Source organism: Nematostella vectensis, chromosome 2 (assembly GCF_932526225.1).
Source record: "Nematostella vectensis chromosome 2, jaNemVect1.1, whole genome shotgun sequence".
NCBI classification, from domain to species: Eukaryota; Metazoa; Cnidaria; class Anthozoa; order Actiniaria; family Edwardsiidae; genus Nematostella; species Nematostella vectensis.
In genome coordinates this window covers 10813520-10952059 of record NC_064035.1, presented here as the reverse complement: position 1 = coordinate 10952059, position 138540 = coordinate 10813520, and the positions used below count along the sequence as shown (strand labels likewise).

Sequence of the window (138540 nt, the reverse complement as noted above, 5' to 3'; positions counted from 1 at the left end):
TGATCCGCTCTTCTGTTGCCAGTGACCTCTTCATCCCTCCCCATACTTCTGAAGCCAATGTTCTCTACCAAGTGATCCTCTCTTGCATTGCAAGTGCCCTCTTCCATCCTACCCCTAGTAATTCCTACTGCCTGAGACCTCTTATCCCTCCCAGGAATGACATCTCCCTATCTCTCCCACAAGTCATTCCTCTTGTTATGTATTCTGTACCCGTGGGGGGGGGGGGGGGGGGGGGGAATCCCTATATCCATCTGACGGGGATCATCGTCGTATCTTTAAGGTGTAAATTTGAAGGCCTGGGTATCAATTAGGGATGAAAATAAGAATGCACAGATTTTTTTTTATTTTTACCTCGGTATCTTTTAGGGTGCTATTATAGCCATCCCTCATCTAACTTGTAGCTCATGAAAGACGTGTCAATCTTCCATTAGAGTCAGTTTTAAATAAACGTTTTCATTACAAATTAAAAAGTAAATTCATACCTAACAACGCCCACTTTAGTATCTTTTAGGGTTAAAATATAACCAGACCACGCCCACTTTAGTATCTTTTAGGGTTAAAATATAACCAGACCACGCCCACTTTAGTATCTTTTAGGATTAAAATATAACCAGACCACGCCCACTTTAGTATCTTCTAGGATTAAAATATAACCAGACCACGCCCACTTTAGTATCTTTTAGGGTTAAAATATAACCAGACCATGGCCACTTTAGTATCTTTTAGGGTTAAAATATAACCAGACCACGCCCACTTTAGTATCTTTTATGGTTGTTTTAAAAAAAACCGACGATGATCCCCGTCCGTTTGATATCTGAGTGCCCCCCCCCCCCCCCCGGGATTCTTTGGTCGGTGAGTTATCTTTTCTGCTGCTAATGACACTTTTCCCGTCCCTCACCTACCAGTTTTACCCTTTTGACCCTTCCATTGAACTCAATACAAAAGTCACATGTAAGAAAATTTAATGTAAATTAAATATACAGCGAAATTTGGCAAAGGGTAAGCTTGATAATACTAGCTCGAAGAGAATGAAGCTTTTTTTTTAAATATTCAATATTTGATAGAAAACACTATGATGCTATAATCATGAACGAGATCCCCCTTATAGAGGCAATAAATTCTATCGTTGATATCATATAAATACTTTTTTATGGTATACAAAACTATAATATGTTATGGCCTAACCTCCCAATCCTTTTAGTATTAGCAATGGCAACAGAAACCTTATCTTTTGGCTCATAACACCCTGGAAATCGTCTTGTCTGCGTTGCTCCCCTGCTCTACACAGCCACATGCTATATCTTTCTTATTATACTAATCTGCCAATAAGGTTTAAATGATAAAGCAGCGCGTGACTTTATACTATACCAGGGTATAGCACAAGAACATGAGTGCTTGCAGACGAACGGGAAGGTATAACAGGAGCAGCGTCAATATCGCCTTCCTTTTAAGACTTAAAAGTCTTAAAAGTCTTTTTGTATTCGAGAGACCAGAATTTGACCGCGGGCGTAAACATTTACGGGTTTACGTTTCTGTCTCTGCCACGTTAGCTTTTTTTTAAGACCATCGGACAGAAGTCGAACGCGCTTTCAGAACAGTCTTATGTTTGCCATTGTCCATGCGCCTTATCTCGTAATTGAACAAAGGGGTGTCGAACACGCTCGTGGAGACTCGGGTACACTGTCTATGGCGATTTTTTGGCTTTATCTCGTAGACGCTGTGTGAACATGAGAGCAGGCAGACGAACCTGCTCGAAGAGAGCATTACGCACGGCAGCCGTGAACTTATTTACGAGGCAAAAAGCAGTGGCCACTTCGAACCAGACGTTGTAGATAATGATGACGCGGATATTTCCAAGCCAGTCAAGCCGGCCGAATTCTCCCATCAGATCAAAGTTTGTGATGCCTGTTATAAAACAGAAAAGAAGTTTCCAGCCGTTCCAAATGCAGGTTTTATTATTTGGCTCGTTGGGGGAACCATCTCGAGCTTATGGCTCATCAAACAATCTATCTTCAAATCTGGAATATTCTTAACAGTTTTAAGGTCCAACCTAATATACCTTGAAAGCAACAGAAACCTACAAAAACATCACGAGAATCTTAAGGGAAACAATACACAGGCTTACCAAGCGTCCGGGACAGCACAGGGAGTGCTGAACTTAGGATCAGTAATACGATGCAGTTAGCGATGACCTGTGGAACACAACATCACATGCTAAGTAACACATAAAAACAAGAGGATTTATGATGTTGTGGTTACGAGAGTTATGGAATTGTACCTTAGTCATCGGTGTGTCTTTTGGTACTGGACGAAGTCGGACAAACCATGGGACACTGTACAGGCCAACGAGAGAAGCCAACATAAGGTAGCTAAATGTAACTGTCAAAGTGTTATACTGTATCAACATAGGAGAAGAGAAAATAGAGTGGTAACATCCTTTGGGCCGAGAAAGCAATGAGCTGAAATAAAAGGTAGCCTACATTAGCCTACATTTTAAAAGGCCTCACCAAATAACATACCGTAAATGATATAATAAATGCCTGGGGCGTTTATTGAATTTTCGATGGTCGGGGGGGCTGCTCGATAGATAGGAGATAGTTTATTAAAGAGGGACGTTTTTTACAAGCTATAAACATATAACAAACCCAAGTGCAGGGGGCTCTAGTTTCAGTCAGGATCACGATAATTTATACCCTGAATAGCAAACATTCTTTGACATGTCTCACTCAGTACAACCAGAACTCTGGTTAGTTAAATTTGATTTATATTACCGAAATTCCTATGTCATTTGTTTTTAAGCTGGGAGGGAGGGGCGTTTGTTAGAGAGGGGCGTTCATTATAAACTTGTAAGCTTAGGGGGGGGGGGGGGCATTCATTAGATACAGTAGGAGGCACTATTTTAGATAGGGGCGTTTATTATTTATCATTTACTGTAGTTACATTAGTGTAAGTTAAAATAAAAAATGCATCAATGTTCCCAACTACAAGGATACAAAATAAGCACGATTTCCAAGAGAGCGCCAAAGGTTCCCATCATAGATGAGGATACTTTCCCAAGTACGAGTACCTGAAAAAAAAGAAAATAAATAAATAAATATATATATATATATATATATATATAGGGGCGGAGCTGGCGATCTACCACTACCAACAACAAGACATGCAACTGCCGACAGAAAGACACCTGCCCTCTAGACGAAAACTGCCTACAGACATCTGTTATCTACCAAGCTACCGTAACTCGAAAAGACAACAACACCTCGGAAACATACGTCGGGCTCACTAAAAACAGCTTCAAGACCAGGTACAGAAACCACACCGCATCATTCCGACACGCCAAACACAGAAACTCCACCGAACTCAGCAAACACGTCTGGACTCTCAAGGACAACATGATTGAGTACTTTATTTCATGGCGCATTCTTTCTTCCCACTCCGCCTACAACAGTACCACTAAGCGTTGCAACCTCTGCCTCAAGGAAAAGCTGACGATCATCTGCCAACCCAAACTATCAACTCTAAATAAACGCAATGAACTCGTGTCCTCGTGTCGCCACAGAAACCAAGCCCTGCTACGAAACAATTAGAACTGTTAATCCCGTCACCCTTAAATTTTCGCGCTATCAATTTTTCACACGTCCCGCACTGTTAGTTTTCGCCCCGCATATTTAATGTAACTCGCTATTGTTCCTCTTACCGCCTTAGCTAAAACTATCAGTCTATTATTATGTAAATTTCAATGTTAATAGTATATATACGATGGTAGGAATATTCTCATTAAATCCCCTGATGAGTGGGCAACCACGAAACAGACCTGTAGGGAAACCTATGTAGTTTGTATTTTTCTCAAACCAACACTATATATATATATAAATATATATATTTTTAAACCTTCATAAGATCCCATATACTTCTAATTAAGTTCTGAAGACATACTGTTGCTCTTCTTGGCAAAGACCCATCAACAAACAGGACTGCCAGGAAATTCAGTGCTACCATCGCCATGAGGCTTGTCTGAAAGAAAAACAAACTCGATTTAACAGACAAAACCACACAGGCAAACCCAAAAAGGGCCCAAGAGTGCCAGCCTATTCTCATCCTCAGACTGTCACTGTAGGGGTATGGGCTGGGTTCCTAGAAAGCATGTTAACGCTAATCCAGGGGTGAATGCCCTTTTTTCAATCAAGCACTTGCATGCTTTCTAGGAACCTGCCCTTGGCCTTTCCCTGTCATTAGCAATTCTGGACTTCTGTAGATACTTACTGTGAGCAGCAGCAATATCAGTAAGGATATTGGATAAATGCAGTTTCTTTGTAATGCAGATGCTTTACTCTGACGTTCTATGATAGAAAAATGGGTTATTGACTACAGGAGAGTGCCATAATCTAAAACAATAGATTGCCATTATCTAAAACAATAACAAGCATTGTAACACAGTGCTGGAATATTGAACACAACAGCACAGATATGATGCCATTTTACCAATCAAATATTGTAAATGCTCGTTTACGCAAACAGTTTCCAATAAGTGCCCTGTTTCCAATAAGCTGCCTGATGACTTAGCTTTACTAATTTAATATTTGAAATAAAGTGATGACAGTTATTTATATGGAGCTGAGGTCTGAATTTTAAAGCAAATAAGTGTACCCCAAAACGCTCACATTGTTAAAACATGCATTGGGTAAAAAAGCATTTGGAGCAAGAGACAGGATTGATTCCCCAATCACTGCCTAACATAACAAACGCAGATGGCTAAAAGGGAGAAAAAGGCACGGAGGGCAAGACTCATGTTTTCACTGAGAATAGAATCTGAAACCTGCCTAACATAACAAATGCAGATGGCTAAAAGGGAGAAAAAGGCACGGAGGGCAAGACTCATGTTTTCACTGAGAATAGAATCTGAAACCTGCCTAACATAACAAACGCAGATGGCTAAAAGGGAGAAAAAGGCACGGAGGGCAAGACTCATGTTTTCACTGAGAATAGAATCTGAAACCTGCCTAACATAACAAATGAAAATGGCTAAAAGGGACAAAAAGGCACGGAGGGTAAGACTCATGTTTTTACTGAGAATAGAATCTGAAACCTAGAAGTTGTATGGACTACAGGGCATCTGCTGCACCCTGCTCCCCCTAACAGAGAAGTGTGAATGACCTACAATTCATTATTAGACTGCAAAAGGGATCAATGAACCATATATTTTTCTTTTCTTACCAAGCTCTAGACGTTCTGATTCAAGAACTTTTAGCTTTTGTAGATCGCCATGGTCTTGTGTTTTTCCATTTGCTCCTGTCAAGCCATTCTTGAAACCTACAACAACAGTCATGTTCTTATTATATCAACTTAGGTTGCAAAGAATGTATAAATAGCAAATGTGTCATTTGCGATCCAAACATTTTTCTCAATCATAGTTTAAAATTTAAATTAAGAAAATTATGAATGATTTAGAGTCAAGAATCAACTTGCCATTCAGTTTCCTTTTCAAACTCTCTTCCTCCATCTGAATTGCTTGTATTTCATCATCTAAATCTCTCAGAAACTGTGGAATTTAATAAATAAGGCCTTTAATAAAATCAAATATTATTTTACCTTAACTAGGCTTTAAAAAAGATGTTTAATAGGTTTAGCTGAATAAATATTAAGACAACAGACCATACAATTTAAACAAGATGTGTCTTGAAATAATGACAATAATGCTCATTCTAAGAAAGTTCTTAATTCTTAGAAAGTAAGTTTTTCATTCTAAGAAAGTTCTTCATTCATATGTTTACCTGTGGTTTGACAACATATTGTCCAAGAACTGTGAACATTCTTGCAAAGCCAACAGGTGTACAAACTAAAATAGAATGAAAGTATTAGAAGGTGTGAATGGAATAAGCTATAAAGTAAAGCTGCACACAGAGAGGACAACTTGTCTTGCATGCTTTTGACTTTTTAAGCTACTCAATTTTCCAACCAACATGGACATCATCCCAACAATGCCATCATTATCCATTTCTATCCAGGTTGAGCAGAATTTCAAAAATACGTCCAACTATTTTCATTGCTTTCTTAATATTTGATTAAACACCTTACTTGAGTAAGGTGTTTAATCTGTGCCTCTTTTTAGGTCAGGAGCAAAGTAGAGAGCCAAATAAATAAATTTAAACAGTCTTAAAGAAAATCTGGGTAGAGACACACCTTTCATATACCCATCAGGTGCATACACTGGATTGGGTTGGGAAGGTGGGAGGGGGGGGGGGGGTTGAAGTAATAGTAAGTATTATACAGACGATAGTATGGGATAGTATTTGACAACCTTTGTCTTGGCAGCCAAGGGGGGTACAAAGGCACCCTATGCACTCCCGTGGGTATGTATCTGCCCCATATATCTACAGTACAGATGATCTTCAAACTTACTCAGTAACATAAGACCACCAAGTAATGAGATGCAAGAGTAGATAAATGGTAGCCCTGGGATCCACGCACCAGCTGAAAGCATAAAACAGGGAATGCTCAGCAGGTAATTTCTAGTCTATAAGTTCACTAACACAGACGATTGTCTCAGATGTGTCATCCTACCTGGGTCAGCTAGTGATGGGTTTGTGCTCCACTTCTTGTCAAGGAGGGCGGACACAACCCATACAATACTGCTGATAAGGACTGCGAGCAGGCACAGTACGACTGACGTCTCATAAACCCTGGCCATGATGCCCTGTTTGAATATAAGATTAACAGCAGCCCAACAGAGGGGGAACATCTGATGTGTTTTTTTTAATCTATTTTTTTTGTCTTGTAATCTCGGTTTTCCCCCAACTATGCTTCAATACTAAAAATGAACAGTTCATTCCACAGGGATCCTGTTACAAGTTACACAGCTACTGTATGTAAATAGGCTTAAACAGATCTCTTTGAAAAATAGAGATATACTAAATTACCCAGAATAACCATATATTAGCAAGATTAAAAAAATCATGAAACGGCCTGGGAATATTAACACTCTCAAACTACCAATCACATGACTTTTCAATATCTCAGCCTGACTATTGGCCACCCTGCAAATTAAAAGGCAATTACAAGGGAATTGTATGCTGCCAAAAGGAAGGTTAACAAGAAAGCCCATACATCATCATACAGTATATGCTTAAAATGTCCCTCTGTAATGAAAATGATAACACACCTTTCTAGAGCCAGCAAATCCTTCTGACTCAGTGATGAAGTAAGCAAATGGCATGGAGACAAACAAAGATATATAAGAGCCAAGGAAGATCTGGTTCCACATTCCTGAAGGACAAGAGGGATAAGAGTGATTACATGATGACACCTTAGTCAAAATATCGCCAACACTGCTAGTACCAGCTTAGTCTATTTAGCAGCTGATCTTAGTGTCACACACACACACACTCAAGCTCATGGGGTGGGTGTGAAGGAACACTGCTAACAGACAAGCACCAACCCAACCAAGTAAATAGAGACTTACCATGTATAAGGGAGCCATTTAACCACTTGATATAGTAACTGTTTGGGTACATGACAAGAATCTCATTGCTAAGGATTGACATGGGTAGAAGAAGCACAGCTCCAAGTGACACAGACAGTGTAAAGGTGCACAACCATCGCCTTAAAAAAGATGGTTAAGTCTGTTATTAATCATCATCATCATCAATATTATCATCATCATCATTATTAATCAGGCTGGTTCTTAGAAACAATGACGGCAAGTTGTCAACAAGAAACTCTGCTCAAAGAATACAGAGAATGGACTAAAATTCAGCCAAGTCAACATTAAGTATAGAAACACTGAATTACATATAAAAAAATATTATAGCCTGAGTGGCCTTGTTTTGTATACTCACGAAATCCTGTATACTGTAGCATCTTCATCATCTAGAACAAGAGGGATGTGTTCAAATAGCAGTACACATAAGTATAGCTTTTACTGATTCAAACATATGCTGGTGAGGTTTATTTTATATCTGTATTCAATAAAAAAAAGACCCTGATGGCCACCATACCTGAGCTGATTTCATCTTTTCTTCTCCTATAGCTGTACACCACTGCATAGGATATGCTGTTCAGTATTACAAAGACTAGAAATGATATCTGCAAGAACGAATGGATACAGTCATTGGTATAGAAAAAATAAGACACCATGCTAGCCGCCTAATGCTCAGATTGAGCACAGCAAACACCGTAGCCATTCTTTGCTCTTATGTGTGTGATTTTGATATCCAGGGACAATGTTTTCAAAATCACCTACCCTTTTTCTCAAATTTCAGTAGAGATTTTGCAGGTAGGTGATCAAGAAAATTCTAGTGACACAGTCACTACCAAGTGTTATGTGCATACTGTACCAAGTGACAACAAGTGTATAGTGTTTTTGAAGGAGTGTTTGGTAATTTGTGGTAAGAAAAACAATGAATTATTTAAAAAAAAGTTATCTGACTAACCTCATAGGAAATATTGCTAAATTCTCACTGTTACAAAGGCAGAAATCTTACTTGAGTACGAATATTCAAAAAAAGCTACTAGTATTCTGAATTATTATTCCAAGTTCAATGAATTCTTTTCTAAAACCCTCATTCTACAATTGCTTCATCAATATGCCAGCCCCTGAAATATTTAACTTGTTAAAGGAGAGGCTAATAAACATCTAACCTTTGATCAGAAAAGGCCAGGAATAATCAATCTGCACTTTTAATTAGACCCTAGGGAGGGCCTTTTGTACTTTTTACGGCCATTGTTCATAAAAAAAAACACTACATTCTTGATACAAGCAGCTTCTCGCACTAAGAAATCAACAATCTACTGCATCTTATAAAATGTTTTTTTTACTATAGGTATCTATAGTTAAATATTTCAAACATTCTATTACATGGTATTGGTAACTAAACAATGTCTAGTACTTGTGTCAATATTGATAAAGCCCGATGTATGTAAAACAAACAGACGGGAACACCAAAACTAATATCTCAGTAGAACCCGCAGTACAATAAATTCTACCTTGCCCTTTAAAGTTATAATTCATCTAAATTGGTTAAAATTTTTATCAGAGTATCAAGTGTCGGTCACAGCGGTAATGTTCTAGCGGGTAGCGAATTTTTGCGTACATATTCACACTCAAACCACAACTTCAGCGAATCGATAAACATCGCTTTGGTTTGGCTACAGATGTGGTTGAGCTGGAGTGAGTCTCGGCTGATCTTACCACATATTCGCGGACAGTATCATAAAAGATTTGCTCTGCATTGGCAAGCTCGTTGTTTGGGCCTATTTCCATTTCGTCATCCACTCGTGAAACAATTCGGTAAAAGTCTTAGTGAGTCGCCCTGCATTGTTGACTGTTGTTTCTTTACAACATACCCTTCTGTTTTAAATTGTTAGAAGGCCAAAAATAGATATTTTCTCTGAGCGAAGGATAGATTGCTCAACTCAACTTTCAACTTGCGATGGAAAAAGCTCAAGACTGTTTTGTTCGCCCCAGTCCATTCACCACAGGATGCCCAACACATAGATCGACAAGTCTCCAGTTCCTCTCTTATCCCCCCCCCCCCCCCCTCTCTTCTCTCCCACCCAACCTCCCCCGCCTCGTATTCAACTGACAGATAGACAAGGAATATTCTCTAAACTTGATAATTTCTACCAAAAACGTGGGCTTTGATCCGCCCTGAGGAGCCTTCAAGTGTAGCTCAAAAAGAATGAAGGCTAATAATCTATTGATGAAACTTCTTCACGTAGTCTGAGGTAACTCTTTCTAGCTCCATGGAAACATAGAGAAAAAAGTCGTGCTTCAAATCACGATCTGTTAATGCACCGGAACCACTAATTGCAGCCCATTAGCTAATTTATTTGCTTAAAATGGAAAGGGAGCAAGCATAATAAATAAAAGAAGGTAAAGAGCATTGCCATCATTAAAATAAAAAAGGGAGCACAGAGATCGCCAGTGTAAAGTCCATATTTCTACCACAGGCTACCCGAGATGTCAAGTGTGAGAGTGCCCAAGATGGCGGCCCGGTTCTTCACGCGTTTGAAGAGCTTAGCGCCTCAACCAAAATATTGCCAAAAAGTCCGCTCAACTTATATAACTGTTCCTACAAAAAGCTCGTGTGATTCGCGGATTACACCTATTAGTTGCGCATGTGGTCATTTGCGGTATTTCAGCGCTGGAAAGAGGGTTTTCCCTTCTCGCTCTGCAAGTAGACGGTGTGTAGTGGAAAAGCGTGGTTGCATAAGACCAGTGCGCTGTTGCACGTATGGAGCAAACTCTGACAGAAATAACAGGTGATCCTCATTTTTTCGTTAAATAAGACAATGTCATTTATTATCGTTTTCCTAAAGCTCTTAATACAAGAACAACTAGATGGATTTGAATTTCGACACATCGATTGGTACTGTAGGTAATATACTTAACTTATTAGCATTACGAACAGCAAGTTTACAGAAACTCAAGATTTATTTGTTGGTCCAGGAATGTCGTTACTTGCTCTGGCTTGTTTTGTATTTTGCCAGTGAGATTTTTTTTTTTTTTTTTGGGGGGGGGGGGGGGGGGGGGGAAGGGAGGGGGGTGGTCTTTGAAAAACCTATACATCATAGGACCGACTTGCATAGGGGGTTCATGTTATAAAACACCTTTTGTAAATTAGCCTGTGTTATAGCTGGGGACCATTTGAAATCTTCTGTCCCAAAGCATGTTTTGAATTATGACTCAATCTTGTGTTTATTGTTCTATCTAGGTGTTACTCCACATCAATTGGCAGCAAGGAGTCCTATGATGCAGAAGCTAATGTGAAGCTTAGACTATCTGGACTATGTGGAAGAATAAAACATGTAAGCAAATAGTAATTATAGGTCTAACATCTTTTTTAAATGACAGATTCTATAAGATCCTATAGATCTGACAAGATTTTAATTAAGAAATCTTGCACTTTTGGCAGCTGTACACTCTTTGTCCTGTGTGCACAATTCTCATATGACTTTTTTTTCAGGAGCTGAATACATCTGTTAAAACTTTACAGAGGGTCTCCCATTATTACTTTGATGGCAAAGGAAAATATATAAGACCTAGAATAGTCTTGCTAATGGCGGCTGCTACCAACTACCATTCACACAGATCACGGTAAATATAAAGGATTCTACCACTGACATTGATCAACAGTTAAAATACATGAGTAGCACTCACACCGATCAGGGTAAATATATATATAGCAATTATATATAGTATACCACTGACATTGACATCTTTTGAGATAATTATATAAGATTCTACCACTTAAATTGATCATCATTTAATATACATGAGTACCACTCACACCGATCACAGTAATAATTTAAGACCTAAAATAGTCTTGCTAGTGAATGTAAGTTCAATATGTCACCAGGTATGGTTAACAGTGCATGATTATATTTTCTAGGATCTAAAATTTTAGAGTTTTTTAAAAACCCATATGGTTTCCTCCAAAAATATGAAAATAAATTAGATAAATTAGATTAATAATTTAATAAATTTTCATCAAAGTGATTACTGTTATCATTATTTGTAAAAGAGAAAGCCTTATTAAAGGACATCTCCAAATAATATATAGCTATCAGGGCATTAATTTGTATATCACTCTTTGTAGAGTTATTTTGCACGACCAGGAGACTGCAGCAATGATCAGCGAAATGATCCACACTGCAAGCTTAATACATGATGACGTCATAGACAGGGCAGACACCAGACGTGGCAAAGTAGCTATCAATCTTATGTATGGTGATAAAAACTGTATTCTTGCTGGAGACTATATACTCTCCCGTGTATCACTGGCTATAGCAAGATTTGGAAATGTGGAAGCTGTTAAACTATTGGCAGAAATTGTTGATGAATTAGTAAGAGGTAAATAATGTCACAAACAACAAATTGTTCAGTTTGTCAAGGTTGCAATACATGCTGTTTATTAAAAAAATGTAATTTGTATACGGTAATGACATGGAAAATATGTGATGAGAGGTGAAGTATTCTCCCTAACAAGTCCATTTGCTTTTTCAAGGTGAATTCATGCAGCTTGGTTCAAAAGAAAACCCAGACGAGAGGTTTACACATTACCTTAAGAAAACCTACAAGAAAACTGCAAGTCTTATAGCTTGCTGCTGCAAAACAGTAAGAGTAGGGTTAGATAAGGCCTGTAAACCATAGGGTTAGATAAGGCCGTAAACCATAGGGTTAGATAGGGCCTGTAAACCATAGGGTTACATAAGGCCTGTAAACCATAGGGTTAGATAAGGCCTGTAAACCATAGGGTTAGATAAGGCCTGTAAACCATAGGGTTAGTTAGGGCCTGTAAACTGTTGGGTTAGATAGGGCCTGTAAACCATAGGGTTAGATAAGGCCTGTAAACCATAGGGTTAGATTAGGCCTGTAAACTATAGGGTTAGATAAGGCCTGTAAACCATAGGGTTAGATAAGGCCTGTAAACCATAGGGTTAGATAAGGCCTGTAAACCATAAGGCCTGCGAACCAGAGGGTTAGATAAGGCCTGTAAACCAGAGGGTTAGATAAGGCCTGTAAACCATAGGGTTAGATAAGGCATGTAAACCAGAGGGTTAGATAAGGCCTGTAAACCAGAGGGTCAGATAAGGCCTGTTAACCATAGGGTTAGATAAGGCCTGCGAACCATAGGGTTAGATAAAGCCGGTAAACCATAGGGTTAGATAAGGCCTGTAAACCAGAGGGTTAGATAAGGCCTGTAAACCAGAGGGTTAGATAAGGCCTGTAAACCAGAGGGTTAGATAAGGCCTGTAAACCAGAGGGTTAGATAATGCCTGTAAACCGTAGGGTTAGATAAGGCCTGTAAACCATAGGGTTAGATAAGGCCTGTAAACCATAGGGTTAGATAAAGCCTGTAAACCAGAGTGAGCCAATCCTATACTTTTCTAATCAACATGTGGTAGAAAAAAATAGTAAATGTTAATTTTGGGTTGCTTTGTTGCTACGTAGCCTAAAGAAATAAGACTCAATGAAGCTTCTTGCAACTTCCTTGTGTATTGTCTTCCATCAGAATAAACCCGATCAGTCCTACTCCTTGGAACAGTTTATGGACCTGAAGTGTCATAACACCTTAATTTTGATATAGATCGGCACAAATTAATAGCAGATCAGCAGATTTTTAAACCATTGAATTACAGCATGGTAAATCATCGAGCCTTTTATTGGTATTATTTTTTTTATATCCAGGCAGTCTTACTAGGGGACTCACCCCCAGACATACAAGACATTGCATTCCAATATGGCAGGAATGTTGGTATAGCATTTCAGGTAAGATGTGTCTTATTGTATGTAAAGAAGTGTGGGCTGACACTCACCTATAACTCAAGCACAGGTTGCAACAGGGTTAATAATAAACAATATTAATATACTAATGTTTTTGGAGGAATGACCAATATTGAAGCAGCCCCTCATTTCTTTGAATATAGCTGTTTGCCAATATTTTGAGGCACCTTTTTGCATTCACCACATCACGTGTTATAGCGTCCAAAGAAAATATCTATGTCTTTTGTTCAAAAGAAGCTTGGGGTCCTCATGAAGCCTAAGTATTAGAACTGAGAACCCAATAAGAGCCACCTGCAGATAAGGCTCCCCATTTCTTAGTTTTAGTTTGCCAATTCATCCCATGAGTCCCAGCTACTAAACTCATTAAGCACAAGTTTGCCATGATGGATTTATGGCTCCACCTTCTGTTTTCAACAGCTTGTAGATGATGTCCTAGACTTTGTATCCAGCAAACAAGAGATGGGTAAAGCCACTGCAGCAGACCTTAAACTTGGACTAGCTACTGCTCCAGTGTTGTTTGCATGTGAAAAGGCTAGTATAAATTACATTTTAAAATCAAAGGCTACCTGAGCCACCTATGTAATGGACTAGCTACTGCTCCATTGTTGTTTGCATGCGAAAAGCCTAGTATAAATTTCAATTTTACAATCAAAGGCTATGTGAGCCAGCTATATAGTTTTAATTTTCACAATAAAGTTTAATTTTTGCTGACATAAAGATTTTCCTATACATCCCTTTATAAACCACTGACAGTAGCCTTTGGCTACCTGTGGAACCATTTGTTTGTAAGAATTTTGAATTTAAAGTATTGATTGGGGGGATTTGTGGAAAGGATAATTTGTGATAGGAAACACGCATTGATTTAAAAGATCGCTTGTACTAAGATGATTATCCTTATAGTTCCCTGATCTGAACTCTTTGGTGATGCGGCGTTTTAAAGAGCCTGGTGATGTAGAGCAAGCATTTGATGCTGTCTATCAGGTTAGTGATGTGATCCAGGGGATTGGGGACTCCTTAAAAAGTCACATATACTTGTCTTGAAAAGATAGCAAATATTGCATAGCCACAGAAATTTTACCCCTTAACTATTGTTTCGTTAGGTTTCAAAGACTAATGTTACATGTTTCAAAATGTAATTAACCCACAAATGATATTCTTTTAGTGAATCAATCTATTTCTTGTGCTGGACCAGCTTGAGACAACTTAAGAGGAACCGCTGACTGAAAAGAAGGCCCTAAGGGATAGCACTTGTGCAAATTCCACACCCTAAGGGATAGCACTTGTGCAAATTCCACACACTAAGGGATAGCACTTGGGCTAGCCTCATCCCCAGGTTGCGCGTCAGATTTTTATGACGTCTTGATTTCCGTGTTTGCTACTGACTTCTATTAGCATGGTAAATGCAGAATTACCCTCACTCAATAGAATTTGCCTATTCCTTTCTATTTCAGAGTGATGGGATCTCACGAACATACGACCTCGCTAATCAGTACGCCAAAGAGGCCTTGCGTCAAGTCAACAAACTCGACTCCTCCCCTGAGCGTCAAGCAATCATCAACATAACACACAAAATATTGAACAGAAGAAACTAGCGCATGTTAGCACCGCTATTCTATTGCGAGGACCGCCATATTGAACAGAAGAAACTAGGGTATTCCCGTAACATCCCTCCATCTGTTTCACACTACAAACACAGCTGGCGCCAAAGTATGCATCGGGTTTTTATCGGAGTCACCAGAACAACAACCATTTTTATCCACTTTTCAAATGGAGATATCAAGAAATTGTGCGAAAATTAATAACATTATATGAAGACCATTTCCTCGTTCGCCATTTCGAAAACGCCTGAGCACCGTGAAAACTAAAAGCCGTTACCATCAGAAGCCTCTATTCCGTGTGGTTTTCGCCAGCTTATCATAGAGAGCCTGTAAGAAAAGGAGTGAAAGAAAAGGGCAATACATTGGGTACAATACTAGTTTAAATTTTGCTGTAAGACATTTTAATTCAAAAGCTAAAAGAGATTGGTTATCGAATGTAAAGACAATTTTCCTTGTAATATAAAACCATTGCTTTTTATTTATGTCCACACTTAAGATTTATAATAAATACAAGATAATTAATATACTATTTTTATTTTGCGGTATAAGAATCCCAAGAATTTTCTCCGTCCAGATGCACGGGTCTGCGCAGTTTGACAGTTTGCTTCAGGGACATCGGGGAGGATTTTATTGTGCCACGCGCGCTACTTCTAAACACTTTCTAATAAGGAGCTTGCGCTAAGAGATCACGCTTTTGAATTTCGTCAATGAAATCTGGCCTGGTATTATCAGTATAAGTTCTTATGGACCAGCTCGTCCCAGACCCCCAGCTGCCTCACGGTTCATTTTTAAATGGAAACCCGGTAAGAACACCTAGGACCTAGACTGGAAAAAGATGTTCGGAGTATGTATTTTCTTTAGGGTCTCTCCAAGGGGGTATTCGGGAATCGAAGACGGCGACGTAAACCCAGGAGTTTTGAGAGGACGGCAAAGGGAAGTATACTGTCGGCCCTTTAGATACTGGCTAAATAATATATTTTTTTTTAGTTCTAGACTGAAAAGAGCCAATTGCACTAACTGATCACGTGACATTTGAGTGTCAAACCATAGTCAAACTCAAGCCAAAATAAACAGTGCTACCTAGTCACGTGATCTGTTAGTGCAAGTCCTGTACGAAGGAAATTATATGCGATTAGATTTCGTACCAAACCACAAAAACCCACATGCATCAGCTAGAAGCATTATTAGCTATTATGTTTGCCAAAGATCAGATCGATCGCACGCTTTGAAGGAGCTTCTAAACGGGCTTTTATTGGAACTAATGTTTCATACAAAAACCAGCGACCAAACGTTAACCCATTGACACCTCAACCGGCCTTGAGAAGTACCCACAACAAAAAACATTCATAATGAAGATGAATATACTAAGGCATCGGTCTAAGGAATAAATGGTCTTGAAGATATGCTTCAAACCAAGGTGATAAAACAACAGAGTAAACTCAACAAAACGCTCAGAATACCACACAAGGGAGAGACACAATTCAGGCCAACCCAAATACCTTTATTCTAATTCTCCGAGTCCATTTCCATGGCTTCAAAACACTTCTGGAATGATCTTGTTGCCATTACAGATTGCAAAGCATTCGTCCGGAGAGATTGACGGAAAAAACGACATGAAATGAGCAGTCAACACCCACAGTTGGACAGTTTTCACCCCAACCTCAAACAAATCAATTCCAGGTTATATCCCCATGAATTCACATTTGCTCGCAAACACATCCATAGCACAGCACGAATCCACAGCACTCAGTTATTAGGAAATCTGTGAAATCTCAAATCCCAGCGTAGTCCCTGCCGATCTGTTTTGGTATTGACTACGAGACACGATGGGGGTTCGGGTGACGATCTACGCATTAACAGGGGATAACAGCACTCCCTTAAAAAGGACCGGGTCTTGATACACAAGAAATAATGGGGATTCAATGAACGTTATTTTTCACTGAAAAAAAAAATCACAACAGATAAACGTCATTGTGGTGTTTTATTTGAAAGCAGTATGTTGTGTTGATGTTTTGCAATTTTTTTCATGCCAATGAGTGAAAACCACATTCCATAAACCGATTTCCAGTTATATCAAAATGTGCAATTTTACCATAAGTAATCTGTTAGAAGCGGCGAACATAAAACATTTTAATAAAATTTGATATCTGATTCCATAATATTGACTGACCCTGATAAAGAGCGCGTTAAGAATGAATATATATATATTTTTTGTCAAAATTCGCTTTTGATAAATTTAGCTATACAAAGGAGCGGATATCATCTCTCTATTATACTATCTTCGTGTGCATGCTCAGTAGCAAAGCCATTGACAAGTGGTTTGTCAGTTCTGACCTCCTTCTCGTCAAAGGTGGTCGTGTGGTGCCCGTTCACTATAATCTCCGGCGCTACTGTCTTGGCGTCGCTCGATTTGGTGCTAGCGATCTTGACGGCGTCGGTGTCGTCTAAACCGTTGAGATCGGTCACGTGATCAACCCCGTTGCTCGTCCCGTTCATACCCTTGTACTGCGGGTCATGTTGCGGGTTGTCCCGTGGTGGTTTTGAGCCCCGGCCGCTTTTGTTCTGGTTGCGTCGCCGGTTCTGTTGGCGCTGAGGAAGCGGATCCTCTACTTTCCCGTCTTTCGCATTATCGGGTTTTTCCTCTACTTGAGGCGTCTCCTCGACCAAGGGACGAGCAGCGGAGCCTTTTTGTGCTGAGGTGGAGGAAAAAAAGGTTGATTTTTTTTAAACCCTAACACCAACACCTCAATAAATGTGTAACTGCAACATGACTGCATGTATACTAATCCCCTTTTAAATCTCATTCGGGATGGCCTTTTGCATTAGAATATGTGAGGGAAGGAACATAGCCTTCTCGCAGGCGGTATTCGGTGTTATTATTGCGGAAAACCCTCTCCGTTATCGATGATCGGGCACCATCTCACGTGGGCGTCCGTTTTTGCGCTCGCTTGGATAGGATACCAAAACGGCTTAGGGCTTCAAAATATGAGAAAGGGTTATATATAAAGACATTGGAAAGATAAGGTTCAAGCACCACCATTGTTTTTAAAAATACCAAATATGCTATTGACATGTTTTGATGACTCAGAGTCAATTTATTAGTCTGCAACATCAAAACATGTAGCAGAGGATTTACAATAGATGGTGGACGCAAAATAAAGCATTCTTACCTTGGGAGTTCGAGTTATGTTTTCTCTGTGAGTTGTTCAGATCTTTCTGCTGTGAATCAGGTCTTCTACGGGGACTCCGGGGACCCGGTTTATTCTGCTTCTCTTCTTTCTGTTTTTGTTTATCAAGTAATTCCTCCTTCCCCTCTGTATCCCCCTTGGGCTTTTGCTGAGATTTATCCTTCCCCTCTTTATCCCCCTTGGGCCTGCTCTGTGATTGCTCTTTTCCTTCGGTATCCCGCTTGGGCTTACTCTGTGATTCCTCAATTCGCTTGGGACCCCTCTTGGTCTTACTGTTGGATTCACTACAGTGACTCCCCCCCTTGGGATTATTTTGAGACTCAATATTATGCTGGGTACCCCCCTTTGGCTTATTGTGGGCCTCACTCGAATGGGTACCACCTCTGTGCTTTTTCTGTGACTCCTGATTCCGCTTGGTGTCTCCCTCGAGTATATTTCTAAAATCGACTTTGTTGTCTTGACTCCCTTCATCAGAAGGTTTGGCCTCTTTCGTGCCTGCTGAGACTTCTGCACTACGGGCCCTTCTATTCCGTTGCCGCCTTTTGGGTTTTTCGAGATCTTTATTCTCCCTTGCAGCTTCTCCACCCGGCTTTCCTTGAAACTGTTGTTTTGTATTTGGATGGACATACGGTGCCTTGTTATCCATGGGCAAGGCAGGTTTAATATGGTGGCTCTTGTTCTGAGAGTGATCTGATTCATGTGGTTTATTCCAAGGCTTGCTAGATGATGAGGCTCTAGAACCTTGAAAAAAATGTACCATTTAAGAGAATCTTGATTAGCTTGGTTTACAAAAAAAATGAGATGAAGGGCAAAGCAATTAAGCATCACAGTAGTACTGTAATGTATATACCTTTGGAGTCACTTGGTTTCTCTACTCCCTGGAAAAGAAATACAAACTAATTTTTAAAACCTCTTCTCAAAAACTTCTTTTTCCACTAAAGATAAGAGGTAAACAACTGTGAAAAGGTATGATGAAATTTGATTTGCACAAACCTGCTTTTTAAGAGCTTGTTTTAGTCGAACATGCATTTCTGCAGTTTCTTGAAGGAATGACGACTTTGGTGGCTCCTCAACCCTGATTGCATTAGCTGTAGTTGTAGAGGCTGTACTTGTAGTTGATGTAGGTGATGTTGTGGTGTCTATCAGGGTTGTTGTGTTGTGGGCAGTTTGAGATGAAGTGATGGATGCAGGAGTTGGTAATTCAATGGGTGGCTTGGGTGTGTTTGATATTTTGTTATGAGGTTGTGGCAGGGTGTTTACATGGTTAAGAACAGTAGGTGTGTAGTTGTGCTTTATTGGGACCACTAGAAAAGAAAAAATAGACCTTTACGACCAAAAAAAAAAACAATATTAAAAATCAGGGGAATTCATGCTTACCTTGTCCATAAGTGTTGATTAGCTGTCAATCAAAAACAATAGATAAATAAGTGACAAAGAAACATATATTATCCAGTGTAAGATGAAACTGATAATCAAATAACTTACCTTTAACATTTCTTCCTCATCACAGACAAATCTAGTTGTTTGAGCCAACTCTTCATCCAACTTCCTCTGTCCAACAAAACTCTATAATTTGTATAAAACAAAAATGCAAGATTTTATTGGATATTTAAGAGCTCAAGTTTACAGATGTGAACAAACAAAATATTGCAGCACAAAAATATTTTATTTTTGTCATTTCACCTTGATGTCAGCTCTGAGAAGGACAACTTGCTCATCACCCATAGTTCCTGCTCTTTCAGCCTTTAGCTTTAGTGCTGAGGCATCCTCAAGCCTTTCCTCCAACAGATGCACTAAAATAAACCCATCATCATCAATGACATCCTTCAAGGAACATGGTTCTAGAAAAAAATCAACCCATCCATACCTGATTGCACTTTGAATTCTTCTAATTCCTTGACAAGGGCCGCCTCCCTCTCACAAAGACTAAAAACAAAAGTGAAATAAATCAATGATATCATTTTATACCCTATATCTTGAAATTGCAATTCATGCATACCATTTTCTGAGTGTATTGAATGTTGATGAAATTCGCTTCAATGAACTTTCACATTCCTAAGTGAAAAAAAATAACAACCTTCAGGTTTGGTTTATAAAATATTATCCAGAATCAGATAAATGTCTGAAACATTGTCAATGCAATACAAATCCTTTCAATTATAGAATAATTAAAGTGCCCATAAACAATTAAAGAATACAAGGATAACAATATAAACATCCTCCTCAATTCCTAGAAATTCTTTAACCTTGAAGAAAATATAATAATCCATAACAGAATAAATCATAAAAAATATTGTTTGAATATGAAAGGGGATCCTTTTGCCTTTAGCAGCATACCTCTTCCAATATAACATTGTATCTTGCCAAAGAAAAAGTAGAACGTGACAAGTCTTTGATAGTTTTTTTCAGTGTTTCGTGGTGGTGTGAGTTGTTGGGTGTTACAGGCTGCTCAGGTTTGGACACATATTTCTTGGCATTCTTATGCTGTGCAGATGATGGATGTAGTTTTGCTGTGTGCTCTGGTGACGACTGGAACTCATTATGTGAGGCTATCAGGTCAGACAGCCCAGAAGTCTCAGAGCTTGATGGGGATGGTGGAGCAAGTGAGGCAACAGCCTCGGTAGATTTAAGGTCCAGTAATAGGTTTTCTGTACTTTCTGTTTCATCTATAAAAATGGAAAAAATATTGGTGAGTTTTCAACTTCAACCAGAAGCTATATTTTGATTCTGCAAACAGAAAACATTACACAATAATAAGCTACAATATAAAGGCCTGGTTATTTAATAGAAAACAATGAAAATGGTTGTTACTTTGTGAATCTAGTGCATTAAAAGCATCTATTGTGAACATTGACTTGTAGTACCTTGAGCTTGTGAAGAGGTTGCTCCATTTGACAAACTTGAGTCATCAAAATCATTTGCTTGGCCTTCCTTTGTGGTCTCTTCCTTAGACGCTTCCTTGTTATTTAGTTTCTTCTTATTTCGCTTTTTCTTGCTACTACCATTCTACAAAACAATCCATAGTTCAGGAAAACTTAGCCTTCCCTCTCAACGTTCAAGAGTGTAGAAAGGCAAAGAAGGTTGGCTGATGTTAGCTAGGCGACATTTTAAGGGGGATAGGGAATTGCAGAAATGGAACATCCCCTGTTTACCAATGAATGCAGTTGCAATCATTAATCACAAGCAAATGGGGAAAGGGTGAGCTATCAAAACATCATTTATAATCAAATATGTTAGGGCATAATTTGTGCGTTTCCTTATCCTGATTTCCTACAAAGTAAGATCCTTGCATTTTAAGAGTCATAATGTGTAAAAAGACATTGAACAAATAAAGTGTCTCATCAACATTTATTGGCTAAAAATTAACAAAATGGTTAGAACCCTATTAAATTCATGATCTTCAGTCAGTATAAGCACACACTTCTAAATAAGCACACACTCACAAATTAAAGTGCCTGATCAGGCCAAAAAAGAATAGCAAACCAAATTCATGATCTTCAGTATACCCCTTACCCTTCTGCTAGTTCTCTGCAAAAAAAACTTGTCAATTTAAGAGGTAAATAAATGCACTTGACTCCACTGGAAACTTAAGATTTGTTGAAGAAGATAGAAATGAGTTCACAAAGTACTTCTAGTGTCCAATGAGTAAGTGACCTGGCAGTGTCAGGATAACCCAATAAGAGGACAGTGAGATTGTACCTGAAAGGGCCCTATCATGAAGGCTCAAGAGGATGCTAATGTCATCCTAAATCTCTTTCTCATTGTCAAATGTCAATCTTAATTTTATCATTTCCTGAGTCTGAGTCACCCACCCACTGGATCTGCATGCCATAATTTCTCGAATGAGCCATGTGCCGCTAATTTAATTTTATATGTCCCAGGCGAAACGGTTATTCGGGGAGGGGCTTATTCTACATTTCTTCTTAGATGAGGCGCTTACTTAGGGAGGCACTTATTCAAGCGATTGCAGTATTTTAACAAAAACTATCGTTTTGAATTGGTAATCATTTCAGACAGTTGTAAAAGTCACCTAGTTGTATTCAGCTGCAACGTAACAGCTGGGAATTTGTCAATAAAATAAATATTATTTACCAAGCTGAATCATCACTTTATCATCCTTAAAATGCCTAACCATTCTATACACTAAAAACTAAAACATTTTTAATCTAAGAAAAAATTCAAATTCAGAAAACCGTTTGCGAGAAAAATTATAGAAACTTTTAAACTGCACTCCAACTATTTACATAATATAATTCATATGGTACGCTACTCTAGTATTATTCTCACTACTATTGTAGCATTGCAATCTATTTATTTCAATACTTAAAAAATACAAAAAAGATTTTTGCAAGGGGTATCAAGAATAATAATTGATAAGTGGCAGAATTATTTATTTAGAGTTTTAACATAGTATTCATGGCAACTCTTTTCAACTTGCAAAGAATGTGAGTGAAGATTTATGTCAATGTCAAAGTACAAGTGTGTTTCTTTCTCGGAAAAATATTCTGTTATCTTTTCAACGACAAGTTAACTCCTCAAGAAGAAAATAAGAGGTGACTTAGGACAGGTCTTAATCAAAAACAAAATGGTGCAACATTGACAACGATATAAACAACTTTTAGCCACGTCGAAAGGCCATAAAGATTTTGTTTATATAAACCAAAAAAAAGGCAAAATGCAATTAAGGACTAATCCTAGGATAAATGCCAAATGTGTTTAGTAGGGATGATTTTTCTGGAATATTACAAAATAAAGGTCTCTTTTTTGCATATCTTTTATGAGGTGAGCTACGCATAGTGGTTGTAAATATTTCATGATGAACGCTCGAATGTCGTGACGGAGACGATCGATCTCACAGAATTGATCTCGCGTACCAAAATGTAAGAGTTACAAACCTTGTTTTTCTTCCCTTGAAAACTCCATGTTTGAAGCACTTCTTCATCTTCGCCTGCGGCAAGACATAAAAATTAACTTGACATCAAACTTACGAGTTCTTCGCCGGGCTAGAATTGCAGGCAGTTACATAAGCTTAAGCATCTGGACGTAAAAAGATCGAGGCAAACTTTCTCTTTATTAATTGCGAATCTTAACTAATCCAATTCTCATAAAGACACAAACGAGATAACATTAAGATATCGTATTCAACTAGTAGTAGCTTACCTCGAGAAAATATAGAAATCGCAGCCTCTACGTTGTAGTCCACGGATTGCAAGACCAAAAGAATGTCGTTCTTGCTTCTAGAAGAGACTGCGCCATACACGAAATCAACCTACAAAAAAGCCAGCGCAAACTAAGCACTTTTTCCAAATTTGTTCTCTCCCCTTCGCTAATTCAAAAATAAACAATACAGACTTTCCAAGGGAAGATATGCGACCTACTTTAGACTTCACATTTTCCCCGTTCTGCTGTCTGGAAATATCTGCAAAAACATGTCCATTCTCACAGTCAAGGATTCTGCTATCTGCAAAGACAAACAAAATATCTACAAATCTAAATACCTTACACAGACAGGAACATTTTACAGGTGAGACGACACTTACGTAGTTTTGAAGAGTTGGATTTTGCCGACATAATAAACTCCGTCGTACCCTGTTACTGGTTACAGCGGCAGAGAAAACTGGAGAACTTGAAAGTCTATATCTCTCACTAATTGATCAAAATATATACTCTCCTTAACGACTTGAATGGAGAATTAATGTAAATCGTGTTTAATGTAAACGTGTATACTATTTCTGAATGGGTCAAATTCAAACGTTCAGCTCAGATTTTTAGTTAAAACAAAAACAAGATCAGGACCATGGCATTTGGTAGGTACAGTAGAAAAAAAAATAGAAAAAATAGTACGATGCTGTTTTTCTTTCATAATTGATCAATTATTGTTTTCTCATAAGTCAGACAACTTCAAGGGTCGGCACACGAAATCGACTGCGAGCTCGCGCCGCACTCCAATCCCCGCCTCCCATTGTTTACCAGCCAATCAGAATTTCTCATAATTTTCTTCAAATGAAAACAAACAAATCCTACGAAAAAAGTTATAGAATCTTTAAATTACAGTAAACAACTCCAGATAATACCGATACCTTTTTTAAAGCGCGTTCTTTGAACAATACTTATGTTTTTTTTATAATTCCATTACGTAAAGCTGTATTACTCCTTCAAATAGTGCAAAAATAAAATAATTCTGATTCTTAAAAATTGCGCAATCAAGAATCGAGAAAGTGTATGCACATTATACAAGAAAGTTAGTTGTTCGAAACACCCCTATCATCTGATAAGTACTCAGTATTCAGTGTGTTCAATCGTGGACAACAGAGAACCGTTGTTGTTGAGAAGATGAAGAAATAGAGCTAATGAGTGATATATACCATTGTCTGTCATTCTGGGTCAAGTTGACGGCGTGAAATATGATGTCATCGTAATGTCGTGGGCGGTCATGGTTACTACGTAACGCCAATACACAGCATACGCAGCACGGACACAGACCTCGGATTGCGTCAGTAATGGACTTTTGTTTATTGGGGATGCTAGAGGGCTAAGGGCGTTTGCAAGGCCGCGCGTAGGTGCCCAGCTGGGCAGAGTCAATAACGTTCAGCATTTCAGTTACAAGAACGTTCAGCATTTCACCAACTTCTAATAACAAGCCGCTCTAAAAGCAGATGGGTTTTAAAACTCAGAAACAAGTTTGTTTATGTTAGCGACCTAAAGTATTATTGTTAAGGAAGGTTCATTTTTTATTCAGGGGGGGGGATACTGTGCTGTGTGTGGGGGGGGGGGGGGGGGGGGGCTCGAAAATTTCCGAGGTCTAAAGGGGGTTGTCGAAAGTGTTTGGATTTTAAAAGGGGGATCACTGATTTCTTTGGGTGTCGTCTCTAGGCATGTGTAGATTGTGCTAGTAAATTTGGGAAAAGTTGCTTGAAAAGATTGCCAAAAGTTGCTCTAAAAATTGCTAATATATCCCACAAAGTTGCCACCAGAAATTAAAAAAGTTGCTCGCTCTCTAGAGTCGTTTGTTCTAGATAAATGCTCAAAACCTATTTGTTTGCTTGTTTTCATTTCACGAATTTCATTAAATATTTTTTCCAATCATTAACCCATTGACTCCTGGCTTTTTTGGAGCTGAATTTACAAAAACAGACTGAAAACAGATACCTCCCCCCCCCCTATTCTGAGTTTTATACAGCCCGTCAAAGTCAAACACAGCTGCACCTAGTCAGCGGTATCCAAGCTTTCCAACAGTGCTTTGCGGTCCCCACTTTTAATCCCTCGTCGTTGTGCTGAAGCCAGCACAAGTTGATGGTTGCTTGTATTTTTCATCAAAAATACAGCTATGAGCATATTAGGAGAGTGTCTCAGGACATCATGAAGTCTTTTGGGGCATAATTGAGTGCTTTGCTTATGGATATTTGCAAGCAAAGGTGGATTCATGATGATTTTTTCTTGTTTGGCTTTGGCGGATGAGAAAATAATTTTCTAATGAATCACCACAGCTCTCCTAAATGCTGTCTTTTCTGAAACCAAATTGATTGCAAAATTGTTTACACTGCTATTCTGGGTCTGTATGACCTGGAATTGATATGTTTGGCTTCGGGGTGAAAAGTCTTATAAAAAACCATCTGACTTTGGGGAGAGGAGTGTTGACTGGCCCTCCCCTCGTGAATTTTCCCCTGGATCTCCCAGAATGCTTTGCAATACGTAAAGATATTTTCGTGGTTGTCAATCCTTCAAGGAATGGACATTGTGTTTTGAGGCCAGGGAAATGTACCTGGAGGATCAGAATAAAGGTATCTATTTGTGTCTTGAGCTGTGTTTGCTGATCTCTCTCCCTTGTGTGGTATTTTGAGCGTTTTATTGAGAGGGGTGATTCTGCTTTTCTCTCCTTGTTCGATTTGAGATTTGTCAAAGAACCTGTGCTATTATTTGGCTTAAGAGTAGATGCCAACACCTTGGTTGGATGCATATCTGCAAGACCATTTATCCCTTAGACTGATGCCTGAGTATCTTCATCTTGTTGTGTTTATTTTGAATTTATGAATTTTTTGGTTTGTGGGTACTTCCCAAAGCCGGTAGAGGCCGGTTGAGGGGTCAATGTGTTTAGATATGTTTAATTAATCATTAAAATGTAAATACATTTGTCGATCAATCTCTTTGAACTCAACAATCAGTCAAAGTTCATTTGGATAGGCATCGTGTTATTAAATGCAGTATATACATCATATATTAATATACTCCATGATGCTTTAGGCAGTGATAAGTTCACAGCCTTTAATGATCGATCGATTCTCGCTACACGCTGTTTTGGAAACTCTACCACACGATCCGTAGCCCATGTTGCATTTGACGACGTCGATTGACCGCCCTTTCGTTGCCTGATTTTCCCTTCATTCACGCAAACTTTAGGTTTACTGGTTTCCTAGAGATCGATGGGCTTGTGGGTTTAATGAGAGTTGCCCCAGCGTCCCTTGCAACCTCGATATAACCGCTGGATATTCAAACGTCCGTTATAAAAGCCGCTGTCCAGATTTCGTGGGCACACGTAAAACGAGTGAGGACTTTCCAGAACCATTTTTAGATGAAATAACGAACTTTTTAATGGTTTGGATCGATTATATACCAATTTGTTGCCAAAAGTTGCGTTACTATATAGTAACGCGGAACCCTCAACTGCTCAAAAGTTAGAAATACCGCTTATTCTGAATAAATACACATCACAAAGCAATGGGAGTTTATTGTGACCTTTATTCTAGGGGTTCTAGGATATAAGACAATTATAGGACAACTACAGGAGGTGATCAATCGTGAAAATACTCGAGCTAGTTACTGGGATTGACTGGAGACTGACTGAGAGGTTGGTAAGCCTGTGTCTACATATGCCTAGTTGTCCCTACTATCAGTCTACGGAACAGATGCTCATTTGCATAAGCCACTGTCCGGCGTCCTCAATTCCATGCGACGCCAAGTCATCGTTTCACACGGATAAGATAACTTATCAAGCTTTTTAACTAGCTCAATGATAATAAACCCAAGCCTGTACTTGAGCACAAATTTTGTTTCTAAGTTGATCGCCAAACTTCGTAAATCATTCACATTAACATGATCATTTCTTAGAAATCTCGGAGATCGGACGTATTGGTTCTTTCCTTCACTAAAATTTATCGCATTATTGTTCACAACAATTTCAATGGCGCATTGCGCCTTTCTGGTCGTTTAAAGCTTCTATTTAAAATTATAAAAATAATTGTCATTGATGACCTTTAAGTTGGCTCACGGGGGTTTACCTTTGATCTAGCATACGGTTGATGTAACAAAGGCTGTCTGATTTGCAACCATAGCTAAAAATGGGTCTTCTAACTTTTTTTTTCACTAACCTTTTTGGAGCACTGCAACATTCACTGCGTGGTTTAAATTAGTTTTTAAACAACAGGACTCTCTCGATTTTAACCGTTTTAACCTGACAAATTAGGGACTATGGGTCACATGACAGTTTGATGACTCTTGTCATATAGAACCTATTTTGCAAGTATTTTTTTGTTGTTGTTAATATCAATCGTTGGTCATATGTTTACATTTTGATTCGATTGAATCGCTTTGCTTAAAAGCTGGTAAAACAACTTTCATAAATGAAACAGCCTACACTATCGTATAAATGGCATTTTCCTTCTTCAGGTGGAGTACCAAAAGTAATGTTTCTAGCTTCAAAGAGGTTTAAGAGGTATCTTTCGCTGATTTTCTATCCTCTCTCTTGGTGTCTTACCCCCATGATAATGCGAAGAGGAAATTTACAATAAAAATCATGCTCGACTCATTAGCATAAAATCTCTAGGACGTGAATAAAATTATATTTTGAGCGTTTTATTCGTTTTCATTTTCTAAATTGTACCTCATCCTAAAGAGTAATGTTCACGCATAATAACAAAATTTTATTTAGTCCAAATAAAAAAAATTGGGGGGGGGGGGGGGGGGGAAGAAAAGTTTATTTTTAACGCAGTTGCCATTCTGGAATGCACGGTTACTTGTTCATTTCATTCTTTTGCTATTTACGTACGCTTCTACGGCTAGAACAAAGATTTAGTCGAGACTGAGTGAATGACACACTTTTGAATTTATCCTCCTATTTTTTAACGCGTTAGGATCTGGAGCCCATCTTTCACACACCGAGAGTTTATTAGTTGGAGATTCATATATTGTACATGATTTTCATGTACTGGATGTACCAAACATGTGAAATTGAGTGAGTAGAACTTTTCTCATGTGATTAGTCATTCTCTTCAAAATATCGCCAAAATCTGATTCTTTTAAGACTTCTTAGGAAGTTGATTTGCTAACATGAGATAAGTTGACCCTTATACTTTATTGTCATGATATCTTTTTGTTTAAAAAGTATAACAGGCGAGCATACTATCTAATGTTATAAATGTAATAAAACTTCGCAAAACATCGCCTTCGTCAAAGCGTGGGCTGTTGTCATGACAAATGGCAGAAAATGGCGTCGCATGGAATCGAGGACGCCGGACAGTGGCTTATGCAAATGAGCATCTGTTCCGTAGACTGTATATAATTTGACAAAGTGTCAAATCAGACTTCTTGGTTTAACTTATCTCGGTTTTGGCATGCACAATCCATGAGTCAAGGATACGTATTAACAGGCCCGTCGTACCCAGGGGGAAGGGGGGTTGCAGGGGGTGCGAACGCAACCCCTCCCCCCCCACACACACACACAACAGCCGGACAGTGAGCTGGAAGGCTTCAAGTGAATAACATGTCGCCGAAAACTGCATAATAAGGACATACTAAAGTCATGTGACCGAAAAAGGAACTTTAAAAGCACACTAGCATACACACATTGGCATCAGTCGGGCCAAGACGGGACGCTAGCATAGTCTATTACCCGTGCAGTTCGGCAACCATAGACAGCTGTTTCGTCCTTATTAGGACTCGTCAGCATGGCATAGCCGGTTTGCCTCAGTTAAACTTCATCGGCAAAAAAACTGCTGCAGGGCGACTTCGACTCGAACGAAGTGCTTTAAACCACAGCTCAGATCCATGTGGGATCTAGAGCTGCGACCGGGCTAGCGTGATGCCAATTGTGCGGATCACGCATGCGACCTTTGCTAGTCTAAAACTCCGTCGGATAGCCAAACTATCCTTGCGAGTATGTATACATAAATGTGGACTTTAAAAAGAACAAAAGAAACGCTGATTTAATCTCGCTTCGCTCGATTACTGACTCTGAGCTTGACTTGAAGCAAGTCTACTATCATATACTTGTGAGCTCTATTTCTTGGCGCCAAGAAGAAAGCGCCCGCCCCCTCCCCTCCCCACTAAGTAGCTTTAGAATCAGCGGTGTATGCCATGAGTGTAGCTAGCCGCCATGTTGTCTTTCTTGGAGTCTGTTCGTACCTCTTTTAGACAAGACAATAACAGCGTTGAAGGTCGAGGGAAACGCTCAGCCTCTAGGTTAGCGTAAATATAACACCCCTCTATTGGTTTGTCTCTTTAGCTAAATATTTATTCAAAACTTGTTTGAACGAGTGCACCCTGTTCGAATACCGTGCCATATGACAGTCGACGGACTAGACAACTATCAACTATCACTCATAAGTTAATAGATTTACGCACTGTCTTAAAGCGGAGGCAGCATTTATTTTATTTCAGATATACACGAGCATCTCGATTATTCACAATTTCTAGCAAAAAACTCTCAATTTCATATTTATCATTTTCGTCATATCCAAAATGGGTTTTGATACAAATAACTTACTTACATAAGATGAGAAGCTTAAGAAATGTTTACCTTGAATAAAGGTGCTCCTATTACTCAAAAAAGAGGTTCAATTGTCATTCTACCTTAAGGCTTTACTGTAACCTTGTTCTGTTTGTATAACCAGGGAAGAGTCTGTATCAGATGATATACAGTCTCCTCCTTCCAAGCGAAGAAGAGATTACTTGAAGACAGGTAAGGTGGTGTTAGGGTGTGCATATGTGGGTATGGGGTGAAAGTCAAAATCCTAAAAAACACAATTAATACAACAAGCATGTTGTTTGGTATTCTTCACAGAGATAGTAATGTTCCCATATGTCCAAGTCTATGTCCCATTGTGTGTGAAGCTACACTTGTTTCAGGGGCATACAGTTTAAATATTGCTGTTTAGAATAACCAAATAGTTTTTAGGCTCACGAACCAGGGAAGCTTAAGGCTTGGGTACAAAAGAAATTAAACCTATAGGTTCAAACATTGATAATGTTTGCTGGGAAGTTTGTTGGTGAACTTGGACATTCTTATGTGCAGATTTAAAATATATGTCATGTGTCATATTTTAGACAATTCTTTATCAAGCAACAACCTAGCCAGTGCATACAGTACTCAAACATGTTTTTTTTGTTAGGTGAGGGGAACGGGGTATTCTCATTACTTATCATGCCAGCCTCGTACAACAAGGCAGTACCTTGATTCACCTGTAAATACAGTATGTGAGTTGCCTATTTTGTGCACAAGGCAAAAATATTAGATGCTTTGTATGTGACCTTTAATTTCAGAAGAGGAATCTATAGTGGCAAGTTTTATAAGCAGAGCAATGTCTTGGGCTGATAAATACACATTTTGGAAAAAGCAGACAAAAGATTTTCAGGCCAGGTCAAGAGTGCAGCAACGTACTGACCAAGATGAGGTGATTTGCACAAGAGTTGTTGTTAGAGGCACCCAAGATGATGTAATTTGTCTTGATGATGTAAAACCTTCTAAGGTAAGATTTACAGTACTTGAGGCAGCAGCAAGCACCAAGTATCATGCAATATCACAATTAATTGTTGCTTAGCCATAGCACCAAGCTCAACATGATTGTACAAAAAGTTCATTTACTGTATAATAAAATATTTCTATATATCTTAGAGTTTTTGTTTTGTTCAGGTAAAATCTTCAACTAATATAAAACCTAGAAGTAACAGGGATTCAAGCAGATCTGTCAATCAAAGTTGCAAGTTTCCTGACAGGTCCTTTGAATCATCAACTCCTGCAAGACCAGACTGTTACATCACCAAATGTCAGCCACCCATCTTTAAAATGCCAAGTCCACCAGATTACCCATCATCCAGGGTATTCAAAGGTAATTAGCTGCAAACATACAGTGAATGCAGTTCATTTATATGAGCAACTTATGAATGTACAGTATACATACAACCGGCAATACTGTACAGTACTACAGCTAGCACACACACAGAACATCTATACATACAAACTTACAATACATGCAGCACGTGCATACACATGAGCAGTATTGCAGGAGAGAGTGCAAATATCCCTGTTGTCGATCATTTCAGCATGAGGATTGATTTGCCCCATGTTACAGTAGAAGCGCTTGCTATATTGTTGTAATATTTTATTATGTGTCCTTTTCATTTTTAACAGACCCCAAATGTTACTTGCTCCTTCCCCTTCACACCTTATTTATTATAGCACCTTTTTTATGTTCCCTCAGCTCAACAGCATACCAAGTCAAAACCTAGTGGCTTACCACATGAAATGGCAAGAGATGGTACATCTATGGGAAGATCACAAACAATGTCACATGCTACGTCCACATTTAACACAAGTATTCCTTATGGAAGCTTTAGCATTGGGTCAGACCGCAGCAGAAACACCCAGGGGATGGTTCATGTTGGGCCTAGTAAACCGCAGATGAGAAGGAAAGTGAGCAGTAATAGATACAGAACAACTGCTGATGAGGTACTGTATGTACATGTATTTCCTTTTTCCAACACTACAATTCTAATGAATGAAATAAATTAAACTGAATGTTATTGAACAAATTTGAAAAGCTCATTAGATCAATACTGTACACAATCAAAATTAACATTTAGACAGAGCGGGGCTGCTCCATGCATGGACTCTATTCCTAAAGGTAGAGTTGAATTGCAAAATTTTCGTAACTCTGAGTATCAGTATGAGCACGGTGCGAGCGTGGAGCTCACTGACAGCGAAGAAGAGTGACTTATTTTTATAACGCCAAATATCTATTTCAAGAACTGTAATGTCGACAGCAATGAAAAGCTGAACGAGTGAGTCGCCTTAGATAACCACACCACAGCCTAATTGTTGGGGAGGAAAAATTTTCCAACATTGCACATAAAAATTTGGCTGAACTTATTGTTAAAATTTCAAAGGTTATAAATACAAATTTTGCTTTCTTGGCAATTAAATCGATGCATTGTTAATATTCAATCGTTTTTGTTATCAAATCAGTGTCAAAAAGTGGTATTTTTTGCTCATTTCTACTCAAGGTTTAATATGATGGTCCTTTATTAGTATCACGGTTAATATCTAGATTTAACGTACTCCTCCTCCTTAGTATTCTAGTTATTAACCTCATTCATATTTAATGAGTTCATATCAAACCCCACATTTTCCCTGCTAATACTTCAAGCCCCCTCTCCCCCCCCCCCCCCTTTCTTTAAGATTGTAAATTATTCATAGCTATTTTAGTGAAATACAGTACAGACTGAATGTGTTTTAACATTCCTCGCGCGGATTTGGCGTGGATTCTGAGTCCACTCAGTTTGTCCACGCACCTCTTTGGGATCCAAGCACTAAAATCCACACAGTAGTTTTGCTCATTAAAAGATTGAATGTACCTTTTTGCCGGATGATGATGAATTCAAAACAATACACAGTAATACGTTCCTCTGCCGAAATGTTTTCGAAGTTCACATTGAGAACATCAAACTTTACGTGGTTTCATTGACTGGTATTAAATACTTTGAAGACATAAAAATTCCGCTCAAATGTTTTCTTTAGTCTCTATAGACATCGCCGATGGAGACTAATGCTTTAGCAAGGACTTCTAGCGAAGATGACGATTTAGATCGAGGGGAATTAAACATGGTTACGTCAAAATTAAAAATTCTTTAAAACTTTAGAGTTTTTTAAAATCCCCAAAAGACCAAACGAATTCTGATAAAGACAGCTGACATTCACATTGCCTGTAAAGATTGGCGGAGAGACTATCACATAGCGGGGAAGATGTATTTTTAGAATGATGGGAAGACAAACATGGTGACACGAATATGTGAGGTTTTAGTAGACAGACACATACAAATCAGTTTGTGGTTTTCCACTGTCCGCGGTATGACAAAGTAGCTTCTGATCTTAAGCAGTTAATATATCCGTAACACTGTATTATAGACTGAATCACTAACAAGCACTCAAAACAAAAGTGCCGTTGGTGAAGTGAACATCCTTGTCGTGCATTAATATTACTCAAAACAATTGTTGCCACAGAGGTATATCTATAGGAGGATATAGATTCTAGTTTAGTTTGTTCAATAATAACTTGCCTATTCGGTTCTCGCATGATTTTACTTCAGTTTTACTAGTATGTAAATTCAAACACGGCGGTGAAAGCGTTTCGTATTAGTAAATTATATGGCATCAAAGCGGCAGAATTCAACTCTTCATTGTAGTTCACATGCCAATTTTAAGCCAGAAGTAGACTTTTGACACTATTTGATGTGTACCTGTCGTTGTGCTGTCAATGTTTATTTTTATTCTTTGATATTCTGCAATCCTTAATGTCGCCGATTGAAGACAATAGGAATGTCACACATTATTTCACATCAAGGACTTTTTTAGTCAGTTGACAAATCTAAAACCAAACCCGGGGACACACTTTATGAACATGCATAATACCTACAAAATCTTGATTTTGTTGTGAGCGAGCTGTTACTTATCCGAGTAATCAAGTGTTGAGTTGAGTTTCGTTATTATGCATTTTGGTCACACCACTGTACACTTCAATTACTATCTACACAATAAACTGCATAACAAAGGAAAATTCCATGCAGTGAGTGGACTCCACTCACTAGTTTTCCACGCAGTAAAAGTGTGTGGATCGCAGGCAGAACCCACCCAGAATCCACACCAAATCCATGTTGGTAAATGTTAAAAACATTCAGTCTGTACTGTAGAGGACTTGCAAGAACAAAAGAAAAGGTGTCAATCATGTAATAAATCACATTATTTGCCTTCCAATATTAAGTAAAAACAATAACAAAGGTATGTCTGACAAGGCTTCTTTGATTGGAGAAGAGCATGTAGTCTAATGAATAGAAGAGCATGTAGTCTAATGAATAGAATAGCATGTAGTCTAATGAATAGAATAGCATGTAGTCTAATGAATAGCATATAGTCTAATGAATAGAATAGCATGTAGTCTAATGAATAGCATATAGTCTAATGAATAGATGAGCATGTAGTCTAATGGATAGAATAGCATGTAGTCTAATGAATAGAAGAGCATGTAGTCTAATGAATAGAATAGCATATAGTCTAATGAATAGAATAGCATATAGTCTAATGAATAGAATAGCATATAGTCTAATTAATAGAAGAGCATGTAGTGAATAGCTAAACCCAATGGTTTTCAAGTTCAAGGAGTCACTTAGAGTGTAGATTGATGATCTAAACAAATTATTTGCTTACAGGTTGTCAGGCTGAAAGAGAAAGAAGTGTACATGAAGCTGCTGTCTCAATTCACAGACCGGGCTTGTGCCCCTCGGCTTTCTCATTCTGAGACAGAAAAAGAAAATGCATCAGCTGATCATAGTCATAATGCATACTTGTTTGAGACAGCAGAAACAACAGTTGGTCCCACTGGACATAGCCCCTACAGGTACTGTATGTCTTTTTTACAAGTAAAAAAAACCCCACAGCTATTGATGTTTGCAGACATGACTTCACAAATGCTGCATCAGTGACATATATAACACACATTACAGTGAGTTTTATAACTCATACACTTATAAGTGAGTATTGATAGTAGGAAAGTGGAGTTATGCATGATAGACTCTGAGATACAACTTTAACAACAGTTCAAACTTGCAATCTGAAAAGGGGATGGTCAACTTATTCATGAGCATTATTTTTTATTATTTCATCTTTAAAATAAATGGCTTTTGATAAAATAATGCATTAAAGGCTATGTTTTCAAAAAGCTTCTTCTGGTTAACCATTTTGTGTAGAGCATCTGAGTGGTCCTGCAGTATACTCCAGGCAAGGCCACAATCACCGTTAGGCCAGAACCTTTCTCAAGGTTCTGCCCCCCTCACTGTGAAAATCAAAGCCAGTCCAATATCCACAAGAGAACACAGTCACATTCAGGATGTGCCGCTATTTTCTAGGATAGGTACGTTATATGTCCCTATTTTCTTTGAGAAGCAGCTGCTTTTGAGTCGGATTGTAAATATTTGATCCCATGTGAACCTCACACTCAAGCCATTCTTTATTCTTTTATTATGTCCAAGTTATTTCAGATGTGTGCAATTCACTGCCAGGGCTTAAAATCACTCTGCTATTATTTGTTGATATGACAAAAACTAGGATTTTGAAGTTATTTGACATTTTCCCACCAAAATTGTGCAAACCAGACAAAAGTCTTTCCTGTTTATGCCTCAAGATGTTAATTACTGAAGAAATGCCATTAATTTACTCTGAAGTATATTTGCCTTAATTTTCATTATACAGTGTATTTTTAACAGTTTGCATAACATTATTTGCAGTTCCAATGTCAAGTCCAAGCTCCTCTAGTTCCTTTTCCCATACCAGGTATGTTATAAGGTGTATACTAGTTTATGTCATTCTATTTATTAATTTGGGATTGGGCAGGGTGAATGGGGAGGTTAGGCACTGCCCCTTTCTTGCTGATGATACAAAGATTAAAGCTGTAGCTACATTGTCCTCTGTAGGTAAAAACTTGCTTTTATTAATAATTCCAAATTTGTTTTGAATAAACTATTTGAGAGGATCTTTACAGGTAATACATACAAAAATGTGAAACTCATACTGAGACCTTCAGTAGAGCTTTACACACCTGCCTTTACCCTGAGTAAAAGAAACTAATAGATCTCTCTCTTTTTTATAACAACACAATATATTATTAATCCTATTGTTGTTTCAGGGCCCCAGCCTCTACTCTGACAGATGACCCCCTTTTGAGCAATTGGACAAAGAAGTGGTAAGTGTGATATTAACTTTCGCTGTTAAAGTATGGGATATTTGTTTTGAGCATTGCAAAATAAAATTTTTTTGTCTTTAAGGAGGGATATTCTTAGCCCTGAAAACCAAGAAAGAGAAAGAGAAAAAGCCAGAATTGCATTAGAAGAAAATAAGCTCAAACGTCTCAGAGAAAAGGTAAAGGTTGGACTTTGTTCATAGGAGTAAAAGGTTTTTCCATGGAGAGTAATATATTCTTCTTTTTTTTACCAGAGGAGAGAAGAAGAACAGAGAGCTGTCCAGGAGGTATGGCTTGAAGATATTTTATTTTTAGTAACATTGCTTTTTCTACTTTTTCACATTCGTACGCAACGTCTTTAGATTCATGAGCGTATCAGGAGAGAAGAGGAGAGTGAGGAAGAGGAAGAGGAAGAGGAGGAGGAAGAGCTTGTGCCATTATCAGATGATATGGAACAGAAGGTTAGATTTGAAACGCATGTGCTACCCAGGTTTTATAAGTGTATCCTCTATACATCACCAGGGTCACTAACTTTGCAGGGGTAAGAGCAATCCTAATTAAGCAACTTTGGGTAGAGTTTAAGGTTAGGTTTTAGGTTGGAGGGAGTGGTGGGAGGGTTTGGCTCACCTTTTTCATTTTTTGCCATGAATTTTTCTACAGCAAGTTCAAAGTAAAAATAATATGTCCTATCTAACAAAAGAGAGTGTGGCCAATGCCGGGGTCTGTCTCCAATAAAAAAGTTTGATATATGTGATATTATGATACTAAGCCTTCCTCTAGAATCAAGCAATTAACCAAACACCAATTTACATAGGAAATGTGGGATAACTATGCTGGACAACATTGTTTTCCTGGCAAAAAATGGTGCTACATATTTGCTTTTGTCCAGATCAATGCTGCCCTTGCGCCTGGAAATCCTGGTGATAACCTTACAGAGGGGTTCAATCTTACTATCACTCGAGGGGATCTGGCTACACTAAGTAACCTGAACTGGCTGAATGATGAGGTATGAGAGCTTTAGCTTAACTCAAGTTGTTAGTCCTGACTACTGCTTCGAAATTCCCATACACCCTTATTGTCTGTGTTGTGGTTAAAATTTCCTCATTGATCACAGTATAATTGTTGGGTCTATTGGGAATGGTTTCATTTCATATTATTTGGAAATTTCTTTTGTCTTTATTTTGGAAGGCTAGGTGGAGCTGTTGTCAGAGCATTTCTCTGTAGTGCCTATGCCTCTGACAACTTGGTTCTGGGTTTTATTCCCAGTTCAGACTTGAGTCGAGTTATAGTTGGTTTTGTCTTGGCTCCAATTTGTTTTTCTCTGGGTTCTCTTGTTTTCCTGCCCCACATATCCAACAATTTCGATCTTAGCTGTGATCCATTGTCAGTTTTATGATGGCTGCATGGGGCCTCCAATGCCTTCAACTCAACCACATCTGAATCTGCGCTCTCAGAATTCAGCTTCTAGCTGCAATGAGCGTGATTAGCTACTCAAATTAATTTATTGTACACAACTACCAAATCCAATTCCCACTTCTTTTTTTTTTTTTGTTCTGTGATTCCCGATTGTTTCTTTGTTTTGCTTGCCAGGTGATAAATTTCTACTTTAATATGATAGCAGCAAGAAGCAAGGAAGATCCTGTATTTCCCAAAGTTCATTTCTTCAACTCTTTTTTCTATCCCAAACTGATAAAAACGGGCCATGCAAGCCTGAAGCGATGGACCAGGAAAGTAAGTAAACCTAAATATACCAATTTGCAAAATTTTAGCTGAATTGTTTTGAAGCAAGTACTGTACCTGCATACCTTTACTATAGTATTTTGATTCTTCTTGTGACTAAGAAATTGATAATTTAAGTACTACTTTGCACCTAACCCTGCTTATTTGAAGAAACATACTGTTTATGCAGAAAGGACATTCAGACCTGATATTTGTACTTCTCATGACTAAGGAAAGTGCACCCAACCATTTTTATGTACACAAATGCACAGCTCAATCAGTCAGTGTAATGTAGACTCTAATATTTTTATACTACAACTTGCAATTCCTTGCAGGTGGATATCTTCACTGTAGACCTAATCCTTGTACCTATTCACCTAGGAATGCACTGGTGCCTAGCTGTGAGTATCTCCCATGTCTAATTCCAGCATACACTTTTTTTACCTGTTGATTAGTAATTCTGATCAATTGCATATTTTCTGTTTAATACTTCACCAACATGAGAATAGAATGTTACAAAATTATATTTTGTATTTTTCATTCAGGACTGGTATTTTTTTACCCCTGTCTGACCAATAATATCTGTAACACCATTGAGATATATTTATTAACCTATTACTTCTTTTCCTTTTAAGGCAATTGACTTTCGGAAGAAGACAGTTCTCTACTATGATTCACTAAAAGGCACAAACATCCAGTGTTTGGATGCATTGCAGTGAGTGGCATCTTATTTCAATCTGAAAACAATTCAGAATAGTTACTACTATTCCACCATTATAACTTATCATCACATGGTTTCTGCAGGTCCTTTAAAATTGTTTAAAAGGTCTTCAATGTGTTGACTGTTCAGCTGCAGGAACCATGGATTAACTGTCACCAGTAAACAAGCAAGGACAAATCAATTGCACTAATTAAGTTGGCTTTTGTACTTGTACAGGAAGTACCTAAAGGATGAATCGTTGGACAAGAAAAAGGTGCCATTTGACACCACGGGCTGGACAGCTGCATGTCCAAAGGTATAAAGCAAATGAGACATTACAGAGAGTATTATTTATGTCACTGTCTAGTTGATTGTTATGCCATTATTTGTTTGTTTTGATATTTTTTGTAGGATATCCCAGAGCAATTAAATGGCTGTGATTGTGGTGTATTCACTTGCACAGTAAGTTTTTTTTTTTTTTTGCAAATTTTAAGAACTGCTGCAGATTATTTATATTGTTTTTTTTCCTCTAGTATGCAGAATATCTATCAAGAGATGCAAAGTTTACCTTTAATCAGGTATACTTACAATTTTATATTACTCCATTTCTTAAGGGAAAATCCTTTTTAAAATAAGTATGTGTTGTGACAGACACTGTCTCTTGCTCAAAGGATAAAAAAATGCTCATGAATCTAAATAGGTGGCTTATATGATGTCAGTTCTAACAGCACTTATGCTGTTATCTAACAGCAATTGCTGCTTATCTCTCCTCAGCTTCGTATGCCATATATCAGACGAAAAATGGTCTATGAAATCCTCAGCAAGAAGCTGCTATGACAGATGGACTTATTTATAGTGATGTTGGACTTCTAACAAAGTAGCAGTAGGGCGCCTGTGCCTTATACAAGAGTAAAGAGTGGAAGCTTGATGTAACAATGCTCAATGTACTGAGGAATAATATTCATGGTATAATGATCAAAGTCTAATATTTCTTCACCAGTAAAATATACAAAAAATTTTTTTTTAGTTGTCCAAATAAATGCTCAATATATCTCTCCTTGGAGTATCTTTTTTGTCAAGGTTCCATTAGACCCCATAAGTGAATTGTTGTGATACTGTCATCAATTTTGTCTCGGCATTTTTCTACCAATTCAGGTTGTTATTTACTCCTCAAGGATTCAACAAAGGGGAGAACCAACTTCTCGTGAGCGACTTTCCACCCTACCAACCTCCCATGAGCAACTTTTGACTCAACTAACTTGTCATGAGCACAGTTAGGATGTTGTATATATTTCAGGATCTATATTTACTGTAAATTAAAATGGAATTTGTAAAAGGCTTTGTGAATTTTTTTGTCAACTACTCTCTTTGTTGTCTTTGTTGGGTTTTTAAAATACCTGGTTCTATATTTTACTCACAAACACTCTATTACCAGCAATAAGACCATTATTTAATCTGACTATTGATTCCAAATTGAATCCATCTTACAACCATACTTCAAAGTTTTATACATATTTTGCTTGTTTACCATATTCTACTAACAGGACATATTTAAATGATGCCCTAGGATTTTTGTGCAATATTCTGCAAGTGTGCAACATGAGGTGGGCGGGGACCTTGTCCTCCTCTCACTCTTCTTTACCACTGCATCTGATAATCTATGGACTAATCAAACACAATATTACCACGGGAGGGGTTGTATTACAATGCACACACTCCAGCTTTTGGCAGCAAAATATCAACAACAAAAAGCAACATATTCAGCAAATAATCAGATAGAATGTTTCTGTTAGAAAAGTCTTGTCTTTGTATTTCTACATGCACTAAAAGACATCTTGCGTGTCATTCGAAATGACGAATGTTTGGGAGGCTTGGCAACTCGTTAGACACCTACATTTTGATAATAGAAGTTGATTGGTACTTACTGAAAACCTGTGCCTTGTTCTAGCCCGTGTTTCCTTGGTCAATGCCAGCAAGTATGGGTCCACTACTGCTTGTTGCTTGCTTTCAGGTCTACATGCACTTGATCGTTGTGTATTATAACTATCATTTCTACTTCTGGCTGTGTGAGGCAAGCTTTGGTCACCGCTGGGAGTTGCGTTTGACAACATGTCTGGAGTTGTCTGTTATTGAACACAGTAACATGGGGTTCTATAAGTTACTATCAGATACCATGACGCATAATTTATTTTCAATGTAAGCTTATAAAAAATGTCTCATTCTTTAGAAATGAGACTTACTAGTAAGTCTCATATTTTGGTAGTCCGGTGAAATCGTACTATTTGCAAACACTTCATTAAAACAGTATTTTAAAGAGTTTACGGAGTCCTTGCTTGATTTTACATTTGTTTACAGGACTTACCACCCATGCATACTCTGAGTTGTACTTCTTATCGACTACAACCTGCTTCCGCAAGGCCTCTTGGTGCAGTTGGGACATGCCAGGCGTAATAAAAAGATATCAGACGTGAAAACGCTTCAGGAATCGAAGCTTTTAATGAGTTGTGACGCGCACGCTTTGTTGTCAAAATCCCATCACTTCTTTCGCTTGTGTCTGGAGAGGGGACCGGGACCTATTGTGTCGTCAACATTTAAACACAGGCATCCCGTTTTTGGACTGGGATAATACCAAGAAGAAACGAGAGTTATTGTCCGAATTACAGGGCAGAGTAAATAGAGTAAAGTTCTCTAAGCGTGAGGATAAGATGCACTTCACTTTCAGGATTTTTTAACTTGATCCTACAACAAAAGATTAATAAATCAGCGAGACACATATCAACGCCACGCAAAAACATGAATATATTATTTTTTGTTGCGCATCAACTAAATTTATGCATATTCGACTGAAAACATGGTCTTGCATGAACCGTTGTACCCCTCAAGCTGGGGGAGAAGCTAATCGCAAAATGTCGAAGGTGGCTACTGTCACTTTGTTACTGTTAGCACTTGTATTTGTTATATTTGCAGTAGGGCCCCAATTAATGCATTTTCTGAAGGCTGCTGATGAGTTAGAAAACCAGTATCCAATCCAACCGATGGACGATGAAACATTATCTGAACACCAAGAAAAAGTGGATTATACTTTAGTTATCGCTATCGTTACTTCGCCTTTGCGGACGGACCGGAGAAAAGTTCTAAGGGAGACGTGGATGAAAGAGTGCGTAAGACCCGATATTTTATGCCGATTCTTTACTGACAGACTTGAAGATATCGAACCGTGGGCTTTACAGACCGCTCTACAGGACGAAAGTTCTACTCACAACGACATCGAGTTCATGCCCGTTCCACAAGGCTACAATTTTGGGTGGCGAATGATTTGGATTCTAGAGTGGGCTTTCAACAAATACAGCTTCCACTTTTTCTTGAGGCTGGATGACGATTATTTTGTCTGTCTGAGAAGACTTTTGCATGAGCTACCTCGGCGCTTGAACGTTCCCAGGTACTCCGTTTATAACGTCTATGTATACGTGATTGTCACGTGTACTTTATTTGGGCTGCTGCTACGTTTTATTTACTTGCTTGGTTTTATTTCAACATATTTTCATTATTGTCCTACATTGACGCAGTCGTAAGAGGGGGGTGGGGGTAGATACAGCATGTTTTTCCCATTGCTGGTACCCCCCTTCCAATTTTGTCCCAAGGGGAAAAACGCGGTTACTTTAATATTACGTCTGTTTTCATTCCCTTTTCAGGTTGTATTGGGGGTACATCCACTGTAAGAAAGGGCAGGTCAGAGCTGATGAGGCATTTCTCTTAATCTCCTACAAACTGGCAAAAGACTTCGTTTCCAATAAAAACAACCTTTTATGTCACCCTTATGGCGACCAGTCTGTCGCACTCTGGCTCAACCACCGTCGAGATGTAGTATATTTTCACGATCATAGAATAATGCATGAACACACACTATTGGATGATTCTATGCTTGAAACAACAACAAATATGTGCAATATCGTGTTAGGAGTCCACAAGACTTATGTTGAAGGTAACCTGAAATACTGGGCAAAGGTACAAAACAATACCAGTATTTCATACAATATACCAGCTATACCAGACTTTACCAAGAAGTGCAAACACAACAAGTTTTTTGACTGGAAAGCAATGGATCGAGAATACCGTGAGAGGCCTAAGCCATGCTCACAACATATCAACTATTTTGAGAACAACAAGAAAAAATACCACGAGACTGGCATTTGGTATAATTAAATTGTTGGATGGACCATGGCAGGCCTGTAGCCAGTAGGGGTTCCAGGGTTTGTAAGAACCCCCAATCAAGTGGAATGGCCACCCTAATGAAGGATAATTAAGTACCACTGCAAGCTATGATGAGCTACCTAAGAGAAAATGGTCCACTAAATGGATGAACAAACTCCCCCCCCCCCCCCCACTCAAAACCCTGGCTAGAGGCCTGCATGAAGGTATCTAGAGTTGTGTTGAGCAGCCCACCTCCACCACTATTTTTAGAGGTTTTGCTTATAGCTATGAAGAAATATTAGATGTTTCTTCTTCATCCTCCCCTAGGTCTTTCGTGACCTAAGGCCAGTTCACCTTCATGATGCATTCCTCTAGCAGATATTTTCAACATCAGCAACCCACAACATTTAACAGTCTAAAAAGTGATATTTTCTCACTGGTCTCATTGTGCTCAAATAACTTATGGGAGCAGCGGCGTAGCCAGGATTTTTAACAGGAGGGGGCCCAAAAGGTCATTCCAAGGCATTTTCTGCTGTATTTAGATGATGTCTCATATATTTACTGTATTTTTGGCTGCTAGAAGGGGGGGCCCGGGCCCCTTGGGCCACCCCTCTGGCTACGCCCCTGGGGAGGAGACATATTGGTGAGTCATGTGAAACTGGAGGTGACTGAGCTGAGCTGGGTGAGTGGGAAAAAAATAAATAGCAGACAGCTGGCATGTGCCAGGGCACAAGAGCATGCCAGGACCACACTTGATTAGATTGAAAGGAGTGAACTACTACAACAGAAGTGCAAATGAGTAATATTTTAACAAGTTTTGTCTTACATTCAAATCAACAAGTCATTTGAGAATGTTACAACATTAATGGCCTAAAAGTGAAAGTTATTTTTAATGTAGACAGTCATTCTAATGCCAGCAGTCTAAGCATTTATCACAATATAATAAAGCCTAGGTCCTTACATTGTTCATGGCTTGTTTTTGACAATGGGCATTCATTGTTTGAAAATAGGACAAGGGCTTCACTAAATTGAGGAAAACAATATTTATTGACTGGAACATTATCAATTGCCCACCAAGAAACACATTTATTTTTGTCATTTATTAACACATAAAAAATCAGATTTTCATATCTTTAAAAAAAAAAGGTTATCATTTCAACAACTTCAAAGATAAATAATTGAAGGAATCAGTAATACCAAGCATTAAGAGTGAGATAAGTGTTCTCTTTATCTAAGATGACATCAATTTTGCTGATAAATTCACTGTTTTCGAGGCTGGTGAATGTGCATCTGTGCACTTTTGGCCCCGCCCCCTGGGGGGCGCTTGTCATGTTGCGGCTGTGGCTTCTCATGTGCAACCTTGACAGCAGCAGGTGGGAAGTCTGCATTTCCTTTTGTCACAACCCCAGAAACAACAAGCTTGGATTGATCTCTGGCAGATTAAAGAGATAAAGTAATAACCAATGGACCCAAATCCATGCATCAATATATACGGTGTACACCTGTAATTGCTAACTTTCAAAACAACTACATGTAGGCAACGAAAATATAGAGCTATTTGCCCATAGAAAAATTCTGCAAAGGCCTATCTTTTTGTCGGAGGCAAACAGTTTTTTTTTTTTTTTTTTCGTGTGCGCACACTTGGTTTTAACTGTTATTGGATCTAGAACAATTGAGCCCTACCCCACTTCAGGATGCTCTTTGGCACATGTCCATCATAACAATGATTTTATGTAATCTAACTCCCATGGCATAAGATATGGTAAGAGATGCCTTGCTCTGTGTTGCATTTTGTGTACCAATGTGACATATGACCCCCTCCCCCCCACCTAAAAAGTCGCCGTGAATCATCACTTCAAACCATTCCATAACCAAACGTGTACATCCAACAGGCGAAAAATTTCATATAATACAGTAGGTCCTTTTGTTTTTAGGTGAGATGCAATTGTGTGTTAAGTTGTTGATAGATAAAGAAGAACCTCCTATGTTTGGATTTGCGTGATATAACGCATGGTGGGAAGTAACAGAAAATAAAAATGTTTCAAGCGTTTTAAACCTTTCTATCGGCTCAGCAAACTCTTCCTCTTCTGCTTTCTCCTCTGGGGTTGCAGCAGCTGGTGGTTGGCTAGAGTGGTGGTGTTTAGATGCTACTCTCATACCGCCAGCTTTGGCTAATAAGTCAAACAAATAGAAAAGGTTCAGAAATTAATTTTTCATTAAAGAAAAACATGGCTCAGAGAAAAGTAGTACGCAAATCCAAAAACTGGAGGTTAATGTGCTCTCACCAGCCGGTGGATGACCTGCCTTGAGTTCCGTGTCTTTCGACGGTGAAGACATATCTTCCCTTGCGATAACGCACTAAATAAAATAGTTTATGTTAGATTTTCTATTGAGGACGTTCGAATAAACGTGGAGGGCTCACGGCTGAGTTACACCACAGCCTCGAGAAAAAACTCCCATGTGACCAAAGTGTGATCTTCTGATTGGCTACTTTATGCTTTTTTACGGAACTAGGAATGGATTGTGGATTTTAAGGTATAAAAGAAATGGAATATCATTATCATTTACATCGTTTTGTATGTTTTATCAAGATAAGCAGTGTACTTGTTATGACTGACAGCTATCTACTTATCATTTTGATAAGTATCCAAAATTACGTTCGGAAGATCAAAATTTTGTTATAAATTAGTCTTCCGTTCTATTCCGCTGCTCTTGGAACGCCTGACTAAAATGCGTGTTGTGTTGTGTGTGTGTGGTGTGCAGGTTGCAGTCTTTTTGTGTGGCAATCTCTTTTAACAATGAGTTACGCCGTCATCGCATCTAGCTAAGGTTCTTATTCGTATCTGAAGACGCCAAACATGATGTATTCAGTAAGAATCACGATTATTATTCTGTTGGTTAATGCGGCTCTGGTGCTCGCGAAGAAGTCATCCCCAGCAGAGAAACTGGTCGCGAAAGAAGTGAAGAATTCTGGTAGTCTACCTTGCAAGAGTACAAAAGTTAAATATTTGAGGAAATTACGAGAATTTGGCTCTAGAGAAAAACTTATGACATGTTTGCTTAAGATTCTCAACGACAAAAACTCTAAAAATACTGCTTTGCTGTGGACAATGCTTGGAGAAATATTCAACAAGCGGAATGAAAAGTCCAAAGCAAATATTTGCTTTAAAGAATCATCCTCACTCATGGGAAGACTTTCCACCTTTGTATCAGAGTGGCATTTCATTGGACCTTTCACTATTGGGAAGTCTGAGGTAGATGGCGACCCTCTTGAAGACTGGGGAGGTGTGAAAAATGTTTCAATGTATCGCTGGGATGACCAAGTGATACACCTGTCTGAACTTGCTCCAAATGGGGAGATTAAATGGCATGCGATCAAGGCAAGCAGTGCCACAGCACCAGTACAAGTCTTGCCTCCTGTGGACTGGAATGAGCTTGTCATGTCTCTGCAATCTATGGGTATTGCTGAATGGCAAGGATGGGTGTTAGGTGATGTTATTGTTAACGAGGAAGCAACGGTGTTGTTTCAAGCCTTGGGTGTAACACATATGTACATTGATGATGTGATGCTTCCTGGAGATGTGTACAGGAGAGATCAGTTTTGGTAAGCGTAACCATCATGTCTCTTAAATTATGTCACAAATTGTGTTTTAAAAGTCATGCATAAAATCTATGATACATTGTATGTTACTTGATGTATTGTATGTAAACAAGACAACTTTACTTCTCCCATTTATTTGATATTGAAAAATTTATCAAGCAATTCCATATTGCCAAAAATGATTTCAAAAGCTTAGGCTGTAATACTAGTGCAACTTATAGGTTCAACTTTTGCAGTCATTTGACCCCCCCCCCCCCCCCCCCCCCGTCACTCATCACAAATATACAGTTATTATCCAGAGAAGGGTATTTGACTACAGTTTGTGTCTCGAGGGGGTGGGGGCTTTTATTACATTTGTTCAGGGTTCATTCCCGGGACCATTGGGCTGGGGGTTTCAAATGTCTTATGTGCATCATAGTAAAGTTATGCCATCTTAATTGTTTTGCAATCTCTTATGTCAGTATTGCTTATTCTAGGTACCCTATCCAACTGACACAAGGTGTTCACACAGTTCAAATCAAGCTTCGTGCAAAAGGGCCTGTAGCTTTCAACATGAATCTGAAGATGGCTTCTGAGAGGCAGCCAATCAAAATTCTCAAACCTACTTTTCAGCCTGACATTGTGAATGGAAAGCTGTTCAGCAGATACATTTCTATTCCTATCAGTAATTATGATTATAAGAAATGGGTAAAGGTGACAGGAGTACGCTGTACTAAACAAGATTCTTTGACAGCAAGTCTGTATGATGCATATGGAAATTCTGCTATTGCTCCTGGGCAGACTAAAAATATAATTATCAAAATAGGTTTAGGAAACAAAGAAGATATTGATACTAACTGCTCTGATCTGGAATTTGTAGCCATATTCTCGTTTGATTTTGGTAGAGATGAAAAGATTGCATTAAAACTCAGATGTAGGAGGAGAAAGGAATCATTTCTGTTTACATTTGTTGACCACGATGGGTCATTACAGCATGCAGCAGTGATTGAACCACTTTCAGGCTGTACATCTGTGTGTCCTGTGTTACTCACACTTCATGGAACAAGTAAGGATTTAAATGAGATAAATTATTACATGACAAAATTTTAAATGTCATTGGTATTGAATTTGTTTGTTGATAGTTTTATAAATGCTGAAATCCCAAACAAAGTAAATCTTTTTTTTTTCAGCTGTCCCCCCACAAAACCAAGCTGACAGCTATAAGAGGATGGAAAATGGAAAATGGGTGTTTGGAGTAGAGCATCTTTGGGTGTTGGCTCCTACAAGACATGGTGCCCATAACTGGGAGGGGCCAGGGGAGCTAACGGCAGTTACAGCTCTCTCGAGGCTGGCAGAACTGACCAATCAAGCTTCTTGGGTGGAAAACAAAGCATCTGATCGACACATTGTGATAGCTGGCCATTCTATGGGTGGGCATGGGGCATGGTGGGTAATTTCCTTTTCCCAAGCCATGCTATTCCCTACTCTCCTTGCAGGCCCTTTTAGTGACAGTCATGCAACGTTTGAGGGAATCGATGCATGACTGAAACTAAGAGCAGGCTCAAGGAGACTAGCCATTCCCCTGTGTATTGTAACTTGGCCGTCATTTGGAATATCCCAGGTGGTGAATTTTCACACACGCTTATTGGTCAATACGGGTCACATGCACATTTTCACAGGACAAATATCAGGTGATAACGCTCAGCCAAAGTGATATCCTTTTTTTTGCAGTCAAAACTCGCTTTTCGTCTGCTCAATAACTTCTCAAACAAACACCAATGTTTTGAAAAAAGCTTTGAAGGCACAGAAAGCATGTGTGATTTCTTTTATAGAATTGTCAATATAATTTTATAGAGTTTTACCTTAAAAAACACAAATAAAGAGCAATAAAAAAAATTCAGAGTAACGCACGCTCGTGGCGCCATTCCCGTGCAGGTCAGCGCCTGCGCAGAAGACATTTCAGAATTGAAAAATTTTCTACAATTTCTATTCCAGCTCTCAGCAGAACAATAAGAAAACAGTCTAGGTGTAAATCCATCAGTTGAAATGCAAGGTTTGAGTTTGTAGTTTTTGTTCTAATAAAAAAACTTGTTGCATGGATTTTTATAGGTAAGGTTATACGGGCTGCAAAATCGTACAACTTTTTTGGCAGCATTGCTGAAAAAAAAAGTCCGTAAGTGAAGTTGCGCGTTTTTCTACCGGAGCGCCAACTTTTTTCGCAGCAAATGTTTTGTTGCAAGTTGAAAAAGTTTGCTGCATAGAGTAGAAGATGGTTCTACTCTTTGCAACAAAACTCGGAGATGTATTATTATTACGTATTATTACATCAACCCAACTTGTCTCGCAGCAAAAAGACGTCAAGCATACGAAAGTAGTTGCAATAGTAAAACGCGCAACATCGCTTTCAAACTTTTTTTGCAAATGCTGCCACAAAAGTTGTATGATTTTGCTACTCTTATTGCCGTGGCAAAATAACAGCGCGCGCTCGTGGCGTTATTTTAGGGATATAAAAATATATAAATAAACCCCTTCTTTGGCTCGCTATATCGGCGGATAATGCCCGCGGATGAGAAATGGTCCTCAATTTCACAGTTGCCCTAGAAACTTCGCTCCTTGGCCAAGTGTTTATTTTTTTTCTTACCATTATCTTTGGACATTATCCACCGATATCCCAGCCGCCAGATGGGGTTTATTTACTAAATATCTCAAAGTTTTCACTCCCTTAAATATTCTTGGTATTTTATAAGGGGTTCCCCAATTTTTGCTCCCTTGATGTTTCTTATTCCTTGAAATGAAAGTAGTAGCTGCTCTCTGTTACATCTCTGCTCACCATGTATGACTGGTTTCTCCATCAGGCAGTTGGGCACTCACTACCCTGATAACACCTTAGCTCTTATCTCTGCTGCCGGCTGGATCAGGAAAGAAGACTATGGGGACTCCAATTTGTTTTTTCGTCATGATGTCAGCACAAGTCATGTGGATCCGATAGTCAAATCTCTGATGGAATCTTGTGTGGCAGAAAATGATGCAGACAAACATGTCTCAAACTTGCATGTACGTACCAAAATAGTACAAAAATGTGAGCTGGGTTAGCAAGGAAAAGAAAGAAAGGGGCAGCTTCCTTTTACAAACTCCAGCATTTTCCTGAATTTTGCTGCTACAAGTTGGTGTTTAAATTCAACTATATTTGTGAATGAAACGTTTCAACCGTGATATTGTGTGGTCACAGCTGTCTTCAATCCTCTTAGTTTAAATTTTCTTTACAGATGTTTAGGAGAATGTGTGTCAAAAAATGCCCTGTATTGTACAACACATTGTGTGGAAAGTGTGTCATTTGGCACAGAATCTTGGGATCCGCTGGATTAGAGCTTAGACACGAGCAAGCGCATTGGCTGTACAGAATAATTTGGCAGAGGGTACTTGGAACTGTAACACAAGCTAATTTATGTATGAAAAAGTCTGGGGTTAAAGCCTTAAAGCCAATCCGTCAGCGTGGCCTAAGGCAGTACTGATCACTCTGCATCTCCCCAGGGCATCCCTGTGATGATTCGCACAGGTGCCAAGGACCAAACAGTGCATCCCTACTTTTCGCGCCGCATGTACCGGCTGCTAAGGCAACAGAGGAGTAATGTGACGTATGCAGAGATACCAGGAAAAGAACACTGGTGGTGGGACACATACAGGACCAACGATGGAGGGGTGACTAACGACCCGGTCATCAGGAACTTCGCAATAACTCATGTGCCAGCTGGTCAAATCACGGCAGAGAGTAAGTATCCTTAGAGTTAAGGCCACGTTATGAGGCAATTTTTCCTGCAACTTGCAACGCAATGTTTATTGCGTGGCGAGTTGCAAGAAAAGTAGAACTGGTTTATACGACGGCGGTGGCTAGGACACGACCACTAAAATGCTCTCACGCTAAATGCTCAGTTCCAAATAACTATGAAGATGACTATAGGGTTGGTGCGTTCAAAATAACAAAAAAAAAAAATAGGTCTAAGACAAGAGAGCATAAGATAAGAGAGGGACACTTTGGTATTACCCGCGCGCCATGTCGATTCCGAATCTGGCTATTTTTAGTATTTGCTCCTTTTATTTTGTCCTAATCCCCCGCGGGTTGCGTGTTGTTGTTTTGCCAACTCGATAGGAATGAAAAGAGATCATGTAAAATAACTCGGAAGAAGAAAACAAATCTAACTTAAGTAAGCAAGATTGGCAAATATACTCACAGAAAGCAAAAATCCCTGAATAGTTTGACTGTTTTGTTTGTCTGAGCGGCGAAGTCAAGTGAAAAAGAAAGAAAAAAACCGACGAGCGATAAAATGGCTGTGATACCGCGTTTGATTCAAATCCCGACTCCAGCTTGTTTAATAACAACATAATATCATAACATATAATAATAACGACATCAAAGAAGTACAGTAATATCTACTTCTTTATTTCCTCACTATTACAAAAGCTCAGATACTTCAGCTTGCTGGCTTTGATCATCACAAAAATGCATATACTCGCTACAAGGATAGTTTTATAAAATATATTTTTCTTGGATCCCTTCTTAATTCACCTGAATATTCACAAAAATCAATATCAAATCTAACTTACAGATTTCGTTTGACCATTAGGAAGATAATGAATGTTGAGAAACCACGAAGAAGCAGCAAATTAGAGCGAAAACGGTGATTGAAGCACGAGGTTTTCCGCTCTTGATTTTGAATGAAGTCTCGTTTTCGAAATCTTGCAATCCTCGAAGTACTACACCCCCTTAATAAGCCGCAACTGCCCGTATCCTTGATGCTAGAATGAAATTTTCGATGGTATTTGTGCAAATAGGGTGTTTTTTCGGTTTCAAGTCACAAAACAGCGGCAAACAACAAGATGTAAATGCCAAAGCGCGATGGTAGGGTGAGTAAAAATGCTCACGCGCAGTGGTTGGGTGGTGGTTACTAAAAATAGCCAGATTCGGAATCGACATGGCGCGCGGGTAATACCAAAGTGTCCCTCTCTTATCTTATACTCTCTTGGTCTAAGACCAAAACACAGATTGTTAGGTTTACAGCGCAACCATCCCCGAACTTTGCTAGACCATTGAACTTTTTCAAGTCATATTAGATTGGTAGATAACGGCCGAAGCGCATTTCAACGTGCCTTGTATGAATTATCTACTGTTGCCGTCGTCCTTCCTAGAAGTAAATCATCTCTGCTATCGCCAATGCTTTTTTCTTCGTTGTGCTAATTTTATTTATTTATTTTTAATTTAGCTTGTGGCTCATCCGGGGGTCGTTGTGACGAAGGAGGAGCAGCCAATAAATACAAAGATCCTCTACAGTTCGACAGGAATCTTTTTGGGGATGGCGTTTTCACTCTAACTCTATACAATCCGGCCTCTTCCAAAGGTAAATGTTTATACTGTTTATACAGTATTCTTATTAACTTGCTTTACAACGATTTTTATCTGTGTCATCGTCTTGCAGGCGTCCGGGGTGTCCGCGTTCTCCAGCAGCTCGTGCCATTCCGTAAGACCGTCGTCCGTCTACAGCTATCACGTGATTCTGCTATACTACGAACTTCAAACGCTGCTAGGATTTCTCTGGAAGAGCCTGCAGTATCACCTGTTCGCTGGGCACAGCGGCCTTTTGAGATCGATGACACCTCTTTAAGCTTGAAGGGTAGGTCTGTGTAATTATTGCTACAAATACCTACATACGAACACCGTATTTCGCGTTTTTGTTGAATGGAGAAATATATGAAGTCCTATGTTTTTTTTCCTTTTTCAAGAAGTAGAGATTGAAGCCCCCGTGCATATCTGTCGAACAGATGATAACAAATGGCAGATATGCAAGATGGAGAACTACAGGAATGGTCCAGAAAGGGGACCTTGGAATTACGGACCAGCCCGTCGAGTTGTCGAAGCTCCTTATCTTATAGTTGCTGGTAAGGCAAACTCTTTTAGAATTATAAACAGGCGTATCGCCTATCGCATGGCTTTATGGTGATGGGGATCCCCATCTCCAAGGGCTGCCTTATTTTTTATTTTTTATTTTTTTTTACATTTCGATTCTGATAAGTGCACTGAACCCGAGTTCATACTGTCTATTTCAAAATGATAGCTTAATAAGCCACATTGGATGCAGTAAACCCTCTGGAAGTGACTGTAACCTACTAATAGGCCATCCCAGCTATAAGCTTGTGAGCGCATTACAATAGAAACCTACCTCAACTAACAGATTGCAGGGCGCGCCTTTATCTGCTTGCCCCAAACGAAGCGCACGATGCATGACGGTAGTTGAGGTAGGTTTCGATGTCGAGTGCGCGCGCATGCTTAGAGCTGGAATGGCCTATTGAAGCCATCATTTGTACTATACCTCCCCCTCCCCACCCCCACCAGCTGATGGAAACTAGTGAACCTAAGCTACGCTCTACATCCCTCAAGGTACCCGTGGTGACGTCAGCGATACCAAGAGGCTCCGACAATACGCCGTGTATATCGCTAATCTGTTCCATGTGACGTCAGAGGGCGTGGCACCTGTTGTCATGGATACAGATCTAGATGACGTCACATCCGCGAAATTTAATCTGATCGTGATCGGTAGCTCTGCGCTCAACAGTTGGACGAAGCGATTTGCGACAACGACCCCCTTACAGCCTAGACGAGGTGGAATCACGCTAGGTATTTAATATTGAAGCCTGAAAATGGCACACTGGGTAACTTTTCTCATGGCAGTAGTATAACTAATTTTGTAGTATTAGAATGACACGAACAAATTCTAAGAAACTACGATTTTTAATCATCAGAATTTCTATGTCTATAAGGCCTTTTAAAAAACAGTGACAACATACGAGATTCTAATAAACGAGACGGATTTTAATAAAAGGACTAAAACAGGATAAATATATTAGCAAAGTTTCATATAGATTACATTGTTCATCATTATACATTGTTCATACATTGTTCACCTATCAACAGGAAACTGTAATTTCCAAGAAGCACGGACGGGTGCCCTATGGCTGGCACCTCATGGCAGTACTCGATTGGCTCTTATCCTGACAGGAAACTCACTGGAAGGACTGGAGGATATCATTCACTTAGCCACGCCCACAATCCCACCAATGACGCGCTCGCCTTTTTCGAATCTTGTCCCCGATTACGTCATCACAGGGCCTCGTTTTGGTGCGCGTGGGCCTGGGGGCTATCTTTGTACTGGTTTCTGGGGCAACAGCTGGGAATACCGACGGGATGTGTCCTCCTGCACCTGTTAATCACGTGCTTATCACGTGATGTGGGTTAAACCTATTTCAAAATGGCGACCAAAATCTTGTTTTGTTTTTAAGAATATAGCACTAGAGCTACATTATAAAGAAAAATCCAATGTTTGACTCTAGTGTGAACTATTCAATGATTGACCTGTTTGTTTGCTATAGGAATCTACCTAACATCGGGCGAATAATGAAATAAAAGATAAAGATTGGTCGATTGCGTCTTCTTAGAGCTCCCGTAAGCGGAGAACCTAACAGCGTTGAATTTTTGTCAATGGTGGAAAATCTTTGTACTAGAGTATGTATGCTTTTAAATAAAACAAGAGTAATCTTGTCCTTACTCATGTACAAAATATATGTGTATATATGTGTATGTTTATATATGTGTATATATGTATATAAACCGATACTTGTAATTATCCAGAAACTCCTCTTGAACTGATTACATCACTGCGCTAAATAGCGAGTCAATTTCATTGGCTAAATAAATAGTGACGCACGCATTGCCGAGTACTGAAATGGGTTCTCAATGGAAAAAAGGACAAAGTAGTTAACAAGCTTGCTCGCTCTACGTGCTCATATTCAGATGAAAAAAATACGATCCTTGCCGTATTTCATCAATATTTTTTTTGAAATAGTGGATCCAGAGTCACAAGGTTGGTGAATGGGCGTTGGTGAATGCGCTCTTTCAAATGTGGTTATGTTAAGTCGGCTTTTGCTTTGATTGCTGCATGAAGGCAAAAAGACGCTCGGACGCATAAAGTAATCCTGATCAAATTTCTCTATGACAGATTTTTCGTTTTAGCTTTATAGCATCTAGTATTCAGACAGGCAGTGATCCCAGATGGCAGGGAAATCGCCAAACTTGCAAAAAAAAGTATAACAAACCTATAATCTACACTGAATTCAATTTTTTTATCTTGTCTCTTAAACTGGTAGAACCGATAAATGCCAGATGCTTATTATCATTTTTTAATCCACAGGACACCGGTACAGAGCTGGCAATCATTCCCAGAGGCAAGTCTACATAAGCCAAGAAAAACGACCGAAAAATCTTTGCATTCATGTTTCCTCGAGTGTAGTCCATAAGGGAATGCATCCCTTAGTTCTACATCACGTTATATGCCTTTAAATATGGAAGGTGAAAGCTCGCCCAGACACGCTAATTCTATGCACCTGTAAAGGGATTTGAACCCGGTAGCAGTTGAAAATATGTGTAAATAACACATACAGTATGAGTCACGGCTCCTTTTTCAGCGAGAAAATTTTCTTTTAACCCCGAGTCTTTACTACTTTATATTTTTTTTGCCGAGCAAACATAGTCACATTTATAACTTTCCGTTAAGCAACGCTTAGCTTAGGTGTATTATATGCAGTATCAAAACACTGTTGATGTATTTCTGTAAGTCGGTTTGGTGTCTAATAAGCACATCTACATAGAGTCTGTAGCTCGCCGTAAAACCACTCCGAAATTTAACCCCAAGCATCGTAGCTGGGAAGGGCAAGCTGGAGGGATGGCCTACCCTGGTGAGGGATGGGAAAGACGCGCATCCAAGTCGAGCTTTAGCGCAAATAACTATCTCGCTCCAACACCCATGCGAAAAGTTAGTATCATAGAATTCAGACAAATAACTGCTACCGTACACCGAGACCCGCAAATAACTACTACCGTACACCGAGACCCGCCTGCAAATAACTACTACCGTACACCGAGACCCGCTCTTTAGCCCCCCCCCCCCCCCCCCCCCACACACACACACACACACAACGGCTAGTTAGCAATATACGTGCTTTTTGTAGACAAAACTATAAAGCAAAAGAGAATTACATAAAAATGCATTCTAGATCACTCTAGTATGTCAAAAATCTAAAATTGAAACGTCTTGTGCAAATGGCATTAACAAATCCTTTTTTGTTTTTTCAGGGGTGGTCGAATTTTTATCAGAAATATCACCCTCTCCACCACCCCCCCCCCCCCCCCCTCCTGGAAAAATTAGGTGCACTTTCTCGGATTCGCACCCTCCCAAGAAAAATCCTGGTTACGGGCCTGCATGCATCATGCATCGGAGGGATGATCAGGAGATTAAATTGCAGAAATGTGCTTTTCTAGTGCAACCAGCTGAGCACTTTACAGACGCAGCCAGGAGTGCCAAGCCCAGCGGTCCTAGTCGTGGATGACAATGAGCTCTACAGGCACGAGATACGCACATCTGTCAGGCGGTCAAGGGTGGTGAGTAACCCGCTATACGGGAAAAGGAACCGGACATTTAGCACTCCTGTAAGAGAAATGGAGCCGGACATGTAGTCCCGCTATACGGGAAAAGGAACCGGACATTTTGCACTCCTGTAAGAGAAATGGAGCCGGACATGTAGTCCCGGTATACGGGAAAAGGAACCGGACATTTAGCACTTCTGTAAGAGAAATGGAGCCGGACCTGTAGTCCCGGTATGTAATATGTGCATGAGAGGAATACGATTGCGCATCATATTGATCACAGATTCCCCGTCGGTCCATAACCCCGCCTGTTATTGAGCCTCCTGCAATTTCTTGGGACAATCCATCACATTCTGATAGCATCATTCGAAGGTGAGAATACCATAATGGTTAATACGGTATTGCATAATTTATGACAATAATCATATACTCGCTTCTGGCTTATATATATGTAGGCAGAGTGCATTTGACTGGGAAAGGCCGAACCCTACTGGTAGGTATTCTATATTGTACATCACGTGCTCTCGCGCTTCGTGTGGTAACCGGCCATTTAGAGGGGAGACGGGTGATCGCCTGAAAGACTGGTCATCTGCTTAATGAATATTGAAAGAATCTAAAGTTTCACACCCGCTTCATTGTCATCATAGGTATTTTGTAAATTCATGTCTCGACTCACACGAGTGTTGTCGTCAGGTGTCCAGCGCCCGTCTTGTCGTAGCACGTTCAGAGAGGATTGTGACTTCAAGGTCGGGATTTCCGAGAAGGACCAGGAAGTGATAAGGCAGTACCAGGCCTCTCGCAACGGCCTACAAAGGTAACCCATTACTATAGGACAACAAAGACTCATATGTCTCCCAGTCATAAGGAGGGTTACTACCCCCCACCCCACTACCCACCTCGGGACATACAAGGGGGTAACGTTTTCGACTTGTTGTTGCTGATGAATTTCCTAAATTTTTTGGCGTAAATGGTGATAAACAAATTACACATCACTCTTATCCCATTCATCCCTTCCACACTCTCTCACTCTCATCCCCTTCATACATTCCACTCACTCTCATCCCCTTCATCCCTCCCCCTCACTCTCATCCCATCCATCTCATCCACCTCTCCCTCTCTGACTCTCATCCCATTCATCCCTTCCCCTCACTCTCATCCCTTTCACCCCTTCAGCTCACTCTCACTCTCATTCCTTTCCACTCACTCTCATCCCCTTCATCCTTCCACTCACTCTCATCCCCTTCATCACTTCCACTCACTATCACCCCCTTCACCCCTTCAACTCACTCTCATCCCCTTCATCCCTTCCACTCACTCTCATCCCCTCCATCCCTTCCTCCCTCTTGCACTCTCATCCCATTCATCCCTTCCACTCACTCTCATACCATTCACCCCTTTCACCCTCTCTCACTCTCATCCCATTCATCCCTTCCACCCTCTCTCGCACTCATCCCATTCATCCCATCCACTCACTCTCATCCTCTTCACCCCTTCAACTCACTTTTACTTTCATCCCCTTCATCTTCCACTCACTTTTATCCCCTTCATCTCTTCCACCCTCTCGCACTCTCATCCCATTCATCCCTTCCACTTACTCTCATCCCCTTCATCCCTTCCACTCCCTCTCGTCATATTCATCCCTTCCACCCTCTCCCACTCGTTCTCTACTTACCCTGCTAATCAGAATACAAGTCGCTCTAGGGCTCGCATGGACAATGATCGCATGGCAGACCTTATTAATGACATCCTTCAGATGAGAAATCGCTGTAAAGAGCTTCGAGATCAGCAGCATTCAGCACAGACTTCTTAAGTAATGTGACCCTTTCCGAAATAGCTTCAGCTTTAGTAAACCCGGATGATGAACTCTCCAGAAAAATAGACTGGGGTGATTGACCTACCTTTAGGGTATCAAATTTCGAACAAATGCTATCCCTTAGAGGGTGTTGAAGGATTTTTCGGATTCTGCTATCTCTTAGGGTATAAAATTCGACCAACTGCTATTCCTTAGGGGGTGTTTAACAGTTTTTTTTTTCGATTGTGCTATCTCTTACGTTTAAAAATTTCTTCGACCACACCCAATTTGCTATCTCTTAGGGGTCATAATTTCTGTCGACCACATCCAGGGGCATCCCTGTTGACCACATCCCTTACGGTTAAAATTGATTTTGCCGTCGATCACTCCTGTTTGTTTTTATCGGAGGCCCCCCTAGGAGCTAAAAGCTCAACCCTGAATACCATTCATCAATATTTTTTTTATTTTCCTTACTTGTTGTTGTTTTTGGGATACCTTTGAAATTTAACCACTCGGCTTTTGAGGTTTGTTGATTGAAAAAAAGCTTGGCGATTGGTGTAAATGGTAGTTCTACCACCCAAAGGTACCACGAATCCTCTATTTCTACCGAATAGAGGATGAAATAAATCATACGATAATCCAGCAAAGGTCATCATGGCTATGGTAGAGTGATTTTCAAAATCGTGTGAAACAAAAAGTAATCAATAGTCAAGCCAGAACAAAAGAGAACAAAGACATTACAGTGTATTAGTACTAAATAAATTAAATAGTATTTCACGGGTTTTTGAAAACCACTCTATTACCCAAGTAATAAAAATAATATTTATCGTCTTTATCCCTACGAAGTACCGATAAGTACATTTCGTTCGAAGAACTGCCGTGTGATATTCGCCGTTTGCACTGACAACGTTATAGGAGTATAGGGGTACCGCGACCCACATTCAAATGTTAGCAGATCTGCCAATTTATTTATATTATTCTTTTTCCATTCAATATATTATATACTCAATATAGAATATCGTTTTACAGAAACATAAGATTGAGTTCTGTTCGCAGAATCGTAAAAATACTTGCATGTGCAAGAGAATATTACACGCGAGGAGTGTGACCGCGTGACGCCACCATCGCGTCTCGACACGCGTGGTCACCATAGTTAGCTAGTAGATATCTGCTATTCAGCATCTGCGCACGCATATTTTACACAGGTCAGCGTCAGCGTCTCAAACAATTTTGAAATAGAGCTTTTGAAATAGACCAATGTCCGGATCTGATCATTGACAATCAACTGAATTTAATCTCCAGCGACATTCATACGGAACATTTTGTTCATATTCTCTTATCGTTGGCCATTGATAAAGAAATTGCATATTCCAAAAGAATCAACTTGTTTTCTCGTATGAAAAATTATAATTCAAGCCGTAATAGGCAACTCCCCAACTGCTGCCTTTGAGCAAGATGTCTATGTGGGGCAATGTCATACTGTCAGGTTACCGGCTCACTATCGAGATATGCACTAATTTTGTGCTCACTTTCAAGATTCTGGTTGAACCACAGGTATAACGTACAGGGAAGGCTTCACTCATAGTTGAGACATCTGTCAAACAAGCCTTGCTTGTCCATGATAACCAGGTCCTCATACCCTCCAATATACTCTCCATTTATGAACAGCATCGGGGTTTTTCTGGTGCCCGCTCGTTTAAAGATATCCTCTCTCTTCTTGCGTGACATTCCGACGTCTAGCGTGACCCACGGCTGATAGTCACGCCGTGCCGTCACGCCTTTGTCACGCAAGAACCTATCCAGCATCTCCCTGTCTCGTCGTACTTTTGCGTTCGTGGCGGTAGCGGAGTAAAACACTTGAATTTTTCCTTTGTCGCACAAGTCTTGGTCTGAACCAATAGCAGTGTCCATATCGTTTTGATTGACATCATTAATAAATACTTTAAATGGGCTTCCACGAATTCCATGCTCGCCCCATTTGATGAAGATTTCATATGTCCCGGGCTCAGTCGGGATATAGACCACTTTGTGTTCGGTATAGGAATCCCGCTTGTCGCTCTTGACATACGGGACGGGTATGGAGACCGCGGGACAGCTAATACAGACACTCAAGGGACCTTTTGTGTTGTTATCGGTTAATACAGTGAAGCTTCCGACTTGCCCAACCTCCCCGGCTACAAGTCCCGGGCCCTCTGCTGTGTTCACAGGGATCTTGGACATAAACGCGTTGTCAGGGGGTGAAGGAGGGATTCCGGATGGGGACGAGTTGGCGGTTAGCGAGGTTGGGGTCACAGGTGGAAAGGAGTTGGCAGGTCCCGAGGGAGGGATACCTGGAGAAGATGAGTTGCCGGGAGGTGACGACTTTACCAAACTCTCCCTGGAAGCCATAAGCGAGTTGAGCGAGCCGTGAAGGAGCAAATCGCTGTTGGTTCGACTTAGGTCCAAATTGGGTTCTGTCACAGTCAGGTAGAAGGGGCTGCGTAAGATGTGCGCCCCGCAGTGCAACACACTGATCACATACTCGCCGGGGTTACTCGGAAGGTACTTGACTGCGTAAGTGCTTTTACCAAGCGGCTTAACGCTAAGCTCGGGCTTCTCCTCGAACCCTCCCCTCAGTGGCTTGCACTCGATGGCGATAGTGACATCAGTTGGTCTCGCGCCGTTGAGTTCTACGGTGAATTCCGCCACCTTTCCCAGTTCTCCTTCCTTGAGGCCCGTTCCGTACGCCTTACACACGATTTCCTCCCTTGACCTCAGCGGTGTTGAGAGCTTTGACTTAGTGTTATTATTGCGGTCATTTTTCATTAGGTTCTCGTACTTGCAGAATAGCGCTATGTACGTCAGCATACCCAACTCGTCAGCATGCTCGCTAGCTGTCAGGTCAAATGGCGATATGATCAGCGGAATTCCAAATGCGTCATGCGCTGTTTGAATTCCAATCTTCGCGGTGGCTTCACTGTTAGTTTTCTCCTTGTACTTGGAGTCAGGAATCAACCCGGGCTGAAGGGCATTAACGAGCTCGCAGATGGCCATACCGTCCCTCCAGTCGGTGTCAAAGTTGTTGATGTCTCGGTGAGGCAGCTTACGACGGACCCAGTCGAGTAGGAAGCATTTCGCGGAGCTCTGCGTTTTCCCGAGCATTTCGCGGCTTGGAGTAATCAGAAAATGCTCGATTAGGTTCCAGACGAGTGTTAGAATAGCATCTACTGAACCCTTAGCGATCTTGTCGATATCTGAATGAAAGACATATGAATACAATCAATATTTAGCAAATTAACACTTGAAGCCTTTACGTAGCTCTGAATCCGGGGATCTGAGCATCGAATGCTTAGCGGTCATGTGTCACCCTTAAAGAAACCCCTTCACATTCTTGTGCCGGAATAACCCCTTATTGATATCTCGAAAACATTTTTGATTTGGCTCGCTTAGTTACGGGCTACTTAGGCAAAGTTCAAACGTCGTATTATCCATAAGTCTTTTTCAATGCAAATGCAAGCAAATGAAGATGAGACAATCGACTCGATTCTAGCCTGAGTACCAGGCGATTTTATTTTTCAAAAGTCGGCGAGATAGAAACATAGGATTCATTTGCATGCATTTGCATTGAATACGCCTCATGGAAAATACGACGTTTGAACTTAGCTAACTGTAAAATTATCTTTTTGAAGTGCACAATTTTAATTGTTTTTGAAAAAAATTAACGCTAACTGTATAACGGCCAAAAACGTATAAAGAAATTAAAGTGTTTTTGGTGACTGACAAAGAATACCCTGGTTAAGATGGGCAAGAACTCTTTGAAAAATAAAACAAAATAAGATTTTGAATGAAGCTGTACTCGATTTAAATTCTTCACACACTCTACATATATCGACGTCCTGATCGATTATAAACTCTGCCCTGAATGTTGTCAAAACATATTTACCCACCGCTCCAGATGAGAGAGAAATTGGCGAAGAAATCTCGCGTCTTTTGTGCGAGTTGTGGTTGATATAATTTGGCATTGCTTCTAGTCACCTGTTGCTCTCATTCTGGACTCATATGCAAAACATCCCCCGAGGCAGGTGAAATAATGAATGCATGGATGTGTGGAAGTGACGCGTGGAAACCTTGCATGAGCATCATAAACAACATTGAAAAACTTCAAACGACAGCTTATGTTCAGTATTAGAAACACGAACATTCTTCGCATATGCTAGTGAGCCGCTGTTTTATTGAAAAGCAAATGAAAAAAAAACTATTTTGCCGAAAATTTCATAATACTCCCTTTACTTGTACAATTGTGTTAGTCATAGGACTGTATGGATAATATAGACTTTGTTCGTTTTGAATAAAAGAACTATATATATATTTCCTTTCTTTGCGCCGTATTTCATCCAGGCGGCATTTATGCCTTCTCATAAATTACTCAGTTCGCAACGTCGTGGTGAGATTAATAAAGTACAAGACGAAATGATATTAATTCATTTTTTAGACGAGGACATTAACACAAGGTACCGTTAATATTATTTTTCATGGCCTTTATAAAGAGAGTGCTACAAGGACATTTCCTCATTCAGTAAAATATATTTCTCTGGAAGCAGGGAAACTAGCAAACAAAAAAGATTCCGTATAAATTGCCAAGCTCCGTGTCTCATAAAACCTAAAACAATCGCGGGTATTATATAAATATACCTGAAAGATTTCGCTCCCATTTTTACTTCCATTCCCAAGAGATGCCAGAATTTCGAGTATTTTTGCCATGTTTTCTCCCTTGGCTCTTGGCAAGGTTTTAGCAGGTGGCTCAAAATGATTTTCGATGGGATTTTAAGTCGCTCTGTGTTTTGTTGTCACTATTCCAGGCTGTAGCATCTATTTGCATGATATCACGTCCTGATTCGTTTATTTCCATACATTTCCATAAAATTATCATCGTTAGTTGAAAGCAAACGGAGAAACGAGAAAAGGGATTGGTCACATTCTTTTCAAAGATGATAGAATTTTGATTAACAAAAAATATGTATATAGACTTTAATCCATCAGAAACCCGGTTCTCAAAACATAGAAGCGAAATCCATCAACTCCTCCCTTGATTACCAATTTTTGTTTTTTTAATTTTGTTATCGCAGCTTTTTAACAGTAGAGCAATTACTTTTCATCGTGGAAGGCGGGGCGCGAAAACGTATAATTTTGTTGAATTTCGCCTATCTGTAGTGATGAAACCTAGGCTTTGTTATCTTACCTTGGTTGCTAAGCGTAAAGGAAAAGTGTTCAGTTTCCAAGAAACATGCGATTTTCCTCCATCCTTCCTGGCGTTTCCGAGAGGCCTTTCTGCATGAGCGATGTAAAACCAGCTCTCTCCCCGTCGCGACTTCAAGAAAAATGGCAGCGACAGCACAATCTGCAAGCTCTATAACATCGTTAAGTGCAGAAAGACGTTCGTTCAAATACAGGTTTAGCCATTTGGTGAACGCTCGTCGGCGAACCAATCGCGAGTAGCCGCTAACATGGCATATGACACTTGCCATGTCAAGATACTTTTCGATCTGCACAAATACTAGGTTACCGTAGGAACTGCGAGCTCTGTATTTATCACAATACGGGGTATCTTAACTTGCTCGTTTTTGACACACAATCTAACTTCTGAATCCACTTCTACTCCGATTTTTCTCTTCAACGAATTAGTGCGAACCACTTCTCAGTATTCCTAAAAAAAGCAAAAAAAAAAAACAACCTGTTTAAATCGCGTGCGATGGAGAAACGAAAACAGATCGACGGTCATACTACCGCAATGCCGTACAAAACGCGGTTTGTTTGACCCAGATTAGCGGGAGGGATTACTACATGTTGTGCATTATGCATGTTGAATTTAGTACAGTTACAATCTACTAAAACAAAGGCGTTGCTAACGCAAACCAAAACCGCTCATTTATGATAAATTTCGTTTCGTGGTGATGTGGTACTTCGAGTGTATACGAAGCAGATTCTAACCCTAAGAGATAGCACTGCAAACACATTTATTGCGAAGACTTTTTATTCTGGTTGTTATTAGATAGGATTATTCATTACAGTGAAACCCCCTGAAGGGTAGCAGAGAATCGGATGAAACTTAAAAACACAGTTCGTCACGGCATTTTGGTCGAGCGTCACCGGACGAGAGAAGTCTGGAGGCTCCTTGGTACCCAGGGTACCTGAGATGGGGATAGCAGTTGGTAGAATTTTTTACCCTAAAAGATAGGACAATTACTCCCTTCTGCTTTTATGGAGAGTCCCCCCTCCTAAACTATAACTATTTTCGCATATTTCACTAATCTAAACCTAAAAAGGTTAACATCTGTTACCTTTACCATGTATACATGATAAAGGTAAAAACATACGTTTTATCTCGGACGGTAATTACTGTCAGAATATTACCCAGTTTAGCTACTAGCAATACGAACTCTTTCTATTCTAACAATACCTCATTTGCTTACCTCCAGTTCCTTAGTTGTTAAATCACGATGAATGTTGTGGTAGCTACTTCAAGTGTTCGCTACTTCGTAGAATTAATGTAGACGACAATGTGCTTGAGTGAGTTTCAGATTCTTTAGGCAAACTTTTCAACTTGTTTATTAATGCCTAAATGAGACAGAATCTCTACTGCTTGTACCTTTGCGAACACACAAAAGCATTATGTTGTGACACATCTGAGAACATGGACAATTCGATAACACGAGCCGTAAATTGGAGGTAATTACTTGGCATGCACGGCAGACAGCTCGATGTCTTATCGCGATCGTTCCGTACACAAACCAAATTCCATCAGTGTCGGCTTTTGTTCTAAAACAATGTACGGGGACTTTGCGAGTGAATTATGTATGGTTATTTGAGCTTTGTATTAACAGATCACTAAAATGTCTAAATAAGCACTACATCAATCAGAGAGTAACGCCATGCAAACCAACAATGCTATGATAATGATGCCTAATAAATTACTGCTATATAGTGCTTGGCAGCTTTCTGAAGTGCTTACTCGTAAAGATAAATTAAACGTTGTAGCTTGTAGGAAAATAAACCGGCAAAACCCAGTCATAACTTAAACATTTTTGTTGTTTTTGTTAGTTTGTTTTTCTACTGTGAAGGAGAAAAAAAGAAAATTCAGAGTGCGGGAGAGGGAGTAGGGAAGAGTCGGAATAATTCCCAGAGCCTACGTACCTTTGTGCCAGCGGCTGTGCTGTCTCTAGCTCAACCTCGTACCTAGTGTCTTTTGGGTAATTTTCAATATGGCGTCTAGCTGACGAAGCTAGCTGACTAAGCTAGACGCCATATTGAGAATTACCCAGAAGACTCTGGTGACGAAATTGTCTCTAGCTGAGTTTCTGAGTTTTCATGTGATCCGCAGTGCGGTGGATATTCTATGACAGCTTGCCTGCTATCTTAAAATCGAATCTATATAGCACACAGATCCAGGGACCCCTACCCCCAAAAGAACAAGAGGAAAGGGAAGGGATGGCGGGGTTTGTCATAAACTAAAAACAATAGCTTGTATCTGAGTGAAGCATGGGCTTTGAAAACACTTTAATTTCTATAAAACCCAATTCCATCGTATAGCAGTCTATTTACAACATGCACAACATGTCTCTTTCCACTCCATCTTAGCGACCGCATGGAGGCTGCATGGAGGCGCCACAAGGGGCTCCCATGGGTAGGGCCATTGGGGGCATCATTGGGGGCATCATTTGGGCTCCGCAAGGTGCTCCCATGGGTGGGGGCATCATTGGGGGCATCATTTGGGCTCCGCATGGGGCCTGCATTTGGGCTCCGCAAGGTGCTCCCATGTGTGGGGCCATTGGGGGCATCATTGGGGGCATCATTTGGGCTCCGCATGGGGCCTGCATTTGGGCTCCGCAAGGTGCTCCCATGTGTGGGGCCATTGGGGGCATCATTGGGGGCATCATTTGGGCTCCGCATGGGGCCTGCATTGGGGCTCCGCAAGGTGCTCCCATGGGTGGGGCCATTGGGGGCATCATTTGGGCTCCGCAAGGGGCTTGCATGGGTGCACCGAAGGGCAACTGCATCTGTGCGCCATATGATCTTGGTGCAGGACGACGGGCAGCTAAAATAGATCGGGACAAGTTATGTACAGGACCCGAAATGATCCCAGGACCCGAAACGATCCCAGGACCCGAAATGATCCCCAAAAGTACCCCAACTGATCCTCGGACCCGAAACGATACCGAGGAGTCCCCGAAATCAACCCCAAGGAATTGCGGTAATGGACAAAGGGAAAGCAGAAGAAATACATGCAAGTTTTGAAGCATAATAAAGGGTTAAGAGCGACTCGATTTCTAAACAACGTGACTTAAAAATATTAAATTCCAACACAATACTTCTATTTATTGCATTGCCCGGCGTTTAACCCATAAACAGAGTCCAAAACAAATACACAACTTTAAATTGCTACTGAAAGGAATACAGCATAAACATAGCACAGCTTTGCTCAGATCAACCAAACTATTGACTTTCCATCACACTCTTAACATTTTGCGGTTCCGACACATGACTCCGACACTATAAATCTCATTTCCGGTAAACATCACCCCTAAAAATTAATAATCATCTGACAACCAAACATGTATTTCACCACGAAATCCTTGTTCACACGAGCGAATATTTACCTACACATTTTAGGCAGCCGGTTTGGCCGAGAAGATGGAATGACAAAAGCACACTGAGTAATACACTCGAACAACCCTTCTACTATCGATGCAAAATATTAAGACGATGTGAAAGCAATATTATGTGAGTTTTGAATTTCCTCATGTAGTCGTGCGTATACCCCGGCATGATCTCACGATATGATAGGTCTTTCATTTACCGAAAACAAACATGCCAAAAAATAACTTTAAAACATTTCGCTTCCTATGTAAAGCAGCATGTCCCATCTGTAAAGACTTTCTTTTATGGCTTGTTATGTAAAAATGATTTATCCACGCCGGGCTCCTCAAATTACTATCACATGAGTTGTTAGTTGACCCCAATTTCTGACTCAACCACTGTATTTCCCCCGCAGTCGTATATAAAAATCTTAATACTATAGTTTTAGTTAATGTAAATTTCCTTTTAATAACACAAACAAAGCTAAATGTTTCATATGTTTTTAAAACTGAAAGCCAATCCTTACACATTCCTTTAGTTGTCCATTACTGTAATTCCTTGGGGTTCATTTCGGGGACTCTTGGGGATCGTTTCGGGTCCCGGGATCAGTTGGGGTACTTTTGGGGATCGTTTCGGGTCCTGGGATCATTTCGGGTCCTGTACAGTTATTGTACATACGTATGGCTATGTGAGATTCCCACCGGCGGTCAGACATAGTGGAGTCTCTCTCTATTACAGAGGAGAAGCTTTCTCACAGAAAGGGGATAATTACCATAGGGGAGTGAGTATTATATTCCGACATACAGGTTGACTATCACAAACCAAGGGGTACATACGGGGTGACTATGACAAACCAAGGGGTAATAGGGGGTGACTATCAGAAACCAGGGGGAAATACGGGGTGACTATCAGAAACCAGGGGGTACATACGGAGTGACTATCAGAAACCAGGGGGAAATACGGGGTGACTATCAGAAACCAGGGGGAAATACGGGGTGACTATCAGAAACCAGGGGGTACATACAGGTGACTATCACAAACCAAGGGGTAATACGGGGTGACTATCAGAAACCAGGGGGAAATACGGGGTGACTATCAGAAACCAGGGGGTAATACGGGGTGACTATCAGAAACAAGGGGGAAATACGGGGTGACTATCACAAAACCAGGGAGTACATACGGGGTGACTATCACAAACCAAGGGGTAAAACGGGGTGACTATCAGAAACCAGGGGGTACAATATTGGGTGGCTATCCCAAACCAGGGGGTAATACGGGGTGACTATCGCAAACCAGGGGGTACATACGGGGTAATAATCACAAACCAGGGGTAATACAGGGTGACTATCAGAAACGAGGGGTTAATACGGGGTGACTATCACAAAACCATGGAGTACATACGGGGTAAATATCAGAAACCAGGAGGTAATACGGGGTGGCTATCACAAAACCAGGGAGTACATACGGGGTGACTATAGCAAACCAAGGGGTAATACGGGGTGACTATCACAAAACCAGGTTGTACATGAGGTGACTATCGCAAACCAAGGGGTAATACGGGGTGACTATCACAAACCAGGGGGTAATACGGGGTGACTATCACAAACCAAGGGGTAATACCGGGTGACTATCAGAAAACCAGGTTGTACATGGGGTGACTATCGCAAACCAAGGGGTAATACAGGGTGACTATCACAAAGCAGGGGGTAATACGGGGTGACTATCACAAACCAGGGGGTAATACCGGGTGACTATCAGAAACCAGGGGGTAATACTGGGTGACTATCAAAAACCAGGTTGAGTCTAGAGTGTCGTTGCTGTAATATAAATAAGGTACTCACGCGGTGCGGCGAGCACTATGGGTAAAATGCACAAGGCTATCAGGAACTTCATCTTTCTGTAAATTAACAACAATAACGACAACATGAGATATCAACAACAGAAACATAAATCAAAAACAGCATGAGAAATCAGCAACAACAAAATGAGATCAACAACAACACGAAAAATAAAAAGCAGCACGAGAAATCAACAACAACATGAAAAATCAACAACAGCATGAGAAATCAACAACAGCAACATGAGATATCATCATCAACAACAACAACAACAAGAGAAATCAACAAAAACGGCATGGGAAATCAACAAGAACAACAACAACAACATGTGAGAAATAAAGTACGGTATCATGAGAAATTAGCAAGAATATGGGAAATCCATAACGACAAAACAAGAAATCCACAACGACAACTCATGAGAAATCAACAGCAACATGAAAAACCAACATGGAAGAATGTAGAATTGCAGGCGTAGCTATCCAGATGATGATCCATAGTCGAGAATGCGACTTCGTTTACGGGCAATTGTGATTGAAATCCCCATTCACCGTTAAAACCAGATTCTCACTCTAAATGGTTTGAAATTGCGAATGTCAGCTGTACTCGCTAGCAAACCTTTAGTGGACGATCTCGTATGGCTAAGAATTCAAGACAACTACGACAATTGCGGCCCAATTTATTAGGCATTTTAAAGCGCTATTGGGACTTATTTTCTGAGTGACTGAATAAAAACATTCCTTATGCGAACGTACATGAGGACATCACGACTCGAACCCAACTTCAAGGAGACGCTAGCGAGAAAACGCCCTGATACTTTACATTTTCAGCAAGACGTCACCTTGCGTTAACCGTATAAGACAATGTCAGAAACCTGGTTATTGCCTCCTTAGTGATGCTCGGGTGTGTGAGGCAAGACGAAAAAATTTTCTCTCTCCCCCCCTTTTTCGTCTTTCTTCGGTTTTATAATTGGTTGAAAATGTTTTTGCACAGCTTTTGTAAAAGACAAATTTAATATGCAACTTTCAATCAATACTGTACTCAGCTAATTTAAAATCGACATAATAAATTACAACTATACGACTGAGTGCACTTGACCTGTGGACCTATATTATATTCTCTAATCTCTGAAAATAAGAGTATATTGTCCAAATGTAAACTGTGAATTGATTCCTTTTTTATATCTGTTTATTTTGATTTCATTTCCCTGTAAGCAGTTTTTTTTATTTTAGATCCGTTTGTTTTTAGTTTCGTTTCATTCTCTGTTTCCGACAAAAAGAATACTACAAAGTTTCTCAATCTAGATGGTTGCAAGCAAAAAAAGCGCTTGCATTCACCGTTTCGGCAGCTTTCTTCAAGTCAAGTTCTTTAATACTCTTTTCCCCATCTTGTCTTGCATTAAAAAGGTCATAACCTTTGACCCACTGGAACTTTTTTTATGATTTATAGGACGGGATATGTGACTTTTTTTTAACAAACAGAGGAACTTATAGTTTCCGGATTAACTATTCCATCAAATTGCAATTATCAATTAACTGCTTGCATTCTACACGTTTAAAAAGTCCTCACCAGCCTGAGAAACTGCACGAGCTTCTTTACTGATAAGGACTGTCCTTCCTCAAGGGAGAAGACTATCTTTACGATATTACGAGGTTAATCATAGAAATAATAACTGTGTTTTGGAGTAGTTACTGACCTGGAGATGGTGGTACACTCGTGATGGGGAACTGAAGGTATTCTGCTAGTTGTGGTTCAATGTCATAGGAATTCTCCTGTTTCGTAGGCTGTCGTTTCGCCTCGTAATTTACAGGTGGTCGAGCTATTTCCTCAGGGGTGTTAGTACCAAACCCAAACAAAATGATAAACAGATACTTTTTAACAATGCTCCAAAGTATATTAAATGTTCAAAGTTTATTTTAAAACTAAATTTTGAATTCCAAGCCCCAAATAAAAAGATTTAGAGTTTTTTTTTTTTATCGTTCTGTTATGCGGTTTTGATGATACATTGTTACTATACACCTGTATGTTTTTATTAGCCACGTAACTCGTTAGGAATGTGATACTCTTTTTCAAGTGCTATGGATTCTTGTGCTGATATTTTCTAGAATTTTCGCCATGACTGTTATTTCAAGATTTATTTATCACTCAAACAGTGAAGATACAAATTGCATAATTATTATTATTCTCGGTTGAGAACGCAGCAGGGGAAAGTCAAATAAACACGATAATCAAAACAAATTGATATCCCGTTAAACATATAGGGTGATAAATCTCACTTTTGTCAAATCTATGACGCTTGCAAAGCATTTTCACCTGTTAGGCTAACTCTACCTTCGTTCTGATATATTCTATTCGTTCTGATATGAATATTGTTTGGACAGGTTACCCTTGAGTTGTGCATTATTCACGAGGCGATGTTATGTCACTTTATCGCAATATATTTGCATAGAATTAATATAATTAATACCATTAATAATTAGAAAGTTGCATGATAATTATTATAGTTCAATTGTTTAATATCACCTCTAAATACTTTCCAAAGCTAGACAAAGTTCGGGTTTTATATGTAATAAAAACCAAACAAAACCCCCTGTATTATTTGATCTTTTGTACACTTAATTCAGAGAAATAACTGTTAACTGTAGTATCGTATAAAAAATATTTCATTTAAAACTTTTCCTATTTTCCCTGTTGCCTACAACAGTTAGCAGGGCATCTGCGCGCGCATCCCATACTGTTAGACGCCTGCTGGCAGTACGGGGAGCAGGCGCCAGGGCCAGGCATTGCTGGGGCCATCTGTGGCATCATCTGCGGCATCATCTGCGACATCATCTGTGGTGGCATCATCATCTGTGCCATTGATTGACAGCAGCTAGGAGAACACCCCATTGGTGCACACGATTGTGGGCATGGAGGCTGGCATTGGTTGAGCGATGCGGTCGCTGCCTTTGTTGGTTTGGCGGTGGGTGGGCTGGTAGGTGCGGGAGGGAGCATCAAGTACTGAGGCCCGGCAGCGGCCTGAGAGCCCATTCCGCAGCACCCTGTTGCATGTGAGGCAGATGAGTACTACATGTAAGGCTGATTAGAAAGTACTAAATCGACTACATACTCCTTCGCGAGAGCAGATTTCCCATGCCAGAAGTTCGCCTTCCAAGATATATCCGAACTTTAAGTATAATAGTGCAGTAGACACGAGGTTTTGAAATAAGCATGGCCGTTTACGAGTGCAATTGTTTACTCTTGCCGCTAATAGACAATTCGCAGCTGCGCCCTTTAAGGAAAAATTATATTCCTCTTCAAATACAATACCCGGGTAACATCTAATAAGTGCCGGTTATGCTGATACTTAACCAGAAGGGCACGCTTGTGATGTGGTTAGGGTTAGGGATAGAGTTTAAGGTAAAGGACTAGGGGTTTAGGCAAAAGTAAAGGCCTAAAGAGTTAGGGCTAGCCAACCTCGTGTTAATAATGGCCCACGGGTTACGCTTGAGGGCGTGGTGCCCGAGGTGCACCACTACGGGTTAGGGTTAAGGTAAAGGTAAAGGCCTAAGGAATGAGTGCTAGCCACCCTTATGTTAATACTGACCCGAAGGGCACGCTTGAGGGCGTGGTGCTTGTAGGCGTGGTGCCTGAGGTGTGGTTAGGGTTAATGCTAAGGGCTAGGCTAGGGACTAGTGTTAAAGTAAAGGTAAAAGCCTAAGAAGTTAGTGCTAGCCACCGTTATGGTTATACTGACCCGAAGGGCACGCTCGAGGGCGTATTGCCTGAGGTTTAGTGCTAGGGGCTAAAGGCTAGGGGCTATTGTTAAGGTAAAGGTAAAGACCTAAGGAGTTTGTGATAGCCACCGTTATGGTAATACTGACCCGAAGAGCACGCTTGAGGGCGTGGTGCCTGAGGTTTAGTGCTAGGGGCTAGAGGCTAGGGCTAGTGTTAAGGTAAAGGTAAAGGCCTAAGGAGATAGTGCTAGCCACCGTTATGGTCATACTGACCCGAAGGGCACGCTTGAGGGCATGGTGTTTGAGGAGGTGCTGCCACACACTGCTGAGGACACGCCACCATCTGCTGCCCGGCATACTGTCGTTGTTGTGGGTACGGCTGCTGTTGTGGGTACGGCTGCTGTTGTGGGTACGGCTGCAGCATGGGGTATTGCTGGGGGTAAGAGGGGTAGGAGGGGTTGCTCATGCCGTACCCCGGGAAGGGTGGGGGTTCTGAAGGCGGGTAGCCGCAGCAGGACTCCATGCATTGCGGAGCGCACACGTCGGGACAGGAGCCGGGGCAGGTTTGAAGGGACTGGGCTGCGTCTGCTAAAAAGATGAAAATGCACGGGGTGAATAGGATCAGTAAGTATACACGTGTCTTGATAGACGCATCAGTATTAAAAGAAAATTGGCACGTTCAGTGGGCTCGTAGAGACAGTTCTAAAGGTGCCTTTGTATATTTGTACCAGTTCCTGAGCAGTAGCACTATGGTCTGGGTTTTAAAAAGGCTTTTGGTTACACAACATACCTAAGCCTATTGCATCATAATGCACCCACCTTTTTTCCTTGTTGTGACGTCTAGGATGGCCTGAATTGCCTTTCCCGCCTTTGCCAGATTATCTGCCGAAAATAAATTATAGGCTATAATTATTTCACGTTATTTTCTCGGTTTCCATTTTTAAGAAATCTTGGGACCTCCCTCGTAAAAAGGGTTTTTCTAAGCCTCCCCTTCCTCCGACCAAAATCATTTCTAACCCTCCCCTTCCTTATTATCATCTCACTCACCAATGCTGGAGTCCAGTAGTTTGCGAAGGGTCAGGCTGTCTTCAGCTGAAACAAAAATACTTACAATCGTAACTAAATGGTAAGATGCTTTAAAGGCCCATAACATAGGCATTTTCCTCCGTAAATAAAGCGAATACTGCCCCTTCCCCCTCCCCTCCCCCTAAGTACTGGCTTGAAACTCATACAAGCATCTAATTAGTATTAACCTTTGTCCTTTGCTTTGCTTTTTTTGTCGTGTTTTTTCTTTTTTATCTTGTCCTGTTTCACTTCATGCTTCTCTTCAACATCCTTTTCGTCATCCTCAGCTTCGCTTTCACTATCCACTGCAAACAATAGTTTTACAGTCATCACGAAAATGATGTTTGATCAAAAGACCATGAGCTGACTCTGCTGGCAAACTGTGTACTCACTGTACGGCTCTTCCAAGAGGACGTCACCAGATCCGCTCCCGGCGTTATCACCATCGGCATCATCTGGAACCATGCGTACATTGTTTAACATCAAAGTGAGCTCACTCATAAGTTTATTTTGGTCTACATGAGGGTACACGGGGTGCGCGCACTTAGAGTCGCAATTTATAATAAACCCCCGTCGCAATTTGTAATAACTAAAGCCGCATTGTCACCAGTTTACTTCTGGAGGTCCGACGGAAACCTCAACCGTTAAAAGACAAAAGAATCTATTAGAATTCGAGATATTTAACAGGCCATCCGCTTTAAATTATCGATCACATCCTCAAAGAAACTTCCAATAGACACACTGCTTTCAATATTTTGAAATATTTTTCGCGTTTTCCGTTAAAAATCATCGGAGATTGCTACGTAATCGACCGGAAGTAAACTGGTGACAATGCGGCTTTAAGAAACGTTGATGAAATGCTTGAGAGGGCTGTGAACACTGAACAAGCATAACTGGTACTATTTGCATATAATCTTCTATAATGTATAAGTTTTTCTTGGATTATTTTTGTTAGGGCCCGTTTGCACTAGGCACAACAGTTGTTGGTTTGACACTCCAATCATCAGGGAGTAATTTGATCATACGTATTTTGCATGTAGCCTGACCTCGTTTTTTTACTTAATGGATGGACCATTAGATATTTTAGGGGAAGGGTGCACATTTTCTTGCTTGCACGATTTTTCTCGCTAAACCATTGACTTACAGGTTTAATGCAACAAATTGCGATAGCTTTGGTTATTACAAATTGCGACAAGGGTTTATTACAAATTGCAATAGCTATGGTTATTACAAATTACGTAAATATTATTACAAATTGCGACCAGTTTATTAAAAAAGGTGGGTCATTTCTTATAAAGAAATCTTCAAATACTATGCTTTTACCATATGATACCTTTGACTGCGCCCCAGTCCCCCTCAGCCAATCCTGTGTACGCGCCTGGTCTATAACGCATTAAGGATTCATGATCAGCGGGACGCCTGTCCTTACCTTTCTGGCTTTGGTCTTGACTCTTTTCTTCCTTCGTCGATAAGTCTGATATCGCAATTTTCACGGCTGCCTTTGAAGTTTTGCTTTTCGCGGGAACCGTTATTTTCTTTGTGATGGGCACTTTTTCTAATATAATAATAATAATAATAATTAAATGTCAACAGTGTCATCGCCACTATTATCATCACTTTTATCATCTACATCACCATCATCGTTTTTAGTCATTCAGGGCTTGGAAATTTAATCAGTTTAATCAATTTAATAAGTTAATCTATGTAATAAATTTCGGGCTCCTTCTCTATATAGTTCCGTCATTGAATTATTTGTGACACGGGAGTATTCAGTACTGATTCAGTGTTCAAAGGATTTTACATCCGCACCGATAACACACTTCACTGCACAAAAAACGATAACAACAAGTTTTCGGTTGTTCTGTATTGCGAATCGGGCACCAATGTATGCATGGGATGTTCGATGTAGAGAGAAAAGCATGAGCGCCAGAGGGAAGATGGGCTGTACCATGAAGGATATCAGCTTTAACACACATTTACACTTAGACTGTAGAAGGGGTTTTCACTTACTTGACTTATTTATCTTGCTCTTTGAGGGAGACTTTCCTTCACAGGTCAGTAGCACGGTCGCTAGGACCACTAGCAGGAAGACAAGCCGCTTGTTCATAACTTACTACAATAAAAACAACTCACATGTGACTGTATTTAAAGAAAAAAGTAAACAAATCATATGGATAGATTAAATATAGTGCAACAGATACATGAAATAGAACGAGAGTTTGTTTGAAATAGAGTTAGAGTCCGTAAAGTATTTTGGTCTTATCATATTGATGCATTTGTACACTCGCCTGCTAATCAAAACTAAGCTGGTACGATGGTTAGTACTATCCATCTTAAAAAGTGATGTATACCTTCTCGGTTAATAAAATTTAACACTTAATCAGCGGTTTCAAGTAAATGCGTACCTTATGTTTGTATAATAGTTATCCCTAGCCCGTTTTTCTTCCAGCTCTCACAGCCTTTTGTTCAAATCTCGTCATTACTAATTAACGCGCCTCTGTTCACGTGGTCTTGAAATGCGACAAGTGGCGCGTTTGGTGGCAGCGGACTCAGTGACCAGTTAACACTTATGTCGCCTGCTCTACGAATCTGTGTTTCACACTAGCACCTCAGTTAATAGAACCTGTTTGGAGTACACTGGTTTACAAGGGTTCATTAATTCTCTTTGTTGTTTTGACAGTGTCGCAGGGCTATTGCAGTTATTACACCCTCAATGCTTTAGTCGTTGAAAGAAACGATGTAGTATTTTTTATCTAAAAAACTATGAACGCCTTTCCCTTTTTACGCAACACCATATATGACTGGTTATCGAGATTAGAGTGCACAGGGTGGCCGCTTAGAGCCACTGGGCTGAATTTTCTTTCATGTCAAGAGTCAAGCGGGTATTTGCTGTTGTTGTTAATGTCAAGACTCTTCTCTACGCCATAAAAACAAAGAGGGGCAACAGTAAACAGGCGACTTTTCCATATGTTCATACGCGCCATTAGTTAGTAAAGGGAGATGGTTAGGAAACCTGGCGAACTTGAAAGGGCATATATAACCAATATCGTTTATCGTTTATTGATTTATTTGCTATTTTTATTAACTTACCTTTAATCTTCGTTTTTATCACTGTACGTGTTATATTGCCATTATATCCTGAGCCCTACAGCCCTAGAAATTAGTTTTATACAGCCATATATATTTTGTACAAATACCAGCGGGGGCTTTAATTCTGAGCAGATAGATGATCTTAACCTGAGCAGGTAGATGATCTTGCACTGAGCAGATAGATGATCTTGCACTGAGCAGATAAATGATCTAGCAATGAGAAGATAGATGTTTTGCGCTGAGCAGATAGATGATCTCGCACTGAGCAGATAGATGATCTTGCACTGAGCAGATAGATGATTTTGCACTGAGCAGATAGATGATCTTGCACTGAGCAGATAGATGATCTTGCACTGAGCAGATAGATGATCTTGCACTGAGCAGATAGATGATCTCGCACTAAGCAGATGCGTGTACTTACAGTTCTGCTAGGTAATGTTTTGTGACTATACTTTTAACATTAACGCTATTATCGAGGTATTAAGAGAGGAATTTGGGGATTCAGTGGGGGTCCATATCCAGTATTGCTCAGTGCAAGATGCTCTATCACTGTGTCTTATTTCATATAGATAAATTTAAACGATCCGCCACTTTTTATGCACCATTATCTGCATTTTTCCCTTGATTCCCCAACCAATTCCTAAATCTATTTTAAATCTATATATTTTCAGCATGATATCTTATGTTTGTTATATTTGCGCGGTAATTCGGGTTCAACATGGCGTATTTGGGAATCGCACATTGATCGCTTGTTTGGGATAGCTTTCTGAGAACGCTAGCTGGCTCTCGGAATACTACCTAGTAAAATAAACCTGTACAATTAAAAAAAAGTATATTTATTTGACCGTTACAACAGGAAAATACAATGTACAATGTAGTGTTATTATCAACAAAAAATCTACAGCTCATTATAATTATCAAATTATACACATTTGAAATAGAGGTGCTGGCTTTGGTTTTAAATATATATGTACAGTAAAATGCACATCAATTTCTATTAAAATTTTAATTGAATTGTTAGTGTGAGCAAAATCATAACGAGTCCCTTTTCCCAAACGAACATTAACTGCTCATCTACTGTATGATCCATGGATATTTCATGTAAATTCCTCGAGTGCCAGGTTCCCAGTTCCTAGATTTCTGAAGTGCTAGGATCCCAGTTCCTAGATTTCCCCAGTCCTAGGTTCCCAGTTCCTAGATTTCTGAAGTGCTAGGTTCCCAGTTCCTAGATTTCCCCAGTCCTAGGTTCCCAGTTCCTAGATTTCTTAAGTGCTAGGTTCCCAGTTCCTAGATTTCCCCAGTCCTAGGTTCGCAGTTCCTAGATTTCTCAAGTGCTAGGTTCCCAGTTCCTAGATTTTCTCAGTCCTAGGTTCCCAGTTCCTAAATTTTCTCTAGTCCAAAGGTTCCCAGTTCCTAGATTACCTACGTCAAAGAATGCGCTCACTTCTTGAGGGTGTCGCAGCACCCCGATCTCGCGCAAGCAGGTGTGCAGTGTGTACCGCACGTGATCGCACATGTGCGCGCAGCGTTAATATTGCCTTGCTGGAAAGGGCGTATCACATGCGTCAAGTGTATCACCTTCCTTGTGGAGGAGCGCGCCACAGCGTTATCATCAGCCTGGGGAAGACCGAGCTGCGCCGCACAACACGCAACCGTGCAATCTGGAGAGCAGCTGCCTGGGCAAGGGGCTGGGCACGTACCATCTGTTGCCTGGAATGTCTGGACAGGCGCGGCAAAGGAAGGGAACCCGGTCTGCGGAGGGGGCATGGGGTCGTACGGTGCGGCAGGGTTAATCTGAAGTCGCTGATTTCTCTGCATTAAGCCTTCCGGTCCGCAGCAGTTTTCGGGGCAGTCCAGGTCACAGCTAAACTTGCACTCTTCCTTGCAGACGTACGCCTCTCCCGGGATGTTCTTGTTCGGGTAAGGGACATTTGGCTGTAGGCCTGGATGCACGTGGGTATCAGGGTTTGGAGCATATGCGCCGAAGCCACAGCAAATGTCGCTACAAGCCGGCGCGCAAACCTAAAGAGTAAAGACAATGCATTTTATTAGCCACGTGAACTTCTGCATCCCATGTGTCTTAACTAGTGCAAAACAAATATAGGACAAAACGACGTCAAAAAAGACGTCATTATATACCTTGTAAAGCCCAAATGTAATATCTATCAATACTGTGTTCAATGATGTATTTTGTTGATGTTTACCTGAGGGCAGGGCGCGATGCATTGACGAATCTGTGGGAGGTACATTTCGGGGGAAGACAACCCCATATTTACTCCTCTGCTGCTCCCCTTCTTGCCAATCATCACAGGTTTGACTGGTTTCTTAGCCGGTTTTGAGTCCGCCGGTTTTGCTGGTTTCTTTGTTGCTGTATCCTGTTTTGGTGCGTCTTTGTGGCTCCAGTGAAGCGCCAAATGACCTCGCTTCTTCTCATCCTCCGCTGAGCAGCAACCGCTGCCGCACGATGGCACGCAGTTCGCGAGACACATCTCGTGACAGTAGGACGGACGGCCTTTCTTCAGTAAGTTTGCGTCATGTTCCTTGCAGCATCCCGTACCACAAGAACCAACACAGGAAACCAGACACATCGGATGGCAGTTAGCTTTAAACCACACCTCTGCGATATAACAAGAGTTTAACTTAAAATAGACAATCAACATTCGTGACACACAGTAATCAGGGAAAAAACATAAAATATATATGAGGAACAACGTCAATCTCAACTTCACAGACAGCTACACCGATGAGAATGACATGACGGAAAAACCTGGAAAACGCGCAATTCCAGATATAGAGAGAAGACACAATTTGTTACGGTGGCTATAGGTTCTTTGTATAACGGACTGATTTTCAAAACACAAATAACGAAGCCGAAGTGCACATAACCAGATTTTGGCCTTTTTTCCTTGATCATCATTGCCCTGTGTATCAGTTCAGGGACGAAAAGCTCAAATTTTATTGACCCTTTACAAAAACGTCGCATCAATTTAAAAAAAATCGCACTTGATATTTTGTTTGCTATAAGTTACTAAGTACTCAGATAAATTCTCCGCCTTATTCGATGTGAAATGGGCTTATTGGAAGCGTCACGTCATGTTTTTCAATCATGTAGATGAGAATACAATGACTTCTGTTGGAATGCCCCTTCCATTCTCGCCATTCAACTCTACGTTTGGTAGAAAAACAGTTAGCAGTTTTAACTTACTGTTTCTCCAGGACTTCTCCCTATGACTTGCCTTGACCACCGTGTCCTCCGCCACGTGAGCGGACGTTTTAACCTTGGTGGACACCCCATTATCCTTGAGGTGTTTCTTCAGACCTTTCGCCAGGTGTTTGTTATGTGCGCCCAGAATGTGGATTGCCTTGTAGCCAAGCGACTTAAGCATCTTCGAGATCTTTTTCCAATCGACAATCGGTGTTACCTTGTATTTCTTATTCTTGTAAGTTATTGTTTTGGATAGTTTTTCTATTGGAATGCCTTTTAATTTGTCTGCTTTTTTGAGGGAGGCTTGTTTCTGCCCTTTCTTGGCAATTTTTGACTTCGTGTTGGCTTGGACTTCTTTTTCTGGCTTCTTCTTAGGAGCCCTTTTCAGAGATTTTGCGTCCTCAAGAAGTTGTTTGGCATCGCTGATTTTCTTCTCTTCGTCTGACATGTCGTTGTCATGGAATTTCATGGCGTCCTTGGACTGCTTGCCTAGAAGAGGCTCGATAGAATGAAGTTCGGACACAGAGCTATCAGTGAACAGATTTTTCAGCACCTCAGAAGCTACACCAGTGACAGACTTTTTCGCAGAATTCGCATCCGCTTTTCCTTTTGGCTTCATCACAATCTCGACCTCCGGTGAGATCTTGACATACTCGGTTTCTAAAATTATACATACAAGTTATAATAAGAAATAGAATACTCCCTGTCTAACGACGAGACCCACATGTAAAGCTTTAAAGTATTACGTTTTGTCATATGGCCGCGCAGATAGTAGCTGATCTGTCTTAACCTCCCTTGAAGATAGACTTTTCCAACGTACGTCTTTACATTTTTTGAAATGTAATTTTAACCCTCCGTCATGATACATTTGTTCTTTTAAGCCTTCTCTACCAAAATACGCAGCGCGGCCAATGCTACTATCTTTATTAAAACGTCTTGCAGGCACGCCGTATGTGGCCATACCTACCGCAAAGATTGCATGTCTTCGGACAGTGCTCCTTCATTGCTTTACGCGATGACTTGCAAACGCCAGCCTCTGCCAAGGTGTCGCAGTGTGTTAACTTATCCTTGCAGGCTGAAGATAAAAAAGAATATCATACTACAGTAACAGCCACCAGAAAAGGAAACTATTGTAGCTGCAAATCTTGCATCCTGTCTGCTTTTTTTTTAACTTAGGAAGAACCCTTTTCTTTTAATTTAGGGAGGGTAGGGTAGGGTCAGGAGTCACATGCAAGAAGATAGTCATGGTTTGGCTAATGGTGACAATTATCAATTATTATACCTTTCTTGACTGCCGATAGAAAAGAGCCTTTGCGCTTTATGTGTTCGACTGTCAATGAAAGGATACCCATGCGTTAGTATCTACACGTGCATCACAATTTTATGATTAAACTGATAGATACACTATGTACGGTATGCCTAAAGTGGTGCCTATTATCACACCTCTACTGCACATAAAGCACGAAGCGTTATATACAAATACATACTTCGAAACACAGCTCGGGGATCGAACACCGGCGAGATCGAGCAACCGGCGAGATCAGCTCACATGGCCATTGTACAACTTCAGTATATTGGTTACTCACCGATGTTTTGTTCTAGAAGATTTGCCATATCTTTCTCTGCTTCTGTGACCTTTTTGGCTGTTGATGGAAATATCGTCATGATGGTCAAGTCTCATTCCCCCTCCTCTCTACCCCCCTATGCTCTTCACGTTATTTTTCTTACTTACCGATACTCTCATCTACAAGTTTATTGATGACACTTTGAGCTTCTTTCCAGTCGCCGCCTGTAAGAAAATAAGTTTGCACAATTATTTCCTTTGTTCACTAGCGAAATAACAACCATATGATAATTATAACGTACCCACCCGCTATCTGAATATTCGGCGATTACAAATTTAAAACTATGAAAAGAAGGCAAAAAGGAACATTTGTTGTTATTATCCTATTTTAGATCACAGGCTGAAAGGAAATTTGTCCACCTGTCCTACGTACTCGACGACTTGAGTAAGCTATAAACCACGCAATGTCCTCGTGCTAACTCGAAACAACACGCTCGTTATTCTCTTACCATTGATGTCATAGCGCTTGAGAGTCTCGTCTTTTTGATCTGTGGCTGAGCACCAAGCCAGGGAAACTAAAACTATACACGAAACCTTAACCAACTGATTCATTTTAGAGATTTTAAGTTGATCAACAAGTTTCTCTCGGAAACTTTCTCTATCGAATTCCTTTACGATTGTAAAGTGTCAAACTTTCATTGCGTAGTTTTGATTTTTTTTAAGATAATAAGAAAGCGGACGATCCCCGATTTGAGTCTACAAATGAATTAATTAAGAGTAAGCGAGAGCAGTGAAGCATTCAGACACATAGCAAGTTTACTATTGTGCACGCCGATCAAGTGCACTGAAGCGCGAGGAAGACCGAGTATTGGTCGAGAAAAATCAGAATATAGGTCTGGATTGACTAACGTTAAAGAACCAAACGGAGCTAGGCCTGAGGTTCTCGGGGTCAGAATAACAAACTGTACGTGGAAAACATTGAAAATAACCTGGAACTGGTTGTTTTCAAAAAAGAAATTAATGGATGGGCAAAATTGACCTTTTATTTCACAAGTAATAAATTGGAGATTGGATTTTGAGATATCCAGTGCCGCATGGAGAGGAGACGATGCAGTGCGGTCCGTTACTACAAACCGTTGTTTTGGATAAGAGGCATTGATCTGTGACTACCGGGCGCTGATTTTCTGGTGTTCTCTGCCGGTGTTACACACTGGGTTTTCATTGTTTTGTAAGATTTCTTAATGAACTTAAACAAAAACACACAAATCCCTAGGGGTTTACAATAATGTTATCTTGGATAATGAAATAAGAACCGTTTATTTTAATATATCTCAATTTTCTAGATATAATAGAATGCTATAAGAAATAGCATGTCAAGCCAACCAGTTATAGAAATATCTAGATTATTTTATAACAATACTTATGCGTCCTCAGTACTAACTGCTTTTTCCTTGCACTACACGGGGATAACTACACGGGAATGACGCCCCTAATTCGAATACAATTGTCCCAATTGTCATTCGTCCAAGTCACCGCAAGTACCCAGAGCAGAGTGGGGCCCAACAAATTTTAACTGACCTAGAAATTTGTTTGAAGATGGTAATGAATTCTCTCCTATTCTAAAGCCCTTCCTTAGCTCCGGCAGATAGATCACTAGACCTATCTATATATCCATACTTTTTCTATCAATAGACAAAAAAGACACAACTCAGCCACTGTCTTGACTATTCATTAAGTCAATTCAATCTATCTAATGGCTATCCACGTCATTTTATATCTCTGCGAAAATGAGCAGGGGGGGGGGGGTCCGGATTCCTTTGACTCCTCCCCACCCTTGGACACGCGCCAACACGTCCGGGCCATAGCGACCGGTTCAGTTAGGGACTGTCAATAATAAGGAGTAGGGGGGGGGGGGGGGTGGTGGAGGGTTAGGGGGGAGCTGTAAAACCATAAGGGGGAACGCAGTTAAAATGATGCTTAGATTGGGGGATCAACCAATTTTTTCACATAAGAGGGGGCACATCATAATTTTTGAAGAGCGGGAGGGGGGGGGCAGAGATAAATTCGCCGCTTTTGAAGGGGGGTCTTACGTAAATTTTCCCTTTATGAGGCTCATTCTACGCCCCCTCCTCCTGATAATTATTGCACAGTCCCTTACAATTTTCCGGATCAAGTCATACCAAGGGCATACAACGACCCCCCCCCCCCCCCCCCTTCCCGAAACACGTTAAAATGACATATTTCATCGTTGGAATATGTTCAGATGCCGAAAATATCCATTTTAGAAGTTGCTTGGAAAAAATATCTGTTCCTTTTTTCCAGGAGGGACCATTCCCAGCCAGCAGTATTTAGGCTTTTTTTCCCAGCCAGCAGTGGTTCAATAATTGCCCGTATTACCGGTCGGGACGATTACTTTTTTCAAGCAACCGCTCCAGCGAACCAAAAAATATTCGCAGCACAACTAGTTCGACTCCACAAATTTGCCAGCAGAACCATTCGGGACGATTTTTTCCCCAGCAACCGAAGGGTCTAACATTATCCCAGCCAGCAAAAAAAAAAAAAAAACGGGCTGCGGAACAGATCCGTTTTGTGCCCTTGTCAGTCCTGGGATAAGATATTTTTCGCAGAAGTAGGAAAGGTGTATTGCCGATAAGATAATATAATTTGTTTTATTTGTACGATCTTTATAAGAACTATTATGATGATGACAGAGAAAATTCGATAGATATATGGCAAGGGATCGAAAAATGATGATGCGATGATGAGGTGTATTAATATGAACATCATGTGGTGACTTTGTCAATGAAGATGTCCCTGAACATCCTGATTTTACGACTCAGCGACTCATGTTCTATCATCTCTTATTCATCCACTGAAAAATACAAGGCGTAGACATTTATCAATTTTTATTGTACATTCCATACCGATATACAATTTTCACTACCTCCGTTTTGTACAATTATTCGCAGTATTTACAAATTTCAGTGTCTTATACAGTCGAGATGGTTCCTGTTACTATCAAGCTCTGACATTAACACCTCAAAGGCTAAGAGTTCGCAAACTTATCCTGATATAACTAATAACAAGTGAAGCTCATTTTCTTAGATGAAAAAACAACATTTATCCCTACGACTTAGATGTTGCCTTCCAAGAAAAAAAACATTAATACATTAAATTATAATTAAACTGAAAATTGGGGAGTTTCCAGTGTTCCTGCTTGTTATTTACATCCCGTAAATATTCAAAGGACATAAACGTCATACGCTATTGTCATTGCTCCTTCAGAGAAAACACTCAAGGGAGCCCTGCATAAGATAAAGCATAGTATTAGAGCTATATGACAGGTGTTCACGTTTAGAACTCGCTCTCATCTGTGGATCCTTCCCCGCTGAGCGGAGATGCGTCCTCATCCTTGGCCTGGCCTGAGGTACCATCCTCCTTCACCCTCGCGACCTCGCTCCTCTTCTCCTTATCACAGCACTGCGGGGGACAGTGGCTAAAGCAGTGCCTGCGGCACCCAGGCATGCACCCCCCTGGCCCAAGCAGAAGAGGTGGGGGAGGGGGAGGGGGGAAGAGTGGGGTGGGTGGTAGCGCTAGCGGATAAGGTAGTTGCGAAGCGTTAGGGTCCGGACAGCAGCAGCAGTCGGGGTTCATAGTGCAGGAGGGCGTGCAGGGAGCCGTGCACATGCCTTGACAAGGGGCCATACCGGCGGCGGCCATGCCTGTACTGGTGGGAGGTGGGTAGGTGCTAGCTGGAGGCTGGTAGGTAGGGTTGCTGTATGCCGGGGGTGGGTGGTAGGGGGCATGCACAGCTGCAGAGCGAATGAGATATTTTCAGTACTGTCATGCGTTCGTCTCAGCGCTAACACAAACAGGGCTGGGATGAGGTAATTCATGCTATAACATGCTAATGCTAGGGACTCCTCAGTTTAACATGGCCCATGGTTCAACCAGCAACCAGCCGTTAGAAAAGAGACCTTTCAAGACCTGACAAACCCCCTTCTTCTGGTAATCCGATTGATATATCAAGCCTGCTCATTGGAGCTAGCAATTTCCCTTCATAAGACAAACCTTAAGTCGCATAAAAAGTATGAGTTTTGGTCTCCCTGTGGTCTTACCTGGAGGGAAGGGTCTGTGGTGGGGCCTGTGCTCTATGGGAGGCGGGACTGCGGGATCTGAGTGATGCGCTTTCTTGTGATGACGGTGCTTATGGTGATGCTTCTTGTGGTGCGGCTTCTTCTTGTCCTTAATGGGGGTCACGAGGTAAGGGATCTTAAAGTGCACAAGGAATGAGCCATCCTTTTTCTTCTTAGGGGTATCTGCGACCTTCTCAGGCTTATGGGCGGCCACGACTTTTTGGGCCCCAAGATGGAGAAGAGACATTTCTATGAAGCACAAGCTAAGCTTAGTCTATGGTATGTTTTGTTATGCTCAGATGGAGAAGAGACATTCTAGGAAGCACAAGCTGATCTTAGTCTATGTTATGTTTTGTTAATATGGAGAAGAGAAATTTCTAGGAAGCGCTAGCTGATCTTAGTCTATGGTATGTTATGTTTTGCTCAGGTGGAGAAGAGACATTTCTAGGAAGCAAAAACTGATCTTAATCTATGTTATGTTATGTTTTGTTTTGTTTAGGTTAAAGTGCACTTGTACAGCTCTTGGTACCTTTTGCTTTGTCCTCACGGAAATTCTTTATCCTCTGATCGGCGTGGTGGCCTGTAAGGATATCATCATCATCGTCAGCAGCATCACTACCATTCTGATCAATCTCCCCTCCTTTGAGCAGTTCCGGCTCAAAAGTGCTAATTGCCTAACTGTGACAGCTGTGTGATTGACATTATTTCCCATATGTGGGGTTGTGTAAATAGTTCATAGCTGTTATATTCTGAAGCACGAGGTAGTGAGTTCAGTTCGCCTTTAGTATTCGTTGTAAGCACGTGTTTGTTGCCACGGTTGGGCAATTCTAACCATTATCAGCAACAGTATCACTTACCTAGAGCAGAGGCAAGGAAGTCTTGGACCTCTTTAGCAGCATCTTTCACTTTGGTTCCTGCCAAGAAAATGACAATAGCCCTCATGAATCGTCCACAATAATGCAGGGAACGGGGAACGCCCATAAGTTGATGGGTCAAGAAACTAGTTCCTTGTAGACTGATAGCTGCAGGGTAATACCTATCTTAGCGTCAAGAAGCCTTAGAACAGCTTTTCCAGCTTCTTGTTCCTTCTTTTCCAAATCACCGACTTCGTCACGCTTTGTCGCAGGGACATCTGAGAAGACCAGAAAGTATTTGTAGTGAGTGAGTGAGTGAGTGAGTGAGTGAGTGAGTGAGTGAGTGAGTGAGTGAGTGAGTGAGTGAGTGAGTGAGTGAGTGAGTGAGTGAGTGAGTGAGTGAGTGAGTGAGTGAGTGACGGTCTATATTTGCAATACGCGAGACGATTAGCCAAGGATGTCCATTTATTTCTATTCCACTTAGTACTATGAAAACTCATTTGAAACAAATTATCTAAAGACAATGTGTTATGCGGAAGGATTCCTATGTCCCCAAAACAGCAGATGACTTCGTTTTTTTTCGCTGATAGTAGCATTGTAACGAGAACTGAGCTTACTAGTGTACCAGGAATGCGTACACAGATAATCAGCGGTGTTGTTACATGCAACATTTGGTATATTTATATAAACAACAAGAACTCAAAGTGTTCACATTTCAAAGCTCGCTTGCCTCGATCGCTGTCTCTTTCTGACTTAAATCCGATAAACACTTGCCCTCCCTATGAGATCAGGTTCGTTGAACAAGCTTATAAATCAATGACTCGATTCATTCAGCGTTAACCATTCTCCATCCAACCGAGAACGTTACACTCAATCAGTCTAACATCCTACTACTCACTGTAACTTTTGCTCGCTGCCTTGAATAGAGGTGAACTTGATTTTTCAATCGCTGTTGCATATGCCACGGCTATAGTCACCAGAAAGGCAACACGGACCAACATCTTCAACCCTTAACCAGGCTATTACTTTTTACCCTACGTTACAAAGAAACCGACAATCCAGCGTGTGACGTCTTTGGGTTAAGACTTTATCGCATGATCTATTAAAGGCAAGAAATCTTTTTCGCTTTTCTTAAACTTTTCGGAGAGGTCGAAATGTTTTTCTTTTTTCTTAAACTTTTCGGAGAGGTCGATTGAAGATGTAAATTATTCATTCAGATTCGAGCTTGTACTACCTGCTTTCCGCCGATTTCCCCTCAGCCAATCACGTGCAGTACATGCTGTGACGCGGACACTTTAACCCTTTAAATATAATTTGTTTATTTGCCAAAGACTATTATGAAATTATCATGATGAGAGGGGGGAGGAAGGAGGCTAACTTAAGGAGGCACGAAACGCGCGCACGCACGTGGCTTTTCGTATGCGCATGCGTACCAGTAGCACTGGAAGTGGCAGTTTTCAAAATTCTATCCACTTCAAGATTTCGCTACAAACTAATATGATCAAAAATTGTATTTATATAGAAATTTTAAAGAGAGAAAAAAGTTATTCTCGAAAACGTTATTTTGCTATCGTGTTCTGTGCTACAGATTATTTTGAACGACGATAAGAGAAGAGAAAGTGGAGCCACACTACTAAACAGCCCTGCAAAAAATGGCCGCTTGTTGGGAGGATCAACATGCATTTTTTGGGCCTAGTGTTATTGCCCAGTCGGTAAACCATGCTGCTTGATGGCTTCCAAGTTGGTCTATCGGGAGTAGCTGTGCTAAAAAAAATCTGGGCGCGGCTAGTGTTTTTTGCAGAGGTTACTATTATGTGTGGAATCCATTAGTTAGGACGTCCCGTAGGGGACGAGATCATGTACCTACATGTACCTACATTGGACATGTACCTTCGTCCTGTAGGGGACGAGATCATGTACCTACATGTACCTACATTGGACATGTACCTTCGTCCTGTAGGGGACGAGATCATGTACCTACATGTACCTACATTGGACATGTACCTTCGTCCTTACTTTGTCATATCAGATCATATGTGAAGTGTTGCTAACAAGAAATATGTAGTGTCACTTATGGAATCCACATTTCATGACGTTATGGTTTTGTCGTGAAAGAGAGAAGACGACCTAACACTTTTTAAAAGTGTATTCTTTATTGTATAAAAACAATCGTATAGTTAATAGGGCATTAACCTAATCTACATTGTACGTTACAGTATCTCATTCATGAGAAATAAAAACATGTTGCTTAAACATTCCTACTTTTTAAATCACACTACAGTTGATATATAAAGGTCACTTTAATCCCAGGAATACATCCCAGTTAGTTGTATGGTATCAATATCAATGGACTTTGGTATGGCCTTGAATGCTCCCGAAGTCAATAGTCGATTTTATGTTGTTTAGAGCAGTGGTATGTCATAACTATAACGTTAATGGTGATGGTATTATCTATTGGCCAGTAAAAAGGGATGGTTTCCTCAATTTCTTCGTCGTCCTATGTAGTCTTTTTCTTATTTGCTGTTTTTTCTTTCAGTGGTGATGGTGAGATTTATGTGGCTTAGCAATGGAAGATTTCCGGGCCCCTCGTCTACAGCACTGGATGGGGCAGGCGGCGGGGGCTTGTGGTGCGCAGGCGGGAAATGCAGGCTGGCACTGTGGGGCACACTGACCACCCATGGGCATGGGTGGAGGCATGTAGACAGGGGGTGGAGGCATGTAGACAGGGGGTGGAGGCATGTAGATGGGAGGTGGGGGAGGAAAAGGCATCATCATTGGCTGCTGCTGTTGGCAGCAAGAAGGCTGATAGGAGGGAGCGCAGGAAGGAGCGCACTGTCCGGCGCCGTAGGGCGACTGCATCTGTGTCTGAGGCTGTTGTTGTTGTTGCTGCTGCTGTCCAGGGGGTGGTGCCTGAGTCGGGGCAGAGATGCCTCCATAGCAGCACCAGTCATAGCACGCAGGGGCGCATTGGGCGGGACAGTTTGGCTGGGAGCACATTCTAGGTAGGGGGAATGGGTTAAGGGCGGAAGGGGGTCCGGGGTGAGGATGTCCCCCTAGGACAGGGAGTGGGTTCGTGTTGACGCCATTAACGCAGCCCGTCTCGCACTCAGGGGCGCATTCCGCGGGACACGTCCCTAAGACACAACCAAAGGCTCGGTTAGTATGCATTTTTGACAAAGATGAAAGAGATTTTGAGGTTTTAGGGAAGGTTTCCCATCTAGTTGTCTTTCCAAACGCTCCTCTAAACTTAGGCTTTTTCAAAGAAGGTGTTTTCAAATCTCTTTCACAGATTTGTCATAAATGCATACGGAAGACAAGGAGAGATGGGAAGCCTTTAGTTGCTATGTAGGCAAACACTCCCTATACCTTTCTCTAGATTGAATCACATTTTATTGCCACAAGTTACACAAGTATAAAATCATTTTTATCTGACAAATCCTATTTTTCCCGATGATACAAAATATTTACAAAGTCACAACTTATTGTGCATGTGGCTTGAAGGTTTTCCATCTGCACAACAGATGACATGTTTCTGCGTCACGCGCGTCACGCAGTGTAGCAATGTATGGTGCTGGGCAAGTTCAAATTTGTTACAGGAAGCGAACGCTCCTGATTAGTGGTGCTTCTTAAGAGACTTCTTAAGGGACTTTTTAAGATGCTTCTTTTGGGCTGCCTTGTGATGATGACGCTTGCATCCGATCCCACATGGGGAAGCAGGGAAGGGCATTGGCATAGGCATGGGCATGGGCATTGGCATTGGCATAGGGGCTGGCATAGGGGGGCAAGGGGCGCTAGCAGTGGGTGCGCAGGGCATAGGGGCTGGCATAGGGGCTGGCATGGGCATAGCCTGTGGTGCGCAAGGTGCTGTAGGGGTGCAAGGAGAGGCAGGCATGGGGGCTGGCATAGCGGCCTGCCCGCAACAGCTCTGGCTGAAGTCAGGAGCACATGATGGAGCACAGGGGTTCTGAGCAGGCATGGCCGGGGCAGGGGGAGGGTTGCAGCAGTTTTCCATGCATGCGGGTGCACAGACTTGCGGGCAAGGGGCGGGGCACATGCGGGGCTGCGTGGGCAGACCTCCGACCTCAAGTGGTGGTGGCTTTTCACCTTCTCCTGGAAACAATGAAAAAGGATACAAGGTATTATAAGATGCCGCTGGGGCTAATCGATCACGGTTGGACGTTTAAAATTAAACATTGAGAAAGAATCATTGAAAAGGGCTGTGTATATGGGATGCTGATTAATAGGCCCAGTTTACTCAGCATTGATACCTGATGCTCCCGATCCAGATCCACTTTCTCCTCCGGCGCCAGCACCTCCAGCACCCCCAGGGGCCTCTCCTTTAGATCACAAGACGTGAATCAAACAAAACGTCAATCAAACAAGACTCCAATCACACAAGGCGTCAGTCAAACAAGGCGTCAGTCAATGAGCATGTCAACATAATAACATCTAAAGTCAACCTCTAACAACATGTCAACCAAACAACATGCTGACAAAACAACATGTCAACTAATTAGCATGTCAACCAAAAAGCATGTCGATGAAACATCGCGTCAATGCAGCAACATGTCAATCAAAGGAAACATTTTTTAATTTGATTTCAAGTCTTACCACTTCCGGACGCCTCCTTGGCAACTGGGGCAGCAGCGGCCTCTGCAACGAGCATATCATGATTATCAGAGAGAGCAACACTAGTTTATAGGACATGACACGACATGACATGACACGACATGACAGGACATGACAGGACATGACACGACAGGACACGACATGACAGGACATGACATGACAGGACATGACAGGACATGACAGGACATGACATGACACAACATGACAGTACATGACATGACATGACACGACATGACAGGACAGGACATGACATGACATTCTAAATACCTCCCTCCCCCTAACAGGACATGACATGACACAACATGACAGGACATGACATGGCATGGCACGACACAACATGACATGACATGACATGACATGACACGACACAACATGACAGGACAGGACATGACATGACATGACATGACATGACATGACATGACATGACATGACATGACACGACACAACATGACAGGACATGACATGACATGACATGACATGGCACGACACAACATGACATGACATGACATGACATGACGCGACACAACATGACAGGACATGACATGACAGGACATGACATTCTAATCCTACCTCCCTCCCCCTGACAAGACTTAACACTCTAATAACCTCCCTCCCCCTGACAAGACTTAACACTCTAATACCCTCCCTCCCCCTGACAAGACATGACACGCTAATACCCTCTCTCCCTGTGACAGGACATTACACTCTAACAACCTCCCTGACAAGGCATGACAAACTTATGCACTCCGTCCCCCTGACAGGACATGGAACACTAATACACTCCCCCTGACAGGACATGGCACTTTAATACACTCCCCCTGACAGGACATGACACGCCTCTCTCCCCCTGACAGGACATGACATGCTTATACCCTCCTCCCCCCTGACAGGACATGACTCCTTAATTCACTCCCCCTGACAGGACATGACATGCTTATACCCTCCCTCCCCCTGACAGGACATGACACGCTAATACCCTCCCTCCCCGTGACAGGACATTACACTCTAATAACCTCTCTCCCCCTGACAAGACATGACAAACTTATGCACTCCGTCCCCCTGATAGGACATGGCACTCTAATACACTCCCCCTGACAGGACATGGCACGCCTCTCTCCCCCTGAGAGGACATGACATGCTAATACCCTCCTTCCCCATGACAGGACATGACTCCTTAATACACTCCCCCTGACAGGACATGGCACTCTAATACACTCCCCCTGACAGGACATGGCACGCCTCTCTCCCCCTGAGAGGACATGACATGCTAATACCCTCCTTCCCCCTGACAGGACATGACTCCTTAATACACTCCCCCTGACAGGACATGACATGCTTATACCCTCCCTCCCCCTGACAGGACATGACACGCTAATACCCTCCCTCCCCGTGACAGGACATTACACTCTAATAACCTCTCTCTCCCTGACAAGACATGACAAACTTATGCACTCCGTCCCCCTGACAGGACATGGAACTCTGATACACTCCCCCTGACAGGACATGGCACTCTAATACACTTCCCCTGACAGGACATGGCACGCCTCTCTTCCCCTGAGAGGACATGACATGCTAATACCCTCCTTCCCCATGACAGGACATGACTCCTTAATACTCTCCCCCTGACAGGACATGATACTCTAATAACCTCCCTACCCCTGACAAGATATGACACGCTAAAACACCCCCCTGACAAGATATGATCTACTTATACCCTCCCTTCCCCTGACAAGACATAATACGCTTAAACCCTCCCCCCTTGAGAATACACGACACAGTAATTCCCTTACACTTGACATGTTACTCACCGTCTTCATCCTTTTCTTCCTTCTCGATCTTCTTCACCTCATCTTTGATGGACTTCTCTAAAGTCATTTATCAATAGTAAAAGTTAGACAGGACACATAGTGTAGAACCAAATATATTACAGTGGAACCTGGATTTTACGATAACCTCGGTTTTACGATAGTGTTCCTTTCTCCCGGCAAAAATACAGCGAGATGTATAAGAAATTACCACGATCTAACGATATTGGATACAACGATATTCTCGATTGTTCTCCCAAGCGTAATTTTGACCTTGATACAACGATATTACTGATTCTGTCTATCAACAAAAAGAGAAAAACTGAAGACACCATACATGCACAGTACAGTTAATAGATTTTTTGACTTGAGGGTAACTGTACAGCCTTTCACAGAGTACAGTTACAATATTACTATTTTGTAAAAGCTGATAATTAACCCGACTTCGCTACAACGATATTTTCAATGAATTTTCCTTTAAAGTACAATAATCAGCCATCTTTCCATAAAAAAGGACCCACTTTTTTACGCAACAAGCTGCTGGTGGAGTCACATACCTTCGTGCTTCTTTGGGTGTTTTCCTAAAAAAAGGACGCACCCATTAGTTATTGTACCTGTTATGGTGTGCTGAAAGGCGGTTTATCATGTAGACGCAGTTTTGAAAAAAAAACAGTGCTATATCGTTCGCTTTGTCTGTATTTACAGATACAAGAAAGGATGGGGGAGGTGTTCTCCTTTATGAAATAATATTTTTTCGTATATTACCACCCGCCTCTTAAGGATGGTGCCCATTCAAGCGGTTCTGGAGCCTCCCCTGGGTTGAAATAATTAATTTCTATATCTATAATCTTTATTTCCTTTACTTAGTAAGGCTTTATTAATAATTGAAATACGCATACGTTTCTCATAAAAGTATTGGAGTTTAAGTTGTATAGGTGTCATTTTCGTTAAATGACAAGCAAAAAGATATAGAGCGTAGTACACGGTGGCGTGAAGATATTAATTTTATTTTCGAGTGGTGGAAACAATATCTTACGAGTAAACACAGCGAACGAGTAGAGTATTGTTCTTACCACGAGATTTAAAAACTTTATATCTTCAAGCCATCGTGTAATGTTCTTTTTATTATATGGACAAACTGCATCGAAAATCGAAATGGGCGGGAAAGCTGTTTGATTTGACACGCGGGTACATCCGGTTATTTCTGTACATAACTTTTTCACTCTAGTGGAAATATTGAAAATACGGATATTGGATATTTTTCTCCCACAGACAAGACATGACGCTGTAATACCCTCCCTCCCCCTGACAGGACATGACACTCGGATAACCTCCCTCCCCCTGACAGGACATGACACTCGGATAACCTCCCTGACACGGAGAAGATATGACACGCTAAAACGCTTCCTCTGACAGGATATGACCCATTAATCTGACTAACACCTTCTCTCTCCCTATCAAGATATGATACACTAATACCTTCCATCCCCCTGACAAGATATGATCTACTTATACCCTCCCTCCCCCTGACAAGGCATGATACGCTAATACCCTCCCTCCCCCTGACAAGATATGATCTACTTATACCCTCCCTCCCCCTGACAAGATATGATCTACTTATACCCTCCCTCCCCCTGACAAGATATGATCTACTTATACCCTCCCTCCCCCTGTCAAGACATGATACACTAATACCCTCCCTCCCCCTGACAAGATATGATACGCTAATACCCTCCCTCCCCCTGACAAGACATGATACGCTAATACCCATCCTCCCCCTGACAAGACATAATATGCTAAAACCCTCCCCCCTTGAGAATACACGACACAGTAATGCCCTTCCTTCCCATGAGGGTACTTGACATGTTACTTACCGTCGTCATCCTTCTCTCCCTTCTCGATCTTCTTCACCTCATCTTTGATGGTCTTCTCTAAAGTCATTAAACAATATTACAAGTTAGACCTCATCTCTGGTGGGCTTCTATAGAGTCATTTTTCAATAGTAAACGACATAGTGTAGAATCAAATATATTACATTGGAACCTGGATTTTACGATACTGGATTTTACGATAACCTCGATTTTACAATGGCGTTTCTTTCTCCCGGCGAAAATACAGTGAGATGTATAAGAAATTACCTCAATCTAACGATATTGGATACAACGGTATTCTCGATTTTACGATACAACTGTCTTCCCAAGCGTAGTATACAACGACATTACTGATTCTGTCTAAGAGAAAAACTCAATACACCATACATGTACAGGACAGTTAATCGATTTTTTCACTTGAGAGTAACTGTACAGTCTTACACAAAGTACAGTTACAATATTATTTGTAAAAGTTGATAACTAATCCGACCTTGCTACAACGATATTTTTAATGGATTTTCCTTCATATCGTGCAACGATACCTCGATTTTACGATACATATTCTCCCTCCCGAGGCATATCGTAAAATACAGTTTCCACTTTATATGGAAAAAAAGTACAATAATCAGCCATCTTTCCATAACAAAGGACCCAATTTATTACGCCACAAGCTACTGGTGTAGTCACATACCTTCGTCCTTCTTTGGGTGTTTTCCTAAAACAAGAGGAAGCACCCATTAGTTATTGGACCTGTTATGGTGTGCTGAAAGGCGGTTTATCATGTAGTCGCAGTTTTGGGTTGAATTAATTAATTACCACATCTATAATCTTTATTTTCTTCACTCAGTAAGGCTTTATTAATCATTTAGATACGTATACGTTTCTCAAAAAAGTATTGGAGTTTAAGTTGTATAGGTGTCATTGTCGTTAAATGGCAAGCAAAAAGATATAGAGGGTATTACACGTTTGCGCGAAGATATGAAGTTTATTTTCAAGTGGTGGAAACAATAAAAAGGTAAAGTATTGTTATTACCATGAGAAAATAAGCTTCATATCTTCAAGCCATCGTGTAATGTTCTTTTTATTATATGGACAAACTGAATCGAAAATCGAAATGGGCGGGAAAGCTGTTTTGATTTGACACGCGGGTGCATCCGGGACATTTCTGTACATAACTTTTTCACACTAGTGAAAATATGGAAAATACGAGTGTTTTTGTTTCCGGAAAAACACTACTATCCATATAATCAAATTGGATATTTTTCATCAACACCGAGAATTAAATGATATTTAGATTTTTTTTCGTATACGTCATCATGGTGGTATTGTTTAGAATACTCGCAATTTTAACTTTCTAAACGAACGCCGTCCTCACACAAAAAAGTTAGGGAAAACCTTTTTCAAGCCTTACCTTTTGTGGACTTTGCGTCGGCGAACGTAGCGAAAGCGATAGCCAAAACGGCCAATAATACAAGTGTCCTAGTCCACATAATTCCTGGAAATCACGAATCATTAGATACTTAACGTGATATCTTTAGGTTCGCCATTTTAAGTTACCTACGGGTCATTTACAACTCATTTTGTTTATATTTTTTGTAGCATTTTAGAATGTGTTTTACCTTAAGCGCTGAAGGCTTGTGAAGACCCTTGACTGTTTAGATGGAGGCTAGGTGTTTACTCTTGTGGAATGACCCTCGTAGAGCAGCTATTCTAGATGATGTCAGCCGCGTGTAACGTCGGTACCAGTATCTCTCTGAAGTCAGATCGACAGGTACCTGGCCCGCTCTTTTATCTCTTGTTTCTTAAAGCAAGAATTTCTGGTTTGGTAATCAATATTTGATCGTTTTGTCAGGTATCTGATTCTGGTTTGACAATGGAATCACTTGCTTGTTGAAGCCGACTTTTCATCTTTAATCTTTTCACTTTTTCGAAAACAAAATGCTCCGTATTTATTTGGCTACATTTAATAGTATTAAACGAAGGCGTGATCTATACTCCATAAATCGAACGTAGAAAATATGATTCGTTTTACTCAATGATTTTTTCCCACCCTGTCCCACCCTGCAATAATCCTTGGATCAATAAGCGAGGTTTTGCATATTCGGTAAATAAAACCGTGAAATACATTTTAATGAATTTGATTATAAAAAGAGAACTGACAGCGTTCAAGTTGTATTTATGTCTTCTTAGTTCGGGGAACGTTTTGATGATCTACCAGCAACATTAGCGCTTATCACCTTGATAAAAGGGATATGTTTGTCAACCTGAATGGCATGGGTCAGCTAGAAACGGTTACTTGGGATGACTGATCATTTAACTTTCCATTTGGACAAGTCAGTGAGCCGCAAGTTTGTGCAGAGAGGGGGCTGGGCGGTTGTAGGGTGATGGATAGGGGAGTCGGGAGTTTACACTTTTTTTGAACCAGCTGAAGAATCACATCACGTCTAATTGTAATATTTGCCAAACACCATGCGTTGTATTTGACCCATGTGATACAAACTTTACGCTATTTTTGCCGTTGTATGTTTATGAGAACAGTTTTACATTTTCTAAAGAATATATTTCTTTATTTTCCAAATTATATATTCATACAATATAAGCAAAAAGTTAAAATAATGATCGCACAGTAATCTTATTTTGTTGCCCTATTTCAAAGCCAATCACTAAAACAAATTGTGATTAGATCTGGTCCGCTTTAAGCTAGAAAAGCGTAAAGTAATTAGACGTAGTAAGGGGGTGAGGGGGGGCCGGGTGGTGCTGGTGGTCCAGGGGGTCCTGGGGGTCCGGGGGGTCCTGGTTGCCCTGGTGATCCAGCAGGGCCTTGGCTTCCCATCACGCCGACTGGTCCCTGCATTCCCGGCATGCCTTGGGGCCCGTAGATTGGTGGACTCATTGGTGGTGGTGGTGGCGGAGGGGCGGGGTTCAGTGGGGGGTTGGTGCCGGGGGGAGGGGTACTACAGCACGTTATGGTGCATCTTGGGGCGCAATGGGCGGGGCAGTTGTACCCACATGGGCTGGGGCTGCGCTTTTGGACTGAAAGGGAAACGGAAAAAATCATTAATAAAACAAAAAACAACAAGTCTAGAATGTGTCTGTTTAAGTGGATTTTAAAAGCACACTAGCATACACACATTGGCACCAGTCGGGCCAAGACGGGACGCTAGCACAGTCTATTACCCGTGCAGTTCGGCAACCATGGACAGCTGTCTAAAGTTCACATTTCTGTTTAAGGCCAGCAAGTGTCCCGCCTCGTATGCGCAAGTCTCGACTTATATGTCGTCGTATAAAATGGGTGTTTTTTGCATGCTCGATACTCGAATTTAAAATCATTATATTCCTTGAAGGAGCTACTTTGATAGTTTTTCATGGGACAATCTATAACACTACTTTTAAAGAGATGGAGGTTAGACTATTGAATTCCACACGAGTTATTCTACACATTCTCTTATATATTTGAAAAATATAAGCTTAGCCCACGGGAAGCTCTTTGCAAACACGAGACGCGAAAACTCCATGCGATAATGCGCATGCGCAATTGAGGGTGTAGCCCTTTTGAGCACACAAAACGCTGAATGAAACACGCAAACCTAGTTATTTCAGGTTATACTTGCAAGATAATGGTTTACCTTTAGTATGTTCAACCTAGAGTATGATAGACGGTATTGAGATAATATAGAAATAAAACAAAGCTGTACCTATCAAGGCACTGGCCGTGTATGCCAGGCATACAGTGAGGGCAATCACTACGCCGATCTGCATCTGGAAACAAAAAAAAACATAACTTGTGTAGATAGTACGGATGTACAACTGAGCGAGCCGCCTGTGTGTAGTCGATAGGAGAGTAATAGCTTGCGAGGAGTTGTTTGCACATTGACGAATACTTTTTAACAATCCGCCACAAGCTAGATATTTAAGACGCTACTAAATGCATCATTTCTCACAAAAGTGCGTCCTTCTTTATGATGCGTTTCTCTGAGGGGAAACTAAACCCTTGGTTTGTGGATAATCACTCTTGCTTTGAAGAACACTGATTTGATGGCGTCAACAGGTATCCCCCTTACAGCATGGTCAAATCCTCGCGACTCCTTAATACCAGCACAGCAGCCAATACCCGAGACAAACACTGGACACGAAAGACGAAGATGAATATTTTTTTGTGTTTTTCACAAGAGCGCATACCTACCTTCGTATCTTTGATACTTGGAAGTGTTCTGAACTTCTCCCTGCTCTTGGCACGATCTTAAAAGTTTATCACCTTACAAATTTCATAAATGATGCATGGGTTTTCGCGCTAACGCCACTGTTGCTGACAGGTGACTGATTCATCAGTTGATTATCAAATGTAAACAATCGTTACGTTTGAAGTGATCATCGGTACATCAGTCATACAAGCCATTTTAGGGGATCAGAACCGGAATTGGAAATTAGGAAGCTGGAATTTCCATCAAAATGGTGTAAGGCGAATGTATAGTAAAACTCCTTTTTCCTATTTTTTTTTCTCTTGTGACGGGGAATAGTTTCTTGTGTTTTGTTAACCGATCGTTTCCCCTTTTGATCTTCCTGATTCAAACGAAAGATTCACACGTTAGCCACATAGTTCAGTTTGAACTATTGGTGCAATTAAAAGCTTAGCATAAAACACAGTGCTTTCAGGCGTCCATTGCCATTTCGGGATTTTCAAGGGATTTGATCACACCACGCTTATTGAAGCTTCTTCATTTCCACATTATATAATCCCGGATATAAATGATGCCTCGCTAAACAGCCATTAACTAAAATACGTTTATCATACATTTATTAAATAAAACAAATAAAATTGACAGCATTTCAACTTGCTATGTTCAGGTAACCTAATTATGTTAAAAGATGCAACCATCAAAATGTATATTTATTTTAAAAAAAAATCATGCATTCAATAAGCTACTTTCGTCCCGGCGGTCCAGGTGGTCCTGGGGGCCCAGGAGGTCCATTCATTCCAGGGCAACCTTTAGGGCCATGGCAACCAGGAAGACCTTGCAAGCCCGTCCGTCCAGGGGGTCCGGGGAAGACCTGTGGGGGAGGGGGTGGTAGAAATGGTGGTGAGGCCGCTGGTACTGGTGGGGGAGGGGTGGCTTGTACGGCGCAACAGCTGAAGAGGCAGCGTGGGTAACACTTGGCTGGACAGTCTGCCGGACATGGACTGCGCTTGAAAACTTAAACACGAAAAGCAACGAAAGGTCATGGGTGTGTCTAGAGGAGCGGGATTAAATATATATTTCCTTTTGCTGGTATACTTTGGAATATGGACTTATTTATAATATTGATTGACAATCAATTGTTTGTATCGGTCGAGAATACACAGTATTTGAGAATAGACTACCGTGCAACTATTTCGGCTTTTTCATATAGGTTTATAAGGGTAAATCTTGTATCGGTCGCATATATCTCATATATCTTATATTCAGTAGCCAATGATCTGGTAATCAAAGCACCGAAGTGTATTGGTACTACTGTATCTTGCTTCATTGCTATGTAAAAAATATCTACTGTTTTATCTGTACTGGAGCGCAATATAACAAAATCTAAAACAAATGTCACGGTGATCAAGTTATCTGGGGTGCATCAGTGATCCGATAACTCGCTTCAATGTTAAAGAATCAAGCAATGCTTTAGGAGCAGGGAACAAAATTTTTCATATGTTTCACTTTAAGCGATAATAATAATTTTAACGAACATTAAAATGGCTTACTTGAATCGAGCGTTCGTGCCTCCGCGCAATAGAAAACAGCTACAAATACGACAAGGGCGACTTTCAAATCCATCCTACAAAAAGATAAGAAAAATAAACAGAAATAAATATAACTAAGTAAACAATACGGCTTAAAGGAATAGCTGGAGTAAGGTAGGGAAATATCTGCTCAAATACGACTTACTTAGATATTGTTGGCTATATTCTGCTGTGACACTATGAATGAACTATTTTGGATGAAGTACCTGGCGAATGGATATAGGGTCCTTTCAACGTCAGCAGTAATTTGTTTGGAATTTTAGCGAGTCTTCATTGGATAACATAAAAGATAGCTGGTATGTTTTGAATAAACTCACTCAACGAAAGCGCGTACCAAATCTTATCTGAGTGTTCCGCCTGAATTAAGATTAGAAAACAAATTCATCAAAGTAAAACTCATGATATGGCGCATTTAGGAGTGGCTTAGAAACAGGAAAGCAGAGAAACACACCCGGAACATGTGGCCCTATCAATGGACAGTGCGTATTGTCGGACACTATTTTCAAACACAATCAATCTTTTTATCGAAATGGAATTTAGGTTTTTCGAGTTTAAATGTAAAAAAAAAGCAGTTAATTAATCTAAAGATGCTTGCTTCGAATGCGAAGCGTCCGTGAATAGGAGAAGTCCGTAAATAAAGGCTATATACTTCACAAGGCCACTTAAATAAGGGCTACATACTACACAAGGCCAGTATCACATAAGGTGCCATATGCAAAAGCTACAATTTTACAATGAAAATTATGGGAATTGGGGAGAGGGGGTTGCAATACGTTTTGTTTAGACCTCATCCTATCAATGTCACGTCAATATGGACAAACACGAAGTCAGGTTCATTATTAATCAAAGGATCACAGAATTAATTAAATCAAAGGATCACAGAATTAATGCACATTCATAGTTTATTCAATAAAAAAATACAAACAATTCTCAGTACCAATCTATCTATCACAGAAAATAGAGTGATATCGAGTTTTTCTTGAGTTCGCGCATTATAGCAATGGTCTATTTGCCACAGCAGTGATGCACTGGAGCTGGAGGCGCGGGTGGGGCTGGCATGCCTGGCATTCCTGGGGGTCCTGGAGGACCAGGGGGGCCGGGGGGACCAGAAAATCCGGGGCATCCCCTCATGCCAGGGCATCCCATAGCACCGGGGTGTCCGTTAAGACCCGGTGGGCCGGGAAGTCCAGGACGTCCCATAAGTCCGGGTGGTCCGGGCGGTCCACAAGGTCCGGTCGGTCCCGTACAGCCCATAGGTCCGCTCATACCCCGATACCCGGTAGCTCCTGGAAGGCCGGGGGCGCCTGGTGGCCCCGGATAACCGTGTACTGGGTAGGGTGCCGGCGCAGGGGGTGGGGGTGGTGGTGGGTATGGGCAGCATCGCTTTGCATTGTCATCTGAAAGAAAACAAGTCACATTTCGATGAGTATGGAAACTCGTGAACGAAATGGTTGGACGCCATGATTGTAATTATATCTATTAAGTCTACCCTTTAACGTTTTTGTTTAATATGCCTCGCTGGTACAAATCAAAGATAAACACTACGACAACGCTTACAAGCAATAATTCACCAAGAGCAACTAATTCACTACCACAAAACGGTAACAACTGACGGTTGACGGTAACCAATAAGACAAGGAGGTCTTATTGGTTACCTTCAAGTTAGACAATCATATGTCAGACAAATTCCGCTGATACTATTTTTTTTCAAAACTAACAACCGATTAATAGCTTTTTAAACTTGTGAAATTTATCAACTAAATACATTAACAATACCCCCAACATTTTCAAGAACATCACAAATAAATCAATGCAATTCTACCAGATATAATGATTACAATAATTTACATAAAAGCCACTTACGGACAGACTTGGAGTGTGCTATGCAGATCACGGCTGCAAGAACGACCAAAACTGGCTTCATGATGAACTGAAAGAAGAAAAAAACTAGATTAAATTTTAAAAGATGGCCTAAATATGATTTCGCTAGAACTAACCTACCTTAGAGGAATTCTCGGTGACAATGCTAAGTCAAGCTACTGGAAGGATGCTTATTGCCACAGTGATCTAATTGGAATGTTTGTGTCGTAATTTGTTTTTCTTTCATAGGATTGGTGTCTGAGGGTTATTTTGCCTTTGTAATAGTCAAACAAGTTCGGCCATAATGTTTTTACTATTTTCGAGGAGGATAAAGAAATAGGTATTCCATAAAGTGTTAGATTCAAAAGAGAAAAAAATGGATGGGTTTCAAGTTGGAATTAAGCTGGATCTAAATTATGGGTAGTTTTTATATTTTAGTCGACCAGAAATACTGGTTTGACTTTTATCAAGTCATCTTTATAGTCTCCAAACAATACAAATGTTTTGCTTTACTTAATTGCTACTTTCATGTTTTCACATTTTTTTAAAGAGGGTAAAAAAAGAAAAATCCAAGAGTGGGACATACATTGTTACATTCCACAGAAAAAGAAAACAAAAATTTAATTTTAAAAAAATCTGGATGGGTTTCAAGTTGTAATTAAGCTGGATCTAAATTATGGGTAGTTTTTATATTTTAGTCGACCAGAAATACTGGTTACCTGGAAGGGTTTCGAGGTTGGCATATATTGTGAATTTTTTAACCACCTGTGCAAAAGAAAACAAACGTTTCAGTCACGAAAGTTTAACAATAATACCTCAGGGTCCTTGCATGTGAAGGACTGGGTGGTTTGGGCCGCCCCTACCTTACCGCCTTCCTTTCATCGTGATCTAGGATGCCACTGGGAATGGGCGATCGTTAGTATGCTTTTGTAAGCTAGGCTCGTGCGATAACATAATGGAGATGGATAAAAAATTATACGACTGCTCCTATGTCACTGTTCCAATATCATGTCAAGTTGAAAAAAAATTATATGAAGAAAAGGCCTAGAAAAGAAAAAGGCTTGCCAGAGTCGCACTACAGGCCTCCCATCATCATCAGTTAAGGCACTGGGAACTAGGTTGTGCTCACTGCTACCAGATACCTGTTTTCTCGGTATTTCGCTGAGCTGGCATTCGCGATTGCTAGTAGTGAAATGTTAAATAGAATTGGTAAAAAAAATTTCTTGAAAAGTCATACGAATTTACACAAATGAATGATCTCAAGCCCGTACCTAGGGGGGGTCCATAGGGTGCGAACGCACACCTCCCCCCACAACGGCCGAAAGTCCATTTTCGGTTCTCAATAGACGATTTGTAGAAAAAACTATAAAGCATATTAGATCACTCTGGTATGTAATAAATCCATAACTCAGCCTTCTTTGTAGCCAAATTCCGACAATAAACGTCGGCAAAGGCATAAAAACTACTTTTTTGTTCTTTCGTGGGTGGTCAGAAAACTCACTCCCACCTTCCCCCTTCCAGAGAAATTAGGTCCACTTTTCTCGGATTTCGCACCCCCCCCCCCCCCCCCACCCCCAAGAAAAATCCTGGGTACGGGCCTGTATCTATATTGTTTATGTTTTAAGCTCTAGCTAATGAATTTACCTATTTTTAGCCCAAGCCTGCTCAATCCCGTTCTTACACTGACGAGGGTGGGAAGCCTGTGGTTGTAACGTTCTGCTTTGAAGCAAAGAAGTTTTCAGGTTTCGTTAAGGTACGGTAATACGAGCAGCAAAGTGGTACAACTTTTGTGGCAACATTTGCAAAAAAAAAATATCGAAGGCGATGTTGCGCGTTTTACTACCGGCTAAACTGCGGCAGTTTCTGCTCCTGTCTTCTTTTATTAGCGGAGCCAGCGCGGAGCTCCATAGGTATAGAAATATGGTATAACTTTGAGACTTGGTTTTGTGGTCATTGCGTGGGTACCCTGTGGTGTCACTCGACAGTCAGTCAGCCGCGCAACTCCCAGGCCCCACTCGGCCCGGTAATGGCGGCTAAATACAAGCACGGAGCAAGGGAAAAAGTTCTTGTCATGCGATGATTATTTCTTTTTGCCTCAAATTTTGTGACTTAAGGATAAAGTCAACTAGAGGAGATCTACTAATATTCATTCACGCCAAGATTTATGTAAGGATATGTCTGGTTTTAGCTAGTAAATTTAAAAGCGAACACAACCACAAGAAAGCGAGAAAAACAATGCAAGGTGAGTTTCGGACAACGATTTGTATTGTTTTAAGGATATGGCAATTATTGGGCTTTTTGTTGTCCTTTTTGTTTGCTTTGAGAATATTTCACGGCTAACCAATATCGTGTTGCATTTGTCATATACTGCTAAAGAAGACCGTTCTCGTCTTTATATCCTGTGCTCTTAGTCCTAAGAAGATACATATCCTTAGAAGATACAGCAACTTTTTCAACTTACAAGAGAATTTTCCTTACCGAGGATAAAAAAAAATTCAAACCCCTTTTGCCAATATGTATTGTTATTGTCTGCATCTTGCATCTCATGTGTTTATTTTTTTTTCAAATAGTTGTGGAAATTAGTCAGATTATAAATGTCTTGATGAAGAGATTGTTTTGAAAGAAATGTCACTCTTTTATGAACCAGGGACTACCTGAGGGCCAAGATGAATGCTAAAGACTGGAAGACATGAGAATTGAAAACCATGTCTTGAAAGATAACAGTAGGGAGTTCTTATTCACTAGTCATTTGATACCCCCACACACATGGTCCCAGGAAAGGGTAGGGGATTAGACTTTAATAAAAGCCTGTTACCAAGTTAAGAGTAAAAAACAGTCAATACCACAACCCCTCTTGATATATTTTGGTCAAAAAGTAATCTAAAACCCCACATTAACCCCTGACTTCCCCAGGACCATAAGGGACTAGGGCATTACTATGTGATTCAGCAGTACACACTCAATAGGTTTTTTTAGAACAAGATACTTATATTATAGTAAACTAAAAAGCAAACTTTTGCTTTTTAAATAATAAATCTGTAAAGAAAACAGTTTTCTATCAACCTAAAGATAATGGGAAAGGGGATATTTTAGGAAAGTACTGAATATAATTATCGCATTATTATTATATTTTCTTTTCAAACATTTAAAGAAGAGTCATATTTCTTCCTTTTCCCTGTTGACTATTTTCATGCAATTGATGCTCTTTGCTATTTCCCCTCTACACCAAAAATACATACATGAACAGATTTGATTTTTAAATTATGTATATTTGTAGATATTAATTCCCACATGGGGATGTAAAATCACCACTTAAAATGGTACATTAAAACTTCAGTATTTCATCTTATCTAAAATTGTGTCTGACACTATATTCTATCTTTGAAATCCTGTTTCATCCATTACTTGTTCTTCACAAGGACAAAGCTTGTCAGAATGTAGCTTTACAAATGTACATTAATGGAACTTTTATTAAGGGGAAGGGTTTTTTAGGGCAAGATACTTAAACTTTATAACACTAGCAACAACCTTGGTCTTTGTCAATAATAGAATTCTGTTCACATAGCTTGGATATCACAGACATGGCCACTTTAGAGGCCTGTGGTGGTGAAAGGGTTAAGATAATGGGAAAGGGGAAATGTCAAGAAATGCTCAATCAAATTATTTTCATTACTGTTATATTTATTTAACCAAACCTTTCAAGTTGAGTCAATTTCCTTTATATCTCCTTTCCCGTCGACTATTTTTTAGTCAATTTATAATTCTTTGCTTCCTCTCTACCCCAAACATAGATCAATGAAAGGGTTTGGTTTGAAATTAGAAGTTAGCATTTTAGCACTGTCAGTGATGCCTTAGATGTTTTTTTCTAGGATTTGCTTGGAAAAACAATCTGTTTTTTTATTCATTGCATTCATTTTGGAGTAGGCCACCAACAACAGGCCACTATATGGTAAATGGTGGGTGCACAATATGTAATGCATGAAAGGAGATATATTTTTGGATTTTAATTTCCAGACATTTTTTCTGATTATTCGGTCCAATGAAGGAGAGAATCGCCACTAAATCAATACATATAAATTACGGTATGACATCTAAACAGTCTAAATATATTATTTCGAATCTTTGGAATGCTGTTACATCCATGACATATTCTGCACAAGGGAAAATTTGTTTTGATTAAAAAAATATTCATAATGGAACTTCTATGATGGGACATAAGAATTTATCATTAGACTCTTGACAACTTTGACAGCCACATTCACACCAGGAATTGTGTTTGTTAACTTTGGTGTACTGCATAATTTAAATTATTGAATAAGGCCTGGATCCATTTGGTTCGTACAATAAACAAATCTCAGTAAAGAGCAGGATCCTAGATCCCCCAAAAATACCTCGATCAGTCAACACAAAAGGTGTTGAATGCTGGCTCTGCTTTTAGGCAGTGCCTAAATCTATGTATTATTGTCTTATATGATTTATATTGTTTTATATGATTCTAAACTAGACAAAGCGGTTGTGCGCTAGACACGGGCGTCCAGTGGAGTTATATTGCCAATTGTTAGCATTCTCGAAGAAGGTGGAGACAATAATAATATATAAGGTTAGTTGCGCTCTTACTATTCGCACTGAGTTGTATCGGTTATTAACTAATTAGCATTATTAATACATTCGCTATAACCGGTGCGACCATGGCGCACTGTATTACCGGGTTGCTCACTCGCTCCTGAGAGTAAATCCGACGAGATAAATGGCGTACTGAGTCACATTATCCGTCGAACTTTTCTAGAGCGGCATAATGATGCAACTCTGGTACGCTGTCTTATGTAGGCCTAGCAGGCACTAAGCATATTAAAACACGACCCCGTTTTTGAGGAGAAAATAAAGCATCATATGGTTAGATACTATTGTAGTCCGTCCACAGACGTTATGTCGCTAATGTGCAGTTGAGCTTATTTGCTAATTTGGGCATTTCTATAACTAAAGTACTGATGTTTTTAGTACATAATAATAACAACAAAACCACAATATAAGCAATAATTATTTATTGAAATAAGCAGCTATCGATACTCGGTATCAGTCTATTTGCCACATGGGTGGCAGGCAGGTGGTGGTGGTGGTGGGGCGGGGTTTCCAGGAGGTCCAGGTGGGCCAGGGGGTCCGGGAGGTCCACAAGGTCCGGGGTAGCCCCTCAGGCCAGGGCGTCCTGGGCATCCGGGGGGTCCCATGCATCCTGGAGGTCCTGGGGGTCCTGGACGTGGTGGAGGTCCTGGTGGTCCGGGGGGACCAACTGGCCCACAAGGTCCTGTCATTCCTTTAGGTCCGGGATATCCGGGCCGTCCGGGCTGTCCAACGCATCCTGCGGGTCCGGGGGGTCCGGGTGCAGCGGGTGCTGGTGGGCATGGTGGTGGGTATGCAGGTGGGCAGCATCTCTTGGTCTCTGTTGTGATACAAATGAGGTTAACTAGTAGAATCATATGTCATGTCATACGGGCGGGCTTAACACCCCGCCAAGCTTAAGTAATGCTCAGTGTAAGAACTTTGCAACCAAAGGGCAACTTCAGACGGACATTTCAAGAAAACCTCAACCTAGATTTTGCCTAACGATTTTGAATATCATCTTAAAGGTGACTTTTAACTTTTTTCTAACCGAGAGCCAGGTGGTGCCAATCACAGTGCGCGCACATTCGTTGGCATAGAATTAAAGGGTTTATTATGTGTAATATGACTTGTTGGACAAATCTGATGGTGGAAACATTGAAAAAATATAAAGGATAAGAACTATTGTTCTTGCCTCTTCGGATTGGCTCACAACGAAACTCATCATAAGATATCTACGGGAGAACATTTGTCTCAAAGTCGTACTGATTTTTTTTTATGTTCGGCCATTATGGTTAGTACCAAAAAGATCCCATATAAAGAAATATTTTTGCCGAAGACTGTCCGGTTATCCAATAAAAGTAGATGAATTAACAAGAAAAACTACTAATAAAAAGCATGAAATGCAAGTAAAAGTAGATTTCTCCATTTTTGAGCAAGATAATCATTTGTTCTCATAAAAAATATTATGAGAATGTACGCCTGCTTTTAAGGATAACATTTTGAAATAAAGTATATCAAATCGGTATTCCACTTAAAGTATATCCACTTAAACTATCTTCAAGTGCCAAGAATGCAATTAGTTAGCTAACATAGTCAAGAATACTTACGGACAGACTTGGAGTGTGCCACACAGATCACGGCCGCAAAAACGACCAAAGCTACCTTCATGTTCATCTGTAAATAAAGAAGAACTTGGTATAAGAAAATGGCCCTAGTAGTGATAATCTATGGTAATGATATAAAGCTCTTACCTTTCTTGATGACTCCGAGATCACTCTGACTGATCAAAGAGGTCTGACTCCTTTGTACCATCTACCTGCTGGGTGACATCACTGTGTAATTTTTGTGTCATTATTATTTTACATTTCTGCGACTATCATTGGAGCAAGTATAAAACACACACACATCAATGACAGGTTGTTTATAAATTTACTCACTTAACTTTAATGATTTTTGTTGAATTTAGTGACACAAGGGAAAATATTTGAAGGGATTATTACTTTTCCGTGCTGAGGCTATCGATGGTGTTTTTATTGGTGGCCCAATTGTGGTTATTGTATAAGAAAACATTACTTTGGAATAATGAAATGTAAACAATCCACGGGCGTTCATGAGTACACTTAGGTCAACAGGTGGTGTGATGTATGGGAAAATACTTGAATAAAACTAAGACGCTAGTGAAAGCCGCCGAAAATTCCATTGTAAACCTAGAACACACCCTTATTCTGTTTTTTTATTGGGGAACTTAACTTTGTAACAAGCTTGATATACTAAAAAAGGTCGACCAAAGATAAGGGCGAGGCTCTTCCAAGCCCCAGTGTTATCCAGTGTATTCCTTGCAAGGTGGAAGGGTGTCAGACGCGTACACCGGAGCGCACGCCCCCTTCCCTTGATGGCCAAAAAGTGGGTCATTTCTTATTAAGGAATCTTCAAATACTAGGCTTTTTCCATAAGATACTTATGACTGCGCAGCCCCCCCCCCCCCCCCCCCCCTCAGCCAATCCTAGGTACGCGCCTGGATGTCTCATCCAGTGTATCCCGTTTTGTTTAAAAGACCATGCACAGCACACTCCTCATTCTGCTTAATTATTTTAATTATCTTGATGATTTTGTAATTTTTCTTTCACGGGTTGTACATGCATGTGTCAGTACATTCGATTGTCTTGGACTATATGTTCAAACGTCGTATTACCCACGAGCCGTTTACAATGCAAAACCCAAATGAAGATCAAACAATCGACTTCATTCATTTGCATGCATTTGGAATGAATAATAAGACGTTTGAACTTAGCCTTGGTGAGTTTTGAAAAAAAACAAATCACCCAAACAATAAGTGAGAGTATTTTATGGTACCAAACCATTTGCGCTTTTTCTTTTCTTCCACTACACCTATCCACTCAGTTAAAACGTATTTACTGAACAAGTTTAATAACTCGACGGTACCCGTGCTTATGTTGTGATTCAAGTTAGTCAAACAGGCGTGGTTATTTTGGCCTAATCACCCATGTTCCTTGTTTTTGATAATAACCCAGTGAAATGCTTGTTATAGTGTTCACTAAGCTTAAAATGGTATCATTTTAAATGATTGGTTATACAAAAATATATCAAAATATAAAAAGAGTTTGTAAAAACAATTAAAGAAATAAGTTAAAAAACAAGTTTTCTTGGTCGAAAAAGACGAAATAACTTCTTTCTGTGCATTACATTTAACTTGTTTTCCTTTGAGGAGTTCTTTATTTGCGAAGATAAAAAGGTTATGAAAGTTATGAATGGTTATGAAATCTAATTTAATGTAATCGAAAATGTTAATCCGTTAATGTTATTGTGACTTCATTCTGAAGATCGATTACGCAATTGGATTTGAGAGTTGAAGTTGAAGTTGTAGAGCGATTTGAGAGTTGAAGAGTTGAGGCGCAAAGCCCAGGGCGGCCACCACCGGACCAGGGGTTGATTACGTGGAGCGTGCGCGCGCTTAACTGACTTTCACTAGCAAAGACTGCATGGACTGAAATTAATAATATGATGAGCACCAAGCATGGATAGCCATTTTATCCCTTGGGTGGCTGTTGAGTGTTTTAAAAGAGCCTGTTTAGGTGTCCGCTCTGGGGCACCCGATTTTGCTGATAGCCTAGGACGGCCACCTAAATTTGCTTACTGTAACACTTATTTTTTACTACTAGTCGATGTAAGCTGTAACCAATATAGAAAACTATCATATTATCACTTTCTTGGTTGTCTTACTAGTTCTAGGTCCATGGTCTCGTTTTTGCCGTTCTCGGCTATCGCTCTTGAAACCCAAACTCTTTCGTCATTGCTAAAATATGGACTCTGGACTGGAATTATATTCATTTGAAATTCGCCCATCCTTTTTGAAAAGGGGAAATAATTTTATATGTAGATGCATCATATTATATATTTTTTTCATTCGCTATTTTCCATTTTTTTCTTTCGCTCGCAACGGATTATTTTACTTAATGACGAGGGGGGGGGGCATACAACACACAGACAGACAACAAGAAGTTAATAAAAAAGTTAATTAAAGAAATTAAAAAAGATTTCCTAGGGACTTTTCAGGCCAAGGAGGACCAATTATCTTTTAAAAAAATCCTTCTTTTATCATCGATTAACACTCTAAAACCGGGGCGGAATTGTTTAAAAATTACACATTAAGCAAAAATCAAGGTGTAGTTCAAACCTAGAAATCTCCGCTTCATGAAATATTTTTTGTTGCTGTTTATGACAAATCCGTGATAGCCTCTCCAAGGCCCCTGTTGAATAGCTTCAACACCTTGAGATCGTAAGGTCGGTCACACCGCCTTTTGAAGCTTTACAAGGAAGTTGTTGAATAGCTTTAACACCTTGAGATCGTAAGGTCGGTCACACTGCCTTTTGAAGCTTTACAAGGAAGTTGTTGAAAGGCTTCAACACCTTGAGATCGTAAGGTCGGTCACACCGCCTTTTGAAGCTTTACAAGGAAGTTGTTGAAAGGCTTCAACACCTTGAGATCGTAAGGTCGGTCACACCGCCTTTTGAAGCTTTACAAGGAAGTTGTTGAATGGCTTCAACACCTTGAGATCGTAAGGTCGGTCACACCGCCTTTTAAAGCTTTACAAGGAAGTTGTTGAATGGCTTCAACACCTTGAGATCGTAAGGTCGGTCACACTGCCTTTTGAAGCTTTACAAGGAAGTTGTTGAATGGCTTCAACACCTTGAGATCGTAAGGTCGGTCACACCGCCTTTTGAAGCTTTACAAGGAAGTTGTTGAATGGCTTCAACACCTTGAGATCGTAAGGTCGGTCACACCGCCTTTTGAAGCTTTACAAGGAAGTTGTTGAATGGCTCTTGAGATCGTAAGGTCGGTCACACAGCCTTTTAAAGCTTTACAAGGAAGTTGTTGAATGGCTTCAACACCTTGAGATCGTAAGGTCGGTCACACAGCCTTTTAAAGCTTTCCAAGGAAGTTGTTGAATGGCTTTAACACCTTGAGATCGTAAGGTCGGTCACACCGCCTTTTGAAGCTTTCCAAGGAAGTTGTTTGGGGTCTCTGTAAAATGAAGACCGGACCTTCACGGACCTATGCGGGCCATACCTCGGCGGACAGGTTTTTTATTTATTTATTTTTTAACACACAAACATATACATAAAATAAAAAATTGTCATCAAAGAAAAAAGCTTGCTTACATTTTGCGTGGGAGTCCCTAGTGCAAGTGTGCCGTTGTTGCGGGGCGCCGGGGGGACAGAGATTCTTTTTCATTACGGACTTTGCGCAAAATTACCGACTTGCTCCAGGTGACTGAAGAAGTTTGAAAAATCGGTAGCTCGAAAATCGGCAACTACCGTGAGAATAGTGACTTTAAATGGGCTGCTTCGCTACTTGTAGCAAGAGAAAACAAATATCATTCTGCCCAAACACTGAGCTGTCAGTTTACTCAATGGAAACTGTTGATTGCCGTTAGAACAGTAACCCTCTATTGGCTACTTCCCTGCATTGTATTAAGAAAAATTAAAAGCCGCTCTGCACAAACACAATCGTAGATTGCCTAATGCAAATCGATCTTTAAAATGAAGTCACAATAACATTAACTGATTAACATGATCGATTAAATTAAATTTGATTAGAAAGAGAGTTGTATTTTGGAAAAGCGAGTGTGAATTGAGAGTTGCATTTGGAGATGAAAAGCGAGTGTAATTTGAGAGTTGTATTTTGGAAGTGAAAAGCGAGTGTGGATTAAGAGTTGTAATTTGGAGATGAAAAGCAAAGTTTGATTTGAGAGTTGTAGTTTGGAGATGAAAAGCAAAGTTTGATTTGAGAGTTGTAATTTGGAGATGAAAAGCAAAGTTTGATTTGAGAGTTGTAATTTGGAGATGAAAAGCAAAGTTTTATTTGAGAGTTGTAATTTGGAGATGAAAAGCAAAGTTTGATTTGAGAGTTGTAATTTGGAGTTGAAAAGCGAGTTTGGATTGAGAGTTGTAATTTGGAGATGAAAAGCGAGTGTGATTTGGGAGTTGAATTTTGGAGATGAAAAGCGAGTTTGATTTGAGAGTTGCAATTTGGAGATGAAAAGCAAAGTTTGATATGAGAGTTGTAATTTGGAGATGAAAAGCAAAGTTTGATTTGAGAGTTGTAATTTGGAGATGAAAAGCGAACTTTGATTTGAGAGTTGTAATTTGGAGTTGAAAAGCTAGTTTGATTTGAGAGTTGTAATTTGGAGATGAAAAGGTTTGTGAGTTGTGATTTAAAGTAAAAAAGCAAGGGCAATTGAAGAAGTTGAAAAGCAAAAGCGTTGAATGACTTGCTAGAGTGACTTGCTAGAGTGACTTGCGAGCTCATAAGCGAAGGCGACTTGGGAGTTTGTTTTTGTTTTTCAAGTTTCAGCCCGATATTGGAGAGCGATTTCAAAGTTAGAATTCGATAATAGACTTTAATTTGAAAGTTGGAGTTTGATAATAGATTGCAATTTGATAGTGGAGCCAAGCGCGGCCGCAGGCCGCGCGCGTAGCCCCATAGGCATAGAAATATGGTAAGGTATGCGACTTGGTTTTTGTGGTCATCGCGCGGGTACCCTGTGGTGTCACTCGCCAGCCAGCCAGCCAGTCAGTCAGCCGCGCGACTCCCAGGCCCCACTCGGCCCCGAAATGGCGGCTAAATACAAGCACGAAGCAGGGGAAAAAGCTAGTTCTTGTCGATTATGCGATGATTATTTATTTTGCCTCAAATTTTGTGACTTAAGGATAAAGTCAACTAGAGGAGATCTACTAAAATTCATTCACGCCAAGATTTATCTGGTTTTAGCTAGTAAATTTAAGCAAGTAACAGTTCACATTAAAAAGCGAACGAACCACAAGAAAGCGACCAAAAAAACAAAAAAAAAAAAAACAATGCAAGGTGAGTTTCGGACGACGATTTGTATTGTCTATTGAGGATATGACAGTTATTAGGCTTTTTGTTGTCCTTTTTATATGCTTTGAGAATGCGAGTACTTAACTCAGTAATCAAATTATTTGAGCATAACAGGTTTTGTTTTGACATTCTTCGTTTTATCTATATTCTTGATTGTGTTGAATAAAATACAATACAACAAAAACTGGAATTCGTCTTTAATAAGACTTCTTCAGGGCAGATTGATTGTGTTGAGATATTTCATAAAGGCTAACCAATATCGTGTTGCATTTGTCAAATACTGCAAAGACCGTTCTTGTCTTTATATCCTGTGCTCTTAGTCCTAAGAAGATACATATCCTTAGAAGACACAGCAGCTTTTTCAACTTACAAGAGAAATTTTCCTTACCGAGGATAAAAAAAAACTATTTTCAATATGTATTGTTGTTATTGTCTGCATCTTGCATCTCATGTGTTTATTTTTTTGCAAATAGTTGTGGAAAATTAGTTAGATTATAAATAGCTTGATAAAAAGATTTTTTTGAAAGAAATAATAAATAATTGTTTTCACTCTTTTATGAACCAGGAACTACCTGAGATGAATGCTAAAGACTGGAAGACATGAGAATTAAAAATCATGTCTTGAAAAGAACAGTAGGATGTTCTTATTCACTAGTCATTTGATACCCCCACACCCATGGTCCCAAGAAAGGGTGGGGGATTAAACTTTAATAAAAGCCTGTTTCCAAGTTAAGAGTCAAAAACAGTCAATACCACCACCCCTCTTGACATATTCTGGTTAAAAAGTGGTCTAAAACCCCACATTAACCCCTGACTTCTGCGGGAGTAATGACTAGTTCATTACTATGTGATTCAGCAGTACACACTCATAGGTTTTTTTAGAACAAGATACTTATATAATATAAAACTAAAAACAAACTTTTGCTTTTTAAATAATAAATCTGTAAAGAAAACAGTTTTCTATCAACCTAAAGATAATGGGAAAGGGGATATTTTAGAAAAGTACTGAATATAATTATCACATTATTGTTATTATATTTTCTTTTCAAACATTTAAAGAAGAGTCATATTTTTTCCTTTTTCTTCTCCCTGTTGACTATTTTTATGCAATTGATGCTCTTTGCTATTTCCCCTCTACACCAAAAATAAATTAATGAACAGATTTTATTTTTAAATTAGTAATTTTCATTTAGTACTCTCACTTATATCTTCTTTTTAGGATTTTCTTTCTAAGTCTCTTTCCCATTACATTTATTTTAGAGGTTTAGATTTATTTCATTGGAATAGTTGGATCCAGGGTTTCTCAAAACACCAAAATATAATGCATTACTGGATGTATATTTGTAGATATTAATTCCCATGGGGATGGAAAATCACCACTTATGGTACATTAAAACTTCATTATTTAAAATTGTGTATGACACTATATTCCATCTTTGAAATCCTGATTCATCCATTGTTCTTCGCAAGGACAAAGCTTGTCAGAATGTAGCTTTACAAATGTACATTAATGGAACTTTTATTAAGGGGAAGGGTTTTTTAGGGCAAGATACTCAAACTTTATAACACTAGCAACAACCTTGTTCTTTTTCAATAATAGAATTCTGTTCACATAGCTTGGATAGCATAGACATGGCCTCTTTAGAGGCCTGTGGTGGTGAAAGGGTTAAGACAATAGGAAAGGGGAAATGTCAAGAAATGCTCAATCAAATTATTTTCATTACTGTTATATTTTTTTCACCAAACCTTTCAAGTTGAGTCAATTTACTTTATATCTCCTCTTCCGTCGACTATTTTCTAGTCAATTGATATTCTTTGCTTCCTCTCTACCCCAAACATAGATCAATGAAAGGGTTTGGTTTGAAATTAGAAGTTAGCATTTTAGCACTGTCAGTGATGCCTTGGATGTTTTTTTTTTAGGATTTGCTTCCAAAATCAATCTGTTTTTTCTTCATTGCATTCATTTGGGAGTAGGCCACCAACAACAAGGCCACTATATGGTGAAGGGGGGTGCACCAATATGTAATGCATAAAAGGAGATATATTTTTGGATTTTAATTTCCAGACATTTTTTTTGAATATTCGGTCCAATGAAGGAGAGAATCGCCTCTAAATCAATACATAAAAATTACAGTATGGCATCTAAACAGTCTAAATATATTATTTTGACTCTTTGGAATGCTGTTACATCCATGACATTTTCTGCACAAGGGCAAAGCTTGTCAGAGTATTGTTTTGATTAAAAAAATATTCATAATGGAACTTCTATGATGGGACATAAGAATTTACCATTAGACTCTTGACAACTTTGACAGCCATATCCACACCAGGAATTGCGTTTGCTAACTTTGATGTACTGCATAATTTAAATTATTGAATAAGGCCTGGATCTATTTGGTTGGTACAATAAATAAATCTCAGTAAAGAGCAGGATCCTAGATCCCCCAATAATACCTTTGATCAGTCAACACAAAAGGTGTTCAATGCTGGCTCCGCTTTTAGGCAGTGCCTAAATTTATATATTAGTTGAAGTCGCAAAGTGAAATTCAAAACTAAACTTCACGCGTGGCCGGCCTGGGCTTCCGTATAAACCTACAGCGGTCAAACACTGCGCATGCTCAAGATTGAAAACCAAGATGGCGGCTACAAACGTTCGGTCATAAACCATTGGTCAAAGCTTGCACCTTTAAACCACTATAGCAACACCCTCATTTCCAAGAGACGCTAGCGTGAAAAAAACAACAACAACAAGCGTGGCGTAACCGTATAAGACAGGACTAGGAACCTGGTTATTGCCTCCCCATTATTAAGTACGTTGGATACCTTAACAATTGTTCAGTTATCGCAAGTTATATCCCAGTGAGGAATTCTGTTGCACGCTCATTGGTCAATACAGGTCAATACATTTTAACAGGACAAATATTTATATATACGGTGAGATCTCTCCACAGGGGGGCAGACAAAAGGCTTACCAAGGCTGCATTCTGCGAGATTCTGCAAATCATTTCGAACCCCTTACAACGGCGGAAAGTCCACTTCCGATTCACAATAGACGTTCTATTTGTAGACAGAACTATAAAGTACCCGCGAGTTAGATAAAAAAATGGCAATCTAGATCACTCTGGTATGTCATAAATCTAAAAGTCAAACTTTCTAAATCCAAATTCGATAATAAACGTCCCGTGTAGATCCTGTAATGGCATTAAAAAAACATCCCTTCACCATAAAAATAAGATCCTGAGAGTTCAGTGAAATAATTATACTAGAATACATTTTGGCAGTATCCGAGAATTGTTATAAGACGGTTGTCGGTCAATTCAAGCGAAACTCCATGTGTCTGTTCAACAACAACGCGTGAGCCCATGGTACGATGGGCTCCTAAGGGGGAGAGGGTAGTAACAAACTAATATTATAACATCTCCCCCCTCAAATAACAAGTCCCAATGTCACGATGAAATAAAAGGAAATAAAAGTAACAAGACTATGGCTTAGTTATAATAGTTAACTGTTCTTAACAAGACTCAATAAGCCCATCAGGTTTTTGCGCAAGTCTTCCTGATCTGGTAGTGACTGGCTGCTTCATAGGCACATCCGAGACTGCAGGCATCTGTGTCTTTGGCTGATCCGAGACTACAGGCATCTGTGGAGGTTTCGATGGCTTCACTGGCACACCAGTAAGGACCGGTGAGCTTGGCTGCAGCCGGATTGGCTGGAGTAGAAATGATGTGCCTTCTGTTCCTGCGGTAAACTCTTCCCCTGTCGTCTTGCACCATGTGTGACCTTGGTAGTACTTCCGCTGTCCTCCACTGCTTTTCGCCGCCTGTTCGGATTCTGACTTTCGAACCAGATTCCAGTGGTGGCAGGTCTTTGCTGTTCTGGTTGTAATACGCTGCAGCTTTTTCTTGACGCGTTTTGAGTGCTTTAACAACTGTATCAGGATTCACTGGTTGAGGGAGTAACAGCCTTTTGTGAGTGGGAAGCATGGTACGGGTCCTCCGTCTCATCAACAGTTGGACGGGTAATACACCAATGTCCTCAAAAGGTGTATTGCGGTACTTGAGAAGTCCCTCGAATGGATCCTTTCCATCAGCACCTGCTTTCTTAAGGATACGTTTGGCCGTCTGCACAGCTTTCTCAGCCGCACCATTCGACTGAGGGTATTCAGGCGAACTGGTAATATGTTGAAACCCCCATTCTTTCGCAAACACTTTGAATTGGTGGGTGCTATCAAATAAGTTTCTAGTATTACTGTACTGTGAACCATTATCACTGATCACTTGGTCAGGTATTCCATAGCGAGCCCAGGAATGTCGTGAGGCCTGAGAGTTTCTTTTTGCTGCTGATTCCTGAAGGCATTACAGATTCCGCAGGATCGGAGTCTGTCTTTCACCTGTGCACTCATACCTAGCCAGAAAACATAGTCCCTAGCATAGGATAGACTTTTTGACTCACCCATGTGCGCACCATGAATCTCATCAAGTACTTCAGCTCTCATCCCTCGTGGTACGACAATTTGATCAGACTTGAATAATAAGCCATCCTCAACACTTAGCTCCTTCCTATAGTTAAAATATTCATCGATCTGTCCCCTGTCTGAAGGCCAACCAGTGAGAACATAATTCATCACGACCTGCACAGTCTCATCAGTATTGGTACAACCTCAAACTTTGACAGAGCATCGTTGTCAAGCCCTAACTTGTCAACGAAGTTGACTTGAACCTCATCACTGTCATTGTTAGGTGTCTCTGGTATATGTATGGGTGCTCTGCTCAAACAGTCAGAAAGGACTTGTTGCTTACCAGGAACATAGTTGACATTCAAATCATACTTTGTAAGCTTAAGGAGCATGCGCTGTAATCTGGGTGGGGCATCATTAAGTGGTTTCTTGAAAATTGACTCAAGCGGTTTGTGATCTGTCTGTACGGTGACTGACCGGCCATAAAGGTAGGTATGAAACTTCTGTACCCCCCCCCCCCCCACCCCCAGGTAATAGCAAGTAATTCCCTTTCAATGTTTGCGTAATGCGTTTCTCTGCATTGGTGAGTGTTCGTGATCCATATGCAACTGGCCTTCCGTCCTGCATTACAACTGCACCTAAGCCTGTACTGCTGGCATCAGTATTCAAAACTGTCTGTTTGTTATTGTAGAAATACGACAGAACAGGTGAACTACTGATAACACGTTTGAGCTGTTCAAACGCATTTTGTTGGGGTGTGTCCCATACAAAAACGGCATCCTTCTGTAGCAACTGGGAGATGGGTCCCTGAATCTCTGCTTTGTTTTGGATAAACTTATAACGATAGTTCACAGTTTCTATTAGTCGTTGCACCCCCTCTTTGTCGTTGCACTCCCTCTGTCGGCGGTGGCATGTCAATGATAGCCTTGATCTTCTCTGGATCTGGCTGCAAGCCTTGTGAAGTAAGCCGACATAACATACTTCAACCACTCTAAGCTTTACTTTACTAGGATTAAACTTCAGTCCTACCTCTCGACTTCGATTCAGTACCATTGACAGTTTTTCATCCATTTCTGACTGGTCTTGTGCATGTATGAGGAAGTCATCCACAATGATTTCAACTGGGACACCTTCAAACAGCCGTTCCATCTCTCGCTGGTATATCTCTGGCGCTGGAGCAACTCCGAAAGGTAGCCTACAGAACCGGTACCTTCCCCAAGGAGTGTTGAATGTGAGAAACTTTGAACTTGCTTCATCAACTGGGAGCTACCAAAACCCACTGCAGGCGTCTAGAGCTGTAAAAACAACAGTGTTAGCAAGTTTGTCTGCAACTTCTTTTATAGTTACCAAAGAGTGATGTACACGCTTCAGTGCAGTGTTTAGATCTCGTGGATCAATGCAGATTCTGATTTCCTCTTTAGTGGGTTGTCCTTTCCCCTTATCTCGTCTCTTGTCTACCACTAGCATTGAGCTGACACCCATGGTGTGTGTTCCTCCTCCTTGACTATGATTCCATCTTGTTCCATCTCAGACAACTTCTCTTTTACAGGCCCCAGGAGTAATATTGGTAACTTTGATGGAGGATGAATAACAGGTGTTACAGACTCATCAGTTTTCAGAGTGATTTTATTAGGTAGTCTACCAGGCTTATCACTGAAACAACCTTGAAGGTTCTTTAGCACTGGATCTGTTGTTATGATATCTGGAAGGGTATGCTTGCTATCTTGAGCATCTGGAGCTGTTGGTTGACGCTGAATCAAATCTAAGTTCATAAATTGCAACACCTCTAAGTCAAGGCATGCATCGCACTCACCAATGGAGTAAAATCACCACGTACAACTAGGTATAAAAGGTCAACAGTACGATTCTTGTATTGAGTAGAGAGCCGTACACATCCAACTGGGTGTATTGGCTTAGTAGCTAACATCCCTTCAATGGCTAGTGGATTTTCTGGAGTGGCTTTCGTGTAACTTGTCTGTACAGGGAATGAAATTTGCCTCAGCACCAGTGTCGGCTTTAACTTTGACTTGACGGTTACTTATGGTAACATTGATCATGCTTTTGTTCCTTGACGCTGATACATCCACTGACCCCAGCTCAACTGAAGCAAAGTAGGCATGAGTTGCATCATCGTCACCATTGTATTCACTGGCGGCTTTTTCAACTTGATGCACACTGCTCTTCCTTGTAGATCTACACACCCTCGCGAAGTGACCGACCTATTTACATTTTCTGCACTCTTGCTTAAAGGCTGGACATTTACCTTGCGAAAATGAATGCCTGAGACTACAAAATTTGGGTCATCTTGCCTCACTTTGTTATTTTGCGACTTGGAGCTCTTGATGTCATGAATGTTAGATGCTGATTGCTCAACAATGCCAGTGGGTAGACTGAACTTCATCTTTTGTACTTCTGAGGTTTCGTAGGTACGACAATAATCATGTGCTGACTATAATGTCAAGTCTGGTTTCTTCAACAGTTCACCTCGCAGTTGATGAGACAACACTCGGCCGACAATTCGGTCTCGAATCAGCGAGTCTTTTAGAGTCCCAAATTCACATGTAAGGGCTAGTCGTTTCAAGTCACTCACAAAATTAGCAATCCTTTCGCCCTCTTTCTTGATTAAACACCAATCTCTCGTATATCACATTTCTAGCACCTCGACAAAGTTCTTCAAATTTCTTACAGACGTTCTCAAAGGATTCTGGACTTTCATCGGTACCGCATGTAAAATGACTGTATTCCTCGATCACTTCACTCCTAGCGCAATTAAGCAACATGTTTACCTTGATCTTGTCGGATTTGTTCTCCTTTTCTGCTGCTGCTAGGTAGATCTCAAATCGCATGATAAACTTTCTCCAATTTTCTGCAGCTTGGGCATCCAGTATTAACGGACCTGGCTTGTTGAACGATTCCCTCTCCGGCATGTTGTTTTGAGCTCGATTCGAATGGCCTTTATCTCCTTGTTAAACTCTATTTACGTCTCAGAGTCGTAGCCTGTATTCTTCTTTTCCAATTTAGACTTCTGACACCATGTTATAAGACGGTTGTCGGTCAATTAAACACATTTAATCTCTCAGTTCTCTGACACAAACTCCATGTGACTGTTCAACAACAACGCGTGAGCCCACGGTACGATGGGCTCCTAAGGGGGGAGGGTAGTAACAAACTAATATTATAACAAGAATGCTAAGTTCTTAAGAAAATCTCGAAAGTTGCAGCAAAATTTGCAATATTTTTGTTTTAGCGGAGCCAGCGCGGCCGTAGGCCGCGCGTGGAGCCCCATTGTGTTTCAGTTACGTGACTTTTGGCTTGTGAATTTTTTTCTGATGATGAAGTGGTGGTCAAAAACAGCAACGCACGAATATGGCAACTGTAGGCGAAAACTGGGTTTATCTCTAGATATTTGATAGCATTACCTTCAAAAGATGTATTATTGTAACGGAGCTTACCCTTGCATTCCAGAAAAGTAGATTTTTCAACGTTTACTTTCACTTGTCTTTCGCTTGAAGTCCTCTTTTAATTCTTCAAACGAGACAAAAGCTCACAAAAACATGCAGTCCTACAACTTTTAGTTTGTGGATGATTGAAACCCTCGGTATTAAACGGATGAAAAATGATTGTCTTCTTGTAAGTGTATTTATTATGTTTGAATATACATGCACTGCTTGCTGAAAACTGGGTATAATAAATTTCACCTTCTGTCATGAAAATGTACCAAGATGTGATTGTTACAATATTTATAGTCAATAACACAAATAATATTTGTTATATATCTGGTGCAGTCATGAATATTGGGGGTATGCCATTGTCTTTATTTACAAGCTGAAATTATACGGCTTTTAAAAATTATTGAAGGGGGAGGAGTTAACATGTCCCGCCAACCCCTGCTATGGTGTTGAATAATGCGCTGTAGAATTTCTCAGTTTGCAGCACTGTTCAACACCTTAGTGCCAAATGACACATTTTGGGGCTTCTATTGGGGGAACGGGGGGGGGGGGGGGGGAGTTAGTCGCAGACGGAATGTCTTTTCGAACTTCTCGATTTGTTTTCCTATATTTTCATGAGCAGGCTTCTATGTAAAGTACTGTTATTATATTGGTATGCTCAATTGATTTTACGAATATCTGCACCCCTCGTTCCCTCCTGTCGTGATTCCATTCCTACACCGAGCGGGCTGGTTTTCTGTCAGTTGATAATCTGATTTGCTATTCCCGAATTCAAGTGGCGTGAATTACATACTAAGAACAACAATACCAACAACAGTTGTAATAATTAATTAACAGTTTATTTAACCAATTTTAAACTCGATACATGGTATCCCTGTGTTTATCAGCATGGTGGTGGGCATGGGCATGGTGGTGGGCATGGCGCTGGACAGGGCACTGGACAGGGCGCTGGACAGGGGACTGGGCAAGGTACTGGGCATGGCGCAGGTGCTGGTGGGCACACCTGAGGTGGTGGTGGTGGGGCGGGGTTTCCAGGAGGTCCAGGTGGGCCAGGGGGTCCGGGAGGTCCACAAGGTCCGGGGCAGCCCTTCAGGCCAGGGCATCCTGGGGTTCCGGGGGGTCCCATGCATCCTGGAGGTCCTGGGGGTCCTGGGCGTGGTGGAGGTCCTGGTGGTCCGGGGGGTCCACTTGGTCCGGCGGGTCCCATCATTCCCTTAGGTCCGGGGCATCCTGGTGATCCGGGTGGTCCGGTGCATCCAGAAGGTCCTGGGGGTCCTGGTTGGGCTGGTGGTGGTGGCGGTGGTGGGGGTGGTGGTGGAGCACATATCGGTGCTGGGCAGGGTACTGGGCATGGTGCTGGGCAGGGTACAGGGCATGGTGCCGGGCAAGGTGCTGGGCATGGTACCGGGCAAGGTGCTGGGCATGGTGCCGGGCATGGAACTGGACAGCACTGCCTCTTGGCTCCTGACAATGCAAAGTAAACGGTAAGCGTGAAACGTGAACGTTTACGTGACTATTCAGGACATTTATCCATAAGAATAATAAAAATTGGTCAAAGTAACGGCAGACCGTAAGTAACGGGTGGCCGCATTAAACAGGTGTCCAAAAGGCGTGGCTTTACGCGTTTTTTGACATTCCTAGATAAAAATAAAAGTACGGGAATCCTTAAGGCAAAATTTAACAAGTAGCAGAATTTATCGAAGAAACTTTAGCAAATAAAAAAATTCCTGTGTCAAAAAATATATATACATTTTGACTTTTTTATGAGAAAAGGAACAGTTATCCCTTAGGGCAAAAAAAAAAAACAATTCCGTGTCGAGACTTCAATCTTAATTTGCCAAAGAGATTGGGACAAATGAACAGTAATCCTTGTGGTGAAAGATGGCGAATAGAGACTAGAGACTGGGTGGCAAATGTAGACGAGTACCAAATTGTAAAAGAGATGGGCAAAAATAAAACGCAAACTCCTTTGGGAAAATCAAACATCATTCACCCATACTATCATCATCATTTCATTTGTTTTGAATAGGAAACGCACGAATCATAAAGGAAGAAAAACGGCAATGGTAAAAGACGTACCTGACTTATGTTTCTTGACCGACTTGGCCGATATGACGGCGACAAGCGCCAAACAGATGACTATCTGAATCTTCATCTCGGCCTGTAAAGAAAGACAAAACAACATTTTAGATATTGTTTTAGATGATCACCGGTTCTACTTGGTGAAAAATATAAAGTTTTGCTTTCATATGACGTTATATCTTCGTAAATAATAAATAAGAGCAAAAAACGTTTTTTGCGATTTCTACAGTCAATACTATATGAAAAGGCTAAATTGTAAAAGGTATAACGGTTGACCTATTATCAGTTATTCAAATAGGGGAATTAGATGCAATTGATATAAATCAAAGTAAAAACAAAGTGAAAATTTGGTCATGTTATAAAGCATTAAATTTCAGAAATTAAACAAAGCAAGATATTTTGACTAATTGATAGACATAAGCTTGTCTAGTTCGATAAAGAAATACTTGAAATTAAAAAGAGAAAACAATGTAGAGATTTATTGAAGAGTCCATATAAATCCAATGAAGGTCAGGGGATGTAAATTAGAAAGAAAACAACATAAAGGATAAATGATTTGGCTAAAACGAATAGGAAAATTGAAATATGAATATGCGGTAGTTGCTTTAAGAAAATTTTCTAAAGTTTTTCTCAAGGCTAGGAAACTTCTTACCTTTCTGCTGTCGAGAGTTGAAATGACTGACGACCCAAGCTACTGCTGTTCTATATACCTGACCTTTGCGAGATCATAAATTATTATGGTCTAGAAAGAGTCAGAAGTGAGGTAACAGGACTGCCTCATTTGTCATGTTTACAGGTGGGGTCATTCATGGGTCGCCAGGCTGGGCTTGCTGAATCATGGCGACAAATTAGAAAAACGCGATGACCTAACACCAAAATCGTGCGCTTTGCCATCGTCTAACAGGATTTGATGAAAAAAAATCTATATATAATTCCTAGGGGAGTCAAAATGCTTATCTTAGAAACTTTGATCAGCTAGGGTGTTAAATAGGTAATAATGGCAACAGGTGATCTGTGTTTTTTGGTGCGGTGAATAAAACGCCACCTGGTGTTCATCTCATAACGAATATTTGCAAAGTGAAAAAAAGGAATCCCTTGTCACACGCTTTGCTAGAGATCACCGATTCACTCATGCTTTTATACATGATCGATTCTAGTATTCACTGTAGAGTGTTTATTGTTCATGGAAAACATTTTGGGAATAAATGTTGATATAAACAGTTAACGTCTAGAAAATCTAGTCGTGGCTCTATCAAATCGCACAATGGTTGGATATTCGGCAATTGCCGTGTACACGTTTTGCTGGAGATCACATATTCACTCATACTTTTCTAAAAGGTCGATTCTAATATTCACTGTAGGGTGTTTATTGTTTATGGAAAATATTTTAGGAATGAGTGTTGTTCATATTAACAGTTAACGTCTAGAAAAATAGAAAACCGTTTTTTCTATCAAATCGCGCAATGGTTGGTAATTCGGTAATTGTCGTGTAAAAAAGCGTAAAAAAACTCATTGTTCTCACACAATGGACAATAGTACTTTTAGGGTTTTAGTTTTATTTATATAGAGAATTAACAGATAAAATAGTAATAATAATAAAATAGAAAACCTTAAGGTGATGAATGCAGGGATTTTCCATTCCATTTACCCAGAATCGCTATTAAGAATGGTAACAAGTTTGTGTTGATAATAAACAACCGGAGATTAACACTTCATTCATTACGGTCGCGCATATTTCCAAAACTATTACAGCGAATTTGAAAATAGCTTTTTGTTGGATATTTTGTATGTTGGTGCATATTGAATTTATATCTAGATTTTCGGGTTTTTAGAGTTCAACGAAAAATAATTATTACACGCAATTGGATAAAAAAATTTCCTTTGCTTGCCTCCTTTCCTTGCTGCCGGTGTCGAATAAAGGGTTTGGTAGTATGACCATTGCTCATATATCCAGCAAAAACCGACTCATTAGCTTGAGATTTCTAAATTGCAACCTTAGCTTTGCTTAAATCTTGTTCTCCCATTTACAATTGCTGTGGCTAGTAACAGGAAATATGTATATATATATATATGTTCAGCTATCATTTTGATTATTAATCTTTTCCACAGATGACGACCTTAGAACAACATATGAAATAACAAGATTTCAAGCAGTAATTCACTGAAAAAAAAACAACATTGAACTATATTAATAACGTCTTTAAAAGGAAAACTATAGATGCTGGAACTAACCCTTCAGCAATAATAAATTTTACCTTTTTAATTCAGGGCATAAGATAACAAAGACATTTTTCCACTTCATTAGTCTTACCAATATTGTCTAAGCTAGAAGGAAGGTCGCAAACTGGTGGATGACCCATAAACACGCCCTTTCGCGTGCCTTACACATCATCTCTCTCATCCAAATTACTAAAGCTTTTTATTTAGTCTAACCGAATTTTTAAAAGGCTAGTGGGTTGGGCGAATGTTGGTGCACGACCCACAGACACAGGTTATCTTAGCTAATGGGTTGGCTTTGTGGTGGTGGGATGGTCCTTAGACACACATATTGAGTAACCTATTCGTGTATTTTTGAGATCTTTCATCTTTTTAATTTACTATAAAATGGCCAAAAAAATAAGTAAAATGTTAATAGGGTATTTACGCACAAACGAAATAAAAATCTAAACATAATTATTGATATAATTTTATAGTAAGAAAACGGTTAATTGGATGCTCGCTCATGTCAAAGGATGGTCTAACATCAAGGGAATGGTATAGTTCGCATTCAAGTTCTATAGTTTGTAATGTGTGCCCTAAATGTATTGTTAATTTTCCAGAGGCAGAAAATATTGAGTGCTCTTCTCCCTCTACACCCTTTTCCCTCCCCAGTGGCATCACCGACATTTTCCCTTCTTCTAGTTCTCATGGTGTGCTTATCACACGGCTTTCGGGCAAGGGGATGTACGCAGTCAATAAACTTTAATTCCAATCACTCGCACTACGGGAAATCGATCAAAGCTCGAGTTCATTGGGGCTGTCAGTACACAACAGTCATTGAAAGGAAAAGAAATCGGGCGGAAGGTTTTAGACCTTTGGGTCTATATAAGGGTAAAGTATACAGCATGTAACAAAAAGGTATCATGGTCGGTGAACTGGATGCCATCAATTAGAAATGTCATAATTTTAAAGATATTTATTAGATAATATCACTTATGATATCGCAACAGTGACGATGCGTTACTTTATGAGCATATAAGCTCTAAACCAAACCTCGACATAGCAATGAATGGAGATAACCTTCAATACTCGTGCTTTCTTGATGGATTCATTAAAATCCAAACTAATTCAGTGCAATTGTTTTCGTAAAGTTTTTGTAGAAAATGATTTCTTAAAATTTTACTGGCTTTGGTTAAGCCATTGTCAGTTAACGCTTACATTAATCATTCAGGGGAAAATGCAGAAATTTTTTTTAAGGCGAATTCCCTTTTAACCTTAATCCAGACGCATGCACAACAAAATTCAATGCAAAAACTAACATCGGATAATCTGAACCATTGCTGTGAATTTATATATAACTAGAAATGTCTTTAATTACTCTATTCTAGTGTTTTGACTTGATGGTACCACGACTGATCCTTCTCTTCATTTCGCTATTGGCCGATCTCTTCGCCTTTGACTTGTTGTGATGATGATGATGATGAAGGAACGATTTCTTGTGTGCTAGAGACTTCTTGCAGCAGTAAGACGGACATGAAGTTACACAAACGGTTTCACATGCGGGAGGGCAGGGAGGCGCAGGCTGGCAGCCCGCTCCTCCGGTATTTCCAGCCGGTCCAGCATCTCCTGGGGGTCCTAAGCATCCGTTTGGTCCTGGAGGTCCTTTAGGTCCGGGTGGTCCTGGGGGACCAGGTGGACTTGGTGGGCTTGCAGGACCAGGTGGTCCAGGAAGACCTGGGGGTCCCATCTCACCAACTTGTCCCGGAGGTCCGTTAATTCCTGGAGGTCCGGGCTGACCGTTGGGTCCTTGTGATCCAGCGGGATTTCCGTGGTTGCCTTGACAGCCAACTCCGCCAGCGTTTCCAGCTGGTCCGCATTCTCCGGGTGGACCTAGTGGTCCATTTGGTCCTGGAGGTCCCTTAGGTCCGGGTGGCCCTGGGGGACCAGGTGGACTTGGTGGGCTTGCAGGACCAGGTGGTCCAGGAAGACCTGGAGGTCCCATCTCACCAACTTGTCCCGGAGGTCCGTTAATTCCTGGAGGTCCGGGCTGACCGTTGGGTCCTTGTGATCCAGCGGGATTTCCGTGGTGGCCTTGACAGCCAACTCCGCCAGCGTTTCCAGCTGGTCCGCATTCCCCGGGTGGACCTAGTGGTCCATTTGGTCCTGGAGGTCCATTAGGTCCGGGTGGCCCTGGGGGACCAGGTGGGCTAGGAGGGCTAGCGGGCCCTGGTGGTCCTGGAAGTCCAGGGGGTCCCATCTCGCCGATTTGTCCCGGGGGTCCGTTTATTCCTGGAGGTCCAGGCTGGCCATTGGGTCCTTGAACTCCGGCTGGGTTTCCGTGGTTTCCTTGATAACCAACACCGCCTGCGTTTCCGGCTGGTCCGGATTCTCCAGGGGGACCTAGTGGTCCATTTGGTCCTGGAGGTCCTTTTGGCCCGGGTGGTCCTGGAGGACCAGGTGGGCTAGGAGGGCTAGCAGGTCCTGGGGGTCCTGGTAGTCCAGCTGGTCCTATTTCCCCGATTTCTCCTGGAGGACCATTGACTCCTGGTGGGCCAGGCTGTCCATTGGGACCTTGTGGGCCGGCGGGGTTCCCGTGGTTTCCTTGGTAGCCAGGACCACCTGGGTTTCCGGGGGGTCCGGCTTCTCCTGGAGGTCCTAGTGGTCCATTTATTCCTGGTGGTCCGTTTGGTCCTGGAGCGCCCGGTAACCCTGGAGGACCTGGAGGCATTTGAGGTCCTGGGGGCCCTGGAAGACCTGGAGGTCCCACGTCACCTAATGGACCTGGAGGACCATTGATTCCTGGTGGGCCTGGCTGGCCGTTAGGACCCTGTGGGCCGGCGGGATTTCCATGGTTTCCTTGGTAGCCAGGACCGCCTGGGTTTCCGGGTGGTCCGGCTTCTCCTGGAGGTCCTAGTGGTCCATTTATTCCTGGTGGTCCGTTTGGTCCTGGAGCGCCCGGTAACCCTGGGGGACCTGGAGGCATTTGAGGTCCTGGGGGCCCTGGAAGACCTGGAGGTCCCACGTCACCTAATGGACCTGGAGGACCATTGATTCCTGGTGGGCCTGGCTGGCCGTTAGGACCCTGCGGGCCGGCGGGGTTTCCATGGTTTCCTTGGTAGCCAGGACCGCCTGGGTTTCCGGGTGGTCCGGCTTCTCCTGGAGGTCCTAGTGGTCCATTTATTCCTGGTGGTCCGTTTGGTCCTGGAGCGCCTGGTAACCCTGGGGGACCTGGAGGCATTTGAGGTCCTGGGGGCCCTGGAAGACCTGGAGGTCCCACATCACCTAATGGACCTGGAGGACCATTGATTCCTGGTGGGCCTGGCTGGCCGTTAGGACCCTGTGGGCCGGCGGGGTTTCCATGGTTTCCTTGATAGCCAGGACCGCCTGGGTTTCCGGGTGGTCCTACATCGCCTGGGGGTCCTAGTGGTCCATTTGTTCCTGGTGGTCCTTTAGGTCCTGGAACGCCTGGTAACCCTGGGGGACCTGGAGGCATTTGAGGTCCTGGGGGCCCTGGAAGACCTGGAGGTCCCACATCACCTAATGGACCTGGAGGACCATTGATTCCTGGTGGGCCTGGCTGACCGTTAGGACCCTGTGGGCCGGCGGGGTTTCCATGGTTTCCTTGGTAGCCAGGACCGCCTGGGTTTCCGGGTGGGCCTACATCACCTGGGGGTCCTAGTGGTCCATTCGTTCCTGGTGGTCCTTTAGGTCCTGGAGCGCCCGGCAATCCTGGGGGACCTGGAGGCATTTGTGGTCCTGGGGGTCCTGGAAGACCGGGTGGTCCTACATCACCCAATGGACCTGGTGGTCCATTGATTCCTGGTGGTCCCGGCTGGCCGTTAGGACCTTGTGGACCCGCGGGGTTTCCGTGGTTTCCTTGATAGCCAGGACCGCCTGGATTTCCGGGTGGTCCTACATCGCCTGGGGGTCCTAGTGGTCCATTCGTTCCTGGTGGTCCTTTTGGCCCTGGAGCCCCCGGTAATCCTGGGGGACCTGGAGGCATTTGTGGTCCTGGGGGTCCTGGAAGACCGGGTGGTCCCATGTCACCTGGAGGTCCTGGTGGTCCTAAAATTCCATTTGGTCCTGGTAGTCCATTAGGGCCTTGTGGACCGGCGGGGTTTCCGTGGTTTCCTTGGTAGCCAGGACCGCCTGGATTTCCGGGTGGTCCTACATCGCCTGGGGGTCCTAGTGGTCCATTCGTTCCTGGTGGTCCTTTTGGCCCTGGAGCCCCCGGTAATCCTGGGGGACCTGGAGGCATTTGTGGTCCTTGGGGTCCTGGAAGACCGGGTGGTCCCATGTCACCTGGAGGTCCTGGTGGTCCTAAAGGTCCATTTGGTCCTGGTAGTCCATTAGGGCCTTGTATACCGGCGGGATTTCCGTGGTTTCCTTGTAAGCCAGGACCGCCTGGGTTCCCGGGTGGGCCTACATCACCTGGGGGTCCTAGTTCACCGTTGGTTCCTGGAGGTCCTGCTGGTCCTGGTGGTCCAGGCAATCCTGGAGGGCCAGGAGGCATTTGGGGTCCAGGAGGGCCAGGAGGTCCAGGAGGGCCCATATCTCCCAACTCGCCTGGGGGCCCGTTGACACCATTGGGACCAGGTAGTCCAGGAGGGCCAATGGCGCCTGCTGGGTTCCCTGGGGGTCCTTGAAATCCGGGAGGGCCTGGTGGACCTGGAAGACCAGGTGGTCCTTTAGGACCGTTTGGACCTTGTGGGCCTGGAAAACCAGGGGGTCCGTCTGGACCTGGTGGTCCAGGTGGGGGTGGTGGAGCTTCATATGGAGGTGGAGGAGGCGGCGTTTCACAACAGGATAGTGTGCATGCCGGAGCACATTCCGCGGCGCATCCTCCGCCACAGCTATCAGCTTCTCGCTTCCATACTGCAGACGTAAGTAAATAGATTGGTTTCTGCAATTTAACCCTCAAAGCTATAGCATCTGTTTACATATTTTTTTTCAAAATTTCAGATGTTACTTTCATGATTTATTGGTTTATAATTTGTGTATCGAGGTCTTCTAGATTGTCGAACATTAATAAGACAAAATAATTATTAGATGAAATGACATAAAATAAGATGATAAAAAACGGATCCAGAGCTGTGAACTTAGAGTGAAAGAATCTAATGACATATCAGTTCACCACAGAAAAAAATTATGAAAAATTTAAATCACCTACCATTGTGATGAAGAGATCGAGAGCTAACGGCGGAGATGAAAACTAGCAAAACGCATCCAGTACGGAGAAGCATTTTACTAGTTGTTCTGGAAAATAAAAAGATGTGTTTTATGATGTGTTTAGAGTTTAGCTGTATCACACACCCAGCAGAATATCCACATTGACATAAACTGTTAAATAAATACCATAATTCTTATTCAATAACATTTCAACAATGCTCTAAATAGCAATGATCAAACGTCCCTTGCAACGAAATTTTAATGTCTGGCTCCTAAAACGCTCAGATCCTCAGAAAAGAAATGCATATTTCGCTTATAACAAATAAATATATGGAATATCTGGATTCAGAGTCTATGAAAATATTGTCTTGTTTTCAATGAAGAAAATTAACAATATTTACATTCCTTGCTCAAAACGTAAGTCAAAACAGAATCACCAATGAATTAAAAGAACACCTACTTTCTCCTCATTTTTCGTTTTTACCTGGATAGAACCTTTTGAATTAAGAGTTCCCCATTGATTCTTCTTTGTGAACTCTTTGTTGAAATGTGGTAATACCGTATTGGTTGAGTTGAACGTGTCGAGGGTTTAATAATTTAGGGATTTCCCTAAAGGTTGTTTTGCAACCACCTGGTATCTATCACTGAAATTGTTCAACTAGCAGGTGGCAGGTCTTATGATCATCCCCTCATTGCATTGTCTCCCTAGACAGGTTTCTACACATCAGTTTCTTCAGGTTTTTCCCTCCTTTTCAGATTTAGGTTCTAATTTTTAGTTACTTTTGTTATTAAATAGCTGTATCATTTTTTTCAGGTTGAAGACATTTAGATTTTAGTGTGAATGCTTGATCTTAGCCATTGCTGTTCTCTTAACTAGAATGAGATCAGTCAACTGTTACGAAAATACCGACTTGCCGCCAATTTAACAATCTCACAATAAACCTTATATAGTGACACTTTGTTATATATGTCTGTTTCTTGCACCTTCTGGCTTAATCTAAATTACAAGCACGGGCTAAAAACAACACCTAATGTAAAACGCCCTTAACATAGTGTGGGAAATCAAATGGTAATTCGTGTATATGATTTGAATGAGTATCATCGATTGAATATTTGTATTATTCTTTGTCCCTAAATGAAGTCTTAGGATATCAGGACAGTATATTTTAAAAATGGTTTGAGTAAAGATAGGTTTCACTTACCCGCTCTGCCCTTCACTGTCCAAGGATCTCGCGCTTCCTTTGCCGTGAGGCCTGTGAACAGGCTGTGACGTGCTTTAACTGCGCACGCTCAACTTGCGTAATTTTCGTTTTCGGGGATTTGTTCACCATCCGTTCATCAGGTATTTTCCGTAGACTCACCAATTCGAGGGCAAAGCAGAACTGGGATTTCTGAAATAAGTTACGAGGGGGGGGGGGGGGGGGGGGGGCTGAAAGATTCGAAGTTCGGAAATCATCAGGTGCACTGAGCTATGGGTATTTTTCTCCTTAAAAAAAAAACGAAAAAAAGGGTACCAGGAATAGCCCGATATCCACACAAACACCGTAACATCAATATAATATAGATGATTGCCCCTACTTATGTGCCCCTGGTTTACTTTTAAGTGCTTCGCCCGATATAAAAAGCTATGTGTTTTCCAAGTATTTTAACTATAATTATAACGAATTATAACTACAATTAGAACTAGTTAAAAATTATAATTGTAGTCATTCAGCAGGCACGGCTGCTCACAGGGGCGGCGAGCAGGGGGGGTGGTGCATCTCATACAGATGACTTAGACAGACGACAGATAGAATAAGCTATGCTCTCCTGTCAAACACGAACATAATGCTTTTGAAAACAGGTATTAATGGCTTGTGTCTCTGACAATTGGTGATGATGGCTGCGTTTTTTATTTCAAGTGACAGCCTGAATTTCCGTCGAGCGGATTTTTTCTGACTACACTTATCAGGCCCGTACCCAGGATTTTTCTTGGGGGGGGGGGGGGGTGCAAAATCTGAAAAACTGGACCTTATTATTCTGGGGGGGGGGAGGGAGTAAAAAAAATTCTGACCACCCACGAAAGAACAAAAAGCGATTTTTTTTATCTTTTTACAGTATCTCCAAGGGACGTTTATTGTCGGATTTGGCTACAAAAAAGTCTGACTTATGGATTTTAGACATACCAGAATAATCTAGCGCATGCTTTATAGCTACACTACAAATATCACGTCTATTGAGAACCGAAAGTGGACTTTTGGCCGTGGGGGTGCACCCACTGCACTCCCCCCCCCCCCCCCCCTGGGTACGGGCCTGCTTATGTTTAGTTGTTATTAGGATGTGATAATCCACTAGCGTGAGATCCCCTTAGGGATAGAAACGGAAAAAATATTGCGCACCCCCTAAGGGATAGCTACGGAGCCCGGGAAGGGACATTTGAAAAACCTACTGCAATTTTATTTCGTGCGGTATAATTTTCGCGTCGTGAGGACGTCTTCAATTTCGCGTGTCTTTTTTTTTTCGAGCAGTTAGTAGAAGTTTATATTAAAGATTGGTGGATCACCCCCATCTACCCCCCCGGGTTACAGGTTTCAGGATTCAAGGCATCAAACTCTGCTTATAGCGATTTGCTCAAACGATGGCGATCGTTCAAAGATAACGGTCCGACCAGAAGATTGAAACAAAAACAGGCAAAACATGCGTTTGTAATATGAGTTACCCGGAAGCTTTGAAGAGTGTCAAAACTAAGACAACATTACTGGGTTTTTTTATGCAGATCCAGCCTGTTGAGGTGGTACCCTCAGAAATACAATTAAAACACCATTAATCATAAGAAATCTTCATAAAGCTTTTTGGTTTGATATATGATAATTTTATAATCCCAAAAACCTATTTTCGAGTGAGGATAACGTGTAAACATTTCTAAAAAGTTTCGACTGATAAATTCACTTTCAATTTTCCATCAGCAAAGAGCAAATTTCCATTTCCTTGAAATTGTCACACGTCATTGAGGCACGTGTCATGCGGGATTTAAACCATCGGTTGCCAATTTTATTTCCATTTTCCACGCTGTACCACTTATGGCAGGTCGAGGACTACTTTTGCAGCTGCTAATAACAGCAGTGTGTACGTCTGTCTCTGCTCCTAGCCGCTATTATGAACCAGGGAACGCCACCATTGCGGTCATCTTACCGCTGCACTCACAGACGCAATCAGGCAAGTGCGGTGAGTTGTATAAACTTTGTCTCGGCTACATAGAGGCAATATCACACACCATAGCGCGCATCAACAACTTAACGGATATCCTGCCTGGGATCAGTCTCGGTCTGGATGTGTGGGATTACTGTTTCAACTCTACGCTTGCCATGCAATGGGCGTACGACATCGTGTTAAATAATGATCACAACAAGTTGGTGAGACAGCACGGAGTGCGTCGGGAAAAGTTGAGCAACCTAACGGAGCCAGTGGTTGGAGTAATCGGTTCTATGGAGTTTAGCACATCCGTCAACATCGCTGGACTTTTTCAGGTTAGTAGTACAGCTTTATCCACACAAAAACGTTGCTTGCCTAAAGAGGAGCCCCATATATACATATTATTCGTATCTCTAAGTAAGGGTTGGTAGAGGGAACGCGGCGAACTTCTTTGAAGCGGGGTCTGGATGGGGTTAACTGACTAGCGACAAACGGCTTAAAAATTGACTGATACATGACAACTGACTACCAACAAAACATGAAAAAAAAAACCAGTCAGACTAGCGACGAAAAATATTTGCCGACTACCGACATTTTATTATTTCCGGTATTTTAAGTCTTTAATTCCATCGTCAATCTACTTAAATTCGGCCATTTCAGAATCTGCACTATGTATTTACTGTTGCATCAACTTTTCAGTCAATTATTAATCCATAATTAATTTATTATCAATAAGTTATTCATTACTAATCAATCCTAAATAATGTTTAATCTTGTTTATACGTGAAATTTGGTACAAAAGCGAATACCAGCTTAGATTCACCGACTACCGACAAAGACATATAATTCTTACCGACTACCGACAGATTATGGAAATTTTAACTGACTACCGACATGCAGACCCCCCCCCCCCCCCCCATTCAGACCCTGTTGAAGCGTGTCTTAGTTAGGTTTCTCGTGTTGTCAGTGACATTTGACTTTGAACACGGAACGTACATTTTTTTTACTCGAAGTTATTAGAGGGGAATGATTACGTAACCCGGCGAACCTCAAAGGCCGATGTTTTTGCTTGGATTTTGGCCCTGTCACGGTGAAGGTGCACAAGTCGGGCGTACACAGAGAATGGAGTTAACCAAGAATCGTTCTCTGCATCAATACCACTTTTCGATCTTTTCAAAACTCTTCAGTATTGATACAGATTTGACACAATGTTATCATGCTGGCCTTGTAAGCTCGATGAGATTGTTCAATAGAGCCCCACTAAAGAATTTAAGCTCCGCTCGGTACTTGCAAGTACAAAATATACATGTCTATATAAACTAATTTTCTAAGGGCTGTAGAGATCGAGATATAAACATGCAAAGCGAAAAAGACAAATGAAAAGCAAGTGAATAAAAATAGCAAGGTTTCAAATAAATCAATAAACGATTTGCGCCCGAATATGTATATTCATATATCTCGGCCATATCTTGTACTTTACGCTTGGTCTGTGCATGTTCGTGATCACGTGACAGGGTTGCTAAACATTAGGGAGCGACTATTGTTTATGTCCTTTGAAGTTCGCCGGGTTTCCTAAATATTCTCCTCTACTACCTTTTTTTTTAATTCAAGAACGTTTGCGAACGACAAATTCCGTGTTATATATGCGCGCGCTCAACGCCACGCTCAGCGCGTAGCAACGTCGTTACTGAGCAACACTAATGTCCGTACACTCTTTACACTATAAGATCCTTATTACGTTTATTTCAACATTGATAATGTATTTTAAAAAGACTGTCATTTTCCTCTACTGAATACAAATTATCGCGGTGTTGCGTGTGACCTCCAAGAATAAATAAACCCAAACTCCTTATATAGCGTGTAAGGCCCGGCGCACACGGTGAGCAAAACTTCACTCGTGCAATTTGCTCACTGCCTCGCGAGGCCAAAAACTCACAGTTCAAGCAGGTGAGAATTTTGCCTAAGTTGCTCGCAGGACGTGATTTCGTTCGATCGACGTCCGCACACGGTGAGTTTTTGGCCTCGCGAGGCAGTGAGCAAATTGCACGAATGAAGTTTTGCTCACCGTGTCCGCCGGTCTTAATCGGCCCCTTGGCCGCCATAAAGTAAGTGGGTATATTCTAATTGAAGGATCTTCGTATATCCTTTTTGTATATGATACATATGACCTTTACATTGAATTCCAACAGAAAAAAAACACGAAAGAAAATACATAGCCACCTTTGATTTATACATTGTAAACTCAAAGGTCTTTTCTACATGAACTCTTCTTAATCTCTCAATCTTTAATTTTCAATTGAGCTTGGGCTGTTTTGTAGCAGTTTCAGGCTGAAAACGCTCTTAAATTTCAGGGTAGATATCAAAGAGTATTAGGTACATATTTGATATTTCAAAGAGAAATTGTTGCGATTCCCCAATGACTCGAGCTAAAATTGTGTAGTTGCAGAAAATATCCATACCCCCCCTATTGAGGGGGTCGGAGGTATGAACCCCACCCCCACCCCTCTGAAATTTCCAACCCCCTGGAAAAAGATATATACAGTGACTGTTAAGGAAAAGGGGCATTTTACCCCCCCTCCCCTCTGGAAATTCCTGGACGTCTGAACCCCCATCCCCCCCCCGGAATCTCCAATCCCCTCAATGGGGGGGGGGGGGGGGGGGGGGGGGGTTGGATATTTTCTGGAATTACACATTTCGATTTAATACCAGAGTAAACTGTGCCTCAAAATCCTTTCTGTCTGGTTTTAGGTTGTGGGTCTTCCCATTGTGAGCCCCTTCTCTACCAGTGAAGAGCTCAGTTCGCCTTACTTCGACTCGTTCTTTCGTACCATTCCACCGGACAACCAGCAGTCCAAGGCCATGGCTGATCTCACCGAGTACTTCGACTGGGTCTATGTAGCAGTCGTTGCTCATGACGGCTCCTACGGGAAGTACGGCGTGCGCGCGCTCGAGAGAGAGGCGTATAACAGACAAGTTTTCTGTATTGCCTTTGTAGAGTTCTTCACGGAGTCCGGCTACAAAGAAAAGGTAAAAACTATAGTCGCGAAAATAAAGCGAAATCCTAATATCAAAGTGATCATATTATGGAGCAACTACGAAGAAGCGGGCGCCTTTCTGGAAGAAGCGAGCACGCAAAGTATAACAGACAGAACTTTTCTACTTTCTGAAGGGATGGCAACGTATGCTAAAATCTTAAAAACATATTCCTCGGTTCTGGATCGCTCCTTATCGATACTACCTCACGTGTATAGAGATGTGGATTTTGAAAGGCATATCACGAGCCTGACACCAGAGAAAACAAGAGAAAGGAATCCTTGGTGGAATGAATACTGGCAAAGCACTTATAACTGCTCAAAGGAAGTGGATGATCAAAGCTATTGTACAACAGACAACAGGCTTTAATGAGCTAAGTAGTGCTTATGTGCCATACGTTATAGACGCAGTCTATGCGTTAGCTCACTGCTTTGATGCGTACTTCAAGACAAGACCCACAATAGCGCGTACTATGCCGTTATGAGCTTTAGTAAAAATGAGCAAAACGACCAGTACTCCCTAGAGGAGATCGGCTACTGGAAGAGAAACTTGAATTCAAAGCCGGAGCTGTATGTGAACAACAAGTTGACTCGATGGAAGACATTGGATAATTCAGTGCCCCTATCCATGTGCAGTGAACCCTGTCCCGCGGGGGCAAAACAGACCGTCATCAATCGGTGCTGCTGGGAATGCTTCCGCTGTCCACAGGGCTCCATTTGCTCCTCGCGAGGTTCACGGAACTGCACGAGATGTAGCAAGGAGCAGATGTCCAACAACGACAACACAAAGTGTGTCAGTCTGCCATTGCAGAACATCGTATGGGAGGACAGTACAGCAATAGTATTCATTGTGCTGACTTCGATCGGATTTGCCCTCATCCTGGTCGTCCTGGCAGTGTTTATCCAGCATAAGGATACTCCAATAGTGAAGGCCAGTAATAAAGAGTTAAGTTACCTTATACTACTTATCATAGGACTGACACTCCTTCTGCCCATCCTCCATCTTGAGCTTCCTAATGTCGGCGTCTGCTACCTCGTGCTGCCATGGCGGTACTTGACGTGCACTGCGTGCGTCTCGGTGCTCTTCATCAAGACCAACAGGCTGGTGCGTGTGTTTCAGACAGAGGCACTGCCGCCTTGGTTTAAAGCGTACATCTCGGATCTCATGCGCCAATTTCTGGTGGCCTTGCTCCTGAACGTAATTCAGGTCATTCTGACGTTATGTTGGTACTCACTTGACCCACCGCAAGTACAGAAGGACATTACTTTCCAGAAGAACATGTTCTTGTTTTGCATGCCGTTCCAATCAAGCACAGGTCAGATCATTCGAGCCGTCATGTTCGGCTACTTCATCTTCATGTCTCTCCTGTGCACTCTGTACGCCTTTTAGGCCCGCAAGCATCCAAAGAATTTCAACGAAGCTCGTTACATAGGCTTTTCTCTGTACATACTGCTGTTGTCGTGGGTGGCTTACTTCCCTGTGGACTCGGCTCTCGAGGGCTTCTACACTACCATCGTGGCGTGTGCCACAGCACTCATGATCAGCTATGGTCTGCTCGGATGTCTATTCCTTCCTAAGTGTATATCATCTTGATGCATCCGGGGCAGAACACTCCAGAGTCTGCCCAAGCAGAGGTTGGGCAGTGTTCATTCCATCTCAGCTCAAAGCCGTCTCAGAGCAAGATAAAACCTGATCCATAGGTGCTCTTGGATTTGTATTCACAACTTGGAAAGTATGATCGCACATACAATGGAACCTTTTTTTCTAAGGTAACTATTTTCGAGACCGAGCAAATGATTCGAGAAACGATTTGCTATGTGAGGAAATGATATGACTTCTTTTGATCTATGTTGTACCTTAATGAGTCTAGTGAAGCTAGCCACCAAGTACGATAGTAAAATATAACGCAGTAGTATGATTAACAAGTATTGATCACGTGTCTTATGAACA

General features: G+C 41.0%; 16 protein-coding genes and 1 pseudogene across 24 annotated transcripts; 5 read left to right on the top strand and 12 right to left on the bottom strand.

Moving 5' to 3' along the window:
- Positions 1-945: 945 nt before the first annotated feature.
- Positions 946-9466, bottom strand: LOC5521260 (limb region 1 protein homolog). Its single transcript, XM_032366484.2, has 16 exons — positions 9188-9466; positions 7995-8082; positions 7836-7866; positions 7460-7599; positions 7160-7263; positions 6562-6694; positions 6400-6471; positions 5772-5836; positions 5467-5539; positions 5215-5310; positions 4264-4340; positions 3937-4014; positions 2994-3067; positions 2279-2369; positions 2126-2192; positions 946-1905 (listed from the first exon to the last, which is right to left on the bottom strand). Exons 1-16 carry the CDS (start codon positions 9257-9259, stop codon positions 1685-1687), a joined length of 1482 nt encoding a protein of 493 aa, XP_032222375.1. The 5' UTR covers positions 9260-9466; the 3' UTR covers positions 946-1684.
- Positions 9467-9595: 129 nt separating this feature from the next.
- LOC5521148 (all trans-polyprenyl-diphosphate synthase PDSS1) lies at positions 9596-15405 on the top strand. The gene is made up of 10 exons (XM_001640896.3): positions 9596-9871; positions 9949-10260; positions 10713-10806; positions 10965-11095; positions 11598-11851; positions 12006-12115; positions 13190-13270; positions 13703-13816; positions 14186-14266; positions 14737-15405. Exons 2-10 carry the CDS (start codon positions 9959-9961, stop codon positions 14875-14877), a joined length of 1308 nt encoding a protein of 435 aa, XP_001640946.3. The 5' UTR covers positions 9596-9871; positions 9949-9958; the 3' UTR covers positions 14878-15405.
- A 1440-nt stretch (positions 15406-16845) lies between these two features.
- Positions 16846-23742, bottom strand: LOC5521261 (spermatogenesis-associated serine-rich protein 2). Of its 2 annotated transcripts, none has more exons than XM_032366493.2 (15): positions 23612-23742; positions 23450-23532; positions 23232-23340; positions 22967-23019; positions 20936-21077; positions 20409-20737; positions 20071-20126; positions 19939-19997; positions 19755-19864; positions 19557-19637; positions 19449-19470; positions 19065-19375; positions 18922-18949; positions 18054-18812; positions 16846-17576 (listed from the first exon to the last, which is right to left on the bottom strand). In XM_032366493.2, exons 1-15 carry the CDS (start codon positions 23640-23642, stop codon positions 17143-17145), a joined length of 2607 nt encoding a protein of 868 aa, XP_032222384.2. In that variant the 5' UTR covers positions 23643-23742; the 3' UTR covers positions 16846-17142. The 2 variants fall into 2 exon arrangements, with proteins under 2 accessions (XP_032222384.2, XP_032222385.2); XM_032366494.2 differs by having other exon boundaries at positions 23450-23490; positions 23612-23738.
- Positions 23743-29391: 5649 nt separating this feature from the next.
- Positions 29392-39825, top strand: LOC5521263 (sentrin-specific protease 1). 2 transcript variants are annotated; one of them, XR_007307044.1, is made up of 21 exons: positions 29392-29525; positions 29957-30024; positions 30606-30811; positions 30976-31171; positions 31544-31791; positions 34545-34732; positions 35082-35245; positions 35619-35664; positions 36017-36073; positions 36156-36249; positions 36325-36357; positions 36433-36531; positions 36960-37076; positions 37661-37801; positions 38125-38190; positions 38425-38504; positions 38727-38805; positions 38901-38951; positions 39023-39067; positions 39264-39455; positions 39645-39825. XR_007307044.1 is itself a non-coding variant. In XM_001640898.3 (20 exons), the coding sequence occupies exons 1-20, from the start codon at positions 29440-29442 to the stop codon at positions 39324-39326; spliced, it is 2127 nt and encodes a 708-aa protein (XP_001640948.3). In that variant the 5' UTR covers positions 29392-29439; the 3' UTR covers positions 39327-39825. The 2 variants fall into 2 exon arrangements, 1 of the variants encoding a protein (XP_001640948.3); XM_001640898.3 differs by having other exon boundaries at positions 39264-39825.
- Positions 39826-39917: 92 nt separating this feature from the next.
- On the bottom strand, positions 39918-41048 carry LOC116604303. Its single transcript, XM_032366498.2, has 3 exons — positions 40852-41048; positions 40415-40612; positions 39918-40154 (listed from the first exon to the last, which is right to left on the bottom strand). Exons 1-3 carry the CDS (start codon positions 40927-40929, stop codon positions 40128-40130), a joined length of 303 nt encoding a protein of 100 aa, XP_032222389.1. The 5' UTR covers positions 40930-41048; the 3' UTR covers positions 39918-40127.
- Positions 41049-41295: 247 nt separating this feature from the next.
- Positions 41296-43645, top strand: LOC5521149. Its single transcript, XM_001640899.3, has 2 exons — positions 41296-41928; positions 42182-43645. Exons 1-2 carry the CDS (start codon positions 41321-41323, stop codon positions 42690-42692), a joined length of 1119 nt encoding a protein of 372 aa, XP_001640949.2. The 5' UTR covers positions 41296-41320; the 3' UTR covers positions 42693-43645.
- LOC5521150 (death-associated protein 1) lies at positions 43467-45127 on the bottom strand. The gene is made up of 3 exons (XM_032366497.2): positions 44966-45127; positions 44737-44851; positions 43467-44112 (listed from the first exon to the last, which is right to left on the bottom strand). The coding sequence occupies exons 1-3, from the start codon at positions 45015-45017 to the stop codon at positions 43941-43943; spliced, it is 339 nt and encodes a 112-aa protein (XP_032222388.1). The 5' UTR covers positions 45018-45127; the 3' UTR covers positions 43467-43940.
- A 211-nt stretch (positions 45128-45338) lies between these two features.
- Positions 45339-53867, top strand: LOC5521264 (uncharacterized secreted protein ARB_06907). 2 transcript variants are annotated; one of them, XM_032366496.2, is made up of 10 exons: positions 45339-46284; positions 46758-47326; positions 47451-47706; positions 49116-49314; positions 49792-50029; positions 51519-51653; positions 51732-51926; positions 52039-52191; positions 52691-52927; positions 53225-53867. In XM_032366496.2, exons 1-10 carry the CDS (start codon positions 45539-45541, stop codon positions 53515-53517), a joined length of 3021 nt encoding a protein of 1006 aa, XP_032222387.1. In that variant the 5' UTR covers positions 45339-45538; the 3' UTR covers positions 53518-53867. The 2 variants fall into 2 exon arrangements, with proteins under 2 accessions (XP_032222387.1, XP_032222386.1); XM_032366495.2 differs by having other exon boundaries at positions 45350-46284; positions 52036-52191.
- Positions 53868-57961: 4094 nt separating this feature from the next.
- LOC5521265 (filamin-C) lies at positions 57962-64372 on the bottom strand. Of its 2 annotated transcripts, XM_001641022.3 has the most exons (3): positions 63971-64372; positions 62740-63204; positions 57962-60754 (listed from the first exon to the last, which is right to left on the bottom strand). In XM_001641022.3, the coding sequence occupies exons 2-3, from the start codon at positions 63023-63025 to the stop codon at positions 59097-59099; spliced, it is 1944 nt and encodes a 647-aa protein (XP_001641072.1). In that variant the 5' UTR covers positions 63026-63204; positions 63971-64372; the 3' UTR covers positions 57962-59096. The 2 variants fall into 2 exon arrangements, 1 of the variants encoding a protein (XP_001641072.1); XR_004290974.2 differs by lacking the exons at positions 62740-63204; positions 63971-64372 and adding an exon at positions 62193-62729 and having other exon boundaries at positions 60624-60754.
- Positions 64373-65024: 652 nt separating this feature from the next.
- On the bottom strand, positions 65025-75313 carry LOC5521266 (spliceosome-associated protein CWC27 homolog). 3 transcript variants are annotated; one of them, XM_032366344.2, is made up of 11 exons: positions 75156-75313; positions 74761-74863; positions 74180-74305; positions 73143-73205; positions 72939-73055; positions 72733-72777; positions 72505-72567; positions 71959-72273; positions 69666-71010; positions 67976-68031; positions 65025-65592 (listed from the first exon to the last, which is right to left on the bottom strand). In XM_032366344.2, exons 2-9 carry the CDS (start codon positions 74855-74857, stop codon positions 70649-70651), a joined length of 1188 nt encoding a protein of 395 aa, XP_032222235.1. In that variant the 5' UTR covers positions 74858-74863; positions 75156-75313; the 3' UTR covers positions 65025-65592; positions 67976-68031; positions 69666-70648. The 3 variants fall into 3 exon arrangements, with proteins under 3 accessions (XP_032222235.1, XP_032222236.1, XP_048579869.1); XM_032366345.2 differs by having other exon boundaries at positions 71959-72270; XM_048723912.1 differs by lacking the exons at positions 65025-65592; positions 67976-68031 and having other exon boundaries at positions 70691-71010; positions 71959-72275; positions 72506-72567.
- A 1347-nt stretch (positions 75314-76660) lies between these two features.
- Positions 76661-81394, bottom strand: LOC116604264. The gene is made up of 8 exons (XM_032366343.2): positions 81119-81394; positions 80778-80834; positions 80632-80688; positions 80328-80375; positions 80013-80120; positions 79046-79705; positions 78045-78457; positions 76661-77862 (listed from the first exon to the last, which is right to left on the bottom strand). Exons 1-8 carry the CDS (start codon positions 81219-81221, stop codon positions 77281-77283), a joined length of 2028 nt encoding a protein of 675 aa, XP_032222234.1. The 5' UTR covers positions 81222-81394; the 3' UTR covers positions 76661-77280.
- Positions 81395-83500: 2106 nt separating this feature from the next.
- On the bottom strand, positions 83501-86812 carry LOC116604321 (mothers against decapentaplegic homolog 5). Its single transcript, XM_032366532.2, has 6 exons — positions 86498-86812; positions 85782-85877; positions 85603-85659; positions 85275-85325; positions 84728-84994; positions 83501-84421 (listed from the first exon to the last, which is right to left on the bottom strand). Exons 1-6 carry the CDS (start codon positions 86598-86600, stop codon positions 83964-83966), a joined length of 1032 nt encoding a protein of 343 aa, XP_032222423.1. The 5' UTR covers positions 86601-86812; the 3' UTR covers positions 83501-83963.
- A 921-nt stretch (positions 86813-87733) lies between these two features.
- On the bottom strand, positions 87734-95681 carry LOC116604289 (wiskott-Aldrich syndrome protein homolog 1). Of its 3 annotated transcripts, XM_032366462.2 has the most exons (10): positions 95524-95681; positions 95316-95399; positions 94596-94619; positions 93908-93964; positions 92591-92614; positions 92037-92093; positions 90211-90252; positions 89868-89936; positions 89704-89709; positions 87734-88733 (listed from the first exon to the last, which is right to left on the bottom strand). In XM_032366462.2, exons 2-10 carry the CDS (start codon positions 95392-95394, stop codon positions 88132-88134), a joined length of 960 nt encoding a protein of 319 aa, XP_032222353.2. In that variant the 5' UTR covers positions 95395-95399; positions 95524-95681; the 3' UTR covers positions 87734-88131. The 3 variants fall into 3 exon arrangements, with proteins under 3 accessions (XP_032222353.2, XP_032222354.2, XP_032222355.1); XM_032366463.2 differs by lacking the exon at positions 89704-89709; XM_032366464.2 differs by lacking the exons at positions 92591-92614; positions 93908-93964.
- Positions 95682-96449: 768 nt separating this feature from the next.
- LOC125556762 (vegetative cell wall protein gp1-like) lies at positions 96450-98201 on the bottom strand. The gene is made up of 3 exons (XM_048723911.1): positions 98088-98201; positions 97600-97663; positions 96450-96937 (listed from the first exon to the last, which is right to left on the bottom strand). The coding sequence occupies exons 2-3, from the start codon at positions 97661-97663 to the stop codon at positions 96624-96626; spliced, it is 378 nt and encodes a 125-aa protein (XP_048579868.1). The 5' UTR covers positions 98088-98201; the 3' UTR covers positions 96450-96623.
- A 481-nt stretch (positions 98202-98682) lies between these two features.
- LOC5521152 (collagen alpha-5(IV) chain) lies at positions 98683-107968 on the bottom strand. Its single transcript, XM_048720968.1, has 10 exons — positions 107882-107968; positions 107738-107804; positions 106612-106968; positions 102674-102761; positions 102251-102296; positions 101535-101601; positions 100680-101068; positions 100006-100028; positions 99633-99706; positions 98683-99096 (listed from the first exon to the last, which is right to left on the bottom strand). The coding sequence occupies exons 2-10, from the start codon at positions 107802-107804 to the stop codon at positions 98825-98827; spliced, it is 1383 nt and encodes a 460-aa protein (XP_048576925.1). The 5' UTR covers positions 107882-107968; the 3' UTR covers positions 98683-98824.
- Positions 107969-121756: 13788 nt separating this feature from the next.
- On the bottom strand, positions 121757-130921 carry LOC5521154 (collagen alpha-1(I) chain-like). Its single transcript, XM_048720966.1, has 6 exons — positions 130847-130921; positions 130388-130473; positions 126607-130092; positions 123671-123696; positions 123016-123097; positions 121757-122400 (listed from the first exon to the last, which is right to left on the bottom strand). Exons 1-6 carry the CDS (start codon positions 130855-130857, stop codon positions 121820-121822), a joined length of 4272 nt encoding a protein of 1423 aa, XP_048576923.1. The 5' UTR covers positions 130858-130921; the 3' UTR covers positions 121757-121819.
- A 1716-nt stretch (positions 130922-132637) lies between these two features.
- Positions 132638-138540, top strand: part of LOC5521268 — a 6642-nt pseudogene continuing 739 nt past the window's right edge.

Coding starts and splice junctions, on each gene's coding strand:
- LOC125556762 (XM_048723911.1), bottom strand. CDS start 97,663: ATGCAGATCGGCGTAGTGATTGCCCTCACTGTATGCCTGGCATACACG. Junction 96,938..97,599: donor CACGGCCAGTGCCTTGATAG/GTACAGCTTTGT, acceptor TTTCCCTTTCAG/TCCAAAAGCGCAGCCCCAGC.
- LOC5521148 (XM_001640896.3), top strand. CDS start 9,959: ATGTCAAGTGTGAGAGTGCCCAAGATGGCGGCCCGGTTCTTCACGCGT. Junction 12,116..13,189: donor TAGCTTGCTGCTGCAAAACA/GTAAGAGTAGGG, acceptor TTTTATATCCAG/GCAGTCTTACTAGGGGACTC. Junction 13,817..14,185: donor TGTTGTTTGCATGTGAAAAG/GCTAGTATAAAT, acceptor TTATCCTTATAG/TTCCCTGATCTGAACTCTTT.
- LOC5521266 (XM_032366344.2), bottom strand. CDS start 74,857: ATGAACAAGCGGCTTGTCTTCCTGCTAGTGGTCCTAGCGACCGTGCTA. Junction 73,206..74,179: donor TCAAGACCAAAGCCAGAAAG/GTAAGGACAGGC, acceptor GCATGGTTCCAG/ATGATGCCGATGGTGATAAC. Junction 72,274..72,504: donor CGTCACAACAAGGAAAAAAG/GTGGGTGCATTA, acceptor TCATCTTTTTAG/CAGACGCAGCCCAGTCCCTT.
- LOC116604264 (XM_032366343.2), bottom strand. CDS start 81,221: ATGAATCAGTTGGTTAAGGTTTCGTGTATAGTTTTAGTTTCCCTGGCT. Junction 80,376..80,631: donor TCTTCTAGAACAAAACATCG/GTGAGTAACCAA, acceptor TTTCATTGACAG/TCGAACACATAAAGCGCAAA. Junction 79,706..80,012: donor GAAGACATGCAATCTTTGCG/GTAGGTATGGCC, acceptor GTATAATTTTAG/AAACCGAGTATGTCAAGATC.
- LOC5521150 (XM_032366497.2), bottom strand. CDS start 45,017: ATGTCTTCACCGTCGAAAGACACGGAACTCAAGGCAGGTCATCCACCG. Junction 44,852..44,965: donor GGCAGGTCATCCACCGGCTG/GTGAGAGCACAT, acceptor TTGACTTATTAG/CCAAAGCTGGCGGTATGAGA. Junction 44,113..44,736: donor TTTGCTGAGCCGATAGAAAG/GTTTAAAACGCT, acceptor TTAATCTGCCAG/AGATCAATCCAAGCTTGTTG.
- LOC5521263 (XM_001640898.3), top strand. CDS start 29,440: ATGTTGTCTTTCTTGGAGTCTGTTCGTACCTCTTTTAGACAAGACAAT. Junction 29,526..29,956: donor GGGAAACGCTCAGCCTCTAG/GTTAGCGTAAAT, acceptor TTGTATAACCAG/GGAAGAGTCTGTATCAGATG. Junction 38,952..39,022: donor GTGGTGTATTCACTTGCACA/GTAAGTTTTTTT, acceptor TTTTTCCTCTAG/TATGCAGAATATCTATCAAG.
- LOC5521260 (XM_032366484.2), bottom strand. CDS start 9,259: ATGGAAATAGGCCCAAACAACGAGCTTGCCAATGCAGAGCAAATCTTT. Junction 6,695..7,159: donor GATTTGCTGGCTCTAGAAAG/GTGTGTTATCAT, acceptor ATATTCAAACAG/GGCATCATGGCCAGGGTTTA. Junction 2,193..2,278: donor AAGACACACCGATGACTAAG/GTACAATTCCAT, acceptor TGTGTTCCACAG/GTCATCGCTAACTGCATCGT.
- LOC116604303 (XM_032366498.2), bottom strand. CDS start 40,929: ATGTCCCAACTGCACCAAGAGGCCTTGCGGAAGCAGGTTGTAGTCGAT. Junction 40,613..40,851: donor ACTCAGAGTATGCATGGGTG/GTAAGTCCTGTA, acceptor GTTCAATAACAG/ACAACTCCAGACATGTTGTC. Junction 40,155..40,414: donor GAACAAGGCACAGGTTTTCA/GTAAGTACCAAT, acceptor GTGTTTGATTAG/TCCATAGATTATCAGATGCA.
- LOC5521154 (XM_048720966.1), bottom strand. Junction 123,098..123,670: donor CAACTCTCGACAGCAGAAAG/GTAAGAAGTTTC, acceptor CTTTCTTTACAG/GCCGAGATGAAGATTCAGAT. Junction 122,401..123,015: donor GGTCAAGAAACATAAGTCAG/GTACGTCTTTTA, acceptor TTGCATTGTCAG/GAGCCAAGAGGCAGTGCTGT.
- LOC5521265 (XM_001641022.3), bottom strand. CDS start 63,025: ATGGCAAGTGTCATATGCCATGTTAGCGGCTACTCGCGATTGGTTCGC. Junction 60,755..62,739: donor CTTTACGCTTAGCAACCAAG/GTAAGATAACAA, acceptor TCTTTCATTCAG/ATATCGACAAGATCGCTAAG.
- LOC5521264 (XM_032366495.2), top strand. CDS start 45,539: ATGATGTATTCAGTAAGAATCACGATTATTATTCTGTTGGTTAATGCG. Junction 51,927..52,035: donor CACCTCTTTAAGCTTGAAGG/GTAGGTCTGTGT, acceptor TCCTTTTTCAAG/AAGTAGAGATTGAAGCCCCC. Junction 52,192..52,690: donor TCCTTATCTTATAGTTGCTG/GTAAGGCAAACT, acceptor ACATCCCTCAAG/GTACCCGTGGTGACGTCAGC.
- LOC116604321 (XM_032366532.2), bottom strand. CDS start 86,600: ATGTTGGTCCGTGTTGCCTTTCTGGTGACTATAGCCGTGGCATATGCA. Junction 85,660..85,781: donor GCTTCTTGACGCTAAGATAG/GTATTACCCTGC, acceptor TTTTCTTGGCAG/GAACCAAAGTGAAAGATGCT. Junction 84,995..85,274: donor CCGTGAGGACAAAGCAAAAG/GTACCAAGAGCT, acceptor TGTGCTTCATAG/AAATGTCTCTTCTCCATCTT.
- LOC5521261 (XM_032366493.2), bottom strand. CDS start 23,642: ATGTCGGCAAAATCCAACTCTTCAAAACTAC. Junction 19,865..19,938: donor AGAATTCAAAGTGCAATCAG/GTATGGATGGGT, acceptor GGTTTATTTTAG/TGCATCTGTTGGAGGAAAGG. Junction 18,950..19,064: donor AACAAGCTCTTAAAAAGCAG/GTTTGTGCAAAT, acceptor TTTCTTTTCCAG/GGAGTAGAGAAACCAAGTGA.
- LOC5521149 (XM_001640899.3), top strand. CDS start 41,321: ATGCATATTCGACTGAAAACATGGTCTTGCATGAACCGTTGTACCCCT. Junction 41,929..42,181: donor CGGCGCTTGAACGTTCCCAG/GTACTCCGTTTA, acceptor TTCCCTTTTCAG/GTTGTATTGGGGGTACATCC.
- LOC116604289 (XM_032366462.2), bottom strand. CDS start 95,394: ATGTGGACTAGGACACTTGTATTATTGGCCGTTTTGGCTATCGCTTTC. Junction 90,253..92,036: donor GGAAGAAAAGGATGAAGACG/GTGAGTAACATG, acceptor TGCTCGTTGCAG/AGGCCGCTGCTGCCCCAGTT. Junction 89,937..90,210: donor CAAGGAGGCGTCCGGAAGTG/GTAAGACTTGAA, acceptor TGTGATCTAAAG/GAGAGGCCCCTGGGGGTGCT.
- LOC5521152 (XM_048720968.1), bottom strand. CDS start 107,804: ATGAACATGAAGGTAGCTTTGGTCGTTTTTGCGGCCGTGATCTGTGTG. Junction 102,297..102,673: donor GCGAAATACCGAGAAAACAG/GTATCTGGTAGC, acceptor TCTTTTGCACAG/GTGGTTAAAAAATTCACAAT. Junction 100,029..100,679: donor TGCATCACTGCTGTGGCAAA/TAGACCATTGCT, acceptor ATCTTAATTCAG/GCGGAACACTCAGATAAGAT.